Consider the following 129,756-nt stretch of genomic DNA (forward strand, 5'->3'; position numbering starts at 1 on the left):
TTTCATTGCATCAGGAATAGGGAGTGTGGGGTCCCTGGGTGTCCTTGGACTGCAACTCTTACAATATCTCACCATTAGTTAAAATGATTCAAACTGATGGGGATTGTAGTCCAATAACATCTGAATGCCAACAGGATCCATTCCTGAATTATCAGGAGATTGGACTTTACCCCGACCAGGCATTTAGTTCTTGTAATACCACCAGGATGAGAGCCACCGTGGTGTAGTAGTTGGAGCACTGGGCTATGATTCCAGAAACTAGGGTTCAAATCCTGGCTTGGCCATGTAAATCCACTGGGTGACCTTGGTCAAGACAATGTAACAGTTACCTTTGTCTAGCCCACATTTTACGAGCTTCTTTGCAAGGTTCCCCATGGCATTCTTGCAAAGAAGCTTGTAAAATGTAGGCTAGACAAGGTAACTGTTACATGGATTTGTAATTGGTTGACCGGCCAAATCCAAAGGGTGCTCAACAATGGCTCCTTTTCATCCAGGAGAGAAGTGACCAGTGGGGTCCCACAGGGCTCTGTCCTGGGCCCAGTGCTATTCAACATCTTTATCAGTGACTTTGATGACAGAATTGAGGGCATACTTATCAAATTTTCAGATGACACCAAATTAGGAGGAGTAGCAAATACCCCAGAGGAGAGGATCAAAATTCCAAATGACCTGACTAGACTAGAAAGCTGGGCCAAAGCTAACAAAATGAAATTCAACATGGAGAAATGTAAGGTACAGCACTTAGGGAGGAAAAATGAAATGCATAGATATAGGATGGGGGATAGCTGGCTGAACGAGACTATGTGTGAAAGGGGTCTGGGAGTCCAAGTAGATCACAAGTTGAACATGAGTCAACAGTGCGATGTGGCAGCTAAAAAGGCCAATGCAATTCTAGGTTGCATCAATAAAAGTATAGTGTCTAGATCAAGGGAAGTATTCTGCTTTGGTCAGGCACCACCTGGAATATTGTGTCCAGTTCTGGGCACCAGAATTTTAAAAGAATGTTGAGAAACTGGAATGTGTCCAAAGGAGGGCAACTAAAATGGTGAAAGGTCTGGAAACCATGCCCTATGAGGAACGACTTAGGGAGCTGGGGATGTTTAGCCTGGAGAAGAGAAGGTTAATAGGTGATATGATAGCCCTGTTTAAATACTTGAAGGGATGTCATATTGAGGAGGGAGCTAGCTTGTTTTCTGCTGCTTCAGATAATAGGACCCGCAACAATGGATGCAAGCTACAGGAAAAGAGATTCCACCTCAACATTAGGAGGAACTTCCTGACATTAAGGGCTGTTCGACAGTGGAACACACTCCTTCCTCAGAGTGTAGTGGTGTCTCCTTCCCTGGAGGTCTTTAAACAGAGGCTAGATGGCCATCTGTCGGTGATGCTTTGATTGAAATTTCCTGCATGGCAGAATGGGGTTGGACTGGATGGCCCTTGTAGTCTCTTCCAACTCTACAATTCTATGATTCTATGACTCTCTCTCTCAGCCTCAGAGGATAGCAATGGCAACCCCCCTCTGAAGAAACCTGTCAAGAAAACCCTATGAAAGGTTTGACTTTGGGTCGCCATAAATTGGTAATGACTTGAAGACAGACAAAAACAATACCATCACCATCAGGTACCTACCACTAGTACAACAGACTTCCTTGCAGCTTTTGCTGTTGTTCTTAATTGCCATTAGCTTCAACCTGGTTGGAGCACTGGACTATGACTCCGGAGACTAGGATTCAAAGTCTGGCTCTGCCATGTAAATCCACTGGATGACCTTAGCCAAGTCATTCTCTCTCAGCCTGAGTGGGAAATCAGTCTCTGATCTCCAGAATCCTAGTCCAACACTCAAACCACTACACCACAGCTCCTAAAATCAACCAGTAGTCTAAGTATGGGGAAAGTGTGGCCTTTGGGCCATATGCAGCCTTTGGTGACTCTGCAAGCTATCCCAGTTGTCGTCATTGTGAGCCTTCAAATAGTTTCCAGGTTATGGCAACTCTAAGGAGAACCTATCATGGGATTTTCTTGGCAATGTTTGTTCAGAGGAGGTTTGTTATTGCCTTCCTCTGAGACTAACTCAAGATCACCCAGTCCATTTCCATGGCTGAGCAGTAATTCAAACCCTGGTCTCCAGGGTCATAGTCCAACACTTAATCCACTATGCCACATTGGCTCCCATCCTAGACCCCTCCCAAATTCCACAAATTTTGGAATCTTCACCTAGAAATTAGCCCAAATGATCACAAAAAAGACACAAATGCTGTGATTTATGTCTTCAACCCCAACTTCTGCAAATCTTTTCAACCCCTCCCCTCAAGATGTAATTCTTCACTAGGCTATGAGTAATTTTAGCAACTTTTTTGCTGTAAGAAAGTTTTTGAAAGCCTGTTATTACAGCCCAATCACAATTTGGGACTTTTTTGCACAAAATTCACACATAGTTGTTTTGCACAGAAACCAACTTTCTATGTGCATTTGCTGTGCAGAAAACAGTAAAAGATATTTCATGCAGTGAAAATTCTGTGCCATGGACAAAACAACCACAAATGAATTTTGTGCAGAATAATCTTTGATTCTTGTTGGTCTTGTTAATCTTCTCCTGAATGATTTTTTTTTAAATATCAGTTAATATTTTTAATAATATGAATAAGCCAGTGGAACTTCAACAGCTGTCATGATGTACTTTGTACACTTTGGTTGGCCAATAAAGGCATCACACTTTTGTGAATTTTGCATTTTGTTAGTCCAGGATTCTGCTTCTCAGCATCTTTTCTTCTTGACATGAAAAACGGGGGGTTTAAAACCATTTTTGAATTTTTTCAAATATTATTTCCCTCCCTATGTGTTTGTGTGCTTTCAAATCGCTTGCTGACTTGCCATGAATTTTACTGAGTTTTATTTGGTAAGGAATATTTTGAGGTGGTTTCACCAGTTCTTTCCTTTGAATATAGTCAAAAGCATGCATGCACACACACACACACAAGCGTATAGCATATATCATTGGGAGCCTCCCCTGACAACCAGTGTGGCATAGTTGTTTGGTGTTGGCTATGGTCTCCAAGTTCAATTTCTAGCTCGGCCCATGATTTCCCCTAGGTGACCTTGGCCAAGTCACATTCTCTCAGCTTCAGGGGAGGACCATGGCAAACTTCTTCTGAACAAATCTTGCCAAGAAAAACCCATGATTGGTTTGCCTTAGGGTTGCCATAGTTGGAAATGACTTGAAAGCACACAAACAAGAACTCTCATCAAACACTAACCAGGCTCACCCTGCTTTAGTTTCCAAGATCAGACAGGAACTGGAGCCTTTAGAATATTTCTTTCCATATTCCTAAAACAACAATAGCTAAGAATCAGCCAAATGGCATCCAAAAATTATGTCACTTCTAGATTAATAGTTATTTGCAAAGGGGAGCTGAGAGTTGCAGGGGAAAAGTTGGCCCACTTATGCAGTAGCCCACCCGAGTTGCTCACTCTGCAGTAGTACAAAAAGTGACCAGTTTGTTTCAATCCCTCACTGTTCTTTTCCAAGTTCAGTTCTTATCCAAAATTCCAGAGCACCGCTATCTGACTGAAGGCAGTGTGCCAGATTCAGAAGGTGGTGCACTGGGATACTCAGGTAGCTTGTTTTAGGATTGGTAAAAGATGGAAACAAAGAAAGAGAAACCAGGAGAAACCTGGCTGAGTTTAAAACCCATTGTGATTGCACCTGTGTTCTTAAGTGCTTTCCCCTCACCACTTCAGCAGACATAACACTGTGTTCTGAGCATGCTGGCCAAGTTTGCATTGCCACAAGCAAAAAACTGGATCGTCACTGAAATGTAACTTTTCTGATTCCTCTGACTTGCTGCACTTCTATCGTCAACCCAAACCTGAAGTCTCTGTGGAAAGAAACATTATCCGAGATGCAATTTTTTTTATCCTCCAAAGGAAAAAGAAATCCATTTGAAAAACAAAAGCAAAAACAAATAACCATCTTGGGGTCAGGGAAGATTTATCCCAGCCAAGAGTTTAATCCAAAAGCTCTGATGTGAATACCCGCAGTGTATGATATAGAAATGGCAGCCAGACTTCCTGATGGCCTACTTTCATATTGTACTGGACAGAATTCTAATGTTTAGCTAAGTAGTAGAGAATGGGCCGCATAATGTGGAATGGGAAATATAGAATACGTTAAAGGGATGACTAGCAGGAAGACTGACTTTAGGGCAGAGGGGATAATGTTCAAGTGCTGAGGAATGGGAGCTCTGGACTTTTGAATCTGGCATTTTCTGTCTGCTGCTTCCCTGAAAAAGAACACGGTAACTTCCATGTCAGTGGGGCAGTGATTCCATCCAGGTATTCACTTGTTTTGAGGGTTGTATTCAATAACATGGATACCTTATGTAAGGTTAAGATGAATGATGCATCTACATTGTAGAAATAATGCAGCTTGACCCCAATTTAATACTGTAGCTCCCTGCTATGGAAACCTGGAGTTTGTAGTTTTCAAGGTCTTTAGCCTTTTCTGCCAAGAGTGCTGATAACTCACAAAACTACAAATCCAAGATTCTGTAGGATGGAGCCCTAGCATTTAAGATGGTGTCAAACTGGATTATTTCTACAGTGTAAGTGTGCCCTAAAATGTGGGATACATTTACCACCCTACTGACATGGAAACCACCAGCTGCCACCTGCAGCATAGCCTTGAGCCAGTTGAGATCTTAAGGACTCACATAGGCTTTGTCATATCATTCCACTTCAGGTTCACTTGGATAACTCCCAACTAAACACAGAGTAGATTCACTGTCCCACTTACATGGTAGCCACCAGCTTTTGCTCTTTCCTTGCTGATAGGTAGTTCTAGAACATCCCTTTACTTAATGGTGGCAAGTTCTCTCTTTCTGGGTGGTGACATACAAGACAGACAGCTGCTAGCACTTCATGAATAAGATGATGTCTGTCTGTATCTGGGCAAGTGTCTGGAAGATGCGGATAGATTTCCATCCCATTGGCGAATTTGATGCTTTCCAGCCCCTAAGGAAAACACCAGATTCAACTGGATGGAGTGGAAATCCACCAGCCTCTTTGAGCTCTACAAGACAGAATTTCTTATCAATAAACAGATCTTGGAAAAGTCACTTTTCTAAAAGTTCCTAGACACTTGTTTTTCCTGCTCTCTCAGTGATCTAATACGGGAGATTATTCCATTCTAGCTTGCAGCCTGCAAGTGCTGTTTGGAATGATACTCATTCTCCTTGGTTGTGCATTCCTCATTGGAACTACATTCACCACATCTCTTGCATAGATGTTCAAATGGTGAATGCTGACAAGATGGGAACAGGGAGCTAAACAATGGCGGGTTACAGACCGTGAAAAGCGGCGGCCTGCACCCGCCCCTTTCCCCGCCGGATAGGGGCCTCAGTGGCCAGAGCGGCAGCCCTGAGGCCCCGATCTGCCGCTTTCCAGGCTGCGGGGAGCGGCAAAAGGCCCCTTCCCTGCACTGGAAAGGGGTGTCCTTGGGGCAGTGGGGAGGAGGAGAAAGGGGCCGCTTGGCCCTTTCTCCTCTGCATCCTGGATGCAGCCGTCTGAAGGTTTCGGAGTTCCTTTTGTGGCTGGGGAAGGGGCGTACTATGCGCCCTGGTGCGGCGTGACGATGTCACGTCCGCGCCGGCCCGTATAGAGGCGGCGCGGTCGTGACATCGTAATGGGTGGCTGTGTGGATGACCACCGCCATTTGTTGCGCGCTCTGCGCATCTTAGGGATGGGGGCGTCCGGAAAGGACGCCCCGTTTTAACCCTAGCACGCGCAGAGCGCACACTTTAGCCTGTTTGTAACGGGCCCATATTTGCAAAGGTTCTTATGCTTGATGGAAAAGGTGTCAGTGTGTCAGACACTCCATGGGGGGGGGGAAGGTCAATTGCCACAAGTTTGTTTCTGCACAAGAGCAAAAAAAGAAAAAGAAAAAAGAAAAAAAGAAAAGAAAGGAAGAAAGAAGAAAGAAAGAAAGAAGAAAAAGAAAAGGTTTTTTTCTCTAAGTTTTTTTTGAAAATGTGTATTTGCACAAAATTCAATGGCTTTTTGGTACAAAATGTTGCATTTTATTATTTATTATATTAGCTTTAAAGGAGGTTTCCTGAAGGAGAATTAAATCAAAGCTGGTAATAAATTTCACAAAGGAAGAATCACTTATGTTCCTTCTCCATCCAGTGATATTCCATGAAAAAAGTTTTAATCTTCTAATTTGGCTTCGCTTGAAGTCCTAAATTCATTTTTCAATCATGGGAAATCTTGAGGTTGGAGTTCGGTTGGTGGAATTGGTTGATTTACAGAAGTAGCCAAAATAGATACTGTGTCGTTTACAGTTTCGACTTGATGTATATCACTAGCTTGTCTGTTATTTCCTCGATGATTTCTAGGGTAGGATGGACACAGCTAACATTGGAGATTACAGGGCCACTGAATTTATTGGTCTATCAGTTTGATTTTGCCCGTTTGAGACTTCCACTCCATTCCTGGACCCAGACAGGGCTTTAACGCTCCAGCCCCCACTCTTTCTCGGACCAGCAGCAGCTGCAGCTACCTCAGTGTGGATGGAAGTGGAGAGCTGCTGGGCATGGCACTCAGCCCAGTCCTCACTCCTACACTCCAGCGGTTCCCTCGGTGTGGGCAAAAGTCATATAAAGCCTGGCCCCTCCACTCCTGCAGCTGTTTCAACAGGAGGAATAAAGAGGAAGAGTGGAGGCCCTCTATCATCTCTTGGAGCACCTGCAGCTTTTGCCTCTCTCTCCTCCCTTTTTGTCCGATCCTGTCCCGGGGATTTTATTTTATTTATTTCAAGGATTTATATCCCTCCTTTCTCCCACAATAGGATTCTAGGTGGGTGCATTGTGAGCATAAAGCTGTTTTGTTCGTTTTGCTGCAAAAACAAAATGTCCCAAGGTGAAAATATCACTGAAAAATGGTTTTTAAAACTCATAATTACACCCAGTGAGGAGAATACTTTCAAATAGTTTTGTTCATACATGCAAGTATAAATAACCAGATTAGATCCAAACTGAGTCACTGAAATTTCTCAGAGTGAATTTCACATTCATCCCTAATACACATTGCTCTCCTACTTCAGGGTGGTGTGTGCCCTATAATGTGAACCTATAGTTTAGGGAACAAACAATGGAGAAACACAAGCCAAAACAGGGCTAAATCAGAGGATCCAGCAGAAGTATGGCAATCAGCCTGGGTTTGTGCTGAAATGCCATCCAAGTAATGTCCAAAGTCAGGAAGGTAGTCCTGAAAAGTCCAAGGAGGAAGCTGAAGGTCAGGAATGAGACAGACAGAATGTAACAGGTGCTTAGTGGAGCTGTTGTCTTGCAGCGATGAGATGGCCTTGGCTTTGCTAATTTATAGAAGCAATAATTCAGCACAACTGGCCTAATTCCTTTCCAGCATTTCCTTTCCAAAGCACACCAAGGCATTTTTTGCTATTTTGTTGCTGCAGCTTTATTTATCTTTGAATCCCTCACTCTTGCTCTTCAGGATCTATGTGGGACACTTCATGCTTTGCTGTCAGACATGGCTGCTGCATGCCTTTAACACTCCAAGGAAGCTACCCTGACTTTGTAGCTAATTGTGCAGCTTTTAAAAAGTGACTTACTGCTCTCATACTGAATTCTTATTGGCCTGTGTCCTGGTCCTATGCATGGCTTTTTCTCCAAATCCACTATCTGGTACAGCCTGGCTGCAGCCTGCTGCCCTTAACATGCTTGGGAGCCATTTTTCAAGGTCAGAAAGCTCCCGACATGAAAAATGGCAGCCGAAGGCATTAAGGGATGCGGGCTGCAGCTAGGCTGTCTCAGTGGTGGATTTGGAGACAAAAGCCATGCAATGGGACCAAGATGCCGCTTGAATTAGAATTCAAATCTAGAGCAGGAAGTCACTTTTTAAAAGCTGTGCAATTAGCTCCGGAGTCCGAGTAGTCTTCTCTTGGAGCTGTTGGGGGCTGGCAGCAGCCCTCCAACAAAAATTCCCAAAGTGTGAATAGTTATTTCAAAATACCAAGAAACTCTTATGACCTCACCCACATGAGAGAAAACACTGTGCGCCCGTATCATACGTAGGCATATTTTACGCGGCTTTTCAGCATATTATTATTATTATTATTATTATTATTAAACTTTATTTCTAAAGTGCTGTAATTATACACAGCGTGTACAAAGTCAGTAAAATTATAGAGAATATAAAAGCCTGCCCAAGGCTACATTCTAAAATAATAACAATTAAAGAGGAATAGATAAAATTACCATAGAAAAGAAAAAACAAATTAAAAACATCAAATATCAAACAATCACATCACATCAAAATTGTCAGACAGCCAGATGACAATCACAAATTCCCTGAGAACGCTTCCTTAAACAATATGGTTTTCAGCTCAGCCTTAAAGCTGGTTAGGGAAGTGTGAGCCGTGCATGCAGAGGAAGAAGGTTCCAGGAATGAGGGGCAGCAAGAGAGAAGGGACGGATCTGGGATGGGCCAGAGAAGATCTGGGTTGAAAGAGGAAACTTTGGCTACCCGAGCAGAGGTGCAGTAGGGATGTAGGAGAGAGAAGATCGGTTAATAAAGAGGGGCCAGCCCATGCAGGGCTTTAAAGGTGAGTAGCAAAGTTTGTACCTGATGCAGGAAGGAAGGGAGCCAGTGAAGGGAGGACAACAGAGGGGAGACATGATCATACGGCGAGCGAGTGAAATAATGCGTGCAGCTGAATGCTGAACAGAAATTAATGGGTGGAGATGAGAGAGGGGAAGCCCTGCCAGAGGAGGTTACGTAGTCTAGTCATGAGACCACTAGGGCATGGACCAGTGTCTTTTCGGTAGAAGCTGGATAGGATGGATTTTGGTGATATTATAGAGAAAAAAATCTGCAGACTTTGGCTGTAGTCTGGATCTGAGGGATAAATGACAAAGAGGAGTCAAAGATGAAACTGTGACTGCGGGCTTCCTGGCGGCTGGATAGGACGTTATTGACAGAAATAGAAAAGGAGTAGTGAAGGGTGGGATTAGGAGGGAAAACAAGAAGCTCTGTCTTGGACCATTGAGCTTCAGATGCCGATGGTGCATCCAGTGGGGACAAGCTGTTAAACAGGATGACACTTGCTGCTCTAGCTCTGGGAAAGATTAGGGTGGAAAGGTACCGCTGGATTCATCGGCGTACAGATGTAGGAGAAACCAAATAACTGATAGTTTGCCAAGGGAGAGTGTGTATAAAGAAAACAGAGGGGACCCAAAACAGAGCCCTGAGGAACTCCAACAGTAGGGGACAGAAGACGAGGTCTGACCACCCAAGACCACTGAAAAAGATCGATCTGACAAGTAAGATGTGAACCAATCGAGAACAAGGCCCAAGAAACCAGGTCAGAAAGTACGTCTATTAGGAGACAGTGGTCCATGGTGTCGTAGGCCGCAGACAATCGAGAAGGACGAGGATAGAATAAAGGCCATTCGCCTTGGCCCCAAAAGATAATTCGCGATCTTAGTGAGGGTCGTCCTCGTGGAGTGCCGTGGGCGAAAACCAGACTGGAAGGGATCTAGAATGGGTTGGTTTCAAAAAACTCAGACAGCGTGAATAGACAACTCGTTCCAACACCTTAGAGCAGGGGTAGGCAACCCTTTTGAGCCGGGGGCCGGGTTGCTGTCCCTCAGACAACTGGGGGGCCGAAGCCAAAAAATAAATAATTAAATAATTTTTTAAAAAAAAATTAAATAATAAATAACCTGGACAAATGTAGGACAAAATTTTCAAATGGAGGGCACTTTTTAATAAAAAAATGGAGGACACGTGAAAAATTGCTGATTTTTTAAAAATGTTAAGATAAATGCATGTTTCTGAGGCTTCTTTAGACCAATTGCCCCACCATGCCCCTCACGCAAGACGCCAAGGCCCTGCGGCCATCGGCGGCAGGACCAGTCTGGGGCCGGTCCCAAGGCCTCGCCGGGCCGCATCCGGCCCGCGGCCGCAGGTTGCCTACCCCTGCCTTAGAGGAAAAGGAGAGAGAGATTGGATGATAGCTAGCCAAGGAAGAAGGGTCGAGAGAGGGTTTTTTCAAGATGGGGAAACTAGGCATGTTTGAAGACTGAGGGGAAGGAACCTGAGGAGAGAGAGAGATTAAGTATAGAGGGAGGGTAACAAAGAGGGGGCTATAGAGATTAGAAGACGAGAAGGAAGTGGGTCAAGAGAGCAGGTGGTGGGTTTTGATGAGTTCAGCAGCAAAGAGAGTTCTTCCAAAAAACAGAAGGAAACACAGAGAGTTTATTAGTAGGAGGGGTGAGAGATTAATGGTGGAGCCAAATCATGAGAGTTAACTCAGAACGAATGGTAGTGATCTTTGTAATGAAGTGATGGCGAAGTCGGAGGGAGAAATAATGGAGAGACGGAGGGAGGAGAGGGTTTTAACGTGTGTTGAAACAGGGAAAAGTGCTGCGGCGCCTCTCGTTGCACGATCATGATTTGAAGTAGTCTTGTTTTGCCCATCGACAGGGTGTGAAAAGGATAAAAGAATGAACTTAAATGGATAAAGTCGGCCCACTCCCTGACTTTCCCCGACACGTTCGGCTGCTCGGGAGTAGGACCGGAGAAATCTAACAATGGGAGTGATCCAGGGCTGAGGCCTAGTCGTAGAGGAAGAGGAGGACACGCGCGTAGATACTGGGGCAAAGCTGTCAAGAGTTGAGGAGAGTGAATTTATAAAAACATAGCTGAGTCAGCAGAGTCCCCAAGATTGAGAGAAGCAAAGGATGAGTCCAGGACTGAGTGGGGGGTTAAGGTCAAGAGAATGAAGGTCGCGGAACTGGCGGAGGACGGTATGACGGGGAGGTGGATGTGGTAAGAGTAAAGGAAAGTAGGTGATGGTCAGATAGTGGAAATCAGAAGCCGATTAGTCGGACCGACACACTTGGGAGGGAGAACTAAGTCAGCAGTGCCAAGGGAATGGGTTGGAGAGTTGGAATGTGGTTGGAAACCGAAGAGCTAAGAGAGTGCTAAAGTGAGAGGTTGAGGAATTCTTGGGATCGTCAGGTGGTGTTAAAGTCACCTAAGATCAGGGAGGGGACCGTATCTGAAAGAAAAAATGTCACCAAGACTCGAAATTGGTGAAAACTGAGACGCTGAACCAGGAGGACATAGATGATGGCAACCCGAAGTTGCAGAGGAAAAAAAGGTCTAATGGAGTGTAATTCAATGAAGAGAGGAATAGCTGGGGGGAGGAGAGAGAACCTGACTGGCAGACTTTGTAATAAGATGCCACACCCCTCCTCCGCGACCCTCAGGGCAGCCAGTGTGGGTAAAAGAGAGACCGCCAAGAGAAGGCAGCAGAGGTGCGTATCGTGGGCCGGAAGCCAGGTTTCAGTGAGGGCAAGAAGATTAAATGATTGTGATAGAAAAAGATCATGGATTGCCGCTGCTTTTGGGGCAGCGGAGCGGCAGTTCCAGAGAGCACAGGAAATGGGAGTTGAGAGATAGGGAGGGGGTGGATGGGATGAGATAAGGAGAAGGAGGAGACGAGGAGCCATGGGGAAGGAGGTTTGGTGACAAACAGATGGCAGGAGAAAATGTAGAAAAGGAAAAGCAGAAAAATAAAGGTACAGTCCAACAGGTCTGGATGGGATGGGCTGACGATCCCAACATGAGGGAGTTGACAGAGGAGAAGGTCTATAAGAGCCTCTGGACTCCCAGGTGAGGGATGGCCAAGGGGATGCTGCCCCACCTCTCTCTCTGCTGAGCTGGTGCTGCTGCTACTTCCAAGGAGTCCCAGAACAATGGAAGAGGGGGGAAGGTCGCATTCAGGAGGGTTCCTCTCAGGAGGCAGGCTGGCTGGTATTCACAAGGGAGGAGAAGGCTGAGACAGTGCCCTTTTAAGGGGAAAGGCAGGCCACCTCTCTCTCTGCTGAGCTGGGTGCTCTGCTACTCTCAGACACAATGGGAAGAGGGGGGGAAGGTCAGCATTCAGGAGGGTTCCTCTCAGGAGGCAGGCTGGCTGGTATTCACAAGGGAGGAGAAGGCTGAGACAGTGCCCTTTTAAGGGGAAAGGCGGCCCCACCTCTCTCTCTGCTGAGCTGAAGGTGCTGCTGCTCTTCCAAGGAGTCCCAGAACAGTGGGAAGAGGAAGGGAAGGTCCGCATTCAGGAGAGGTTCCTCTCAGGAGGCAGGCTGGCTGGTATTCACAAGGGAGGAGAAGGCTGAGACAGTGCCCTTTAAGGGGAAAGGCAGGCCCCACCTCTTCTCTGCTGAGCTGGTGCTGCTGCTACTTCCAGGAATCCCAGAACAATGGGAAGAGGAAGGGAAGGTCAGCATTCAGGAGAGGTTCCTCTCAGGAGGCAGGCTGGCTGGTATTCACAAGCATACACTGAAAGCCACGCAGGGAGGAAGGGGTGGCGTGACCCATAGGGAGTAATGGGGCATGCGCCGCCACGCCGCCGCATGCATGAGCCCCATTCATTTAAATGGGGCTCGAGCATATGTGGAATTTGCTTTACATGAGGAGTCCAGAACGGATCCCCCATGTAAAGCAAGGGCACACTGTAGTTGAAACTACTGATGTTTGGAGGTGAGAAGCAAAAGAGTACAGCCTGAGATTTATGAAGCATATAAGTACAGGAAGATACATTGACAAGTAATAGGGCTTTCTCTGTGGTGGCACCCCAACTATGGAACTCCCTACCCAAGGCTGACTTCATCTATTTTGAGCTTCTGGTCCTCAGCCAAAATGGTACTGTTCCACATGGCCTTCATTGCTTGAAATTGCTCAGTTTAAACTGTTTTAAAATTGGATATTAGAACTATTTTTAAAAGAGCATTTTGACATGTTTTAAAAATGTTCATAGATTCATAGAATCATAAAGTTGTAAGAGAACACATCCAGTCTAACCTGCTGTCATGCAGGAATACACAGTCATAGCACTCCTGACAGATGGCCATCCAGCATCTGTTTAAAAATCTTCAAAAAACTGTTGAAAAGCTCTTACGTCAGAAAATACTTCCTAATGTTTAGGTGGAATCTCTTTTCTTGTAGCTTGAGTCCATTGCTTCATGTCCTAGTCTCTGGAGCAACAGAAAGCAAGCTTGCTCTCTTCTCGATACGAGATCCCTTCAGATATTGAAACATGGCTATCGTGTCATCTCTTAATATTCTGTTTCCTAGGCTAAACATACCCAGGTCCCTAAGCTGCTTCTCATAGAGCATGGTATTCCACTGTTGAATAGCTCTTACTATCAGGAAATTCTTCCTAATGTTTAAATGGAATCTCTCTTTTTATCTTTGTACTGTTTCAGTTGCTTTCATTTGTCCATTGCCTTGGGAATCCTTGTGAGCTGGGCAGTGATATAGAAATATCTTAAATTAATTATTTAATATATGGATGTGCATGTATGCATGGTGCATGCATGGAAATGGACATGCACACATACAAATGCACACACTTTCACCTGCACTGACTGCATTCAACAGTCATGGCTGCATGCTGATCTTGTCATTCAGCCTTCATTAGCATATTGGTCCCCTTCTCACAGGAGGAAAATGTCTTCTTTGGCTAAATGGTCTGTTTATTTCAGGCAAATTCCCGTGTGCTATGTATTGACCTTTTGGGTTTTAATTTAGCTTTGCTGTCCTCACCTGGCATTTGTTATTAAACCCCTTGAAGATCAAGCAAAGGTCACCACCATCCTATCACATGTATTTTTAAGCCTTCTTGGATAGTGCTGAATCAAACTTATGGTTTTGTTGTTCAGGGTTTTTTTTACCCCTTCCAAGACCGAGAGAGAGAGAAGCATTATCATATTCTGAGGCTGTACTGAGCAGCTGACAATAAATTCAAGGGAAGTAGGTCCCGAATTTTTAAAGAGGCTTCCCTCCGGGAATGTCAATTACTTTTCTCTCCCAACAGTGCAGCCATTGTCTCCACCATGAAATTCATCTGCTGTTTGAAAAATGCAACCGCTTTGATATCATCGTTCATTTTGTGCTCAGAGCTTGACGGGGTGAGCAGACTTTTTTTGCAAATGACTTTTAAACACAAATCCTGGATCCCCAGTTGCTGTAAGCTTGCATAATGCCAGCTCTGATCTTAGCTAGTGTTGTTGTTTTTTGGGGAAAAAATTGCAGTGGGGACAATGAGGCCAAATTGTTCTTATCATTTTTAAATAGGATGTGTCCATCTGTTTGAGTAATGAAATCTAGTACAGTAGTTTATTGGACTAAGGAACTTAGGTTTATATCCCACATTTGCTTCAGAGAATGCAAGAAAGTATACAAGACTCTCCTGCTCCCTATTTTATCTTCAAAACAGCTCTGTGAAGTAGGTCATAGGGAGAAAGTGAGAGAGGAAGAGACCAGACTAAGGTCACTTGAGATGCATCCACACTGCCCATTTATAACAGGATGATACCACTTTAACTACCATCACTCCATTCAGTGACAAAGGCTGGATGGTTATCTTTCAATAAGTGATGTAATTGTGTAGTGCTGAATCAGAGTAAGTTGGATTAGTTGGCCTTTTGTAGCCCCTTCCAACTCTATGATTCTATGGCATTCTGGAATTTTTTTGTTGGTGATAGATTTTTGATTGATTAGTTTTATATTCTGTATTTCCTCCACTATGAGACCTAAAGCATCTTACAATGTAAGTTGAAACCAAATAGCTAAAACAATAATAACAGGAACCATTACACAACCAAACCTATTATTATTACTTATTTATATCTTGTCTTTCTCCATGTATAGGGAATCAAGGAGGCTAACAAAATTTAAAAACTATTAAACATATTAAAACAATTTAAAACACACCCAGCACACAGTGAAATAATTTTGTACTGCATTCCCCTTAATTCTCTCTGTGTGCTGAGTGGATGTATGAGAGCTCTCTGGAAGAAAATGCTAAGTGCCTTGCAAAACTACAAATCCCAGGATTTTATCGTTCAGAGCCTATGGTAACATCAATATTTCCCTGGTGAGCTTCATGAATCAGCAGTGACTAGTACAAACAAAGATGTTGAAAGTGCATAGACATGGCCTATTTCCCATCCTAATAGCTCTGAGTACAAGCACACTGCTAAAAGGAAATTTTACTTCACTCGTCATGTCCTAGCTTCTGGTCTATTCCCAGCCTTGAACTGCCAAGCTAAGGTGAAACTATCTAGCAGGGCCTATTAAACACAAATCGACCCTTCCATGACATTGGAGAGCTATTAACATTCAGCCATGTTCAGAAAAAGATTCTACAATCTCTTTGCCTGGTGATAGGGATCAGGCCCACTACACTGTGTTAATGCGGGGAAAGGGGGCATGCTGAGACCAATTCAACCAGGCCAGGGCACAGTCATCTTTGGGTTGGTTGCATTTAAGTCTTGTTTGTTGTCTTGACACATATCTAGAATGGCGGGGGGGGGGGGGGGGCTGTATGCTAGCCCTAAAGCTGGCCTGCCTATCTTCCATCTCATTGGAATAGGATCAAAGATTGGATGGACATCTTTCAGGAGTGCTTTAGTTGGGTATTCCTGTATGGCAGAGGGTTGGACTAGGCCCTTTCCAAGTTTAAGATTCTATGATTCCATGATGTTACTGTTTTTTATAATATTTCTATATAAATACTCTACATCATACAAATGTTAAAACTATACAGTACAGGGGTACCCCGGGTTACGAATTTAATTCGTTCCGCCGCCGCGTTCGTAACCCGAAAAGCTTTCGCAAGCCGAAAACCCATAGGCGCTAATGGGGAAAAGCCGCGATTTGGTGCGAAAAAGCGCCGAAAAGCACCAAAATTTCTTTCGTAACCCGAAATAACCTTCGTAACCCGGAACAGTTTTTTTCAATTGATTTTTTTCGTAACCCGGAAATTTCGTAAGGCGGCGCATTCGTATCCCGGGGTACCACTGTATGCTGGAATCCCAACTAGAGTAGACCCACTTGATTGTTGTTAAATGGTGAGTCAAAATCATGAATAAATTCCATTGACTCTATGGCTTCACTCTAGTTAGGACTAACAATAGAGTTCTAAACTATTGAGAGAATTAAAAGGAGATAAAAATATGACCACTAAAAAGAAAAACAACAATAGACAATACAGCACATAGTTTCCCCATAAGCCATCAGTGCTCAGATGCCTGCTGAAACAAATAATATTCATCTGCCTATGTGTAGATTACAAGGAGGGCACCAGTCTAACCTTTCCAGGAAGGGAGCACCAAGAAAGCATTCTCTTATGCTCCTACCAGATGCACCTGTGAAAGTGGTGGGGCAGAGAGAGAAACTTACCCATATTAAGTTTCAGACCACTTTAACTGCCCTGCCTCAATGTTAGGGAATTTTGGGAACTGTAGTTTTGCAGTACATTTAGCCTTCCTTGTCAGAGACCTCTGGTGCCACAAAAACTACAATTCCTAGGATTCCCTAGCACTGAGTCAGGGTAGTTAAAGCGGTCTCAAACTAGATGATTTCTGCAGTGTGTTTTGGACCAAGGTTTCAAAACACATGCAGACTTATATGGGTGAATATAAATAAATAATAATACAACTTTTATTTATATCCTGCTTTTCTGTGACAAGACAGTCAAAGTGGCTACAACATGTTAAAATCCACATTTACAACTTTATGTCCCCAATTCCCCCCCCATAAACAGGATTAAACAAATTACAATTAAAACATCTATTAAAACATCTATTATGTATTTCAGCTTCAGCAGCCTTTTTCTTGTTGCATAGATTTTAACAATCGCATTGCATGACTTATAGCTTTTTAGATTAACCCACCAGTCTCCTGTATACCAGTCCTTATAACACTGACTTCCTGCCCTTTGCCTTTCCCAGCACACCTTTCAGTCTATATTTTTGTAAAAAAGAAATCTGTTGTCTAGTCACAGCAATTAATTAAGTAAGGAACAGAAAAGACTGGGGGGGGAGCCTGTTTGGAAATAGTGAGGAGAAGTGGGGAGAGGAGCAGAATCATGCCCACTCACACCATGTGACTGCTTGCATATACGAACTGCAAATGTGAATTCATAGTGGAAAAACAACACAATTGGGAGACATGAACAGGTTTCTCCCATCAATGAAAAGGAGCGCTCCAGTAACAGTTGGAAGATGAAGCAGCTACAAGATAGACATAGAGCCATTTGACAAGGTACAGCCACAGATGCTACTTTGTGGTTGTTGTTAACTGCCCTCAAGTCAACCCCAACTCATGACGACCTTGTGGATGAGGCATCTCCAAGCCCCCTTGTCCACCACTGTTCTGTTCAGGTCCTGCAAATTCATACCTGTGACCTCTCTGATTGAGTGCATTCATCTAGCATGTGGCCTTCTTCTCTTTTTTCTGCCCTCTACCCTTTTCTAGCATTGTTGACTTTTCTAGTGAATCATGCATGCGCATGATGTGGCCAAAGTATGATAGCCTCAATGTAGTCATATTGGTATCTAGAGAGAGTTCATGTTCGATCTGTTCAAGGACCCATGTGTTTGTCTTTTTGGCTGTCCACAGTATCCTCAGCACTTTTCTCCAGCAGATCTCAAATGCACTGATTTTCTTCTTATCCACTTTCTTCACTGTATATCTCTAACATCTGTACATGGCAATTTGGGAATACAGTTGCTTGTATGATTCTAACTTTAGTGCTTAGTTGTATCTCTTTAGTCCTTAGAATCTTTTCTAGTTCTTTCATGCCTTCCCCATTCCTCATTCCTAGTTTTCTTCTGATTTCTTGACTGCAGTTTGCATTCTGATGTCACTATCTTGCTGTAAATCCATTTTGGTACCCTCATGTGATAGTCTGTTGTCTCAGTGTTTTGAAAGACCCTGTCTCATTGAGCATTAGTAATGGAATCCATATTAGTAATGGAATACATATTTCTTCATATTTCTACACTAGGATCAATGAGTTCAAAATTTGGTGGAAAGATTAAAGGGGTTGAAAGAACTGTATGCACATTGAGCAGTTTTGCTTCTTTGTTTCTCCTTCACATCTTTCACTGGATTGTTAGGTAATGGACAGTGACTACGAGATCTAGTGATAAAAGCATTGCACTGAGACTTGGAAAATCCAAGTTCTCATCGAGCCATGAAACTGCTCCAGACTGATCTACCGCATAAGGGTGTTGTGAGGATGAACAAAGGAGGCAAAAAACGTCAGTGCTGCCCTGAGAAACTTGGGGAAAAGGCTAGACTCAACATGTAATTGATCAATAAACATCAAATCACACTATACAGTTGGCCCTCCTTATACGCGGATTTGCCATGCGCGGATTTGAGCATACGCGCATGGCAAATCCGGGGACGTGCACACGCGCCGCCATTGGGGACAACTTCCCTCCCTCCCCCTAACTCTTTCCTTCCCTCCCTCCCTCCCTCCTTCCCTCCCTCCTTACTTACCTTTTTCACCGGTGCCGCGTCACTGCTGCCGCTGCCGCCACCTCAGCCATAGCAGGGGGAAGGCCGGGTGGGGTTTTGGAGGCAAAGAAGCCTCCAGCCCACCACCCGGCCCTTCTGTGGCGGCGGCGGCGGCGGCAGTGGAGGACCAGTGGCAGAGGCCTCTTCGGCCTCCTCTCCGCTGGTGCCGGCGGCGGAGAGGAGGCCGAAGAGGCCCCAGGCACTCGTTGTCGTCCTCCTCCTCCTCTCCGGTGCCATTGCCAGGGGAAAGGCCGGATGCTGCTCCTGGAGGCCTCTAGGAGCAGCACTCGGCCTTTCCCCTGGCTGTAGCTGCGGAGAGGAGGCCTCTGGCGCTGGCGGACGCGCTAGGGCCTCCTCTCTGCAGCCACCGCTGCCTGGGAAGAGGCCGGGTGCTGCTCCTGGAGGCCTCCAGGAGCAGCACCCGGCTTTCCCTGAATGTAGCTGCGGGAGGGAGGGCTCTGGCGCTGGAGGACCAGCGCCAGAGGCCTCCTCTCCGCAGCTACACAGCCAGGGGAAGGCCGAGTGCTGCTCCTGGAGGCCTCCAGGAGCAGCATCCGGCCTTTCCCCCGGCAATGGCACCGGAGAGGAGGAGGACGACGACGACGACGCGCTGGGCCTCTTCGGCCTCCTCTCCGCCGCTGGCGCCAGCAGAGAGGAGGCAGAAGAGGCCTCTGCCACTGGTCCTCCCGCTGCCGCCGCCGCCGCCACAGAAGGGGCTGTGGTGGGCTGGAGGCTTCTTTGCCTCCAAAACCCCCCCGGGCCTTCCCCCTGCTACGGGCCGGGCGGTGGCAGTGGCAGCAGCGATGCCGCGGCACCGGTGAAAAGGTAAGTAAGGAGGGAGAGAGAGGAGGGAGGGAAAGGAGTTGGGGACAACGGACTTGAGCATACACAGATTTTGGAATACGCGGGGGGTCCGGAACGGATACCCCGCGGTATACCAAGGACTGACTTGTCATCAAAGGTCAGATTCTTTCAGACACTAGCCCCTTCCTTTGAGATACTAGATCGACTGCTAGTGCAAAAGCTTTGACCTGATGTTAAATTTAGAAAGCTGATCCAAAATATTTGCATGTCCAAAGCGTTGGAGAAGAAATTCTACAACCTGAAACACAGAGGCAGGTTAGGGATTGGGGGGTCATGTGGATTCGCGCAGTAGCGAGTGAAAATAGCTGACACAGTGGAGGATCTGTTAAAATGTGATCAGGTGCCAAATCTCACTTGGATGTTTGTAGGATCTGCAAAACATACATATTTGTATTTGTCATCTACACAAACAGCACCTAGTGTCCATGAGTAGTCCATGGAAATGCACTTTAGTGTCCATGCAATCAGTGTAACTTTGAGTAAATGGGTTGTTTAAAGCACATTACAAGCACTCTTTTGTATATTTTATGTAACAGAGCTGTCTTAATGCCTCTAAATTGCAGTGATGATCAGAGCGCTTGCAGGGATATTGCTAATCATTTTTTTGCTCGTGTTGATCACAATGAGAAGCTTTAATTACCTGCTCAGAACCAGTGTCATGTGGATGGATTATTTAAGAATGCACAAGCAATCTATCTATTTGTATCAACACTGGTTGAGTATGGTGATGAGGCTGTGAAAGTGAGGATAGGAGTCCAGTTGGATGCCTTTGGAGTGACAGGGTGGGAAGGAATCCCGGTTGCAAACCTGAATGAATTTACTGTGTGTGTAACAGTTTATAGTGCAGTGTGTGAACCCTTTACCTTCAGAAATAGTATTAACATTTTAAAACATGGAAGAACAGATATAAAAGTTTCACTATTTTTTTTCAAAAAGTTGAGAATCTAAAGCTGTTTTCTTTGTTGAACCAGATCCCCTAGGATCATAGAATCCTAGTGTTTTGAAGGATGTAAGACCTATAGCCAACACACTCTCCATGCAGGAATACACAGTTTACAGAGTAACCTCTGTTTTAAAGACTCCAAAAGAAGAGTCTTCACCCACACTCCAGGGAAGTCCGTTCCACTGTCAAAGAGCTCTTACCGTCAAGGGTTCTTCCTAATGTTTAGGTGGAATCTCTTTTCTTGCAATTGAATAAAATTACTAGAAAGGTTGGTAATCTCAAGGCTGGGGCTTTTGCAATATGCTGTACATTGGGTTACCTCTGTACCACATTGGAAACTTCAGTTAGTTCAACGGGACATTCAGGAGTGATCATACTGCACCACTATTAAAATCACTCCACTGGCCCCACATTAGTTTCTGAGCAAGGGTACAAAGGTTATCCTCAGGGAGCATCTCCTTCCAAATATCACTGCATACACTCAGATCTTCTGGCAGATTTTTACTCCACTCAGCCAAGACTAGGTTGGCAACTATAGGCGAGGAGTGTTTTCTTTAGCTGACTTTAGACTATGGAATAACCTGCCGAAGAGATTTGACAGTTGAACATGCTGTCTAAATTTAAAAAACAGTCTCTTCCAGCAGACTTATCCAGATGATTTTTAATGATTAATTTTAAAATATGAATTTTAAATATGGATTCTTTTAATATGTGTCCATCTTATTTGTCTTTTTAAATTGATGTGTGTTTTAACTGATGTCTTTTTAACTGAGTGTTTGTTAATTGTTGTTCCTCACCTTGATCCATGGGAGAGGTAGACATAACAAATAATAATAATAATAATAATAATAATAATAATATAATATAATAATTATATTATTATTATTATTATATTTCATGTTGTAGTCTCTGAAGCAGCATAAAACAAATTTGCTCCATCCTCAATATGACATAACTTCAAATGTCTAAAGATGGCTATTATGTCACCTCAGTATTCTCTTCTCATGCTAAAAATATCCAGCTCCCTAAGTCATTCCTCATAAGGCTTGGTTTCCAGACCTTTGATCATCTTGGTGGCATGTTCTGTGGATATGTTGCAGCTTCTCTGGACACAACCTGTTGATATCTGGACATAACTGGATACAATATTCCAGGTGAGACATGACTAAAGCAGAATAGAGTGGCACTACTCCTTCCCTCAATCTAGACACTATGCTCCTGTTGATACAGCCTGGTTTTGTTTGTTTGTTTTGCACTGACTTTTCTGTCTGTCTGTCTGTCTGTCTGTCTTTGGTTGATCCCACTGAGTTTTGTTTTTTCCCCCTTCCAGATTCATGGGCACTGGTGGCCCTAAAAACATTTCCTGTGCAAAAACAGCACAAGTGAATTTATTTCTTTATTTACTTGCAGAACAAACTCCAAACTGCAAACAGTCCTCTAAAACTGCAGAGTGGGGAGCAAAATGGTAAAACTATTAACGTTACCATTATGAAGATTTAGCACCCCTAGTTGACAACTCTGCTGACTCTGGGGCCATATTTCCTAGCCACTAGAACCCTCAGTGGGTTGCCTCAAGCCTAGAAAAGAGAGAGAAATGAAACCAAACCAGAAGTGATTTCTGGTCTACTTCCAATTTCATTTTTTTTTTAAATTGAGGAGCTGATTGCCCTCAAATCTCTAATTACTTAAAATTACCAGAGCTGAGATTTAATGGATTATTTGGCAGGGGAGGCTCTGATTGTTATTGTTATTATTAAATTTTATTTATATAACGCTGTAGATTTACACAGCGTTGTACATACAATAAAAAACCGATAAAAATGAAACCTGGCAATGGTGTACATTCTACAGGATAATAAAAAATACATATAAAGCAATAGATAATAATACAAGATTGCATTAGATAAAAAATACATATAGAGCAATAGATGATAATACAAGATAGCATTAGATAAAATAAGCAAGCAACAAATTAAAAACATTGAATATCCCATATCAAAGCAAATATCAAATAACAGTCAGATAACACATAATGCCTGGGAATGCTTCCCTGAACAATATAGTCTTCAACTCTGTTTTGAAACTGGTTAAAGAAGCGATGACCCGTGCTTCTCATGGGGGAAGGAGGTTCCAGGAGTGATGAAGCTCATAGACAACATGACCCATAAAATAGTCTCATAAAAATAAAATCATAGAATTGGAAGAGACTATAATGGCCATCCAGCCCAGCTTTCTACCATTCAGGAATACATGAGACATGGTTTTGTTTTCTATATTTTTTAATAGATTTTAGTTAAAACCAGAGTAGATTCTGTCTGTGTAGCTTGAAGCAGCTCTATTGGTATGCTGTCTTTCCTGGTGACTCCCAAGTGCTCCGAGTGCAGCATCCACTTCACTTTCTAAAATGTTTGTTACATCTTCAAATGGTTCTTCCTTCAATGAATCTATCATCCTTCCATCTCTTTTATATAATCTTCCAGTGTATTCTTTCCATTGTCTTTTTATTTCTATTTGGTCAAGCCATACCTATAAAAAGACAATGGCCCTAACTGTGCTTCAGCTTTCTTGACTTGTTCTTCTGACTTTCCTCCAGTCTATTAACTCCAATATTTCCTTACTTGACTTTCTGCTTGTACTGAACTCTATGTCTCTTTGGAATTGGTGGCTCATTCCAGTCAACATGGCCAGAAACAATACTAGCTAAGAGTGGAAGTTGTAGGCTTTCCCATACATGGTTCTGACTCTCCTTGGGATCTGAGCTATTGCTCCACCTAAATCTGGTCCCAATCCTCCAGGACTTTTGCATCAATTAATGGTGGCTAGTGGTTTCCTCCTGTAAGTGGAGCAGTAAATCCCATCCAGTTTCCAGCCTGGCCTTCAAAGGAGCTGTCCTAAGTGCTGAACCTTATTGTCAAAATTGGTCCAGGCCCTTTAAATTTCAAATTAAAAGCAAGGGTGGATTTATTGCTCCACTGATATGAGAGTCACTAGCTGTCAATGGCTTTGGTTCATGGTGTCCCCAGTGAACTCAGACCCAGACTTGATCGTTAGATACAGCTCCAAAAATGCAGCCTGGAACCATGTTTACCTGTCCAATACCGAGTGATAGTTCCTTTGTTAAATAAGTCCAGCAAACAACTTGATAAATGAGAGCAGAGACTGTCACAGAGGATTCAGAAATGAACTAATGAGACCTCTGCTTGATACATAAGACCATAGGGAGACTCTGTAGAAAAAGAAGTCAAAGAAGAAGGCTGTGTTTTGCAGATTTGGGAAGATGGTGGTAGCATTCCTGCTCAAAGTAAGCACCAAAAGATGCAGTATTTTGGTCATATTTTTCCTCAAATGCAGAATAGCAAGTCTCCTTTTTGATTTAATGTACTATGTTATAAGTAAGGGAATTGCCCCAGTTTGAAAGGAAGTGGAGAGCATTTTTGATTGCCTAGACACTGTGCCCCACTTCGCCTGTGAGAATTTCCTAGCTGGGAAAGTGGCTTAATCCTTGGCATGTCAGCTGGCTTTTCACCAGAAATAGTTTTTCTTTAATAGCTACAGCCTTCTCTTTGTGGTTCTGGATTTTGGTTTGTTTGTAAGATAAAAACAGTTCCAAGCTATTGGCAGTCATAGCATTAGGGGGAAGAGCAGGGCATTTTTAGATAAAAGCAGCAGGAAGAAGAAGTATCAGGCACCCATTTTCTTTCCTCTACTCACTGTGTAGCAAAGGGGTTTCTCCCAAGAGTGATTTCCAACAGAGAAAAGGCTTTCAGGCCAGTATCTCACATGGTTGCTAGTTATCATGGGTCATCCATGTTCATCAAGAAAACACAACATCTCTGGACAACCTTTTCCTTATCTCTCTATTTTTAGTTCTATGAAGTACCCCACTTAGCCAATTCTACTTTAGATAGAAACTACTAACTGTATGGTTTGAGTGGAAGGAAAAAGCAGGACTATGATATTCCTATCTATCTTTAGGAGTAAAACGTACATAAATAAAATTCAACAGAGATCTGAGGTAAGTAAAAGCTGAAGAACTGAAATGACATCTTGAAACATGCAAAATTCAGTCGGGTTTTCAAAATGTACACTCCACAACATTATTTCACATGTATCCAAAACCTTCCTCTTTGAGATTTAGAAAATGTTACTATCACAACTTGAAAGTGAAGCATTTGGCTTTTGCTCTTGATTTTACTAAATGGTGGCTGAAATTGTGTTGGTGTTTTGCACATGTGCAAGTTCACTTATGGATGTGGTTGTACTTTTTTGGCCATTGAATAACACCCATATGCTGTTCACTGTGGTATAAGCAGAGTTCTGAAAGTATAATCATTGAGCATCCTAGACAGTGCATAATAATTATTTTTCAGTCCCTTCAATGTACCACAAGGATTATAAAAACAGCCATTGTGCCCTCCTCATTGCCCAATATTCAATTACATTTGCAGATATTCAGTAAGCTGTGCAATGTAAGTGTGAAGAGTAGTGCAATACAACCACCATTTAACACACTCATGTAAATTTAAACTATATGAGCCTAACATCCAAATTTGGCTGCTATTGCATGTTAGTGGTCAGATACAGAAAAACATGGAGTATTGCCACATGTTGTTAGATACCATCAAATTGCAGCTGTAATCCTCCATGGCTCAGCACAGCGTAATAGGTCCACATGTGAAACTGTGGTGCAGTACAGACAGCGCTAAAGTGCCATACTGGCACTGTACTAGGGTTAAGGGACTGTGCAGCAACCGTCCAGCACCGTAAGAATGGCAGCACTTTTTGCAGGTTCTTTTTCCTGCAGAGGGAAGCCGTGCAGTTTGGCGGCTGTGGCTTCCTGCCAGAGGAAAAAAGGCTGCTGCCAGCCTGGACAACAAGGAAAGTATGTACTGGGCCTATGCTACACTGAGGTTTTAACTATGCCCCAGACCTAGCTGCCCCAATTGTCACTGACAGAGAGGTGGGACTATTATTTATCATAGAGCATCTATGCCCACTCAAGATCATTTATGCCTGAAGGAGAATGTGGGGCATTACAGAAGCCCCTAGCTTTGTCTCCATGGGCAGATGCAAAGCAGATCTTCTGAATTTTGTGAGAGTCTGGTGTAATAATACCTTATTATAAGTATTATAACTGATGTAATTGCTTTGTACATTGCTGCAGAGCCATACCCAGACACTTCTACTCCATTATTCTCCTCCAGTAACTGTGGGTGGGGATGATTCAGCAGCTCTACTGTAGATCTGGAGTATCTTAGGTCAGTGAAGAAAGAGGAAGGGAATACCAACATCTGCAGTAATTAAAAACAGATATATGCTGGAGTAGAGTTAATTTATGCTTGACTATGCACTAAGAAGATATTAGACAGTGGTTATTATATATACAATAATTTGAAAGTTATGAGTGACTGTTACTGAGTAATCATCAGATATCAACTTCTGCTCATGGCTGTAGGATTTTCAAAGGAAGCAAAAACTGGGGAGTACCCAATAAAACTCACAGAAGAGATTGGATACATGTCTCCAGGTGCTCAATTGATTGATGTTTTATTGTTGTTTTTTTAAAAAAAACATCACATTTCAGTCTATATAAACTCCCAATATGTTTTTCCGAGACTATGTAAAATCATAAAAAGAGACAACACATAAATCTGTATGGAGCAGAAACTCTCACACTATTAACTGGGGAAAAGAAGAAGCACATACTCACCAAATATTCCAGTTTGGTTGGGTCAGTCCCCAGTAATCCTCTACCATCTCATTTGTTCATCTGCTTTTAAAGTGTCCCAGTTTTTTTCTTCTCCTCCCACATTTCCCTTTTGTCTTCAGCTTTCTTTTGTTACTGCAAACTGAGTTCAAAGTGTAAAAGCAGTTTACCCTCAATTAATTCAACCAGCAGGGAGAAGAGAGGAGAAGTGCTCACAACTAATTGCACATGTGCATAAGTGAACAGCCACAGCACTGACTCACTGCACACTTTATGGCGTGAAATAACAACAAACACTTTAGGCTGCCAACAATAAACTGGATTTAATAAAAACATTAATAAACTGTCTGGTCCAACAGGGGGTCATGGGGGAATGGGGGAGAAAAGGGGTATTGCAGAGGATGCACTGTGATCATGCTGTGCCAATGGGTCACTGGGTGCACTGATATGCCATATGGGCATGTGATTGATCAAGTGATCAAGTGGCCAGTCACATGGCCTGTTGCATGGAGTATCCAATGGGCCAACAGCTCAGCAGATTAGGGAGGAGGGATTGGTCGCTGCTGGCAGAGCATCTTTGTGCTTATTCACATGTGTTTGCAACAAAATGGAAAAATAATGGTATAGATTATAGCTGCAAATGCTTCCTTATGGCAGGTCCTTCCTTGCAATGGGAGGAAGGTAGTAAGGACTGCGTATCAGAGCCATTGGTGCAGTCAGTGGGTTCTCCCTGCAAATCAGAAAACTGTGGGTAAGCTGGCTTTCCCCCTCCATCTGCTCCTGGCCTTAGTAACCACATTGGATTTAAGACTGCAGCGCCACTGCACTTACTTCTATCAGTTTCAAAAAAATAACAATCCAGCAGTAACTGGATTGTGGGACAGCTTCCACAGTAAAATGAGGGATGAAAAGTTGGCAGGCCTCCCAACAGAATTTCTTCTGTCTGAAAGACAATGATTTGCAAAATGATCCTGTGATCTCTAATGGCAGTTTCTGTAGTGGTTTTATTCACTCACTCAATGCAAAGCATAATCATTGCTGGAAACATCTGCAGAAGCGTGAGCATAATGGAGAGGCATCAAATCAATGAGTCAAAACATTAGAAAATAAAAGCCAGCTGAACAAAGCATCCCAAAATTGTATCGTCTATCACCTAATACTAGATTTCCATACTCCTTACTGAAATAATATATCTACTGGCTGCTTCCCACACATTACTTCCCCTAGTTTGCATTCTCAGAGTGTGTGGAGGTCTAATGGGAACCTGGTTTTCCTTGCAAAATGGGGTGCATGAGGTTGATGCTGCCCTATGCACCCTGTGAGGAAGTGACATGGTAATGGGGCATGCGTGTAGCTGTGGAGAGGGCAAAATGAAGGCATTACTCTTTTGAATATGAATTCTGCCCCCCCCATGAAATTTCCTTCAGTCTCCAAACTTCTAGTATTTGGGGGATGAAGGGAAATTTCATGGGGGCAGAGTTCTTATTTGGGGGGCAATGCTTTAATTTTGCCTGACCTGTAGCTACACCTCTTGGGTGGTTGGGTTTGTGGTCCATGAATCTGTGGTGACTGGGAGCTGCTGTGTCAATGTGTCAGTGAAAATATCTCTGGGCCTTAATCTGAACTTTAAAGGAGCTGTTCAAGGTGCTAAACTTATCTTGGGGATACGTTTGAGCCCTTTGGAGAGGACCCTGAAAATTCAGGACAGTATCACACTACAGTACAATACACTACAATACCAGACTAAAACCCAGAGCAGTTTTGGCCCCACTTTCTTTTCATTTGAATTTAAGAGAAATTCCTCCCGTTTGATAAACTCCATTGTCTGTGGAAGCCTCCTGCCACCACTGGTAAGAATTAAGAGAAGGAGGCCAAAGTAATTGTCTGTACAGGTGACCTCTGTTGGTTGTATGAAGCTGTGGACCACAGGTTGTCCATTCCTGTAGTAAAGTTCAAAGACATAGCCATATTAGTCTGGAATATTAGTATCCGAAAGGATCTTGTAGCACCTTTAAGACTAACTGTGTAGAAGGAGATTGTAGCATAACCTTTCATAGGCTTGGTCTTCTTCCTCAAATGCATGGAGTTAAAAACTGTCCAAAGTCATTTTGCTGGGAAGAAACTGGCTGAAAGAACAAGGAGGGGGCAGTATGGGAAATGTGGAAACCAAAGTTGTTTTGAGTTTTGTAATGAAAAAATAATTAATCCACCAATATTTTGAAATTATGTGTGATCTAAATGAGGCATTGGTAATACTTGCTTTTTAGTTCTGACAGTGAATGTGTCTGGTGTAGACCTATAAAGGTAAAGGTTGACATGAGTGTCTATTTATAACTGACTGTAGGGTACAGTGCTCGTTTCTGTTACTAAGCTGAAGAGCCAGCATTGTCTGAAGACATCTCTGTGGTCATGTGGCCAGCATGACTGTACCGAATGCTGTTCCCTTCCCATCAAAGTGGTAGCTGTTTGTGCAGTCGAAGGCTTTCATGGCCAGCATCCATAGTTTTGGGGTTTTTTTCAGGCTATGTGGCCATGTTCTAGAAGATTTTCTTCCTGACGTTTTGCCAGCATCTGTGGCTGGCATCTTCAGAGGATGCTGGCAAAACATCAGGAAGAAAATCTTCTAGAACATGGCCACATAGCCCGAATAACTCACAAAAGTCCTATGGTAGCTATTTATTTGCTTGCATTTGCATGCTTTCAAACTACTAGGTTGGCAGAAGCTGGGACTAGGGATGGGAGCTCACCCCATCATGCAGCACTTGGGCCTCTAACTGCCAGCTTTCTGACCTTACAATCATCATAATTGGCATCTTAACCACTAATCCACCACATCCCTAGTTACTGAATAAAGGTTTGCTGAGTTTTTACTACCGAAGCCTGAATAGGTTAACTGCTGAATTTCACAAAATATCTAAACAAATGAATGGTGTCGGCAGGCTCCCAGGTCAGGAGAGTGGTGACTCTCCTCCCTGGGTTTTATTCCATTAAATTTCAAACCAAAAACATTGACAAGATTAAACCTGGAAGCCTCCTGCTGGATATTATGGTTTTGAAAAGCACATATGGAAAAAGCACATTCTCCAAGGTTCAAGCAACATTGTGCAAACTGGTCGAGAACTGCAAGTATAGCAGAAACTCTTTTCTTCAGGATCTTCTCATCTTATTATTAGCACTCCACATCATGAGCAAATGGGACAGAGGAATCCATGGGTGAATCCACTTTGTAGAAATAATGTCCAGTTTGTAGAAATAATGTAGTTTGATACCACTTTAAGTGTTCTATATTTAGCTTATGAAATCCTGGGATTTCTAGTTTACAGACTTTTTAGCCTTCTCTGCCAAAGAGTGTTTGATAAAACTACAAACCCTAGGATTCTGTAGGATGGAGCCATGGCAGTTAAAGCAGTGTCAAATGCCATTATTTCTACAGTATAGATGCACCCAGAATCAGACTGGAGGGCATTGCTTTGCTCTCATCTGTGCACCTTCTTTGCTCTGCAAATGAGGATCCAACTCTGAGTGCAATGCACAATTGAGGGAGATGCAGGATTATTATTTTTTTAAAAAGTCTGACTGCCTTTAAATTCTTCTGTTCTCCTCTGCTAGACTTGCCCACCCAGGCTGCACTGGAATTTGTATCACAACTCTCCAAATTCCTGGATGTGTATGCTCCAGTATTGATATCCTATGGGCTGGGATCTATATCACTTCTCTCTTTTCTTGCTCTGCACCATTGGGAGAAAACAGTGCGTACTAGGTGGTTTCTGAAAATAGAAAGGGTGTCAGGAGGATTTATATTTTCCTTGAAAGCATTACTTCCATGCAGGTGGCAAGTTATACATTCCCCCCCTCTGAGAAATGTATGACACCTGCATTTTTCTAATAGTTTAAGTCCCGGCTGAGCTGTTGAGTGAGACTTTTTGGAAGCTGAAATTTGATGCCTTTTTTAAAAGACATCTATAACTATCTTTCTCCTTATTTCCAATAGCTCATCCTCATTTTTACATAACATTTTGCTATCGATTTGATATTTTTATATACCGTAAGGGGCACTTTGCAACCAAAAACTGAATTAGCCGATGAAGTATGCTTTATTAGCAGCTATCTGATGGAAAATCATGTCAGTTTTCCATTTAAAAGATGGATCACCTTGCTTCAGCCTACTGGCTCAATTTGTGTGCGATTAAATATTGCCGGCATGAAGCCAGTCCTCAAGAGTCCAGACCTGAAGCTCAGCTATAGATGTGGCTGAAGAAGCCACAAAACATATGACTTCAACGGCTCATCACTCTGTGTTCAGCGTTCATTCCTTGGCAAACCCAGATTTGTTTTTCTCCTATAGGTGGAATAGTCTTTGATTCAACTTCATGTTTCACCTCTGTGCAAATCAGAGGCAAAATAAATTTCACGATTCCCCTGCCTGGAGTAAATATGAATGGAGCAGGGCATGAGAGACTTTTAAAGGGGTTCCTACAGTTCTTGACCCTCATTGACCCCCAGTCCCTCAGCACCCCCTCTATTTTGTTTATATTTTGTTTTATTTAGTCGTTTAATTCATATCCTGTCTTTCTCCTAATACAGGATCCAAAGCAGCTTCTCAGGATTACAATACAAAACAAAACATGGCACAGGATTTTAAAAAAATCTTGTATGTGTGTGTGCCTTCAGGTGGCTTCTGACTTACGGTGACCCTTTCCTTGGCAGATTTTTTCTGAGGGGGCTTGCATTGCCATCCTTTGAGGTCGAGAGAATGTTACTTGACCCAAGGTCACCCAGTGAGTTACATGGCCAAGTTGGGATTTAAACCCTGGATTCCAGAGTCATAGTCCAAAGCTTAAAACAACTACTTACAAACATTAAAAAAAACAAAACCCTAAATATCAGGTTAGTTTAAAGAACACAAGATTAGAAGAATATACCTTGGGAGTTGGATGCAACTGCTGTATGCTGTATGGTGCTTATCATAACAATGTATTTTCAACCATAAAACTAAAATTTCCAAAACAACAACATGCAATTAAAACATAGATTAAAAAGAGATAAAAGAGGTAAATGAGGATAAAAACAGGTTAAAAACACCACTGCATTAAAAGCTCTTTTTGTCAGATAAATGATAATCCAAAGGCATTCTTATTTAAAAGTCTTAGACTGATGGTGAAAGGAAAGGAGAAAGGGAACCAACTGAATCTTCCAGAAGAAGGAATTTCCATAACCTGGAAGCAGCTGCTGAGAAGGCTGTCTCTTGCATCCTCACCAAATGTGCCTGTGATGGTGGTGGGACTAAGAGAAAACCTTCCCCTGAAAATCTCAAAGGCAAGCTCATAAAAGGGAATATGGTCTCTGAGATAGCATAGACTCAAGCCATATAGAGCTTTTGAAGGTGATGACTAGTACTAGTACTGGGAACAGGCTGAAAAATCACTTGTGGGTATGTTTTTACACTAACATGTGGTTCCTCCCTCTATAAAAATGTGAAAAAATGGTTCTTGAACATTATTGAAAGTGATGCAATGTCCTTTCTAGTCATGGAAAATGATGGTGACTACAGTGCAGCCTGTGTTGGTTTGGCAGATGTCAAAAATGGCTTGGCACATGCCCAACCTGGCCAAAGCTTTTATGCTATATATTTTTGTTTAATAGTTTGTACCCAACCCAACATCTGTTTTCATTATGAAGAAAGCCATCAAATGAGAGAGAGAAAGAACACAAGTTGAAAGCCTTGCTGTGATCCCAGGAGTGTTACTAAGGGGTGCATGTGTAAAATGATGGTATTGCCCCCTAAATAAGAGTTCTGGACCCGCAATGAAATTTTCCTTCAGTCTCCAGATTTCTAATGTTTCAGTAGCTTAAAATGTGAGCTGAGCATTTAGAAATAAAGTTTAGGCACCCAAAGAAAAGGGCAAAGTTCCCAAGGGAATGTGAACACACCAATTATGAGAGTTCTAGAGCGGATGATTTTCAGTGTCTCACTCTCTGCAGTGCTATAAATTTGGAGAAACTTAATAGAAGGGGAGAATTATTATCGTGAAGAGGGTCAGTGAGCTCCTCCCCCCTCGATGTTACACTCCTGAGTAGTACTGTTCTGGACTGTTGCCTGTAGGGATTAAGGATAAGAAAATCTGTAAATTATGCTTTTCCAAATATTGATCAAAAATCTCCACAAATCTTGCAGTCTGAATGTGACTGGGGCATTCTTCAAAGATGAACTGATTCAAATATTTCACTCACTGGCCAAATTCAATGACTACACAACTATTCCCAGTATAGAGAAGAGTATCTTCTAGTATTCTGGCATATCATTGTTAATGATGCAGAGCTCCCAAGGGGCAAAAAGAGTTGGTGACTAATTCAGGACCAAAAACAAGGCTGAGCCCACAAGGATTCACACTCATGATTTTGAATCAAGCACTCAAAGCCATGGACCTGGATGGACAACTCTATCAGTGTCGATTACTTCTACATTCATTTTTTTTTTTAAAATAAAAAAATATGGAATTCTTTTCCATCTCTAATATAAAGAAATTGGACGAAATGCTTGCAAAAAGAAAAACTGAAATAAAATTTCCCTTGTCCCTAGCAAATTGGGGAGGAGTTCAGCTTCTGCTATGAAGTCCAAATCAAACCCAGGAGTACATGCATCAACATGGGAACCACCAGCTGCCTGTGGCTTGGCTCAAAGTAAACTTCATAGAATCATAGACTCATAGAGTTGGAAGAGACCGCAAGAGATTGACCTGGAGGACTTGAAGTTCCATGAGGTACTTGGAATTATCTGCCAGAGACCTCTAGACCTCTTCATGGGAATGCAGTATAGCTTTGTAGGAAAGGATTTTAAGTCCCTCACCAATAGAGAAGGAAAGATATTTTGTTGGACTCAACATTCTTGGTGTAAGCAGCATTTTCACATCTACAAAGACCTCTTCAGAGATAATGTACATCCCACTTTAAGCATTTGCACATTTGTGAACTTTATGGGCCATTTCCAAGAAATCTTGTGTCTTTTCAGATGCTACCCACAAAACAATACAGACCAATGAAATGTGCTTTTAAAAAAAAGCAGAAGCACACTCTAAGCAAAGGGGAATAGTTGTATAAATTCGATAAATTACACAAATACCCACATTGGGAGAAATTGTGTACAATACGTGTATAAATTTCAGTATGAGAAGAAAACATAAAGTCTTGCAACTCTGATATGAAAAAGGGATGAGAAGAAAATGCATCTGGGATTTACAGAAACTCAACAAAACTAAGATTCTTTAGGATGCATGCCTGATAGTTAAATGGCATCATACTATTTTAACTTGGGAGTGTAGACACACACAGGGTCTCTTCTGCCTCCCCTGGGAGATTGTTTCTACAAGCCAGTCTTCTTCATCCTCTGTATCATCAAACCCCACTTCAGATATTAGAGCATTACAGCAACTGGCTCATAGCACCTGGTCCTGCAGGTCTGCTTGTTAAAAGTAGTGAGGTGCAGAAGGCATATTTTCAGAGGTATATACTGAAGCTGTGAAAGGTCAAATGAGAAGTGTTTGCAAGTAAGTTCCTCTAAAAATTCATTATCCATCACCAGCCTCATGTGGTGGAAGAAAATGTGGGAGCTCATTCCGTAGAAGTGCACATTATTTACTTGCTTAAGCCTGCAGTCTGGAACAGTTTGTTGAATTCTGCTATTTGAGAGCAATTTGAACCCCACCGATGCAAATTAAATTAATTTTCAGCCAGAGGTGTGATTTAACACCCCCATCCCTGCTGCTGCCAATGGTACTTTTATTTGCAAATTTGAACATTTAAGAGGGGTCTGAATTTTCAGTTTCTATACATGAATGTTAAACTTATTTGTACGTTTCTTCTGTGGTTGCTCCTACCATTTTGTGAAAAAGCTACATTTGTTACATGACTAGGACAGAGTGTGTGTAGTGGTCTAGTAGTTTGAGTGTTGAACTACAACTCTGGAGAACAGGGTCTATATCCTGGCTTGACCATGAAAATCACTGGCTGAACTTGGGCTAGTCACACTCTCTCAACCTCAGAGGATGGCAATGGCAAACCTCCTTGGAACAAATCTTGCCAAGAAAACCCCATGATAGGTTTGCCTTTGAGTTACCATATGTTGGGAATGACCTGAAGGCACACAACAATAACAACAGTGTGTATTTATGGCTATCATGTTATGGTTATCATGTAATTATGGCTATCATGTTACTATAATAATAATAATAATAATAATAATAATAATAATAATAATAATAATAATTTTATTTTTATACCGCCCTTCCAAAGATCTGGGCGGTTTACAACATATTAAAACACAACATAACAATACAACAAGATTAAAAACAAATAATACAAAAACTGCATAAAACCTCCTTCCAAAGCTCAGTAAAATAACTTTTTAGGATTAGAAATCCCAGAATCCTTGAGCCAACCAATAGCCCTCCATATACAGATGGTGATGGAAGTCACAAAGGAAGTGTAAGGTTACTACTACATGTGTAAACACATTTTAATCATGTGAGCAGGAGCGATATGGTCAAAATATGTAGATTTTTTTCCTTATTATTATTAAATTTTTCAACATAAACACAGTTTACAAGTCAATATAATTCTTGTTGCATCTTATTTGTTAAGCAGAATCTAACTTTTGTTACCTCTCTAACTTCGTTGATATGAATACCATACTGGATTTCCTGTTTCCCATGTTATCCTCTATTATATTGGTTATATTTAGTAAAAAGAGTTCAGAACTTAGTGGGATATTTTTCTTTAAAATTTGTGTAATATTTCTATAAATCATTTTCCAAATTTTTTTTTTTGCTTTGCTACATTGCCACCACATGTGGTATAGAGTCCCTTCTTTCTTCCTACATTTCCAATAGTTTTTGTTACCGTTATTCCCTATTTTCGCTATCTTTGAAGGTGTCATATTCCACCTGAAAAAATCTTTAAAAATTACTGCATCTTGTAAGCTTTAAATTCTTTTTCCAGACATTTTCCCAGTTCACAAGGGTAAAAGATGTATATGTTGACCATTATGTAAGCAACCAAGAAGTCATACCAGCCATGCCATTTCAGTATATTTGTAGATAGTAATCTAATCTAGTTTATAGTAAAAACAATTGAAATGTAGCCTTTAAAAAAGAAGAAAAAGCCAGGTTCATCTCAATGGCCAGCTGAAGACAGGAGGTGGTTGCTTTTAGCTTCCCCTAAACTTTATATGGTCACTCTAATATAACTGCACAATGTTTTATGACAAGATGTCAACAGTGCACATTTAATGGGATATTTGGCAAGGTGACTCCTGAAAGTTGGCTGCTTTCTGCAACAGGACTGCATGGCGATCAATAGGAAAATTTCAGCCGTACTTATTAGCAATTGGGTCTGATTCAGACTGAACAATCGTTGGTGCCGTTGGGTGTTTTGCCAACATAAGTTTTGCTATATTTAGCCAAGCAAAATTGTCATGTGGGCTAAAAGAAGCCATCACTTGCCTATAATGTCTGGGTATCAAATATCCCATGGGTATCAGCATACAGAAAATTGTAGTACTTCCCACTCAGGTAGGACTAGTATTAGCAACTGGCATTTATGAACATCTGCTAGATCAGCAATGTTCTAGTGGGACACACTACTAATGCCTGCCCTAGGCTGCTGTTATTTTTTCCCCTAGTTCAGACCTCTAGGGGCTATCTACGGTTGACGGGTAACTTCAATCCTACTTCATATGCAAGACTGCATGAATTCAACTCATGGCCTTTAAGTTTGGTGTAGAATCAGAAAATGAATTTTAATGGCAGGAAGGTGATGAAGAAGACCAGCTTGGCAAAATCAGGAGAAGGATGTTTTATTGGTTTGTTTCTTTTGCTAAACAGAGCTAAAACAGCAAGATTAAACTTGTGTAGCCCCCCCCTTCCATCTAATGCACTTGAGAGGGCAAGAAAGGGCTCCTACAGAAATATTAATTTGGGAAGGAAGATAATAACTGAGGCCGGATGTTTCCATGTAGTTGCTTTCCCCCATATTGATTCTGTACTAAAATGTTTATTACAATGAATCTACAAGGAAGCTGCTTCTTGACCACTAATGGTGTTCATGCACAAAAAAAGCAGGATGGTTATGTCTGTCATACAGGGGTGGGTTAGGTGGTGACTTTCAAAGCTGGATTTAGAGGCAAGCATCCCAGATAACCAGAAGCAATTTGCTGGGGAGTGGTGCTGAGCTACATGTCATGGACAAACTATTCAGTAGCTGAAACAGATCAGTACCGAAGAGTCTGCATGGTGTGACTAAATACAGACTAGAATCATGACAGACAGCATGGTGCAATGGTGTGAGTATTGGACTAGGACACTGTGAGACCAGAATTTGAATCCCTGTTCAGCCATGAAACCCTACTGTGTGACCTTGAGCAAGGCATATTCTCTCAGCCTCAGAGGAAGGCAATGGCAAAACATCTTCCAAGAAAAACCCATGATAGGTTCACAAGCAGCCAGAGGGATGCTTCAGGATCCTGCCATAGCTGCTTTTCCCAAAGCACCACACACTGGGGGCATAATTTCCTAGCACGTCAGTCTCCAGTGCCCCAGAAACACTTCATTCAGGTTGAAGTTGGGCTACAAAAGTAGGTTTTGGATGTCACATTTTGTTGTTAGTGACCATAAGCATGAGCCCCTAACAGTCAGGATTGTTGTAAGTCCAGTTTACAAGTCCAGGATATCAGTCCTCATTTGATTTTGTCTCTGTTGACAGTGGTTATTGAAACAGGGTTAAAAACAAAATAAAACCCTGAGATCCATATCCTTGAACTGTCTTGATTTGGCAGGGACTGTCCCAATTACTTCTCTGCCATCTCACTTTTCCTACTGTTCTTAAAGAGTCCCAGATTCTCTCTCTCCTCCTCCCACTTACTCCCTTTATCCTCAGCTTACACCCATTGCTGTTTCTTCAAACAATGAACTCAGTAATGGAGAGAGGACACAAGGGGATGGAATCTTGACCTTCCCAGTTCTTCCCCATGAATAATTTTTACTATCCTGACCGCACTCTGATGTTGCTTGGCTATATGTGTTCCAGTTTTCATCTGTGAAATGTTGGAGGGTATGGTTAATTACAACACTATTAGAATCACACCCCACTTGCAGCAAAATGTCTGCAGCCAGCAGAGAAGTACAAGGGATTAATCCTTAGCCCAGTATGCCAATTGAGAATCAAAATAGTCTTACATGGCTGGAACATGTAGAACAGAGTAAGGCAGAGTACAGAAAGATCTACAGTCATATAATGACACCAGCTTCAACAATTCTTTTACTTTTATAGGAAACATCCTGTTCTGTTCCGCCCTTTAAATTCAAAGTGGCAAAGCCATGCAAATGTACAAGATGTTTGCTTGGTGGTCTAGTTTGTTAGACAAAGTATATTCGAGTAGCTTTTTTTAATGATATTAGGAGTTTTACTGTCTCAAACTGCAGCAGTAACAAACTCAATAAACATATGGTGGTTGTATTCACCAAAGAAACTTAAATTAATTCTTGCATTTCCCATTTCTCATTCCAGTAATTCAAAAGTAGCAAGAACAAAAATTTGGCGCAGTAGGATTTTTTGGACTACACCTTCCAGAATCCCCCAGATTGTATGGGAATTATAGTGACAAAAATATAAACTTTTTGAAGGACTGAAAAGAATATACATCAGGTTTCAAGTTGTCTCTTTTTTCCTTCCAGTCCCACATAACAGTTATATGTGAATCACAGAAGTGGCAATGGCAGCATATATACAGTAAAGGTGGAGTGAAGAACTTGGGATCTTAAACCCAGCTGTAAGGCTGACTCCAAATCTGCTCTACAGCCTAGAGCTCCTTTATAAAACCCAAGATGATGATTTTAGAGTCTTTTTGAAGATCTGCAATTGAACCCTGCCTCAAGCCAACATGGGCACTGACCATCTTGTCTGGAGGATTCTAGGAGTTGTAGTCTGAAACAGCAGCTTTTCCAGTCTTTGCTATGAAGCTGCCTTTCAACCTGTCAAAACATTTGTATATCCAGATAAGCATCATCTTGACTGACAAAGGTTCTCCAGCTGAGTTCTTCCACATCATCCACTGCCAGAACCTTTTAGCTAGAGATGTCAAGGCTTGGATCCTGGATCCTTTGTACAGTGGTACCCCGGGATACAAATTGATTGCGTTACGAAATTTCCGGGATACGAAAAAAATAGATAGGAAAAAACTGTTCCGGGTTACGATGTTTTTTTTCGGGTTACGAATTTTTTTCGGCGCAAAATTCAAACCGCAAAGCGCGGCTAGCGGCTTTCCAGCGCTAGCCGCTAGCCTTTTCGGGTTGCGAAATTACTCGGGTTACGAACGGAGCGGCGGAACGAATTAATTTCGTAACCCGAGGGACTACTGTATACTAAATATTCTGGGCTCTTTGATTACATCACAATTTCCTGAAATAAGCATGCAAAATATGGATGGCACATGCATGTTCCTTTGAAGAAAAATCACAGACACCCCCTTAGGTAGTGGCATCCAAACTCTACAATAGGGGTGTTGAAACTGGATTGGACTTACCATGTGGTCCTTCAGGTAATCCTTTGTTATTGGCTATGTTGACTAGGGATGATGGGAGTTGGAGTAAAGTATCTGTAGGGCTTCCAGCTACCCATTTCTGCTCTTCAAAGAGTGTGCCTGAATGCACATGAGTCCATTCATCAGGGCTTGGCTGAAGGAAGGTCAATTTTCACATGAAGCTTGAAACAGTCCTCAGAAAGATTGCTATTTACCATATCCTTGAAGCCCTGTGAAAAATTATATCTACCAGGAAGTGGTAATGATTCTTACCGCACGACAAGCCATTCCCAAGAACATTTGCAATGTGAAAACTGCAGTGGGTGATTGAGGTGATATGTTAGGATGCAAGGGACCACCATCACTGAGCAGAAACTGATTGGGAGCAGGGATGAGCAAATCTGTCAGTTTCTCATTTGTGTCATTTTTGCATACACGCACGCACGCGCGTGCACACACATCCACCCACCCATAATTCTGTCCTATTTCAGTTTTGTGTTAACTGTTTTGACTTCTTAAAAAATACAGCCTCTCTAAATTTTATTGCTACATGTGATTAAACTCATATTTAAATGCATGGGTCCCCCCCACTACCCATAATGTGTATTTGCATATTTAATATATATATATATTTCTCTCAAACTGCATTCTTAAATGCATTTCTGGATATGTTTTTTTGAGTCAAGAATTGTCTATAACTTTTGTAGACATATGAAATCTGATGGACAGTAAAGTTCCGATCCTATCACCAAGTGTGGATTGGATCATTTCACTTAGCAATTTGCAAAGACTGAATTACATAAGGTACCTTATGGTGAAAAGACTCCGCATCCCTACCAACAAGGTGGCAATAAAGACATGAGTGAGCACTAACAGTGCAAGTGTTTGATTATCAATTCAGAATCATTCCCCACTGAGTTCATTGGAAACTACTCTCACCTGGGCATGTGTTGTATAACTGCAGCCTAAACTATTTAAACCATACAGTGAAATCCATGAAATGAACACCAAAGCCTATACCTTGTTGTTGTTGTTGTTGTTGTTGTTGTGTGCCTTCACATTGTTTCTGACTTATGGCAACCCTAAGACACACCTATCATGGGGTATTCTTTGCACATTTGTTCAGAGGGGGTTTGCTACTTGTTGTACGTACTTGGTGTACTGATATCCAGTCAGAAGCATGGTGGTTACATGGTGTTGACCAGAGTTTGGAAAAATAGTCTTGTTGACTGGGGGATTTGGAGAAATTCAGTCCAAAACAATAATGGGTTGAAAGGACAAGAGCAATCTGGCCTTTCCCAATATGGCCCTAGAATACAGCTTGATTTCCCTGTCCAGGTCTGGAGTTCTTCTACCTGAGAACTAGACTGTGGATTTCTCTGCAACCACATCTCCCTTTCTAAGAGCTCTCCCTTAGACAAGCAATGTCATGAAAATTCTTATGGCAGAGGTGGGAAAAGTGTAGGCTCTAGGGCTGTTTCTGTGCCCCACAAGGCAACCCAGAATTCAAACACAATTTAAAAAAAAAAAAAAATCAAACGATGTTCTTTCCTCCTCAGATGACCTCTAGTGACATTTTTTGCTTCCCCTTCCCAACATTTTAGGTCCAGAAAAGCCCCCTCCCCTTTTAAAAGCAGTGATCTTGGAACCTCTTTTTGATGTAAAAAAATATCTCCATGGACCAGGGGGAAACAAAATATAGTGAAAATGCCTCTGACTTTAAATAGGACATGAAGGGATTTTGAATATTTTTTTGAATAACATTTGTTTAGGGGGAGGAAGATGTGTTGCTTTCCAAGTTCTTTGGGGGAGCCAAAGTTATCCCCTCAAACCATGACAGTTTTTCAACCCTGGTCTCCTAAGGATAATAGATCCATGTCTTATTTAATCTTTTGTGGATCATCAGTAGAGGCCAGAGCTTGGAAACATCACTGCAATCCAGCTGGCCAGAGGATTCTGAGATCTGTAGTCCAAAAAGTAATGTTTCCAGTTTTTGATGGTGGTGTCTTGCTTCCCTGCATAACTTCTATCACAAGCTGCTGTTTAAGCACAAACCCATCCTGCAAAAAAGTTTTATCCAGCAAGAACTAAGTTTGGTAAAGCAAACATGGAGGGGGAAAAAATCTTAGACTAGATCAAGGATAAAGTACAGCATAATGCACAAAAATTAAGACTCCTCTGTTGTAAATCATTCTGCTACAAGTAGGATAAGTACGGTAACCTTGCCTACTCTGGAGCTCATTGCGTATGATCCATAACAAACAACCATATGCCTTTAAAGCATTTGGTTAGCACAGAGTCCATTTTCTGCCTCCAGAAGTAAATTATATACTTACAAAACACCAGTGTCGCCCAGTGGAAAAATGCAAATTGTCCTAGCCTTGTGGCAAGATTTACAACCTTCCTCTAAGTGGGATATTTATTATTTAGCCTACAAGAGCCATGAAAGGTACCTGCAAAACCCAGCAGTCCAGAGGCACAAGAGGGATATTCAATAGAGTGCTGAGAATGTGAAAAGCCAAACGCTGAAAAAAAATCACTCATACAATCAACTCTATCATCACATTTGGTGATGAATGCTCCCAAAGGAGACACAATTCAACTGGGAAGATGAACATTATATTTATTGTTGCGGGTGGATGTTTCAAACAGAGGACAATTGACAAGAACCAGACACACGCAAGTTATATAAAATGGTGCATCTGCAACTCGTACGTATGTTACAGTAAATACCTATGCACCTTATGTACAGCTTGTCAGGTTATGTATATTTCATGCCCCGTTAAAAAACATCTCTGACCGAAGAGCCATGATATGCAATGTCAGCAGAAACTCTCCTCTGCCCAATGCATCACAATGCATCTCACTCTGTGATCATGCGCCTAGCTGAGTTGGTACTCACATAATATAATTTTTGATGTCTTTAACCATCTTTAGCTTTGTATACTGATAGCTCCTTCAGGCTATGTGTGTCAATGGCAGCTGTGAGCAAAGAGGGGAGAAACTTCTGTTCAAGCAGTTGCTATCGCTTCATGAGGGAAGCTGTTTCAAAAGCTGGAAGGCACATCCCCACAGAATATCACATATGGTCCTGCTCCAGTGTCTTTACTCCCAACTTTTCTTAATGGATTTATAGGATGAAAAAGAAGGGAGGGCTATTAAAAAGAAAAGAAAGGCAAAACTAGACAGAAATTACTGTCATTTCCAGCAAAAATTATGCAAGGTGGCATAAAAGCTGATAATCTAAATATGTCATTGAACTTGTGTTTTAGAGAGACAGCTTGGTGTAATAATAATAATAATAATAATAATAATAATTTGTATCTCGCCCCTCTGAGAACAATCTCAGTTTAGTAGTTAGAGTGTTGGACCAGGACTCTGGGAGACCAGGAGTTAAATCCCCACTTGGCCATAGAAACCACTGGGTGACCTTGAGTAAGTCAAACTCTCTCAGTTCTAGAGGAAGGCAAGAGCAAATCCCCTCTGAGCAAATCTTAGGTCCATCATGAGTCAAAAAGTACTTCAAGGTACACAACAACAACAATAGCAACAACATCAAATATGTATATATTGAGACCAATTTTTAAAATATTTCATCACCCCTTTCTTTGTTCTCTTCCCTGCTCAACTACTCCTAAACCACACATGCACCAGAGTGCAGGTTGCAGGACTGCATGTTCCAGCAATTCTAACCAGCATAGACAATGGTGAAGAGTTCACCTCCACTGGACTTTGATCCAGAAGACAGAATCAAAATTCAAGATGACCTTAATAGATTAGAAAGCTGGGCCAAAGCTAACAAAATGAAATTCAACACAGAGAAATGTAAGGTACTGCACTTAGGGTAGAAAAATGAAATGCATAGATATAGAATGGGGAAAACATGGCTTAATGAGACTACATGTGAAAGGGATCTAGGAGTCCTCATAGACCACAAGTTGAACATGAGTCAACAGTGTGAGGCAGCAGCTAAAAAGGCCAATATGATTCTAGGCTGCATCAATAGAAGTATCATGTCTAGATCAAGGGAAGCAATAGTATTGTACTACTCTATATTGCTTTGGTTAGACCTCACCTGGAATACTGTGTCCAGTTTGGGCACCACAATTCAAAAAGGATGTTGACAGGTTGGAGCATTACCACAGGAGGGCCACCAAAATGGTGAAGGTTCTGGTAAACATGCCTTGTAAGGAAAGACTTAGGGAGCTGGGGACGTTTAGCCTGGAGAAGAGAAGGTTAAGAAGTGATATGATAGCCCGGTTTAAGTATTTGAAGGGGTGTCACATTGAGGATGGAGTGGGCTTGTTTTCTGCTGCTCCAGGGACTATAACATGAAACATTGGATGCAAGCTACAGGAAAAGAGATTCCACCTCAACATTAGGAGGAACTTCCTGACAGTAAGAACTGTTCTACAGTGGAACACACTCCCTCAGAGAGTGGTGGAATCTCCTTCTTTGGAGGTCTTTAAACAGACCTTTAAACATCTGTCAGGAATGCTGTGATTATGAGTTCCGGCATGGGAAGGTTTGGACCGGATGACCCTTGTGGTCTCTTCCAACTCTACAATTCTATGATTCTATGACTTCCTATTATCATTTTGATAAAGGCTTCGATGGCAATTGGAGGCAATTGAGCACACTGTCTGGTGGAGGGATGTGGCCCACAAGGATGGGTTGCCTTGCTGTGCCTTTTCTAAAACCTACCTGTCTTGATTTCATTTTCTTTTTGGAAAGCAGACTGACTTCCTATCCTCTTTGCTTTCTCTCCAGCAACTCAGTACAGAACCAATCGAATGTCAACATTCAACTATGCATTTCTGCTTTCACTTCACATAAACTATGGGCATAATCCATCCCCAGTTATTCTGTGCACCCACTTGGTTACCACTATGCAAAAATAACACCTTTTTTGGGCTGGAATCTTGTTTCAGCTACTTAGCTAAGCATACTTAAGTTAAATATACTTAACCAAGTATAAGTATACAAAGAGCTCTTGTAGCACTTTTGACAATAACTGAAAGATATTATAGCATAAACTTTTCTTCCTTAAATAAGTAATCTCTCCTGGCCAGACTCCCCTCCCCTCCCCTCTCCAAAAACAAAACAACAACAACCCTGATTTAAAAACACCGTTCACCCATGCTGTGATCTCTGGAAGAATGGAGTTATGATTATGGCAATAGTGTCACAATCATGACTAAGTAGCAGTTGTGAACATGAAACAGCTACCTAGGTTTACTCATCTGTAACCGTTTCATATTCACAATTGCAACTCAGGCATGGTACACACAGCATTAAAGCACCGTGCTGGCGCCGTACTAGGGTTAAGGGGCCATGCAGCAACCGCACGGTCCTTAACCCTAGTATGGCACGGTGCTGTAACAATGGCGGCACCCTGTATATATGAGCACTGCCATTGTTACATAAGCACAGCGCAGCATCCGCACATTGCTATACGGTTCTTACATAACCAGTGCGCAAGTGGTGCACTTGTTACGCCGCCCCTGCGGCTTTAAAAGAACCCACTTTTTGCAGGTTCTTTTTCCTCCACAGGGAAGCTGTGCGGTTTGGCAGCTGTGGCTTCCCTGCGGAGGAAAAAAATGCCACTGCCACTCTGGACATCAAGTCAGGTATGTACCGGGCCTTAGTCACAATTGTGATAATTTTGCTACAATTCTAATTCCCACCTCAACCTAATTTACCAAGCATCAGCTGTATAGGGAGAAGAAGGTCCATTTTACTGGCAATTGGAGCATGGATGAATGATGTTTCCATCAGGGTTTGGGAGGTTGAGCCAGGAGAGTTTACTTGGTTAAGCAACTGATACAGAACTCTGGACTTAATTTCCCCCCCTCCCCATTTCTAGTTTAAAAATAGAGGTGAAAATTCTGTTTGCTGAAAAGAAACAGTTTGTAAAGGGACACTGCATCTGAAGAATTAAACCAGACAGCCATTCTTTTCCTGTTAAGGTGACCAGTGGTTAGTGCCAGCTCCTGTTGGCCTTTTGGGGGCTGAGTAGAGATTTTTGTTGCAGATTTTTAAATATGAATTTGCCAAATTTTAGTACAAATTGCTATGTCTTTGGGATGGAAAGAATATGGGCTTTAAATATATATATATATATATGTGTGGGAGAAGCCAAAATGGATAACTTGTTACAACCCGATCCACTGACAGAAGTGCTTAACCCTTAAAAATTTAGATTTGAACCCAAGTGTACTCAGCTGAACTCCCTGTTTTGGAGTCATCTATATTGCAGGAAATTCAAGAGCTTAAGAGAAAGTGGCGAAGGCCATTCAGTTGTGCTCCTAAAATGATCATTTAGTTTTATATGGACCTCATCTGAGTCTTTTGAAGTTAACCACCTCTGTGCTCACATCCAGTAATCTCTGCCTTGGCTACAGGTGGCTTGAGAGGCATATGCTGCTGTCATGCAGAGATGAGCAGAAACAAACTGGAAAAGAGCATGCAAAGATGAATAACATTCTGCACATATCACTGTCAGTAAAACGTAGCTTAGAAATCATGTCTTGCAGCTCCCCCTGCTGGATAGGACAACAGTAAAGCAGAAGGCAGAGAAATAAATCTTAGGAGTTTTGACTAGAGCAGAACCATTGAATCAATTGAATTTACTTGGGATTCTGAGTAAGACAGCATCGCATAGTGGTTTGAGTGTTGGACTATGACGCTGGAGACTAGGGTTCGATTCCTAGCTTGGCCACAAAATCCACTGGGTGACCTTGGATGACTCACACTCTCAGCTTCAGGGGAAGGCAATGGCAAACCTGCTCTGAACAAATCTTGCCAAGAAAGCCCCATGATGATAGATTTGTCTTAGGGTCACCATCAGTTGGGAAGGACTTGAAGGCACACAACAACAAAGGATTCTGGACAACAGCAAATTACAAACCTGATATAAATGGACACACAGGTGGAACTGTTGAGTACAATAGCTAAAACAGAAGGTGTTAAGAGAGTCAGGGATGTGTGGTTAGGAGGTATGCTTCCCCTACTAGGCTAGGGGCCAATCCTTTTCTGCACCAGAAAGGGGTGAATTTCCACTGTCAAACAAGATATCAACACTTGTCACCATCCTTGAAGCATCTTGGTAATCTTCCATACCACCTGCGAGTTTGTGTCTTGGAACATCCTGGAATTTCCTTTCTTCAAGTGGGCAGTGGTTTGCATCATCATTAATTCCCATAATGCCCTCAAAGGCTGCAACACTGGGGAATTTAAATAGCAGCTGAAGACTGTGTAGCTTCAAGTTGTCTCTGACTCCTGGCAACCCTAAGGTGGTGAACCTATTGTGGGGTTTTCTTGGCAAATTTCTTCAGAAAGGGTTTGCCATCCTCTGAGGCTGAGAGAGCCCAAGGTCACTCAGTGGGTTTCCATGGCTAAGTTGGAATTCAAATCCTGGTCATCCAGTGTCTCAGTTCAACACTCAAACCACGATACCATGCTGGACTGGCTGATTAAGCTAAAAAGCTATGAATATTCAAAAATATTTCAAAAATCGTTAAAAAATCATGTATTTTGAGGATCAAGAAACCCTGACAAGAATCCTGAGCTGGCAAGGCTCTTTAAAGTTCAGGATTCATTCTGGGCAAAATCATTTGCATAGAAAACAGCATTTTCAACACAGAAAATAGGATTTTTCATGCAGAAAATCATATTTTTATGCAGAAATGTTTTTGCTGTGCAGAAAAATTTCACCCACCACCTGTGAATTTTGCATAAAGTAAGTCCCCAGTTATAGCCATTAAAACATGTGGGCAAGTTACACTCTCTCACTCTTAGAGGAAGTCAATGGCAAACCCCCTCTGAACCAATCTTTCCAAGAAACACCTGTGATATGTTTGCTTTAGGATTTCCATAAGTTGGAAATGACATAAAAGCACACAGCAACAACAAACAATTTGGTCTGGATTCTAGAAGATTTGAAGAAGAAACACTAACACTTCTCTTGTGGCTCTAATTGTATAACTACAATTTTCTTACCCGCCCTAAAAAATATATATATATATTTCCCTTGCACGTGTGCAATGCAATCAGCAACTGTTTTGTATTTTGAAAATGACCTGAAATGGCATTTTGGTTACCTTGGGCCATAAACACTTATCTCTTAGTTCAGTAAATAAATGACAAATCTAAAGGTAGCATGAAAAGGTTTCCACTATGTATGGCATAGGTAATCACTTTGTTGTAATGACAGTATTTTAAGCAGTCAAGCATTCAGAACAAGAATGTTTGAATAAGGAGATATGTGTCATCCCCCCTTCCCCAGTTTTTGAGATATTTTACTAATACAAAGCCAAATTTACCATTCAGCTGATTGAAGAGTTCACTTCAGTTGCCATATGCTAGTAGGCAGCAGGGTGGTTTTAGTAGGTAGACATAGGTGACATAAAGCCTGCTCAGCACCTCCTGGGCCTCTGCCTTCAAGCATGGTGAAATATTTTCTCTCATTATCATTATTAAAAAAAGATTCATCTGTCAATCTAGTCAGCTTTGTTCTCCAGATAACATAGTATCTGAGACGGACCATGTTTATGGCTGCATCTGCACTGCAGAAATAATGCAGTCTGAAACCACTTTAACTGCTATGGCTTGGTGCTATGGAATTCTGGGATCTGTAGCTTTGTGAAGTACTTAGCCTTCTCTGTCAGAGAGCAAAACAAGCTACAAATCCCAGCATTCCATAGCACTGACCCATGGCAGTTAAAGTGCTGTCAAACAGCATTGTTTCTGCACTGCAAATGCAGCCTCTGCTTTCTTGGTGTGTGAGTCGTTTTACTTTTTTCTTTCCATTACATGTATTGGACCTTTCACTCCAAAATCAGGAACCTCCAAATCCACCTTGAAATTGGAGCCAGTTTCAGTTTGTAATAATTAGATATTTAAACCAGGACCAAGACAGATTATGCATTGTGATTATTGTGCAGTGGCTATGTTCCTGGGTCTGCAAAGGCACTGATTCTCAAACTCCCCCCCCCCAGCCCCCCTTTACATCTACATGTACATGCCCCCCTCACTCAGTAACCTATATGAATAAAAATACAATGGGTCTTTGGTATTCACTGAAGTTTGGTTCCAGGACCACTACCACCACCACTGTGGATACCAAAATCCATGGATGCTCATGTCCCATGAAATATAAAGGCCTAGTAGCATTGTGTCCATTATATAAAAAAGAAAAATCAAGGTTTGCTCCTTTGGAATTTATATTTAGAAACATATTTTAAGCCCTGGATAGTTGAATACGTGGATACGGAGGGGCAACTGTATTTTGTTTTCTAGTGTGTGTTATGCCTCTCATTTAAAGCTATTTGGTTTCTAATGTTCCCTTGTTTAGACAGTGTCTCTTCCTAATTTCAGAGTACTAAAATTTCAGAGTACATTTTAGAGTACAGTGGGCCCTTGTTATCCACTGGGGTTTGGTTCCAGGACCCCTCATGGATATCAAAATCAATGGATGCTCAAGTCCCAATCTTTTAGTGTCCCTTACATAAAATGGTGAAATCAAGATTTGCTATTTGGCATGTATACTTTTTTTGAACAGTTTCAAGCTGCGGATGCTTGAATCTGTGCCTAAAGATTCTGTGGATATGGAGGGCCAACAGTAGTTCCTCATTTTGGAGAAATGGTTGGGGCAGCTGAGCAACCATTGCTCCAGCCATTTCTCCCAAATTGCATGTGTCAGTGCCTTACCAAGAGGTCAACTACTTACCAAAGCCAGCTATTCTGTGAATGTGCACTCAGCAGTGGGCTTGGTAAGCAGCAGGCAGCTGTGATCGCTGCTCCTTTTCCCTCCTGAAGCTCATGCATTGGGTGTAATGGTGGGGTAGTAACCTTTGCACCAACCCCCTCCCTAACCACCGCTAAGCCCTAGCCACTCTGCCACATTTTACCACTTGCTTCCTTCTCTTCCTCTCTCACTTTGCCACATAGTTTGATGCTGAAGGGGATGCTGGAAAACTGTTTCAAACACCTCCCTTCCCTTGAAGGTGAGCTAATCAGCACCAGAGATTCATGCCCACCCTTGAGAAACTTTGACCGACACTGGAGGAGTGCACCCCACTGTTTGAGAACCTAGGTGCTACGTAAAGGTCCTGATGGCATGGCAATGTCTCCACTTTCTGAGAGAGCGGTGTAATGGTGTGAACATTGGACTATGAGTCTAGAGCTATGGAAACCCACTGGGTGACCTTGGGCAAGTCCCATACTCTCAGCTTCAGGCGAAGACAATGGCAAATCCCCTCTGAAGAAATATGCCAAGAAAACCCTATGATAGGTTCACCTTGGAGTCACCATAGGTCAGAAATGAGTTGAACACACACACACACACACATCAGTTTACAATGACATAATTATCCAATCTGGTGCCAGACCATGTATTTAAAATAGAAATTAATATTTCCAAAATAAGGGAAGTGACAAGACAAAAGAAATCAGAAATGAGAAGTATTTCATTGCAAATATTTTACTATAAAAATATACAGGTTACTGAGTGGTACAATTCAGGTGGTAGGGTAACACATTAGCACCCCTCTCTCATTGCAAACAAGTATGAGTAACCTCTGGTCATTACCTATTTGAGGGTTGGAAGCACTGTTGCCTATGCTTACCATGAGGAGACACAAAGTCCCACACACACACTCATCACCATCTAACTTTTACTTTCAAACAAAGGTTTTGTGTCACTCAGAGCATCATTCGATCCTATGTACTGCCAGGTGCAATATAAACAAGAGAAATATGATGTTGAAGCCTAATGATGCAGCCACAACAATCTCCCCAACAATTAACTTTACTGGGCATCAGATGTATCAGGAGAAGGAAGTCCATTTTTGCTTGTGATTGGAGCATGAGTGAATGATGTTTCTATCAAGTTTTGGGGTGAAAAGCTCAGGCCAGAAGAAGTTACTTAGTACATTTAACTAAGTAGCTGGTGTAGAATACTTGCCATTATCACCTTGCAAAACACTGCATAGAAAATGTGGGTTTTGTGCAAAAAACAAAAACAAAACAACAACAAAATTCCAGAACACTCTGGGACAGTGAAATACTCATAGAAAGCTTTGTTGCTCTGTTATTCTTTCCAATAGGGCTTCCCAACTGTTGGGAAACCCATTCTTTGACAAGAAAACAAATAATAGAGAGTATTCTTTCCATCTCTAATCACAGAGCTGGTGCTGTGTTGCAGATAGAGTTGAATGCACAGCTGAAAGCTGGGTTCAGCTTGTTGCTTTGCAGGGTGAGGTTTAACCAGTCATCAGTTTTAGCCAACCTACCTCGTTGTTGTGAAAATAAAATGTGGGTGGTGAAACTCTGTATGCTGTTGGCATGGGATTTGCAGTTTAGAGTGAGGCAATTAGGATTCTCAGTCGAAGAGCTTGTGTACTTCACCAAACTACAAATCCCAGGATTCCATAGGAAACAGCCATACCAACTAAAGACAAATGACAGAGCTAGAATTATGTAGTGTGAAAAGGTCCCAGTTATCTTCATTTCAATTTAGGAGAGAACAAGAAAGTGCACCATGACAACAGAAGCAAATCTCTACTGGACCAAACCAGACACCATGCTAGCATTATTCTTCTGGGCTGGCCAATGAAATACATCGAGGTAGAGCATGATCTCCAGAGATTACCTCAAGAGCATCTTCCAGCAACTGGAAATGAAAGGAAAATTGCTTCTATCCTGGAAGTAGTATATTTTTGACAATCTTATCCTCATATCTTTGTCTAATTCCTTTTAAAAACCACCCAGGTTGGTGGCCAGTTCAAGGAAATGAATTCATCAGTTTCGCTGTGCACTGTATTTTTTTTGTGCAAAATATTTTCTTGGTGGAAGAGTAGGATAGTAAGAGAACTATCTTCTCTATTTCTTGTATCAAGGATAGGTCTTCTTGAAAGCAAGGATTCATCTGTCTTCTTCCTATTTTTCTTAGCAAAGATTCCACCATACTACTTATTCAGAAATATCTCTGAGTTCAATAATGAACATAGGTACAGACTGTGGGCACAAACTGTGGGCACAAACTGTGACCATGGCCATTTTCTTGCCCAGAATGGTAAGCATGAAGAGGATAACAGCTTGTGATTTTATTTTCCTTGACTGGAGAGCCTAGTCTTTCATGATTTGCTGAGGGAGCTGCAGGTGTACAGTCTGTGTTCAAAATTAGGACAGTTTCTTGGTGGCTAAATATAGCCTTTGACTGCTCCAATTTAAGGACCCAACACATATGCATATTACAGTAATATGCATATTTTATTTAATTATATATGTTGTCTCTAAGCTTGGTTAGAAGATTCTGAGTGGGCAAATAGGGTGGGCTTATCCAAAGTTAAAAAAGCAAAGCTGGGAAAGGTGGGGACTCCATGATCACTCCCATGGTGACTGTAACTGCACAGAATCTCAGTGAGATCTACAAATTCAAAATGCCTTACAGGAGGAGTATGTGTTACCTGTGATTTTGGGATGCAGTCCATCATCACTTCTTCATGAAGTGTGATTGTCACACGGCATGGCAAATTTTGTGATGTTTGCAATGCAGTCTGCTGTTGTTAGATTCCAGATGTCCATATATCCATACCATGTTCATGCTGGAGATGCACAACATGATAACTTCTGGTACCAATTTGCCCATTTTGGTCATTTTTATGACATCTTTGTCATGATCATCTGATGCCCCTCATGCATCTTCTCTACTCCTTCCCACTCATCTTACCTCACAGGACATGAAGCACTCCTGAAGTAGCTGCTGCAGTGACAGTTGCCTCAGGTGGAATAATGGCCACCAACAAGGTTGGGATCTTTTCTCCATGGAATCTCTCTGAACCATTTACATTCTGCTGGCCATCATAAGCACTAAACTCTCCCCCCACCTTCCATATCCCTTATTCATTGTGTGTATCATGTATTGGGCTGAGACTGAGAGCATGGGAGTGTTATGCTATTTTCCATGTAAGATCCTCTGTAAGTCTTTTGGCTAAAGGGTATGAATCAATAATCAATCAATCAATCAATATTTCTCAACTTTGTTGTTGTTGTGCACCTTTAAGTAATTTCTGACTTATAGTGATAGTAAGGTGAACCTATCATGGGCTTTTCTTGGCAAGATTTGTTCAGAGAGGGTTTGCCTTGGCCTTGTACTGAGGCTGAGAGACTGTGACTTACCCAAGGCAGTAACGTTACTAGGTTGGTAACATCCTGTGCAATAACTCATGGTTTCATATTCCCAATTGACATCCTCCCATACCATACCATATAGAATCCTTAGTAATGCTTTTTGTACTCATGTTACTCATAAATTCTAATTCCTGTACATCACTGAATGTAATGGCACTAGTTGTGACATAAACAAGTAGCAAAATTAAAAGTATACCTTTAAATTACAATATCATGGCAACAGCCTAGATGTATTGACATGTGCATAGCTTCATGTGGGTAAAGTGAAAATTTGGTAAGATGTGATGTTTTACAATAAAATTTAAAAAGAGTGTGTGTGTGTGTATAATTTTAAAATTAAATGTTTAAAATTTCTTCTAAAAACCCAGGGCCTCTCCTTTTTCCTCCCACTGAATCTTGCTCCACTGACAACATGTCTTCCATTGAGCTCCAGCATTTTAAAGGGACACAGGCGAATGTCACAGCCCTTTTCTCCTAAAAGTGTTTGGTAAGCAGTGGTGACATCTCCCCTTTAGGGTGTTACTTGATCACCTAGCAGCCTGCACTCCCACAGCCCCCTTGTGATGCTCCTTGCCCAAAGTCAAGTACCAAGTGGCTTTCCATGGCTAAGGTGGGAGTTGAACTCTGGTCTCCAGTGTCATAGGCCAGCACTCAAACCATGCTGGCCCCATATTCTTCTAATTCTTCTTCTTCTTGTGTGCATTCAAGTTGTTTCCAACTTATGACGAACTGAAGGGAAACCTATCAGGAGTTTTACTTGGAAAGATTTATTCAGAGTGTGTTTGCTTTTGCCTTCCTCTGAGGCTGAGAGAATATGGCTTGTCCAAGATCACACAGTGGGTTTCCATGCCAGAGCAGGGATTCAAACTATCTTCTCCAGTGTCACAGTCCAATGCTCAAACCACTAAGACACATTGACTTCTCATTCGTTTGTGTTCTTATTCTTAGGTATGTAATTTACTGCAGTTTTAATGTAATGGGTCTTAGAAGCTGTGTATCAAGTATCTTTCAGCTTGCCTTGAGGTCAGTTTTGGCTTTTTACACTTGGTTGCAAAAGATAAGAGGACAGAGCAGTAGATTTGGATCAGAAAGTTCTAGGTATGAACATCAATCCAGCCATCAAGTTCACTGAATGACTGTGTTCAATAATAGGAGTGATCATCACTCTGTACATTATCATGGACTCTTTGGAAGCATACAGGGATCCTGAGCACTTCAAGGATCGCAATTTATTATGTATTTTTGTTGCTTCAAACAAATAGTCATTTAAGTGACTCAGACAAGTTGTTGGTTAAGTACAATCTAAGTTAATGTTGGACCAAGCTTTCGTAGGAGGTCAATGATTTAAAACAAGATGTAGTACATCAGACTCTCCTTTCTTTACCCCGCTTCTTTACTCCTTATCAGTTGATCCTTTACCGTTGTACAAAATTTTCAAACAGAGGCTGGATGGTCATTTGTTGGGGTGATTTGATTCTGTATTCCTGCAGGATAGGGGGTTGGACTGGATGATCCTTGAAGTCACTTCCACTCTTATGATTCTATTAGTCTAAGTCTGTTTAACAATTCTGTTATTCTTTGATCCAAAGTATGCACAAGGGCATGAATCCTATTGGTTACTCCCAACTAGAGTAGATTCACTGAATCCATTGTTGAATCATGAGCCAGCATATAGGTAAATTGCTTTCATTCCATGAGTTTACTCTAGTTGGGACTAACCAATAGGATTCACACCTAGGTTTATAGCATTGTTTTACCCCTTTGAACTATTTCTATTAACACCTGGTTACAATTGATGGAGTAGCGAAACTGGATTAGGAGAAGTGTTTCCAGCACAGCTAAGAATTCTGACCATTTATATTTTTATATCCCATTTCCAGAAACCCTGGCTAAAGAATTATGCTTATGACCAGAGTTGAGAAATGGTGATGCCACATGATGTTTGGTGATAGCTATGTATAACCAGAGCCAGTGTGGAGTAGTGGTTTGAATGTTGGACTAGGACTCTGAAGAACAGGGTTTGAGTCTCCACTCAACCACAGAAACCCACTGGGTGGCCTTTAACAACCTCACTCTCTCAGCCACCGATGAAGGCAAAGACAAACCCCCTCTGAGCACATCTTGCCCAGAAAATCCTATTTTCTTCTTGGCACCATGTCATAAATGACTTGACGGCACACAACAGTACTGTAATGTAAAGCCAGATAACATTTTTGACAAACATAGTTACATCCCTGTAACTGCAAGGGGTATCTTCCTGGTCTTACCATGGAAATGGAAACCACAGATGACAGTGAATTCTACTGAAATGAACAACATCAGGCCCAAGGATACCATAGCATTGTGTTGGAGGACCTACAAATCAGAGAAAACTTCTCTAGGCATTTCTAGGTTGTCTAGCACAACTCCATGGTTATCCTTCAGTAGAAGCATAGCATAGAATCACACTGGATGACTTAGAAAATGTCTAGAGATAACATTTTTTTAATGTGGGTAAGTGAAACTGTGGATACTGGTCCTGCAGATATGAGGGCTGCACTGTAGTTTGCAACAGTTTCTCTGGTGTAGCTTAGATGGCTTTAAAAGGGGACTTCAATATGGGGCTGTGCAAACATCTCTGAAGGGGTGGCCTCCAGCCACCCCGTTTTCAGCCAGATGAGGTCTGCGGCAGCTGTATGTTTTGGCCCTGATCTGGCCTTTCCAGGGTGCGAAAAGGAGCCACAAAAACTGGCTCCTTTTTGTGCCCTTAAAAGGGTGCAATAGGTGTGGTGCCATGGCTATATAAATCATAGAATCACAGGGTTGGAAGAGACCACAAGGGCCATCTAGTCCAACCCCCTGTCATGCAGGAACTCTCAATCAAAACATACCCACTCCTGGAGTTCCTTCAGTGCTATGTCATGCAGGCGCAGTGCTGGAGGTGTGCAGTGATGTCACATGCCATGTGGTGCAGTGTGTGGTGTCATGATGCCTTGGAGCAGAGCCTGGACATGTGTTGTGTAAACACTATGCCCTGACTCCATCCCCAGGCCAGCCCAAAGTGTCGGTCTGCACAGCGCCTAACTTAGGGCAGAGAAGTTTATTGGGCAATAGCTCAGAGGGACATATTAGAGAAATCCCAGGTCCAGAAGCAGTATACCACTAAGTGATCAGCGGCAGAGAGCACTATTGTCTACATGACACATTTGTGGATTCCCTGAAAAAAACTCTCTGGCTACTAAGGAGAGCAGAATACTGGTCACATATATCAGGATTCTTATATTGTTACATTCTAAGTTGTCTGTAGTCAATGTGTAATACAGGCACAGGAATTCAATTTTTTATTCATTTGAGAGAAATCTGTAGGGTGTATTTTTGTTTTTGTTTTGTTTTTTGCTGGTGGTGCATGCAGCTGAAAATGGGTCCATTCCCTGCCTTGAAGCCCATTTCAGCAAGATATAAATCAAATAAATAAATTCCATTTTTCTATTTTTTAAAAAATAAATCATTGTTTCTGTCAGTCCCTTTCTCTCTGTTTTTCTGTTGCTGACATTCCTTCCCCGTTTTCTTCCTCCTCCTCCTCCAGTTCCTCCTCCCCCCTCAGTTAACTGTCAGGAGAAAAGGAGACTGCTCTTGTTTGATATCTGAAATGACTGCTTTTCAAATTAGGCCAAGGGCCATTTGCAGTCCTAGGGCCACAGGTTGCACATTCTCGGTGTATGGGAAGGCTGTTGTTGTTCAGTGGGGCTAATTATCATGAGATGCAAGTCACATTCATTCCTCCAGAGTAAAGTATATTCTAAAAGCATCTTCCAATGTTGGCATGCCAAATATGTTGCAACTTCAGCACTGGGGAAAGAAAGCAACATTTCTTGATTTATACTGTAGGTAAACCTCAGACTTCATGAGAATGATAAAAAACATCCTGTAGTCCAGTATATGTAAGCTTAGACCTAATTCTGAAAACAGCCAACAATGTCTAATTTTTTTTATTTATTTTTTTTTGGTATCTTCTTTTCCGCTGGCATCCTTCTTTGCTGTCATCTGCTAGTTATGTATAAAAGAACCTAGCAGCATAACCAATGTATTCTTAACTGAACAAGGAACAGATAAGCTGTGCCAACACTAGGTCAGTTGAAGCTCTGCTGAATTCAACCTCCTCCTAAGTTAAGAGTGTTGGAAATTACTTAGCATTGCTCTCACTCTGGTCTTTGTTACAGCAGTATGACTGTGTCTTGGGGCTGGCAGAGGTTTGGATTTGGCATAACTCAGTTCTTCCCTAATATGCCCTTTCTCTACTGGTTTTATAGCTCATCTGCTGACAGATCCAGCAGATTTCCAAAATAAAATAGAATTGACACTGGCAGAAACCATATGCAGCTGGTGCATCTTTGAGTCAGGTTTGCACTATTTCATAACTCAAATGCTTTTGCAGTGATTTCATGTTGTGTCATCCAGTGTTGTCATATTTGTGTTTCTGGTCAAGAAAATGGCCATGGCTAGCCTAGAATCCCAACACCAACTTCATTGGAGTGGGTAGAATTTGCTCCTCTGAAAAACTTCAGCAGGAAAGACCCATGTGATTTGTTAACCTTGTATGTTCACTTCATTCTCACACACGCACACCAAGTGAATCTATTCCCACTCTGTTTGGGGCATATATGAAGGAAACCTGGTGTAGAATTACTCTTATTTTCTACACATAGTAATCAGCCTCCACCTTACATCTTCCTAGAAACATCTGCGCTGTGAAGAGATAGATACAACTGGGCTGGTTGTACAACCAGTCTCTATCACCGTTCAGGCAATGAGCTGTTCAGCTTCCCATGGTTCTTGGACTTTATCACACGAGGAAAGCAGAATTTTAACAGATAAAAGTGTCTTTGGCTGTTAATTATCCTACAATGTTGTGTCTGCCCTGCTGCTGCCTTGCATTCCATTTGTAATTACTGTGCACCTTTTTATTGATGGGCAAAACATGTCAAAAGGCTCTCAATCTCACTGCTATTCCATTATTGCCTTCGTGTAATAGGTCCCTTCCTCTGCAGTTCTGTTTCTCAGGTATTCATGTAGGTATGAGTGGGTGTGATTCTGCTCTCCTCTTCCTTTCTTCCCTCTCCTTTGGAATTTCCATGCAGCTTTGAGAGGGGAGAGAAGCAGTGATCACAGCTGACAACAGCTTCCCTAAGCCGGCTGCTATGTGCACATTCACATCACTAAGGGAGGCAGGGGTTTCAGTGGCAATTTGTCATTTCCCCCTTCTTTCTGGAAGCATTTGGTGGTGTGGAAAGCAGATGGATTGCTGAAGAAGCACCAAAGCACTACTGTGGTGAGAAGTGTGATAAGTAATGATGCCAAATGGGTATGATTCCTTTCTTAAACTAATGCAATTGTGGCAGGAGAGCAAGCTGATTTGTTAAACTTTGTGTCAAAAGAGACCCATATCTCAGCCATAGCTTCTCCTACATAAAACAGAGAGGATTTATCATGCAGACACACCCTTGTCTGTGATCCAAATCATAGCCCTATGTTGAAACGCCAGTGTTGGAAAAGAGACATATAAGCTAGGATATGTACGCGCCCCCCTGATGGCCTGTTATTACGCCAACAGCATTTGTAGCTTGTGATAGTTGTATGGATTTGCGATCAAGTTTGGAAAAGATGACATTCAGTTTACTTTTCCCCAATCATTACAACATGAGAAAGTGAGTGATTTTCTTTAAGCCATTTACATAACATCAATGCTTATTACAGCTAAACAGGGCTTTATACTTTATGTCAACTCCTTGTGAGCACAAGGTCCATTTGAAGAACAGAAAGAGGAGAAAAGGAGAGGCTGGTTTTGGAAGAATGTTTCCTTCAGGAGAGTTACCAATGCTCAGTTTCAATGGACTGTTCTACTGACTGAATAAGCTATAATGATCATAAACTAGTCTATGATAGTTAGAAACTGTGTTTTCTATCTATGGTAATTAGATCATAGATGAACATGAGAAGATCCCTCATGGTCAGAGCACAGATCTGTCTAGTCCAGTGCTGTATGTTCAACAGAACCCACCCAGATTATTCTGGAAATTCATAAACCAGCTTCCCGTTTATTGTCTATCCACAACATCTAGGACTGCAACTGAACATGGAGGCATAATCTAACTACCATGACACATCATAGTCATCTGTGAATTTATCCAATTCTTTTTTTAAAGCCACCTAATAAGCTAGGAGTGGACAGATTTCATACTTGTGCGATACACCTTGGTTTTGTTTTTCTTTGCTTGAACTTTGAGATCCACCAAGTGGAGGCTACTGAAAAAGACTGAAGAATTTTGAGACCACAAATTCACCTTGAGTACCAGAACCAAAGCCTGGTGACTGCTGTTCCATATAAAAAATCACTCCTAGTTATCCACCTATTCACAAGTCTTCTTCATTTCACAGCCTTGTGTGTGTGTCCTTATGGTTATTATAAAACAATGCAGAATGATAAATTGGTGCTCATTGAGAGCTCTGAGTAGATTCTAATGCACCTTCTTCCTACCCCTGACTTCTTACCACATCTTGTTGCAATGTACCCCGTTACACAGCTGTGTAAAGAAGTAGTTTTTCTCCAGAACCTATTGACAGTGAACTTAATTTGGTCTTGCATTGTGTAGATGTGGAGAAATGTTCCCTTTGTCCACAGTTGTTGCTGTTTTTTGAAGTAACAAACTTCTGTCATCAGTAGTTTTTCTTCTTTTCCTAGGAAATACATTCCACTGGTTACTCTTTGGTGTAGTTTTCTAAATGTGTACTAACCTGTCCTATTGTGCATTTTATATAAAGACATATTACAATAATTATTGTTTTATTTTCAAGCCATTTCCCAATCATTCCTGCCCTTTTTATCCCACTACAGTTAATTCATTGGTTTGTTTGGATGAGTTTTCCACGATCATCTCATAATCTCTTTTCTTGGCAGACCTCCTTAACATCTATGCGAAATTAGGATTTTGGACTGCATTATACTTACAATAAATCTCTCTTGTTTGTTCACCCACCATCATCAAGCTGAATTGATGAAGTAAAAGGCTCTGCTGTTGATTTTTGAAAAATAAAAAAATCAGGATATAGAAAGGGAGTATTGCATTAAAGTATTTCTTTATTAATCACTGCAATAGACAAACACAACAAAGCACATAGCTCTTTGAGGAAAGAGCTTTAGCAAACACGTATGGAAACTTGCAAGCTTCTGTGGTTAAAATATACAGTTCTAAATTACCTCTTGGATCAATAACAGTAGGAAGATGGAGATTATCAATCTCTGAGTGGCCTCAGTTACACGGAATTGACTGGCAACCACATAATGACTTTGGGCCCAGCCCACCAGTTTAGAGCCAGGGTGATAGATCTGCAGGTGCCACTCATCATAATTTCCTTATCGACAACATCCATCGGGCCATTTGTCTTCTGGTTGTCTCGGTCCACTTGGAGCACTTTATCCTTCAGAGCCGCCACCGAGAGTGTGATCAATGCACAGCTACAGCTGGTTGAAGGGGACCAAATCCATTGAACAGTTGATTTGGTTCCATTTTACCAGCTTTAGCAAAGCATTCTGGGACTCGTCACAGTTTGCAGAAAGGTAGAAAGATAAGGGAGCAGGGGACCAAAATCCTTTAGAGTCCCTGAAGCCGATGTTGCACCAGATCCAACAGCCTTGTTCTCTAGCAACCACAGTTCTACTTCTGCTAGTAAGTCAACATGATCTCAGAGACTAAGTTGAATAAGGCAGATGAGTTTTTTTAAAAAGACATAGGGATAAAAATAGATTAGGGAAACTGATTGCTCAACTTGGTGAGTTACCAAGTGCCACTTCATTACCATAATCACAAGTGTTGCATTTCTGTGGCTATTCATACAGTCTGATTTAAGAAGTCCTTCCTGTGTAACAGTTCACTACATGCATCTGAGGAAGTAGACCAGCTTCCTCAGCTTATGTTAGAATTTCTTTTGCACAGTTAGTCTCAAAAGTGCTACAAAATCTCTTTGCTTATTGGTGAGTGAGAGTTAGCCCTTGCCCAGTAATGAAATCTTTTTAATACCACCTGAAGTGAGATGCTTAGTGTATAGCAGCAGCCCTAAGACACTCATCATCCCTGATAATATGTGACCCTTTACCAAGAAAATAAAAGTGAAGCATGTTGAGAGGCATTGCAGTAAATTAAGCCCAAAACTTATGATGGCCCACTTCAATGTAATTCTAGTCTTCACTGGGTTGCTATTATGGTAAATGATTCCAGCATTACTCTGGATATCCAAAATGCAGTCATTACCTTATATCTGATACTGTTGCATGGGCCTTATAGTAAGAGACAACTCACTTACTTGACTTCTCATAGGCCAAGTTAAATAGTGCAGCACAAAATACTCCACCAGAATTAACTCCCTCTACTGAAAAGCCTGTAATGCCAAGCTGATGCACACACCACATGGATATGATTCAATAACACATCAGATCAATGTCTCACACAACTGGGCAAACAGCTTCCCTACAAGACAATGAAAGTAGAGGTTCTACAAAACCAAGATGAGTTTGTGGTGACTGATCTGTGATGGCTGTGAGGGAGAGGATACATTCTTCAGTACAATATAAGGTATTCATTGGGAATGTAAAGTGAAGGAATTCAGAGCTGAGGTTTTGTTGAATCAGTGTTGGAATAAGAGGTAATATGAGCCAGGAGATCTGGGTTCAAATCCATTTTGGTTGGGAAGTGCACTGAGTAACCCTGGGCCATTCACTACTTCTCACTCCTACCTATTTCAATGTGTTGCTGCATTAGAAATAGCAGCTTCATTTATATACTGCTTCATACTGCACTAAGCAGTTTCTAAGCAGTTTACAAAGTGTAAGGTAATTGCCCCCAACAAGATGGGTACTCATTTTAGCAACCTTGGAAGGATGCCCGTCTGAGTCGACCTTGAGCTCCTGGCTGGGATTGAACTCACAACCTTGTGATTTGTGAGTGGCTACAATATAGGCATTTAAGCATTGTGCCACTAGGGCTTCTGCTGCAACAATTGAAATATTATTATGAATTTCTTGGAAGACAAAACATCATGTATGAGACAGATGGGCACAAAGAAAGGGAGAAAAAGAAAGAGAAAACAGTGCTCGAGTTGATGTTGTAGTTCCTGAGGAATGAAAATGTTTGCATGTGAATTTTCCTCTAGCCCCATTGAAACTGGGTAGAATGACACTGATTCAAATCCTAATATTTCTTACTTAACTGAGATACAAATCAGACCACTGAGTCTTTAATACTTTCACGCCAACGTTTTCATTCAATCATTCTGACAGCCGGTGGTTTTCTTTGTCACACCTAAAAAACAAAGGAAAGATAATAGAAATGCAGGGAGAAAACAAGGTAGGAAAGGAAGGAAGGAAAGAAGGAAAGAAGGAAGGAAGGAAGGAACTAGCTGCATTTTGATATGAGACTCCTACTTTATCAGTGTAAGGAAAAAAGAAAACCAGGACGTGATCAATTGCAAATAAAAAGTTTTAAAAGGAAGATACGTGAGCTGTCCTAAGCATAATACGATACATGGCATACTGCTGAACTCAGGTTGCCAAAACTGCAGACATGGCAGTTTTTTATCCTGCTACCTGGGGAAGTGTTCTCTCTCAGGGCTCTGCTGAGTTAAACCCCATTACTGGAAATAAATGGTTCCATCGTCTCTCCTGTGCCTCCTCCCACACATCCTGGCAGGGGAAGAAAGTCAGTATCTCATCATTTCTGCCATGATGTTCAATTAAAACCAGACTTATTTTATCTAGGACTGTCAACAATATCTCGTAAAACTATTGTGATGCAATTCTTAAAAGCTCCAAATAAGGTGAGGCGATGGCAGCTGAAGACTGTATCACAGAGAGATAGCAGAAGAAATCATGCGAACTGTCAACTTGGACAAGATTCAGTGTATCCTCTAGTTTAACCTTTAACTCCAAGGTGACTGTCCTATGCCTAAATTATCTCAAATATTCAAGGTTGCCCTGTTCTTCATCCCAGAACACCTGTCTGGTAGCAAATCCCTCTTCAAAATTCACTGTTTCTATGTAGTCCTTTCCTAAACATTCCACAGCTGCAATGACACCTACCTACATATATATAAATAAACAGGTTTGGAATGTCTTGCTAAATGGTTTTCTGTTGGAGAACTGATTGTAGAAGAGAAAGTTAGTGAAGCTTTCTGATGCCACAGTACAGAAGTTTCCAAGGGAATGTACTTCCTCCTCCAGCCAAACAAAATGAGATTCATGTATGGGAATCAGAATGGATGAAACAATTCTTCTTTTGATTTATTTATTTTAGTAAGAACTGTCCAAAATGGGCTAATTTCTTTATACAATCAACAGAATGAGGTTGAAATGATGATGATTATTATATATATAGGGGAAGCAAAAACTGGAGAAAAACATTACTCATCCAGGACATTTGGCTTTTAATAGTCTGGTTTTGAGTCCCTGTATATTAATCTATATTTCTGTTGCTAAATAGAATTGCTAGTGCTTTTTAAAAATATATATCACAATCTTCTCCTTTCTAACAGCAATATAGCAGACAGATAAACCATGATAAGCCAATATAGAAGACATGGCAAACTATGCCGGGAACAGCTCCGCCAGTTGAATTTGTCCAGAACAAAATGGTTTTGTTTTGTTTGTTGTTTGTTTGTTTTAGAAAAAACTGATCAACACCCCCAAGTTGTTGCATAAAGAGATGTACAACACTTGGAAGTATTTTTTTAAATTAAATATGGGAGAAAATAACACTGACAGCTTCATCTTTCCTTATCTGTGACACCATCGCAGGGACTATAGGATAATGACATATAGGATCACTATGATAACATTTCTATTTTAATTTCAAGTACAATCTAACTTTGTGGGGGTTTAATTCAATTCCATTTGTCCACATTCACTGCTGTTACATTCATCCCTTTTCTTTCTATCTCTCCTGTTCAATTCCCACCAAAAATGAACTGTGGTAGGCACTTACACTTTTAGTCTGGCAAAAGCATCAGATGGATGGATGTCATTCTACATAGCAATGTAGCTGTATTAATAATGTTAAGATAATAGTACTCTGCCATTTCCTGCATGGCAGGGGGTTGGACTGGATGGTCCTTGCGGCCTCTTCCAACTCTATTATTCTGATTCTATGATCATAGTCAACACATGATATTTCTGATCTCTATGAGGTGAAATAGGAATAGAGAAGAGATAAAATAATAGCTCTGAAAAAAGATCAATTCCATTAATCGAATCAGGTTACTTCTAGATTCTATTTCTATAGATATTCAAGTCAAGGAGTGAAATAAAGATCTAGCTAGTGAAGATCTGAAATGAATACATCTGTAGTTTGAAGGACCAGATGATGATTTAATTAATCACATTTTTATAATATAACTAGAATAGTAATTGAAGCATGCAACATAAATCATAAAGATTACAGGGAAAGTAGAGAGGGTACACCACTCCGAAGATACCTTGCTATCTCCCGAGAAGCCCAGAAGACCACTATGAAAGTGTCTTGCATAGTTGAAAATATGTGGATGGCTTCAATATTTCATTAATGTTCCTGGACAGACTTTTGCAGGTGGGTACCTTCCAGGTTGCCATCTCCTATCACCTCTCCAGGACAGGCTTGGGGATGATGGGTTCTGTAGCATGCTGCATGTGGAGGGTGCCAGACTGGAAAAGGCTATTGTAAGAACTTCATTTGGGAGCAGCAGCTGGGAAAGCATTATGATGATACAAGACTGCAGAGGTACACCAGTTCTCATAGCCAAGGAGTTAACAACCCACCTATCTGAACATAAGGGATGGTTGTTTGGAGAAGAACCCATGTAATGTATTAGAAATCAATGTGGGAAAGTGTGTGTATATATATTGTAACATTTGTTTAGCTCTCTGCAATGAGTTATGGTTGGAGGTTTCCTTTTGGAAAAGCAGTTTTTCCTTGCTGTTCACCATTAATCAAAAATAATAATGTGTTTTCTACCAGCAAGATCTCAGTGGCAAACCTGCAAATAGCCACTGAAGGATTCTGAGTTTGTTAGAAAGGGCTTCTAGGCTGCCAATCTTTTGCTTGCATACTAGGCAGTTAGATGGGAGAACGTTCTCCAGGGCCAACAATTTCCTTGCTAGTATTTCTAGACAACTGTTTCCCAAGATCTTGGGAGATTTTGAAACCTGTTTTTTTTTTAAATAATAATAAGCAAACAAATAAGTAAACAGAATAAAACAAAAACAAACAGAATAACTGGTTCAAATAGGGACGGATGAAAATATATTCAGGAATTTAATGTGTTTGTATTTTAATGAGAAAGTACTTAATTGGCACTTTCTGGACTGAAATGTAGTTATCATTCAGTATTTGCCCTTCTTTAAGTTTTGCAACACGATGGCAATGCTCACAAAATGCATGTATTTGGGAAACAGGTGTACACAGGTATGTACTTCAATGAAAATAATGGTATAAACATGACTTATAAGTCGGAAAACAGCACATTAAATATGCATATATAAGATAAAATTGGATACAATCTGTTTGCATAAAGAAAGATGTTTATGCAAATGCATGTGAATTTTCATGTAGTGTTTTAAAAAATCAAATTGATACAGAAATGTGGCTAAATATACTTAAGAAAGGGGGAAATTAAAAGAGGAGAGAGACTGGAATTGACACAATTACTGATTGTTAACTTTAAATGGACAATGTATGTAATAATCTACCTCAAATGTTGACTAAACACAGAGAGGACTGCATATATTTACTCTAACAGTAGCAAAGAAATAAGGTGCCCACCACTCCATATTTCCAGTGAATATTGTAGGATTGTAGGAGAGATGACAATTGTTTGTGAACCTTAGATCTAGTACATTGGTAAGAAAGTATCTGAGATTCATCACAGAAATTGCTTATGATCTGCCTAAGCATTGGGATCCCAGACTCACAGGGAGCAAAAACTGCAATAACTAGAATCAGGATGCATATAGTTTAAATTTACTTTTCCTTTCACAGTGCAACTTTCTTTTTAAGAAACTGTATAAGAAAATTTATATTGAATCCTATGTTGGAAAAAAGGCAGAATAGAAATTAAATAAATTTTAAAAATGTAATACAAAACCAAATGAAAACCCAGAGCTATCCTCTAAATACATGATGCACATGTAAGCTCATTTTGCAACCCCATAAAGATACACAAACAAAAATAATTCAGTTTTAATTCTGAAAAATAAACTTGAGTGCTTCGGGGAGCAGAAAAGAACACTCAGGTCTAGAAACCCAAATGTCCATCTACAACTTTCTCAGGCCATCTCATGCATCTGCTAAAAGTCAGGGTAGGTTTTGTGTAAGATTGTGGAAGCTGCATTTGCAAAGGCAGTATGTATGAGTAAGAAATTTTCAACAGGATATAATTTGATCTGGTGCTTCCACACAAGTAGAGACTATTTTTGTGACCTTTTAGGATCTTTTTCTGGGTTCACAATGGAGAGGCAATTGCTGGGACTCTGGCATGTTTTATTTTTGTTAAACGATCCCTCACCATTGTAATTTATCTGGTATTTTTGGTGTGAAGATTTAAAACGGCTCTTCTTCTGGAATCTCCAAGAGTGACAAATCTAGATTTTCTAGGAAAATCTTGCAGAGTTTCTGACTGGCAATTTTTTTAAGTCACCTTAACTACTTTGTATCTTTGCAAAGACTGATAACAGCTATACACATTTTGACTAGGGATGAGAAACTTGGTTAGATCTGAGGCCTAGATTGGAAATCTATAAAGAGCTTGATGGCTGCACCTGATTTGCACACTGTGGCTGTATGCAGTCAGCATAATTTGCACACTGTTTTCACAAACACAGCGCATGTCAAGCTACTGTTAGTAAGTGTATTCTGCTTATTCTACAAAATTCTGCAGTTGCCACTCTCAAAATGCAAAAACTGCTACCGGCTAATGCGGTTACCCTTCTGGAACCCTTTATTATTCTGCTGATGGTGAAAGTGTGTGTTTATTAAAACAGAGAAACAAAAGCTGAACATCCTTCAGTATGGAGGGTGCTTGTTTCTATAATGAATATGGTACATTCATTATAGGGTTATAAGGTAAAATTGTCTGCCCATTCTATTCCTTAAGTATTTGCTGATATACCATGGACTAGACTAATCAAAGTATATTGATGAGTCATTAAAACATGTTTGAATTTTGTCTTGGCTCCGTTATATATTTCACCTTTTATCACATAGCACTGTGGATCATTCCCATGGTGCAGCCTTCGTATTTGGCTTGACTTTTATCTCACTATTCTAATATGCACATGCTATTATCTTTAGGAATAAGAAGAACTACATGTAAGACATAGCATACTTTGCTGAGTGGCCATATAAATGCAATAACACTAGCAGCATTATATTTTAGTTAAAAGGTAAGGAGATGCAAGGCTACACCAAGATATTTTGCTGCCTGAGTTAGAATAGCAAATACCTCCCAAATTAAGGTGCATAGGACCCCAAAACCAGCCTATCTATTTCGGTACAGGAGATAAGAAATCCCTCAAGCAACCACTCCACAGTTCTAGTGGTAAAAATAAAATAATAAGAAACAAGACTACTAACAATTTGCTGCTCTTTTAGGGTATCCAGAATCTGCTACCTCGCTCTGCCTAATGGTAGGATTAGTCTTAGGAAGGCACAAAGTGCTGAATATATACCATCCATCTGTCTCAATCTGGCAGGGATAGTTCCAATTAATCCTCTGTCATCCCATATTTTCAGTTGCTTTTAAAATGTCCCCGTTTCTTTCTGCCTCTCCCACTTTTCCCCTTTGTCCTCAACTTATCTCAAGTGCTGCAAACTAATTTCAAAGGGCAAAAGGAGTTTATACTCAATTAACTCAGCAGTAGGGAGAGGAGAAAAGGAGGCAGAGGCTTGTTCTTCCCAGAAGGCTCAAACAAAAACAAACTGCTGCAGCCTCTCCTATGTTATGGGTTCTTCCTCATTAATAACTTTTCTCATCTTGTCTACACTCTGATCTTGCTTGGCCACACGCATCCTAGTTTTCATCTGTGAAATGTTGCATGATATGGGATATCCTAGAAACCAACAATTTGGAGGATATCCTATATCTTGCAACATTCAATGACATTTTCTAGGCTGATGGCCCAATTTTATGCACGTTTACTGAGAAGTAAATCCCACTATGTGAGTTTGGTACTGCAGGTTTATTTAGACATATTTTTGTCTATGCTGGCACATGCACCACTATAAACTAGTTGTTACCTGATTCTATTAATTAGTTTTTGTACAGGAAATGACACCATCAGAGCTCATGGCAACCCCATGTTGACAAAGAGACATCTACCCTATTTGCTAAGAAATCTTTCCTCTTTGCACACTATCAGGGATATCTAGCAAACCCACAGGTTCACCATGCAAGGGTGCATTGTTCCTCAGCCTTCTCAGTGCTTCATTAAAGTTCTTATTTAGCTGAAGCTACTTTCAGAGCATCAAGTCACACCATTTTACTACTCTCTGTAGCAACCTTGGAGGTCAGCTCTGAAATCTTGTGATGTAAAGCATGACAGAAATATTTCAGTAAAGAAATAATACATTTAATATATGTAAGGTCTCACATCCAATCTCTAATAAGTCCAATTAAAAGACCTCTAGTTAAATGATGCCTGTAGCTCAGCAGCAGAGCACCTGCTTTGGCTGCGGAAGGTCCCAGGTTCAATTCCTGGGAAGTTTTCAATGCTGGGATAGATGGATCAATGGTGTGACTCAGTATGAACCAACAGCCTGCATCTTTTAAACATTATCCTCTTTTCACAGCTGTGGAAGTGGAAATTAAGGCTAGCAGTTTGACTATGGCTACCTAATGAGTTGAAAACAATGGAAAAATTTAAGGATGGAATTCTCTTCTTTGGAATTTGGGCCACAATCCTATGCAGCTTGCCTGAAATAAGACTCACAGAACACAGTGGGACATATGACAACACTAAAATGACCCTATCATGGTTTTCTTGGCAGAGTTTGTTCAGAGGGGGTTTGCCCTTGCCTTCTTCTGAGGCTGTGAGAGTGTGACTTGTCCAGGCCCACACAGTGGGTTTCCATAGCCAAGTGGGGATTTGCAATCTGGTTTCCCAGTATCCTAGTCCAATGCTCAAACCACTACACCATGTTTCTTCATGCTTCTGAAGAAACATGCATATAACCAACTCTGCAGCAAGGCATCCATGCTGTCCACACTGTGACAGGATTAATTTTCCTTCTGTATTCCCATTAGAACCCTAGTGCTGTATCCTGTTGTGCTTCTTTTAGCTTTTGTTTGGTGTCAAGCCAAAGAATCACACATTGTCATCACAAATCCCATCATGTCCCTATTGCTAATGAAGCAGAAGATCTGCACCATACAGTAGAATTAAAGCACATTACTACTAACTGGATGTCTTTCTGTCAACATAAAAGAAAGAGAACCTGCATACCACACTTGGAAACAAGTTGTTGTTTTTTAGAAGAAGAGTAACTTGGGGGGGGGGGTGGAATGAAACTACTGACCTTCACGTTACTATCAGCTCAGGTTCACTGAAGCTGTTCTGATATTCTTCATCAGGATAAAGAGATCATTTTGGGGGATCAAGTCTGTTAGCAGTTTATCATTGGGGAAATCCAATCAAAACAACAATGCTAAATATTGATTTTTTACAGCTTTATCTTAATGAAGTACACGTTCCTTTAGTAATTAGCTTTTAGAAGTTTCCTCTAAGTTAATGTAGTGTTTGATGTTACTAAATCTGGAAGGCTGTTGCCACAGATGAAACACTCTTTGATAACCTGGCCAATCTCTTATCTCTTGGTGTCCAAAGAAGCAATTTTCTAACAAAATTCTACATGCCATGCAGATTATTCAACCAGATTGGAAGGGCATAGTTTTGTTTTCTTAAAAAGCAATAGTCTGCTTAGTAAGACTCTGCAAAAACAAATGTAGGGGTGAATGATTTCAGCAAGCATGGAAGCCCATTTTTCCTATCTTACATCTCCACTGCAGGCTACAGGAGAATCATTTGGACCAAAACTTGGGCAAAAATGCAAGCAGGAATTGACATGATGTCACTTCCAGTTAGAATGCCTGAGCATTTCCAGCTGATTTTTACAAGTTTTATTGAATTTAAGTTTTGGAGATTGGGTTTTCCTTTTCCCTTCCTTCCTTCCTTCCTTGTCAGTGCAAGCTGTACTCCACAAAAAGAAGTGGGTGACAGCTATTGGGGAGAACCAAAGCTTTTAGAAAAGGAATACCTTGTGGAGTCTTAAGCTCATTTTCATTCAAAAAGAAGGTACTTTTTAAGAAGGTTATTATAGCTCCTGGCTATAACAACCTAGGAATTATCCACAGGATGCAAATATCACCTTCCCTCTTTGCAATTATGTTCTCAGCAGAGGAAGGAGCACCTCATTCTTTATTGGTCTGGCACCCACTCCAGCTAAGACCATGGCTAACAACACTGCTCTAGTGGAGCAGCTCATTTGCCAGGCTACTGTCTAGAAAGCAACATTAAGTAGATCTGATTAAAAGTAGAAAGATAGCATGGACTAGCAGTGAATCCCAAACTTTGGACCTCCAGGCAATTTTGGATTTCATTTCCTATCAGCCCTGGCCAGCTTGGCCAACTGTCAGGAATTCTGGGAGTTGAAGTCCAAAACATCTGGAGGATCAAGGTTTGGGAATCACTGGAGAGAGCCAATGCAGTGTAATGGATTATGTGTTGGACTATGGTCCTGTCTTCACTGCCATGGGGCATACCAGAGCATCTTGGTCCCGGAGTTGTCCCAACCATCTCTTGTTGAAAAAGCCCACTATTGTGATGCCAGACAGCTGATCACACACATATCCTGTTATGCCTCCCAGAGTCTTTGCTGCTGCCACAAGTCACTTCTCTCTGAAGTCAGACCAAGGTGCTCAGGCTCAATCACATGCCTGGGCACCTTCTTCTGGACTCAGAAAGAGTGATTGGTGACAGTGGCAGAGGCATCAGGTGACAGAGTGGGAAGCATTTCAAACAGCCACCCAGAATCAGAATAGAGGGCTCTGGATATTCCAGGAAAATCTTGAGCAACTGGGGACTTATTTTAATCCACTGTAAAAAGGGTATATCCCAGTTCTGGTGCTGAACAGCCTAACTGTTATCTGGTCTATTTGCATCAGAACTAGGGTTTGGGCCAATTGTCATCGAGAGAACTGGATTGGGGGCGGGGGGTGGCTGTTTTATTTGGCCCATGCAAGTCTGGGCCTAGGACTCTGGGAGATAAGGGTTCAAATTCCCACTCTGCTATGGAAACCCATTTGGGCTAGTCATACTCTCTCAGTCAAGAAGAAGGCAACAGCAAACCTCCACTGAATAAATTTTGCCAAGAAAACCATAGGATAGAGTCTCCAGAAGTCAGAGTCAACTTGAAAAGCACACAACAGCAACATTAACAAAATTAAAGGTAGCCTGGTAATTATTATTTTGTTAAATAAGATTATAATGTTTTTTAAAAATATATAGAATTACAGTTGTATAAAAATTGTGTGTACTTTTTTAAAAAACATATGAATAGGAAGTTGAGAATCTTATTACAATCACTATGGGTGAATCTACTGAGAAACAATGCAGTTTGACACCATTTTAAGTGTTGTAGCTCCATCCTATGGAATCCTGGGATCTGTAGTTTTACAAAATGTTTAGCCTTCTCTGCCAAAGAGTGCTGGTGCCACACAAAATTACAAATCCCAGGATTCTGTAGGATGGAGCCATGGGAGTGCAAGTGGTGTCAAACTTCATTACTTCTGCAGTGTCAATGCACCCTGTGATAGGAAAGCTACCCTTTGGGTATGGCTGAAACAATGAATATTCAGAACAATAGTAAGGTTCTGGTCTACATTATTTTTGTGTTTTGAAAGGATGGTCCAGCTTGCCTACTTCAAGAGTAGAACACAGCTCTTCTGGAGTAAATGCCTTACAAACAAACAAGCCCCACTTTACATGATTTCATGTAGGTTTAGAATATTTTTTACTTTCCTTCAGTGAAAAACAAAACAGTTTTGCACATATGTCGTCTTTGTGGGTTATGCATTATCACCCACAGGGGACTCTGGATTAGGGTGAATGGCCATGCAGTGGGTAATTTTAAAACACTACCATTTGCAGGGGGACAAGTAAGTTGTAAGCAGAAATATGAATGGAGAAAATGATTGTCTGCTCTTCAATCCATTAAATGAAAAAAAAAAAAAAAGAAACGAAACAGTAAAATATTTCAAATTTGCAAACAACATAATTCTTAACTTGTCACAATGTTCACAGTTTTTTTTATTGCCAAAGTTCTTGAACAGGTTTACTAGCATAATTTGTCAAGTCCAACTGGGAGTTCTCAGCATGATGGGGAACAATTTTTCAAAAGACACAGAGCGTACCAAAGCTATCTTAGAGGCTCTGTGAACCTACATAATTAGATAATGCTTAACATGTGTGCATTCGATGGGCTATCATTTACGTGATAGGATCCATCAGGTCCCAGGAATTTCCATTACAAAGCAATGCGTAAGTCAAGTAGCAAGCATTTTGAGCAAATACATCTTACGCTGGAACTTTATCTGCATCAACATTTGCTCCAATTATAACTAATTGGACACATATTGCATTTTCATAGCATCTAATTTTCTATTGATTTTAACGGGATTGCTTGCGATGGCTTCAATAGAGTGGTATCTTGTATCAGTTGCTGTTTAAAAATGCTGAGTACACTCCCCTGGATGGGATTAGGCAGTCAGCAGATGTTGGAAACCCACTTAATTGTCTGCTTTATCAAATGCCCAAACAGTAGTGGCAGTGAACAGCTCCTTCGGCTTTTATAGTACTTTGGACCCTTTCACGCCACACATTTATTTATTTATTTACTTATTTGTAAGCCAGGTGGCTTACAAAGTCCAAATAACAGCTTAGTTAAAAATATATTACTACAGAATATTTTTTTAAAAAACCTAAACATTGATACTGTTTAAAATCCATAGTTAAAACAGTCTTAAAATACAGGAATACTTCAGTTAACAAAGCATCTGACAAAAAAGCTCCTTTTTACAAAGTCATCTTACAGCTTCCTGAACATCCTTTTTTCCCTCCTTGTTCTCTGTCTAGCTGGAAGGATTTTTAGCCGCATTGGCATTGGAAGGATGGTGAAGGAGAGCTGGAGAGACACAGAATGAGATTCTAGTATAGCTGATCCTCCTGTAGCTATGTGTGCTTGCTTACAACAAGCAAGTTAAATATTGGCTGTCTCCAGATTTTCTTACAGAGTATGTATGAACAGTAAAAATGGAAAAGCAAGTAAGTCGGCTTCACCAGCTTCTCCAAGTATATTAAAAAATAAAACAAAACAGTTCCATATGTTAGGCCACCAAAATGGAAATCACCAGAACAGCAGGGCCTGGTGAAAGAAAAACTCACTCTTGGATGCATTGTGGAAGAAACCTCTTCAAATGGGATTTAGAAGGTTGAAAATGTTTTTGTCTCTTTATGCTTACCTGACCTGGATGTTTCATTTCACATGTGCCTATTATCAGTTTTGAATAAAAATTTTGCCAAAAAGTGTTAAACTGTGCTTCTTTTTTGGGGGTGTAGGAATCTTTAACTATTGTTTCCATGGGATATCTGCCTCAGGTACCAAATTCTCTGTTCAGGAAACAATGCCCAGGAATGCATCTACTTCATCAACTGAGGTATGCCTCTACAATTAAAACTTAATTAAAAGCACACAACATAAAAACAGAAGCACCTCTCTTTTAATACTAGTCTGTCATATGAGTAAAATCAGTCAAAGGCCAGCCTAAATAAAATGTGCTTGATATGTTGGCAGAAAGAGAGCAGGGAGGGAGTAACCTGTGAGAAGGAGTTCCGCAGTCTAGGGCTGCATCTACACTGCAGAACTAATGCAGTTTGACACTGCTTTGCCATGGCCCTTTGCTATGGAATTTGGGGATTTGTAGTTTCATGAAACCCACTGGGTGTTTTGGGCAAGTCACATTTTCTCAGCCTCAAAGGAAGGCAATGGCAAACCCTCTCTGAACAAATCTTGCCAAGCAAACCCCATGATAGGTTTGCCTTAGAGTGGTCATAAGTCTAAAAGTGCTAGTTAACTTCTGGTGTTGCTTTAGCTGGAGCTCCTGCACCGAACAGAAGTTTGGATGCAATGGCTGATGAAGCTGTTTCCAACTCTATGATTCTATGACTGGCACTTAAAGTTTTTTGTCTCTCATTTCCCAGTACTGTCTTTCCTTGCCAAAACATAAACTGCAAGTCCCATGGGGCAGCAACCTTCCTTTTTGCCTCTATTACTTTATACCTTCACAAACTGAAGGCATTAAAGAAATTCTAATTACATCAAGTTAACCCTGAACAGCCATCCAATGAATTCATGTACGTCTCATCCAAATCTGCAGGTTCATTTCAGAACCTCTCCTTTTTATAGTGGAATGATTATTAATGGTTTCTGGAGCCCTCTTTTTGAGTGCAGAGTGCTTTACAGCAATTATCTGCAGTTTTTAAATGTAAATGACTTCCTGCTGATTATATCGGAATAGCTTTAAGAAGCTGTGATTTGCCACCTGATGAATTTTTAATCCCATCTTTTAGTTAATTATTAAAATGAATAACAAAATACCTTGCCCCATAGAAAAAAATAAGCTCACACTTAACCACACTAACTAATAGCCAGATCCTAAGACATGCTGTGCTAGCAGATAAATCCATAGCATGACACATGGCAGTTACAGTGCTAGCAACTGCTCTGAGTAATGCAACCACTATACCATGATGCATGTTAGCTGTGTAAAGACTAGAGAGACAAACTAGACAAATACTGTCCCGATACTTGAGCTGGAAATTTTACTAGCAACTGCATATGTGTGTATCTGGAGGGATCATGATAATATATCTACAGATATTTCACAGATGAAAATCCAGGCACTGGTGGCATATTAATGAGAAAGGATAATAATGTAGGAGAAGCTGCAGTATTTTGCTTTTGCCCAAGTCTATTGGAAACAGGAAGATTCCACCTCTTCTTCTCTCCTTTCCTCTCCACTGAGTTAAGTGTATGCAAACTACTTTTAGACTGAACTCAGTTTGCAGCAGTTGAAGTAAGCTGAGGACAAAAGAGGAAAGTGGGAGGAGGACAGAGAAACCAGGACATTTTAAAAAGAACTGAAGAGGTGGGATGACAGAGGATTAATTGGGTCTGTTCCTGCCAAATGGAGACAGTTCAAGAAGATATGATAAGGACTGCGCAGCTTGAGGTGGGTTTAACATTGACCCTGTCACCAAACTTGTGATCATCGGCAGGAGGGAAGATTTTCTACAGGCCTCTATGCTGAAAACTATGAGGATCAGGCAGTAAAGTTCAAGTTGAGTAATGTGTTTCAGGAGCATAAGGTAAATCCTGATACTCATTCACAACTTGACCACACATTTCAATGGCCAAGACTAATTGTAAATTCCTCTTAAGTGTACAGACTTTGTCTCCATTGACATGAATGAATGCACACTAGGGATAAAGAATACTCACACACTTTCACATCCTTAATGAGAAAGGATACCTCAATACACTGAAACACACTATCAAGTAAATTGTCAACTGCTGTGAGATTATTTTCTCCACTACACTTTGGGAGTTTGCAGAAAACTCAACACTTCCATTCCAAAAGCAGTGTATATTGGGGGAAGCAAGGAGTTTTCCCACAGAGAATTCCCCTCCCAAAAGTCCAGAAATGTAGAAAACCAACAAATAAATGTGCAAAAGTTATTGTGATCTTGCCATGCATGAAATCAGCAAATATTTACGTCCTTGGTGCACACAAGAATTTGTTCTCTTTTTACATATTTGAAAATTTCTGTCCCATTTTGCAAGTCCAGGCTTTTGTGGCATCTTAAAAATAATTTGAAAAATATAATGTACAATACAAGTAAAACAGTTTGTATCTTTTTTTTTAATTGTTAAGGAATCATTTAAGAGGACATCAACAATCACCTGTTGGTTGTAGTAAATGTTCCTTTACATAGAACATTGCACCATTGCTCTGTAAGCAATCAGCAATCTGATCAAAGGTAGAGATGATATTACCTTATACTGACCATAGAGCTGTCTATTTTAGCAGTCTACTCTGCAGACCATGGCAGGACTGTAGCTACGGGGGGGGGGGGGGTAGGGCATTGCTCCCAAATAGGAATCCTGCCCCTACTGAAATTTTTCTTTAGTCCCCAAATTTCTAGATTTGCAGAAACATTAGAATACTAGTACTGGATTAAACAAACTAACCAAAATAACATTAATTTAAAATTGTTAAAACATTAAAAACATAGAGAAAATAAACCCAGCACACACCTCATTTAAAAAATTCTTCTCACCCAACCACTTAAAAGCTTGTTCTGTCTTGTTTCCACATTGGGTTGTGTGACTGTTGCAGGGATTGAAATTTGTGAATTTCCTCTCTCTGCACATTTTCCCCAAACACATGTATCTTTGCATGATTTGCTTTGAATAAAATGTTGTTTGCCTGCATTGTTAGTTGTGCATACATTTAAATATACAACTAGTTTTACACATCTTTTCCCTCTGAAATACACTAAAAGTCTCACAAATGTAGAGATTTTCAAGGCTTCTGTTTCACTGTTTCACTTCTGTGCCTTTTATTTCACTAGAAGCTTTTGAGGGGTGTGAAATTGGTCAGCCTTACAAATATAGTAGATAGAAAGGAATATGGATTCTGCCCAGACATTCGTCCTGGGTTGGTCCACCAGTCACCTCTAAAGGTCCTTTGCTGTTAGCACCCTCCTGAGCCAATGATCCAGCAACAGTGATGCTTCCTTCCTTCCTTCCTTCCTTCCTTCCTTCCTTCCTTCCTTCTTGAGCTATTTGGCTGTCTCACCTATTTGCAGACAGTGTATTACTGACAATGGCAAAGCCTTCTCACTGAGGGAGCAGGCAAAGAGACATCCACCTTAGGTCATGGGCTCCAGCAGACACCATGGACCACCCTCTCACACTGATACTTCACTGCTGCACTGTTTGAGCAGGCAGCGAGAGGGAGTAGTAAATGAGCATGCATATAGAATGGCATGTAGAATGTCATGCTGTCTATTGTCTCTTGATCTATCCCTGCCCCTGAATATCCAATTTTGCCTTATAATACAATACTTTCATACAGTCGGCCCTCTGGACCCACAGATTCCTTATCCACGGATTCAATAATCCACAGCTTGAAAATATTTTTTAAAATATATACATTCCATGCTGTTTTATATAAGGGATGTCATTTTGTTATGTCCTTGTATTTAACAGGACTTGATCATCCATGGGTTCTGCTATCCACTGAAGACCCTGGAACCAAACCCCAGCAAATACTGAAGGCCCACTCTATTTGTTATGAATATGAGGGGAAGATGGTCCTTCAGTGGAGAATCAGTGGGTGGAAGGTAGATGTGCAAATGTTCATTGATCTCCTGATTTTGTCTTGCAAACGCCTACCATGATTTTTATGGTTGAGTGCCTTCAGGTCATTGCTGACTTATGGCAACCCTAAAACATAGTTTTTTCTTGGCAAATTTCTTCAATTTGCCATTGTCATCTTCTGAGGCTGAGGAAGTGTGACTTCCTGAGTGTCTTTACATGGCTGAGCTGGGATTTGAACGCTGGTCTCCAGAGCTGCAGTCCAGTGCTCAAACCACTCCACCACACTGGCTCTCATCATGATTTTACTCCTAGCTTTTCACTTCACTAGGCTTTGAAAAACTATTACTACACAAAATGCAAAAGTAGTCATGTTGGCCACAAGAACACTCCAAGGTCCATGCTAATTTGATACCTTTATAAAGACAATTGAATTGGCACCAAAGCACATGGAAGCTTTTCATATCTCTTCATTCACAAACATCCTCCTCCTCAATTTCCCCTCTCCACATTTCTGTCTGAACTCTGCATTACCTCTATCAGCACATATATGGGATTACATATTTGCAAGTTGAAATGCATTTCTAACTACAAGGATTGGGTTTTTTTTCTCCTCCCTTTAAACTGACATTTTTTCCCAATTACTAGGAAGTGAACCTTGAACTTACTGCAGCCAAATCACCAAGTTACAGAGGGAAAAGGTGCCCATAGCAGGGTTTCCTCTCTGCATACAAATCAAAGTGCAAATTAATTTTATTTTATTTCATTTCATTTTGGATTGGACTCCCTGAATACAACACATTGTTAAAGATTTCCCTCCAAGCAATGCTCATTAATTTCACTGGGGATTCTGCACAAATAGAGCCTGCTGCACTGTTTTACCTCTATGTCAACCCAGCAAGGCCCATGCAAATCAAAGGGGAGCTTTGCTTTTAACTTCATTATTATCTGTTTTGCTTAAGGACAAATGTCTGGAAGAGAGAGAGAGAGAGAGAATTCAGAGTTGATTTTTTAATGCTGACTCAGGCAAGCTCCACAACGAGAAGAGCTAAGACCCGACCCATAACTTCTGGATCTGTTCAAAAGGCATATTATTCTTCAATGCTGATAAAACTTTAATACCAAGATGCTCAGCTTTTTAATAAACATGTCAACAAAAGAACAAAGCAAATTGATGGGGGCCTTCCCAAGGAATAAATTCACTTTCAAACGGTCCTGAGAAATGCAGAGCATGGAGCACAGCGTAGCGTGGCTGATGATTCTGCTGTTCTTTGCAAAAAGGGGAGAGAGAAGGATTATTTCTTTATTTCTGTCCTATTACTCTGAGGATAAGATCCTCTCTACTTAAAAAGACAGTGCAATTACAGAAATACAAATATTTGGGGTGACAACTTCACTAGGACCATCAGCCCACAAGGGAAACCCACCCAAGCTGCTTTGCTGTTGTTCATTGTGGAGGGCCTTCAAGTCATTTCCAACTTGTGACAATCCTAAGGTGAAACTATCACAGGGTGTCTTGGCAAGAATAGTTCAGAGGGGGTTTGCCTTTGCCTTCCTCTGAGGCTGAAAGTGTGACTTACTGAAGGTCATCCAGTGGGTTTCCATGGCTAAGTGAAAATCTGAACCCTGTTCTTCTAGATTCTTAGTCCAAGTCAAATCAATACAGCAAGCTGGCTCTCTCCTGAAATGCTAGTTCCCATTAAATAGAGATGTTGAATTCTCTCCTTGCTCATCCAGCCAACCACAAAAATATTTGAATGTTTAGCAGACAGCCTAAAATCAAACAGGGGTGTCTCTTGATCAAAATGCTTCCATCATAAAAGGAACAATGTCTCTCTGCCCCAAACATCATCATAAAAAAATGGTTTGGAGCTCTCGGGACCCATCCAGAGTCAGTTCTTATGCAATACAGATAGCTGTGGAGAAGAGGAGAAGAGAAGAAAAGTTCTGTTGTGTTGGGTGGTTAGTGTATTCTTAAGTACACATTAATTATTAGGTTTCATGGAGCAAGATGGTAAAATACTGTGAACTTTTTCTCACGATAATCTAAAACTATGGGCCAAAATTATATTGGGAACTTATATCTTCAGAGGTTTACTTACATCTGTGAGAAATAGAACTGAGCAGTTTTTCAGCATCCATATTCAGCAAGGAGTTGTTGTGAAGTTACTATGTAGCAGTGCAACCAAGGTGACCCCTATGCACCAGACTGATACACAATAGGACCGATGCACACCAGACTCCTGCCAGTGCCCTGATCTACATCTTCACAATTTGACTTGGTTCCTTAGCCAACTGCTACATAGCTGGGTTCCCTCCAGCCTCACATCATCTAGATCAGATAATGCAGGCCAAAATCCTAGGGCAGGATCAGATCTGATCCTGCATGACCAGACATGGATCCGGAGGATCTGCCCTGATCCCAGGGTAAATAGCCTTTACTCCAGGGTAAAATACCCCTGGTATTGTACAGTTTCTTAGAAATGGCAACACCTGGCTATTCATAGTGCCACCGATGGTTCTTACCTTGCCGTGCATTCCTCCAACTAAGAAGCCACCCCCACCCCCATTGCTGCATCTGATGTGGAAATGTGGTGCCTGGCCATGTGGGTACAGCCAGAGGTCACTGTTTCCATGTCAGATGCAGTGAATCTGGGTGGGTGGGGGACTTCTTAGTTGGGGTAACACACAGCAAGGAGCTTGTGCCTGTTTTGGTCCTGGGTTGGTGTGGAGACAGGTGTGTGAACACCCATCCAACCCTGCACTGACCCAGGGACCAAACGGAGTGATCACTGGGGCCAGGATAGCATGGGTTCTGCCCGGGCTATTCTGGCCCATCTGCTCAGGCCCTACGTGTTCATAAAGTTACTTGGCAAAGATTACGATAGAGAATTCCAGTCAATGTTGAGTTGCTCATAAACAAGCTTTTTATCTCACCTCTCCTTCTTCTACTGTGAAACATTGTTATGTCACCTAACTTTGGTTGGAACCACAGTTTCATGAGTTCCTCTATAATAGGGAATGAACTGTGGATTAAACTAAATTAAACTGAGAAAGACAATGGAATAAGTATTCTGGAAGAGGGATGAAACTGTGACCAGGAGCCCTCCATTCTGCATCATTTTCTGCAGCTCCTACATGCCCTTTTCAACATATATTCCTTCTCCCTGATTCCTCCTTCTGACCTGGGCTGGGACTTCCATAGCCCAGTCTGCTCCTTCCATGACTCAGGTTGGGCCTTGCCAATTGAATGAGTTTCTGCATATTGCACCTGGAGCAGATATGAATAATAGAAAGAAAGAAGTTCCTTTACCCTACAGCTCAACATATGTATTTACTTTCCCTGTAGGGCTGAAAAGGAATGTAACATGCACATCTGAAAGCAAGCAAATGTTTGCTCCCTTGCCAAGAGAATGCCCTTCCCCAAATGTTTCAGCATAAGTTAGCCTATCAAACAAAGCACACTCAAAGACTGCTGGCATCTGTTCCCCTCATCAGGCCTCAAAATATTCTCAAATGTGAGCCTTCAGAGCAGCTGATGTTGAACAGCTGAAGATCAGGCCTTGTCACCTAGATTCAGACAAGGATGGACATGCCATATGCATCAAAGCCTGATAGCCTCCTACACACTTAAAACTCAGACATCATTTGAAATTTTGAGATTACTAGGCTTTGGGATATCATAAAAAAGAGATATAATTTACAGAAGGCACTTTATCCTTTTTTCAGAGTGGGGGCAGTATCATCTTTTATTGGTTTCATCTTTAATCAGAACACAGGAAGCTGTCCTGGAGTAGCTCAGACCATTAGCATTTCTTATTAAGTCTAATCTGCACGGCAGAAATAATTCAGTTCACAACACTTTAACTGCAAAGGCTCAATGCTATGGAATCCTGGGATCTGTAGTTTGTTGTGGCACCACAGCTCTCTGACAGAGAAGGCTAAATACAGTGGAACCTTGTTATACACTGGGGTTTGTTTCCAAGATCCCCCGTGTATAATAAAATCAGTGTATGCTCAAGTCCCATTAAATATAATGACATAGCAAAATGGTGTCCTTATAAAAAATGGAAAATCAAGGTTTGATATTTGAAATTTATACTTTTTTGGAACATTTTCAAACCGTGTATGCTTGAATCTGTGTATAAAAAATCTGAGTATAAGAAGGGCCAACTGTATCTCACAAAACTACAAATCTTAGAATTCTATAGCATTAAGGCATGACAGTTAAAGCGGTATCAAACTGGATTATTTCTTCAGTGCAGATTAGACCTAGCTATTGCTGACTCTGGCTGACAGGAGTTCTTCCAAGCCCTACCTGGAGATGTCAGAGATGGAGTCTATGGCCATTTATGAGGAATCATGTGCTTTACTATGGAGATACAATCCCAGACAGCATGGTTGCATAAGATTTCATAGATCAGCATCCCTTCCAACATTTCATACATGAAAATAGGGACATGTGTGACCAAGCAACATCAGAGTATGGTCAAGATGGCAGAAGTTATTCATGAGGAAGACAATCCAAGCTAGGAGATGCTGCAGCAGTTTGCTTTTGTCTGAGTCTACAGGGAAGGGCTCTCTCCCCACCTGCAGAGTTAATAGATTGTACAGCACACCCTCGGCTTATGCGGGGGATACATTCTGGAACCCCCTGTGTAAGCCGAATTCCACGCATGCTCAAGGCCCATTCACATGAATGGGGCTCGTGCATGTGGCGGAGTGGCGGTGACACACTGCCCAGCGCGCTCCCTTGAAAGTTTGAGCGTATGCTCAAACCCGCGTATGACGTGGGCGCACTATAAATTACTTTTGCACTCTGAATACAATTTGTAGCGATTAAAATAAGCTGAGGACAAGGGAGAAAACTTGGAGGAGGCAGGGAGAAAAACTGGGACATTTTAAAAGCAGCTGGAAAAGTGGAATAGAGGATTAATTAGGACTGTCCCTGCAAAATTGGAAAAGTGGGAGGGTATTTCTGTTTTCATTTTATTCTAAAATTTTTCTAAACCTTTTACATCAAAGTTTGACCTAGGAAAAGAAGCAGACTCAGATCTTACAGTTTTGATTTTTTCACCTATAATTTTTTTCCTAACAATGAATTTAAATTTAAAATTTTAATGTTTAAATGCCAATGGGATTATTTTTTGGTAGAAACTGATGTTCCTCATTCCCTTAATTTGTTAATGATCATTTTCAGTAACTTCAAATTATTCTTATGTATTAATTAGTGAATTGTTAGTAGTTTTTGTAACATTTACATATCAAGAAATTCACATTATTTGATTATTCATCACCTCTTATTTTTAACAACTTTTCATTAAGAACACCCAGAGATTTAAAAATAAAATAAAACTGTGAGACCAAGTAATATTTACCCCAGGTCGTACTGTATTATCTGTAGTCCAAAAAACAAAAACAAAAACAAAAAAAACCCTGTATAGTATCTCACTTGCCCAAGATAGCATTGGGGATGTTTTTCTATATTTCTAAACAACACACACAACTATGACTTCTGTAATAAGTGCCAACTGACTCAGTCAACTTTCCAAAACAATTTGTGATTAGAAATTAACTGAAAGAGCACTTCTGGGCAAAACAGTTATAGGTTGAGTCTCCTTCTGAAATCCGCAATGTTCCAAAAACCAAAATTTTCTTCATGTGTGGCTGAGATAGTGACATCTTTGCTTTCTGACAGTTCAACATACACAATCTGTGATTCATTCATAAAATTATTTAAAATATTGTACATTATTACCTTCAGGCTAAGTAAACAAGGTGTATATGAAACATAAATGAATTTTGTGTTTAGACTTGGGCCCCATCTCCAAGATTTTTCATTATGTACTTATATAGAAATACAGATATTCCAAAATCCAAAATGATATGAAATCCAGAACACTTTGGGTCCCAAGCATTACACATAAGGGAGACTCAACCTTTAATATATTCTTTAAAGGAACCGAGGAAGAGAACACACTCACAAAATGTTAAGACAATGCAACAATGACAGGAAGCAATGCTTTCAGAGTTCCCATACTTCAACGTAAGTTTCGTTGTCCCTCTAAGTGCTTGAATAGGAAGATAACAGCAACCACCTCTTGCTATGACATGGATGTGCACTCCTCCAGTACCTACTCCTACCATAATACACATATGGCATGCATGAGCACAGTTTTATTTACACTTAATGATAGTGCTAGGTATCCAAATCTGATAATATCTTTACTATCTTGATGCTGACTTAGCTTGGTAATGGAGTGATCCCTAATTGGTTGAAATTATACAGTGGAACCTTGCCATACGCGGGGGATCCCTTCCGGATCCCACCGCCTATGGCGATTTCCGCCTATGCTCGAGCCCCATTGTTTCCAATGGGGCTCGTGCGCAGTGGCGCGCGAGGCGCAACGGGTGTGTGCGCCCATTCAATTGAATGGGACGCGCTGCCCCTTCCGCCCCGTGCGCGCCGGCGGCTTTGAGCACCTATGCTCAAAGCCACCTATAAAAAGACCGCGTATGCGGAGGCCCCACTGTACTTTAAAAAACAAATGGCAGAGAAGAGAAACAAAAAAGCCACACATAGCCACAAAAGGTCACTGGAAGCTATATTTGGGGCTTACTCTGCAACCCTAAAACTACTTTTTTTGGAGTCACAGTGTTAGGAAAAACCTACTATATCCCTTTATGAAATATTTCATCTTGCTTTCCTGGACAGTGAAAAGAAGGTGGCAAATCCCACTGGACTCAATGAAGTTCTTGAACATAACTAAAGAAACTGTTTGGATCATGGCCCATGAAGTGACTTTTCTCCACAGGTGAATTGTGTTGGTTAAGTTTTGTCCCACTGAAATAAATGATTGAGTGACTTCTTTGTAGCAACAACTAAACACTTAGCATGAAGCCTTTAGCATGAAACTACCTTGTTCTAACATCATTACAAAAATATATGAAGGCAAGAAGTTGCTTTGTGCCAGACAATGAGCAACAACCTGAGGTCTGGAGGATTGTACATGCACTTGCCAGAGTGAGGATGTCTTGCCACCACCCAATCTTAGCCTCCCTTCTGAAATTTCCTTTAAAAATAATACTCAGAATACATCCCTGCATGCTCCAGAAGCATAGGGGAAATTTTGCCTTATCTCTGGGGAGGCTCTCTTGGCTACTCTAGGCTTTTCCAACACAGAAATGCATTCACACTCCAAAGTTAGAGCAGTTTGACTCTACTTTAACTATCATGGTTCCATCCTGTAAAAATCCTGAGATTTGTAGTTTGATTAGGTATTCAGACAGAGCGGTCAGAGAGCTCTTATGCCTCACCAAACCAGAAACCCTAGAATTCTGTAGGATAGAGTCATGACAAACTGTTGTCAAACTACTTTAATTCTTTAATGTGGATTCACCCCAGGAAGCAAACCGAAAGTCACTTTTAAGCCTTCTTCTTTTAAGAAAGGCTTTCTCTCCTGTGCCTAAAACAGCATCCTCACCACCACTACCACACACACATTGGCAAAATGATCCCCCTCACAATGTATGGAATGAACACTCTGAATTATGTAACATTTTCAATTTTTTTCTCCAATTTTGCTTGTAGTAGGAGTCCCTTGGAAGCTTCAAATATAGCCTTGGAAGGGGCATTCTCAGTTCTAAACTATTTTAGAATTTTTCTTTAGGTGGAGCCCTTGGGAGTATCAAAATAGCTTTGAAAGGCTGCACGAAGCCTACAACACTCAAATTTTCCCCACACCTGTTTTATCCACAAATCATTGCTCCATCCAGATCACTATGCCTTTCTGACAGGAATCTTCCCAGTGCTATTTGTGGATACACAGCATCTGGGAATTTTTGTATCCAGAGCAGGTATTCCACCATTGAGCCACAGTCCTTTTCATATGAGAACATGGCAGCTTTGCAAAGCCACTATAACAGTGTTGAAGAGAGCTGTGCTGCTAAAAACTGTTCAAGTGGAGATGCTAACTAAGCTTAAATCTGAAAAATGCCACATTTTAATAGGATAATAGGGAATGGCCTTACACTGTCTTGTACCACTTGTCAGTCTAACATAGAGCTAGGTCTTTGCCCTACAAAAAGTCAAGCACATACCTTGGAGTTGCCACAGAATTGATTTGTGTGCCTTCTACATGCAGAGCATATGTTCTTCCTCTGAACCATGCCCCCCAATGATACTTGTTTTAGCACAGGAGATGCTTCCCCAACAATCAAAATACTTCACAGAGCTTATTAAAGACAGATCTAAGACTCAGACAACCATTCTGATGAGAACAGAGTTGATTAATATGAGCATTTCTCACATTGTGAAGTCAACACTGTCTGACTTTTTCACCTGAATTTGATTTGTGGAACTGGTCTTGTAAATGTGATCACATCAGAACGTATCATGCACCGATTCCTGAAAAAGCATCAAAGGTGAGTTTAAGGAGGCTGAGATGAGTCACCATTTATACATAAATTTGCAACATTCCCAAATCAGTCAGGTCCAGGGGAAAAGTTGAGTTTGTTGAACAGCCATGTGACTCACAATGGGATTAAGCTCTTTAAATTAAACTTCCTTTTTATCTGCTTCACTAAGAACCTGAACCTTGCAATCATACTTTCATGCACAAAAATGGATAGACCCCCTATTTGTCTGATAAATATTTTAACTAACCTTACTGAGATTATATTTTCACTGTCTGCAAAAAAGTCTCAAGTGTTATTTTCCTTTTTAAACACATTGCTAGAAATTCATTAATGAAAATTTCTCTTTGCTGAAATCTGATCACAACTGCTCACCAACGTCTCCAGTTGCATGCAGAATTTCATTCTCAGCTTCTGACTGAAAACAAAATGGGCAATCATGACTGGTGAGACTCAGAGTATGATACACACCATTTCACAAATCAAGCAGAGTTAGAGTTGACAAGGTTGCCTGAAAGTTTCCTATGGGTTCTGTAGAACCTCTCTAGGAAAAAAATTGCTTGTCTTATGAAAAATCTGTTAAGAATTTCTTGGATGTATAATTTGAGTAGCATCTTTGGCTTCATCTTATAAGTTGATCTGGGCAATTTATTTATTTGTGAGAGTCACCATGGCATAGTGGTATCAGTGTTGGACAAAGATCCCAGGAGACCAGGGTTCGAATTCCTGCTAAGCCATGGAAGCTTCCTGGGTGACATTGGGCAAGTCACAACCTCTCAACCTAAGAGGAAGTCAATGGCAAACCTCCTTTGAATAAATCTTCCCAAGAAAACCCTAGGATAGCAATGCTGTAACTCAGAGTCAGCTTTAAAGAACAGTGAACAAACTATCTGATTAGATATTTTACACCCCACATTTCTGCCAGTGCAAGACTCAAGGCAACTTGCACAACAAAATTTTCAAGCAGAGGGAGTCAGGGCTTCTCAAGGCAGCAATTCCAAATGCCCCTGACCCCATGGCAGAAAATATACAAGAGCAAATAAAATCTGTTGCCTTGCAATGGCACCCCAATAACTGTTGGTTGACATCTACTCCCTAACAGTCAGTCTGGTCTTAAAAACCCAGAAACAACACAGGAAGGGAATTTAAGAAACACCCCCCCCCCCCACTGCGGTTAGCCATATGTTTCTAAAAAGCCCAAAAGCAGATCATGAAGGCAACAGCCCCTTTTCATTTCTATCCCATCACTTGGGATTATGTAGCACGTAGTTACAACTGATCTCCTATTTTCTTATAAGATGCTGCCATAATTGCAGTGAGGCACGAACTGAATATAGCTCTGTAAAACAGAGGACTGAGCAAGGATGTACATTCTTGAAATGTGTGTGCTTTCTCCAGGGCTGCTGCCACCCCCCTCCACCCGCCATTTTCTCCATCTAACTTTTGGCGCCTTGCTCTTTTGAAAGAGCATGCCTCTAACACTTAGCTCCATCAGAAAAAGTTAAAAAAAGAACGGCCCGTCATCCAGAGGCTCCAAATGAGAACGTGTGACTTTCACAATCGAGCTCTGGTGTCCTGTCCTTTTGGAAGTGAACTTTATTCTCGGTCGCTGTTAGCTCACTGGATTCCTGAGTCCCTGAAATGCCTCCATGGATGTGCCTATGTAAGGCCTTTGCAGGAGTGGCTACCATCCCCACAGCTGTTTGGTCACCGATCACATTGCACTTCTGCGCTCAGTTATCAAGAGGCAGCCTTGCTCTTCTTGATTGCCCAGAGTACAGTTTCACCAGAAGGGCAGCTGAGAATGAAGACTATTTATATCAGCTGTTCCACAGTCCCCTTTGGAATCATACGAGGGTCTCTTAGGGCTTTTTTAGATAGAGTGAAGTACTCTGCCAAATGTTGGCCATATCTGGGCATACAGAACTGCTCAGAAACCCAACAGCGGGGTTTATTAATTAATTAATTAATTTAAAAAGCCTTCTCTCTGTTGCCTTAAGCTTGCATATTATCCATTAAAAATGAAGGCAGAGGGTGGTGAAAAATATATGCAATTCCTCTATTCCAACCTGATGTTAAGAACAGTTTGGTTCCTGTTTTAAAAAAGACAAAAATTCAAATAAAGAGAAAGAGAAATCCACTTTTCCTACTACTTGTTTTAAAACTAATGCATTCCCTCCACTTGTGTGTATGTTTGTTGTGTGCCTTCAAGTCATTTCTGATTTGTGGTGCCCCTAAGGCAAATCTATCATAGGGTTTTCTTGGCAGGTTTCTTCAGAGGGTGTTTGCCATTAGCAAGAGTGTGGGCTGAGAGAGTGTGACCCAGTGGGTTTTTATGGCCAAGCTGGAATTTGAATCCTGGTCTTCAGAACCATTGCCCAATGCTCAAACCATTATGGCCCACTGACATCCATTTAAATAAGACTTATTAAAACTGATTTCTGCCATTTAAATAATACTTCTGAGCCAACTGCATTTTGATTTCTGGGAAGGAAGGTTCATGTAGAGTGGGCCTGCATGTGTGTTTGTGTGATTGTAACAGCTTTCCAGAGAATTTTTGTTAAATAAATATACAGAAGTTGCCCTACGAATCTCCCTCCTCACAAATCAGAATGAAATTGGCTGACATGTATTAGCTTACAATATCTTTATTCATACCAATTCAACTTTAGAAGATGTAAATGATGATACCAAATCCCAAATGCAAGGATTTGGGTAAAGAGAGCTTGCCATAATATGTGAAAAGCTTACTGCTAGAAGGAAGATCTAAGGCTCGATAAAAATAAGATATGGATTTAAATGCATCTCTGTCTGGAGCTTACAATCAGGTTGCATGCTGTATATAGTGAGACCCTGTATTATACCATTAGTCCAGCTTTCAGAATGACACAGGATGAAAAATAGGACCATTGTATTGTGAACAAGTGGGCAAAAAGAGATTTTGCACATGTGGCCAGACTACATCCTGCTGACAAGTCCAACTATAAAAGAGTTAGTTTTTCATGCATGGATAATCCACCTGCCTTGCAAACATTTGCCACTGCCCTCCTTCTTCAGCAAAAGTTCTCTTCCTCCCTGAAGGCTGCACAAACACACACATACACACATGCTCAATGGACAAGGCATATCTTAAACAATCAGTTTCTGTGTCATACTTTGCTAACCTGAGAAAAAAGAAGAAGATACAAAAGACACAAATCTTTGCTAATTCAGAATTTCCCAATTTGAATCTGGCAACAGTCTTTAAAACTGAGTTAGCTTTCCACCTGACATTGATTCAATGGTGCAAAGACTTGCTTTCAGTTGTGGAGGAATATGCAGTATAACTATTTGGAAAACCTTGCTTTCATTTTTTTTTTCTCCTAGTAAGGGTCCCAAATGTAGAATTTTCAGAAGGTTGAAAATAACAAGGAAGGGTTTAGAAAACCCTTAATAAGTAGTGAATCAAAAATGAAAGGCGGGATTGTTCAAATGGTTATATTGCATGTTACTTAATATTTTATTTTGCTACTCCTGTAATTGTACATTGTCGCACATTTATACATTCTGGGAAGGACTAGGGAGCAGATATATGGAGGGAGGGAAAATAAATTTGCCAGTTTCATATTTCTGTGTGGAAATACCCATTTCACACCTTTTGGAATTGGCAATGAAACAGAATATGTAAGACACAGCTTGCTGCAAGAATTTGTACATAGCCAAGCTTGGAATGCAGTTTGGAGGTGAAAATATGCAAAAAGCCATGCAAATATTTCTGAAATTTGTGTGACTGAAAAGGCTTATGTTTTACAACATGCACAAACACAGTTTGGTTGATTGGGAATCTGTACAAATCTGTACAAAGATGTGTACATTAGAAAAATGTTTTTAAAATGGGTATATGTGGGGGGAAACACAGTCATATACACATGAACATCCATGCCAAAAAAAAATAAAAAGTCTTGCAACTGATAGAGGACAAGGGACTGAAAGAGATGGTTGATGGGATTCTGAGATAAGCAAGAAGAAGAAGACTGATAGATTTTTCACCCCCCCCCCCAGTTACATGAACTCATAACATGTGCTCATCAACGTTTCCTGCAATATGTGAAGCTGCCCATAAATTATTTATGGATTTAGCTCACAGTTTAAACCAGTCCTGCACATGCTGGTTTATAAAAGGTTGAGTACAGATTAAATGTTCTGGACATTTAAGCATGTTACCACAATGCTTTTTATTAGAACTGAATCTCACATGCAGCCACAAGTTATCCAGAACTGTGCAGCACATGCAATTTGATGGATCAAATCCCTGTGCATTTTGCTGGAATAGGCTGCTTTGCATGCCCAGTTTAATGATACTGAGCCATCAGAATGGGGAATTGGGGCTTTGAAGTTAACTATCAGCATCTCACTCAGACAGCAAACTTATTAACAGACACAATTTTTAACCCCCAGTAATACCCTAAAGACAAAAGATCCCATCAGATTGTGGAAACTAAGCAGGGTCAGCCATGGTTAGTACAGGGATGGGAAACTGCTGACAAACACCAGGTGCTGTTGGCTATATTTCTGAGGAAGAAACTGGCAAAACCACCTCTGAGTATTCCTTACCAAAGAAAATGCTATGAAATTTGTTGGTTGCCATAAATTGACAAGCAACTTGAAAGAACACAGACACACAGAGAGTGAGCTACCTCTATTTAAAGTATGGTAATTATTCTGAATTTGCATCTATACATATAAATTAGCATATGCAAAATTTATATAAATTGCTTAGATATTTCTTCCCTTGTCTGGCAATGTATATGTAGCCATGGTAAAAGGTCCTAGATTAATTACCCTGAAAATTATTCTAGAAGACAGAGCTGTATCAAATGGAGGCTTTGCACTAGTGGAAATGAGTTCCACTTGCAGAAAATGGGATACTTGACTTTTGCTGACATCTCCCCTATCCACTGTAGATTCCTATGCGGCTCCAGAACAATAAGGACTATGGCACAGACAGCCATTGAAAATTAAGTGTTCTTCCCTGTACAGGTGGAAGGAAGCATCATGTTGGGTCAAGGCCACACTAGGATACAACTCAGTGACTGAAATTCAGTTGCTATTTGTAATAAGAGGAGACTTGCTGGTTCATTAAGATTGCTTAAAAAAACACAACTTAACCATTCTCCCTATTAATTCAATAGGCCTACACTAGGCGGAACTAATACTTTTGTTTTGGCCGTTCTTTTTCTTTTTCCGTTTCTAACACATCATCTCCCTTAGTTGCAGGAAAAATGTAAGAATTTTAAAGCAACCAAAAAAACATAAAAGAATAAGAAACTACAACATTCTCTCTTGCACACATACACCACGCTTACAATTATCATAAGAAACTACTGCTTTCTAACCAAAAATAGGTATCTACATCAATGTATGTCCGTCCATTCACATCACACAATTATTGCACTGTTTAATCCATTTTAACTACCATGTTTCCATGGGGTTTGTACAGTCAGCCCTCTTTATAGGTGGGTTTGCCTTCTGCAGCTTTGAGCTTACGCAGAAGGTAAGCCCTGGCAGAAATAATGGGGCGAGTACTCGTGCCGTGCACCCTGTGCGCCACTGCGAACACATGCCCCATTATTTTCTATGGGGCTTGAGCATACGCTCTTTTCTCCATACATTGGGGGGGGGGGAGTCCAGAACAGATCCCCCACGTATGGGGAGAGAGGACTGTAGTTTGCTGAGGCACTAGAGCTCTCTGGTCAGAAATTCAAAATGCCTTTCCATGGGATTCCATGGAATGTTGCTATGACAGTTAAAGTGGAACATTGCCCTATAATTGTGTTGTGTGAATGTGTCCTTAGTCTCACAGGAATCAACACACATCTCATACTATTATTCCTTCACATTGGCCAGATGAGACTTGACACCAGCACACATTTATTTACTTCTATTTTGAAATATGCACACCCTGCTTGGAAAGGCAGCATATTGTAGTGATTTGAGTGTTGGACTAAACTCTGGAGACCGGAGTTCAATTCCCTGCTCAGTCATCAAACTCACTGAGTGACCTTGGCAAGTCACTTGCTCTCAGCCTTGGGGGGAAGGTAATGGCAAACTTCCTCTGAACAAATCATGCCAAGAAAACCCCATGATAGGTTTGCTTTAGGAAATTATTTTAAGGCACACAGCAGCAGCAACACACCCGCCCTTTCAAGAGGACAATTCCATAGTGGCTAACAAAAATAATGGAAGAATGAAAAATATACCTTAAAGACACAACTAAAATGTTAAACAGAATAGAAGAGCAGCAAGATCTGATTCTGAAAGGTTACTACTGAAAGATGAGGTCTATGGTTTAGATGTAGGAATGTAGGAACATATACTGGGTAATTGGTATCTCTAGCCACAGATAATGTGAAAGACCTCTGTATGAGGTCTTAGAGAATTCCTCTTTGCGGCCAGTAAGAAGAGAATACTGGGATAAATTCTGACTCAGTACAAGGCAATTTATTCAGAACCAGCATTGTGAAATGGTTTGAGTGCTGGACTAACAGCTAAGAGCCCTGGTGGCACAGTGGTAAAATGCCTGTACTGCAGCCACTCCCTCACAAACTATAAGTTTGCAAGTTCAATACCAGAGAAAGGGCTCAGGCTTGACTCAGGCCTGCATCCTTCTGTAGGTCGCTAAAATGAGTACCCAGATTGTTGGGGGCAATTAGCTTACACTTTGTAAACTGTTTAGTGAGTGCTTAACTGCACTGATAAGTGGTATAGAAATGTACTTGCTATATTGCATGAGAAAACAAAGTGAAAACGGAGCTAGAGAACAGCGGCTTTCTTCGTGCTTTACTGCATGATGTTGTAGTGCTTCAATTCTCTTTTTATGGGACATAGTTGTAAAAGCATGTCTTTTTTCTTGCTGGAAAAACCTGTTCAATAAAAGACATGCTTCTACAACTGTCTACCTCAGGAAGAGAACGCAAGCATTACAAAATCATAGAATCATAGGCGGGTTACAGACCGCCGCTTTGCGGCGGTCTGCCGCCACCACCAGTTGGTCCGCGGGGGAGCCGGAGCCTCCACACGGCGCGGCTCCCGTGCGGACCCAAAAAGAAGCTCCAAAATAGAGCTTCTTTTTGAGTTGCCTTTGTGATGTAGCGAGGCGCCAGGGGCGCACTCGCTATGTCACAAAGTACGCAACGCGTACGGACGCTCAGCGTCCGATACGTCAAGATGGCAGCACCCATATGAACAGGGCGCTGCCATCTTGTACGTATTCAATACGTATTAGGGTTAGGGGGGTGCGGAAGCACCGCCCCTTCATAACCCTAGTACATATTGTATACGTACTATTTGGCGGTCTGTAACCCGCCAATAATGGACAATAGAATCATAGAGTTGGAAGAGACCACAGGGGCCATCCAGTCCAACTCCCTGCCATGCAGGAACTCTCAATCAAAGCATCCACTAGGTTTGTTTCTTCCAGGTGCATCTTAATGGGTGATTTTAATGCAAGAATTGGGCCCTCTAATGACTTTCTTTGTGAGCATCTCATGATTGATCCAAGTTTGCCACCCTATCCCTTAAATCTCCCTCGTGTAGGAAAGGATTTAAAAGAAAACAAGCTTGTTCCCTCCTCAATGTGACACCCCTTCAAATATTTAAACAGGGCTATCATATCACCTCTTAACCTTCTTTTCTCCAGGCTAAACATACCCAGCTCCCTAAGGCGTTCCTCATAGGGCATGCTTTCCAGACCTTTCACCATTTTAGTCGCCCTCCTTTGGACACGCTCCAGTTTCTCAATGTCCTTTTTGAATTGTGGTGCCAAGAACTGGACACAATATTCCAGGTGGGGCGTGACCAAAGCAGAATACAGTGGCACTATTACTTCTCTTGATCTAGACACTATACTTTTATTGATGCAGCCTAAAATTGCATTGGCCTTTTTAGCTGCCGCATCACACTGTTCAATCATACAGTAAGGTATGGAAAAAGCTGCTACTCTCTGACTCTGTTTCTGTTCCCCCCTTTTTTTTCAGAGCAATCTAACTTTGATACTGTGGAGAGCAGGGTTTGAATCCCACCACAGCCAAAGAAGCTGATTGGGTAACCTTGGGCAAGTTACATCATCTCATCCTTAGAAGAAGGCAATGGCAAACCCTCTCTGAATACATCTTGCCAAGAAAAAAACTAGGATAGAGTTGCTCTAAGTTGAAGTTGACTTGATAGCACACAACAACAAACAAGGCAACATCCAATATTGTCCCATATCACCAAATGCTTTATCAGTTGAGGCATTTGACTTTGGCAACACAGTGTTCCACAAACTGGTACAGCCATTGAGAAGACACATATGTTACACAAATAAAGCATTTTCCTGTCAAAATGGCAACTGTACCACTACTCAGCTCATGCTTCTCACTCTTTCTTTCCATCATCTAGTCAGGGGAAGTATGACACAATCCCATTTGATTTCTTTGTTTTCAGTCTGCAATTGCTGCTGTTGAAGGTAGTAACACAGAATGCAGTGGTGACACTGTGATAATACATTTTATTTACTAGATGTTAAAGTGAGAAGAGGAAGGACTAAATGTGTGTCTCCCATTTTCATCCACAAACATGCATGTATTGTAACATTTCATTTTGATCTTGAGAACTGACAGATATGAATAGAACATAAGCAATGCAGGGGATCACTGATACAATTTCATGTTGGCAATTCCTTTCTAACGGGGAAGAAAGAAACTAATGGAAGGAGGTAAAAATGGTCAGTCGGAAACAGAAAATGGCAAGGAAGGAGACAAGGAAAGAAGGAAACTCTTCAAATAGAGAGCAAAAAGAAAGGCCAAATGCAGTGGGGGCAGAAGAAAACGGGAGGAGGAGAAGTACAGAGCTTTCTGCTAGACGCCCCCAAAAAATATTTTTAATTAAGTGGATATGGACTGTGTACTAAAGCAGTTGTATAGTCAGCCCTCCATATCCATAGATTCTGCACCAACAGAGTCAATCATCCACGGCTTGAATATATATATGTATGTATATATATATATATATATATATATATATGCAAAACACAAACCTTGACTTTGCCATGTTATATAAGGCACACCATTTTACTGCACCATTGCATATAATGGGATACGAGAGTCCATGGATTTTGTTATTCATAGGGTTATCAAGGGCCTACTGTACCTTTGAAAAAGAATCAAAGCGGTTATTACAAAAATTGATACAGAACTCTAAAATGTTTGAGTTCTTTTAAATATTTTATAACATTTCTGGGAACTTATGTTTGGGCTTTAACTTGTCCAATTCTATTGCCTACCCACCCCTGCTGCCATATTTTTTGTGTGTCATTATTTTTATTTCTTTAATTATTTATTTAATACTGCACCATTTCTACAAGATTGGGATGAAAAGCATCATATTAAAATAGCCAATGAAATGTAAAATTATACATTAATCTAAAACAGCCATTAAAACATTTTGAAAGACCACCCCTGTCCAAATAAGACCAAAACACTAAAGGTCTATTAGATCCATTTAGGTACAGTTAGTCTGTAAAGGCTTTCATGATCCAAAATACCTTTGCCTTTTTATTCACAATGAAATAACTGATCATTATTTGATAGGTTTACTTTTATACACTGTCAGTATATGCTTGCCAAGCAGAGAAATAGTGGGTATAAAGAGTATTATAATTAGCTTACTTGCTGTTCACTGCTATGATCTTTGGAATAGCAGTATATAAATAAAACAAATTATTAATTATTATTATTATTATTAGAACCCACCATTTTTATATTCATTTTTAGCAGAATTAAAAAATAGGCAGGATTTTTTTTGTTTGTTTATTTAACTTGTCTTAATATTCTATCATCGCCTCACCCCCTGACCTGTCCCCCCACCAAGGTATGATAGAAACAGAGTTATATTTGATAACAGACAAAGGCGGGGTACAGACCGCCGCTTTGCGGCGGTCTGCCGCCGCCGCCAGTAGGTCCGCGGGGGAGCCGGAGCCTTCACACGGCCCGACTCCTGTGCGGACCGAAAAAGAAGCTCCAAAATGGAGCTTCTTTTAAAGTCGCGTTTGCGACGTAGCGAGGCGCCAGGGGCGCGCTCGCTATGTCACAAGCGGCGCGACACGTCTGGACGCTGTGCGTCCAGTACGTAAAGATGGCGGCGCCCATGTAGAAGGGGCGTTGCCATCTTGTACGTATACAATACGTGCTAGGGTTAGGGGGGTGCGGAAGCACCGCCCCTTCCTAACCCTAGTACGTATTGTATACGTACTAAATGGCGGTGTGTATCCCGCCAAAGTATCACATTCAAAGATAATAAAACAGTTGGCATTCTGTATCTATGGATTCTGCATCCACAGATTCAACCATCCACAGTTTGAAAATATTACCACCACCACTCCCCCCCCCAAAAAAAAAAGATTTTGTTATTTTATATAAAGGACACCAGTTCATTGTGCCATTGTATATAATGGGAATTGAACATCTACGAATTTTGGTATCTACAGTGGGTCCTGGAAGCAAATTGCAGTGGATAACAAGGACCCACTATATTTATCATATTTAAAAGAGAATAATATCCTTTGATAAAAATATGTTTCTGGCCTTTGGATTTTTCATTATAGAATACTGAAATTGGCCAATTTGCATATAGCCTTGCAAAGATGATATACAGTCAACCATCCCCATAGGCGGGCTTACCTTCCGCAGCTTTGGGCTTATGCGGAAGGCAAGCCCCGACAGAAGTAACGGGGCGCGTACCTGCATTACATGGCACACAGTGCACCGCAAGTGCATGCCCCATTATTTTCTATGAGGCTTGAGCATAAGCTCTTTTGGCCATATGCAGAGGGGTCCAGAAAGGAAATCATTTCCACTACACTCTAAAACAAGAAGAAAAACCATGAATGAAATCAGTATGTTCTCATACAGGCTTCTGCTGTAACGTTGTAACTAAACTGGCTCGAAAACAAGGTTCAGAATATTAGCGAAGACAAACTGAAAAGAAGAAACTGAGAAGAAGAAGAAGAAGAAGAAGAAGAAGAAGAAGGAGAAGGAGAAGGAGAAGGAGAAGGAGAAGCAGCAAGCAAGCACCCTGCTGTCTCATAAAATTTTGACCTCTAGTGCCAACCCATATTTTCCCCTCTTTTGGACCTGAAGAATTCATTTGTTCAAAAACAATGCTTTGGGTTAGGTTGGTGAGCGGGTGTGAACCGGCCAACATTGTAATGGCAGGTGAGTGTAGGCCCTTTCTCCTTTCATGCCCACCTGCCCCCATGAACGTGAGGGAAGCCCTGCCCAGTTAAGTTGGACTCCAAAGAAGGACAGATGCTGCACTGCAGTGCTGCCGATCTATTCTGCAATCAAACGTGCAGACTTGCTCAAACCCTGAGTCAGCACAATTCTTCCTTCCTTTCCCTTTTGATTGCTGGATCGGAGTCACATACTTTCCATTTGTGCTAAAGTGGCAGCAATTAATACAGCCTCCTTCCCTCCCAAGCGCACACCCCAGCACACACCTCCTTCCTAAAGAAAATAAAATTATCATTTCCCTTTGAAATAGACATACACATCCTGCGGCCCAAAAGCCTTAAATATCCCAAGCTTCTTTCATTTTTAATTTAAGTCTTTTTTCAAGGGGTGTGTGTTTCTGTTCAATGCATGAGATATTCATTATGACTGACTTATGCTGCTGCAGCTAAAATATCTGTCGTGCAGGTCAATCTAATCATGCTTAATAGCAGTTTATTCCTCCATGAAACATTTTTCACACGGGGTCGACAGTTTTAAGTCAGGCTGCTGATGCACTCTTTTCTGAGGCAGTTTCTAAAATAAAGAAAGAAAAATCCAAACTAAACCAAAAATAAAAAAAAGTCACAGAAAGCATGGCCAGAGCATGGGTGAATATATTTGCGCAATGAAATGCTTTATCGCTCTTGATGAATGCCCTATTAAACTTCAATGGCAAGCACCATCTTCTTCTTTTTCTAATCATTATTTATTTAGAAATGGGGTGTGGAAGTGTCTTTATTTGGCCACCTGATACTCGAGATCTAAAAGAAATAAATGGTAACAGGCACAGAGGCTGCATCTACACTGCAGAATTAATACAGTCTGACACTGCTTTAACTGCCATAGCCCAATGCTATGGAATTCTGTAGTTTTGTGAGATATTTAGTTTTCTTTCTCAGAGGGTGCCAGAAAAAAAAAAACTACAAATCTCAGGATTCCATAGGATGGAGCCATGGCAGAAATTTAAGTAAAGAAAATTTTGTTCTTGTTTGCCTTCAAGTCCTTTTTTACTTATGGCAAACCTAAGGTGATTCTATCACAGGGTTTTCTTGGCAACATTTTTTCTGAGACTGAAAGAGTACAATTTGCTCAAGGCTACTCAGTGGGTATCTATGGCCAAGTGGGGATTCGAGTTGTAGACCAATGCTCAAACCACTACATAACACTGGCTCCCTCATTAGTTGCTATAGTGAGAAAGGCAAAAGTGACATCCTTGTATTTTGCAAGAAGCCTTCAAGTGGTTTCTAGAAGATACAAAATGTTTTTGCTTACTTATGCAAGGCTTACCTGATCTGGATGTTGCATTTCAGCTGTACACATTGTTAGTTTTGAATTGGGGGGAAATACTTTTAAAATTTCACAAAAATATCTTGCCCCCTTCTGTCCATCCTGATTGTGTCATATAAAATAGCCAGTGCATATGCAGGGATTTCCCCCCCCCCTTCTCACTTACATGTACAATATTAATTGTGTGTGGTTGTGTGTGTTTTTAAGGCAGAATTTTGCAAAGCAGACAGAATAGGAAAATGTAACTAATTTGGTCCACTGAATTTACAGCTTTTACAATCCTCAGAGCTACTGTTTCCACAATAAGCTCTTAAAACAAATCCTCACTTAGCTGTTTGGATGACAGCTCCTGAATTTCTCAACTTGTTCTTAAGGAATGGCTTTGCTTTGCATGGATGGACAACTGTGGGAACCAACTTTAGCCATAAACACTATAGGTTTATTGGGGGGAGATATGAGCCGTAGTTCACTTTATTTTAAAGTGCTTTTGCTTCTAATAATTTGAGAGGTTGAATCTAGAGAAATCAGCTCCATTCTGAACAAATGGAGGGGGAGGGAGTAATACATCCCAAGATGAAGTGGGATAAGTGTATATATGAAAAGCAAGGTGATAAAAAGAAAATCAATGAGAAAAATTCAATACATTTTGTGCATTTGTTTCAAATTTACTGTGAATATTTTTCCCAACTTCACCTGAGTTTCTTCCCCTTAAAAGGCTTCACTGCTGCTCACCTATCACATTTCCCCCCTTTTCCAGTCTGCAGTCTCTATTCTCTCTTTCTGAGTTGGTAAAAGATCAGAAAGGCAAACCCTCAAATTAGTGCTACCAAAATATTTACATAAAATTTTAAAACTGCATGGTTTAGTTACTTCCAGATGTAATTTCCTTTGATTAAGAAGCATATTAATGCAAGGGAGGGGGAGGAAAATGAGTCAATCAAAATGGCATTGAAGATGCATTTCGCTCATGTAAATCACTGCAGGGATCAAGCCATCCTAAATAAATTAATTAATTAATAAATAGCTGAAAATGTCAGTGAAATCTGAGCTGGAAAAAAAAGAATGTGATCATCAGCTAGAATGTGCAGAAGACCCTGAGAATTATGTTCCTTATTCCAGAATAAATCCATAGATGTAGTGGACATGTTTTATTCTAGGGTTCTCTACACAACAAAAGCTTAAAGCTCTAACGTTTCTTTTCTTTTCAAACATTTTGCACTTAGAACATTTACGACAACAGACCAAATAAATAAATAAATAGGGAGCTGCAGCTAAGAGAGATTAATCTTCATTTAAACCCAGGACAGTGATGCTATTTGTCCCTCTTTCAAATTTAGTTTGCCCACATAAACATCGCTGATTTACAGCCGTGCAAAAGCTACAAACTCAAGCCTAGGAAATATCATTTTACTGGTCTGCCAAGGCTAATTCTAAAACACTAATGATTTAATTTTAAACACCGTATCATCCTGTAAAATGTTACTGCTAAGCAGGGACTTGGTGTCTTTTATCACCTTAAAATAGTTCGCCAGAATCTGAGGTCTTTTCTGCTATTTTCTTGCAAAAAAAACAATGCGTGAATTTTGCGCTGAAGACATCCTGAATTGCGAACAAGCTTCACAAACTGTTTTTTAAAAGACTTTCTCAAAACAGGAAGAAAATTATCAAAATTACTTGTTGCTTCCTTTGAGAAGAAAACAGTAGAGAATTACATCTCCAGTTATCAGTCAACTAGTATTTTACAGTGGCTCAGAGAATGATGCGCAAATCTGAAATTCAGGTTTGAATCTCTTTTTGCCACCAGTATATTAGGTAAAATTAAGCAAATTAATCTTTCTAAGATTCAGTCTTCCCATTTGAAATATGGGAACAATAATATAAATCTGCTCCACAGAGCTGTTTCTGTACATATTGTGTGTGTGACTGTGCCTTCAGGTTACTTGTTATTTTATGGTGACCCCATGAATTTCAAAGGATTTTCTTAGGCAAGAAATGTTCAGAGGTAGTTTTGCCAGTTCCTTCCTCCAAAATATAGCCCACAGTACCTAGTACAGTGCGTCCGCGTCATACATCGTATGCCGCTGCAAGCCGCCGCAAGCACAAGCCCCATTACTTGTAACGGGGCTTGAGCTTACGTGCTTTTTGTTTTACGTGGTGTGTGTGTCTGGAACGGATCCCCCGCATAAAACACTTGTATTCATTGGTGATCTCCCATCCAGGTAGTAACCAGAGTAAACCCTCCTTAGGATCAACAAGATCAAATGGGATCTGGTGTCTTTAGGGTATTCAAGCCAGCTTCTGTAATAAACACCCCCAACTTGATGCACATAAGAGCTTGGAACACCCCAAACACCTATAAAATATGGCTTCATTTTTCATCAGAAGCATGGAAATCACTGAAATTAACTGGGTTTTCTTTCCATAAAACAGGTGCAGTTCAGAGAAAATGAAGGATGAGCCTTTATAACATCTTTAATTTATTGGGTTTGCAGTTTGTTGTTTTTTTTATTTGAATGATTTCCCTTCTTTAAAAAAAGGGCTCTGTACACCTTATGATCTACCATGCTAAATGCAGCCCAATAACCATGTATGGGTCCCTTCTGGCATCCCATAAAGTTCATTTTTATGCTATTTTCCAAAACATGGGTCCATATTAGCAACCCCTGGCAGGCAACTATGACAGATAGGGGCCAGGTTGATACTTATGCATTCTCTGAGCAAAAGGATAAAATATGAAAAAGATTTACATAAATTTTACATTTACTAGTTTACATTTACTAGGCTAATTTTGCTAATTTTGAAATAATTACATAATTTAAATAGATACACAGTGCCACCTTAGTAGTGAGGAAAATTGTGACCACAGAGATAATCTAGTTCGACACCAATTTAACTGACATTGCCCAATGCTATGGAATTCTGGGAATTGTAGTTTGTCATGGCACCAGAGCTCTCTGAGAGAGAAAGCTCTATGTCTCATAAAAGTACAAATCCAGAATTCCGTAGCATTTAAAGTGGTGTCAAACTGGATTGTTTTTGCAATGCAGATGCTGCAAAGGTAACTAGTATGGTGACGTAATCCATTCTCCAAGTACTGAATCCTGATGGGAAACTGATCTCACTTCTTGGATAGTTAAAGAGAACTTGGGTCCCATTCAGGGGAAAGGTGGTTTGGAAATAAAATATAAACAAATAAATAGATAAATAATAGTCCTTCCAATAGAGGACACCTTAAGATAGAGATTTGTCCTCTAACAGCATTGCAAATAGACATGTAAAACATGCATGTTAGAAAGAAGAATTTTGGAAGTTTTCTCTCCAGTGTAGAAAGCTTAGTTGCTTTTGCCCATTTTTAAAAAAATGCTTTTCCCCATTTGAGGACCTTTGTGAGAGGGAAATCTCATTTGTATCAAACTTTTGTGTGTGTCTGCAAAAAGTGTATTCAGTGTAAAAACACTGTTCTCTGCAAATGAAATCCAAAAAATGATTTATTTATTTATTTATTTATTTTTGAAAAAAGACCTCAACTGCAATAAAATAAAATCCTGTGGGGGGTGACCAGTGTCTCAGTGTGTCACGATACACTTTCTTATTAAACAATAAAATTTGTGAGTATTCTTTACACTCCATAGCATTAGGTAAGCAAAAAGGACACCCAAGGTGGTTCAGAGGTTGTCTGCATCTGTTTCAAAACCACCAAGACATATTCCCATGTCAATTCCAAGCATTTCATCCTATTGCATTTCATCCCCCCACCTCACCCCCCACCCCACCGAGCCTTGGCCAATTACACGAAAGAAAGTCCTGTAATAAGGATTTCAATGGGACATGAAAGGCCCAGCCAGTTTATGACTGGGATGCCTTTTGGCTCTCCATCTGGCAGGAGAAATGGGCAGTTCATGCATTGCAAAACAAATTATATCTACTGTGGCCCTAGTATTGAGTGCAGAGAGTTTATGCCCTCCAACCTTCTGCATGAATGCCAATACAAGAAAGATAAGAGTTCTTTGGCCACCTTAAGGCATCCTGAAGCTGCTAGAATAGTAGGTGAAAACTGTGAGTCAGCTCTCCTGCCTCTGTACCACCCCTTCTCCAGAAACAGCTTCCACAGTCAGTCCAAATATTTAAGCCTGGTAATCTGTTATTCAAGCCAAAGGTCATTGCTTTGGGGAGGCTAAGGTCAACCTGTATTACCATTTTTGCTTCCACCTGTTGGAGGCTGGCACAAGGGAGATTATATCCTAAAGATCAAAGGTCAAACAATGGGTCAATGGCCAACTTTGTGTAAATCAATTTCCTAAACATTTATATTGTCTTCTTATTTGCCTCTATTCATTTTCTCATCCAAATTATTGCATTAAACAACAACTGACTGCTTCTTGTTCAGATACTACTAGACTATTTCTACAGTCACACTGACAAGAGAAATCTGAAAAGAAAAAAAACTTTTGTGATCCTTCTTGAACAGTCTAAAATAAAGAAACCTCCCCAATGTGTTTGGTGAGAAATGTATATAGTCATCCCTCTGTGTCCACAGATTCTTCATTCACAGATTCCACCATCCATGACTTGAAAATATTTTTAAAATATATAAATTCTAAAAGCAAACCTTGATTTTTGCCATTTTATATAAGGGACACAATTTTACTATGTCACTGTATTTAATGGGACGTGAGCATTCGCAGATTTGGGTATCCATTTGGGGTCCCAGAACCAAATGCCAGCAGATACCTAGGACTCACTGTATAATTTTCATGCACACACTTTACACCCTTTATAACTGAGCTTCTCTTTTAACTTAAAACATCCTCTGCACTGCATGCCACAAGTAAAAATGGGACTTCTGGTGAGTTGATGCAGATACAGATTTAGCGTTGGGGAGTGAAGGGTGCCCTTCAAAATCCTTCTTTTTCTCTTTTTGCAGCCCTTCACAACACAGTAAGCTAAGGTTTCCAGAGAGAGCATCTGTCTACTGCTTGATCAGCAACTCAGCAATGGGGGATCAAGACATCAAGACTTTCATGGGTTGTCAGATAGACGGCTGTGTGGTGTGCAGTGTCTTGGCAAACTAAGAATAACTTGACGTCAGACCGACAGGCGTTCCATTTGAGAACACACAGTATGGTGTTACTGGTGAAATAAGTTAAGGAAGAGTTAATGTCTCAGAGCAAGGAAAGGGGGAAAATCTGTCACTTCATTCAAAAAAAGATATTTCTTTGTTGATTTCAAGAGTTCTTTTAGGAATTTAAGAATCTGCATGTATGGAGCTCTTTGGAAGATGAAGGCATTTAAAGACAAGAGCCTCATGGTTTTCAAAGGGCCATTTCAGAAGCATTCCTCCCTGCTGAAGTCTGAGGTTGCGTCTTTTGCTATATATTTATAGTTGTGGTCATTGTGAGAAACAAAACTGCAAATCTCTGTCAACCCCTAATTGTACTCTGGTTTTAATTTGAATAGAAAAGAGCTGAACAACCCATTCTGAAGAAACGCACATATGTTCACACCCTTCTAAAAAGTGGTGTGTATGTCAAGGCAAGTGCCTAGGTATTCTCACATTTTGCAGTGGAAGAGATAACTCTTTTAGTCCTGTGCTTGAAGCTTAAATTGTTTGGCTTTTGCTTTTAATTTTATTTTTTGGTCTGCCTTTTAAGGATTAACTCGGGGGGGGGGGGGGGGGGGAGCTCAAGAGGAGGAAGTTTTTAAACTCATATGTTCCAATAAAGCACACATATGATTTACAACCTTTCTGATTCTCAGTATGCTTCTTTCACATAAGGAACACACATACATATTACATGTATGGAAACCCCCCCCCCCCAACTCTCTTTCTCTTTAGGATTTCAGGATTAAGCAATCTATTCGATAGACACTTTTTCTTTATTTTTATGGCAAAGGAGGCAGTGAGGTAAAAAGAAAGGAAGTAAGAACCAAAAGAAAGAAAAAAAGGAAGGAAGGAAGGAAGGAAGGAAGAAAAACCATGGAAGTGGACAGTGAGATTTTTCCCTGCCATTGCCTTTCAAAGCCCATACCGCAGTCAGCATATTGAATATTTAATGTCCTGATGAGAGTTTCCACCTGCTGACACAGGGAAAGTGACAGAACAATACACGCGCTGGAACACGATCATCAATTGACTCCCCAGTCAGTCTGCCATGTCAAGCATTAAATAATAATAATAAAAAAAACAAAGAAGAGGAAGGAGAAGGAGGAGAAGTGAACCTTCCTCTGAACCTTTCATCTTTCCTTTTTCTTCTGCCCTACATCCTACATTAGCACCAGCGCGAAAATCCATACCTGAAATACATACTTCTTTACATTCCATAGTTTGCCAGGTTCATATGGGCATATAAAGAAGTATGTCACTCAAGCAGGTAAGTTTCAGGATGAGCACCTGAGTGGCTCACCAAGAGCAGCCCCAGTTCTGAGCACCCAACAGCCCAAAGAATGAACAAAAAGCAGGTTTTTCTCTCCAGCACGCACCTTTTAAACCCTCTGCCCCACCCCTGCTGCCAGGTTGACACTCCAAACTGATCCCAAGATACACACCCACTTTTGCCTTTGACTAATCTTTTACCATCCATCCATAAATCTGTGCAGGAATCTAGCCCCCTATTTTTGAAAGAACAGAAGGAGACAATGCTGTTTGCATGGGGAGGAGGGAAGGAAATTTAGCAATTATTTAAACAAAGCAAAGCATTTACATATAATAAGAACAGATTTTTTCTTCTTTAGAATAATATACAGTTCTTCAGTTATCCTACAAACAAACATAAACATGAGAATTCACATGCATTCCGATGAGGTTTCATTTTAAAAACACAGAATTTTTTTTTTTAGACAATTTGAAACTTTCAGCTTGTGAAGGGCTTTCGCTTCTTCTCATCCACTCTTCAGACACACATACATTTCTTTCCTTGGATTTAGCATCTATAAAATACAAATAATGCGCGCGCACACACTGCTGTGTCTTAAAACAAACACCACACACAAAACCAAATGTCCACTTTATAAACTTAACAGATCAATGCATTGCATTCACTTGCTGTTAAAAAGAGCTTACCAGAGGAAAATACAAATGCATACAAATACACACAGAGAGAGAAAAAGAGAGAATTGTACAAATGTAAGATAAAAAAGCAAGTTCTTCCTTACCTCAGGTGTCCATTGTTAGTTTTTTCTTCCTTGTTTTGTAGGTCACGATAAAGGATGTGCAGTCTGAAGGGTAGAAACCCCCCAAAGAAAAAGGCTTGGCTTTCTCTTTGGCCTCTCTCTCTCTGTCTTTCTTTTTTGCCGGGTGTGTGTGTGTGTGTGTGCAGAGGGAATGGTTGAGAGAAATTGACTTTTCTAAAATATCTTCTGATTGGAGTTCCTGATATTAGAGGGTGCCAGAGATGAACGTGAGAACAGGCAGGATCACAAGGCATGGAAGCAGCTCAGGATGGATGGATGATGTTGTGAGTAGGCCAGAGTAGAAAGTCAAGGGAGTTACTCTTCGGTGTGTGCGAGTGTCCATGTGGGAAACCTTGTGTCTCCCTTCTGTTTGCGTCAGGCTAAATCTCTCTCTCCTCTTCTCTGTCTCTCTTTTTTTTCTCTTCTCACTGGTTACCTCACAGCCTCTCTGAGCTTTAAAGCCCCGCTAACAATGAGGTCCGAGTAGCACCACTGAGAATGATGAGTGTAGTGAATAGGAGACTATTATGAGAAGGATTTAGACATCGAGCAAACCAGGAGGTCACACTGGGTGCATAATGCTCGTTCAGCATTGCTGTAATGGAGCACTCACCTGCTCCATCTGACGGCTACCTCCTCTCTCTCTCTCTCTTCCTCTATCCCCCCTCCTCACTCCTTCCCTCCCTGCCACCAGTCCTGAGCCATGCAGATCAATACCAATTTACAGGCAAATGCAGAACGGCTGCCTTAATGTTAATGAATTTTACCATTTCTCACAGTCTTCTAATGAACCCTTTAAAGAGGGTTTAAGTAAACTTAGCAAGTGGCAAACTAAGCACTTTGGAATACTTAATTGTATTGATGGGTCTTGAAACCCCACCCTCACCCCCTCTGCGCTACATTTTAACATGCAACAGCAAAGGCAACCTTCATTTCTAGCACAAATCCAAAGAGTTATTCTCAGGCTAATTTATCATTATGATTGTGATTCTCATTATTAACTATTTCCAAAGTGGGCCCAGTCTTCCACTCATTCTAGTAGCCAGTTAATGCCAAGCAACTGTTGTGACTAGTTTGGATAGACTGCATCGATGGTTTCAAATATCTTTTTTTTGTTAAAAAAAAAAGGGGGGGAGTGATATGGCAATTATGATCATTCTAGCACCCCACCACACCGTTATATTACAACTATTGCTATATAGGCAAATTTCCAAATTATACCCCCATTGCAGGGAATTGGACTCAGTGGAAGACTGCTGAAAAAAATTTCCTCCTTGGAATGCATCAAAGCAGTAGAATCCAGTTGAGCGAGACTGAGCCAAGCTACAAAATCAGCATACAGAGAAAGAGAGAATGATACTGAGATGGGATAGCAAAGAAGTGTCCTTGCTTAGAAATCGTCAGCAAATGCTGTTTAAAAAGCATGCTGAGAAGCAGGCCTTCAGCTAGTTTGTTCATGTTCCAGTGGCAGGGAGAGGGGAGAATTCTAAAACAGCTACAAGTGAATGAAGGTGATCAGCTTTATTTCTTTATCCCCGCCTTTAAATTATTGTAAAGAACCCTGATTGCCACCACTTCTCTCCTTACAAACCCCTGTCCCATGCATCCTTGAACATTCCTACATTTTTCCTTGCACAAATGGAACAGCTGCTAATTGGCAACCAGGGGAATTCCCTGCAGCAAAGGGAAAGAGCCAAACCCTATAAATAAAAAAAGGTTGGGGGACAGGATTATCTCTTTATAAAGCAGCATGGGGGGGGGGAGGGGTTAACAGAAAGTCACCTCAAAGTTTTCAAGTCCAGCTAAAAATGAATACTAGGAGGAAGGGGTGCAGGCATTTCTCTCCTGATGGAGCAAAGTGTTTGGGGAAAGACAGATAATAAATTGTGCTACATTTGCTCTCAGAGTCTGCACTGGGTTTACAGGCTTCCCAAAGTGCTCTTATTTCGCTTCCCAGTCTTTTTTCTTTTTCTTTTTTTCTTTTAGCACAGCAGAATTATATAGCTCAGCTGCTGCTTTTACATTTAGTCAGGGTTATTTATCATTTTCACACCCTCAAGGATAACAGAGGGCAATTCAAGTTCCTCATCTTCAGCTGGAGTAGTCGGTTCATTCATAGTGGGAAAATCCTGCATGATAAGAAGGTGAACAAGGGCAAAATGCTGGGAAAGGGAGACTCCCCCCCTCTCTCTCTCTAATAAAAATCCACCTATAAGAAGGTTTTTTAAAAAAGCCAAAGAGAAACTTGAATTAAGGAAAGAGTTGACACCTTGTGGGTGTGGTGATACAAAGGTACCATGAACCCACCCCACTGTACAGAGCTTCTCAACTCTGTAACTAAAATGCCAATATCAAATATTTGAAAAATGGCCATGCGTGTCAAAAGATGTACAAGATAGAAGGGCCAAGGAAAGGCATCATTCAAGTGAGAGGTGGGAACATTAAGGGAAACAGAGAGGATGACTATCCCTGCCCACTCTAAATAGGTGGCTATTCCTTATTCAACTGACTCAATTTCTTGATGTTAACAACCCTGTTGTGAGCAAGAGGTGGAATAGAGCCGGTTCTGAAGAAAAGCAGCAGTTACAATGACAGCTTTTCTGACTATGCAATTGCACATTATTGCTGAATATTAGGCATTCATTTTTCCTTTTGCACACTTGCACAGTACAGTATAGAGAAGAAAAAGAAGCTGGTGGCACCAAGCTCAAGTGGTCAAGTCTGAAATCCTTAATGCACTAACTCTGGAGCAGCTCCACTAGAGTACATGGGTCTATTCCACAGTACATGATTCAAAGACCACAGCCATAACATATAGATTAAGTACACTGGGTATACAGGACAGACATGTGTTACCAAGCATTGCTGGGACACAAGCATATGCACGTACAAATGTTCACACTCAGTAAAGATAGCAATTCCACCTACTTGCAGGATTAAAACATTAAACAGTACAGATGCTTTTCAAGTATTGATAGTATACAAATACATATACATCACTGATATCAAAACCACAGTACATTCATGGTTATTACATGACTTTACAAGTATGACTGAGCAGCCATCACAATCTCATATATAAAAGATCATCTTCAAGGCCAAGAAAAAAGCAAAACTACCCACAAGATGTTCTTAAGTGTAACTTGCATTTCACTTCTCCAAGCCATTTGGCTTTTCCAATGTACCTCTTACGGATGTTTTGTCCTCACCTCCAACCTCCCATTTTGATTACCCATAAATCATGCACAGGTAATTAATGCTCAGGAACCCTGGCATTTCAACGGTTAATCACCGCAGCGCTGAGATCATGACAAGTTAGGCTAAGTTTAACCACCTTGTGTGACTGTGAGTGTGCCTGTGTAGCTGTGTGTCTGTGTCCCTTTTCCCCTTTCGGTATCATTACAGCTTACAGCCACTAGTTATTAATATATATATATATATATATATATATATATATATATATATATATGTATGTATGTATGTATGTATGTAAAATCCCCCCTCCCTTCCACAGCTGTCATTAGCCAGCTCATATCTGAATGAGGCACTTAAAAGGTTGGTTTAACCTTGCAATATGACTACATGTCAAAGTTCTAGCATTTCAGTTCAGATTATTCTAGTCCACTGCTTGCTCTGCAGTTTTGTGTGTGTGGATGTATGTGTGTTTTTTAAATGCAGAGTGTGTGCTACAGCAATAGAATAACAACAACAAGAGGAAAAAGGGGAGTAAGAGAAGGGGGGGGGGGAGAATCCCAAATTGTCCTAACACTAACCCATCCATCACCCCACCACCCATAAAAGCATGTACTGTTTCTGCCCTTCTCTTGGATCCAGAAACATGCATTTTAAGTGCATACAGAGAGAGACAAGTTGGATGCATGCACAGAAGGAAAAAGAGTTCTGCAGCAGGTCTTTTTAAAAGAAAGCTAAGCTGGTGCAGTTCAGAAGAGGGAGAGGGAAAAGGAGGGAAGGAAGATAGTAAAGAGGAAGGAAGAGAGAGACAGTGAGAGATGATTTTTTTTTAAAGGAAAGGAAAAGAAGACATACCAGTTAGAAGATTTTTTTTTTCTGTTGCAGCAGTGGAAGTCACCAGAGCAGTAGCTGAAAGCTGAATCAGCTTTCGAGAGTTAGGGATGCATAGAGGAGGGTCATGGAATCACAAGGTAATAATGCGTTGCATGCAGCAGCCGTCAGCCTTTTCCTTAAAGCTAATCTCTAATGCAGGAGGGAAGAGAGAGAGAAAGAGAGAGAGAAAGAGAGCAGGCCCAGTAATGGTATTAGACCTCACTTTGAGAATGACAGAGAGAGAGAGAGAGATTGAGAGAGAGAGAGAGAGAGAGAATTCAGGCAACCCCACCCCCATCCTTTTCCACCCTCTAAACACACACACACACACACACACACACACAAAGTCCCCTCCACACACTGCACCTCACCCCCCCCCCCATAGGCACCACTACATCTCTATTCTTCCTGCAGCATCTCCAGCTAAGGTACAGAGGGAGGGGAGCACATGCAAGCTTACAGCTGAGAGGGAGAGAAAGAGAAGGCGAGAAGGAAGCCAAGCAAAGAAGAAGAGGAGGAGGAGGAAAAGAAAAAGTCCAAGTAACCTTCCATGTGCTGGCGGCTGCTGATGCTGCTGTTCACACCTTCCAGTAGAAAGGTGGTGGGGCTGGGTTAGGTTTCCCTTTCCTCTCTCTTCAAAAAGGTCTTTCTTTTTTTTTCTGTCACCTCTCCCTGCTCTCTCCTCATGACTTTATTTTACTCACCCAACCCTTATTGCCCATCTCCCCAGCCCAAAGAAAGGTCAGCCCGAGGTAGAGGTCAGGATGGAACTGGAGGAAAGAAAGAAAGAAGGTTGAGAGGCAATAGGGTGGGGAGAAGGGGTGAAATTTGAGGGGTTGTGGGGAAGGTCAGCGGGATCAGCACAGAGTCAAGAAGTGCAGGGCAAAGCGGCTGGTCAGGAAGCGAACCCACCTTTCCAGTGCTTATATACCCAGCTAAGCATCTGAAACATGCACCCAAGGCAAGTGGCCTCTTCTCCTGCCATTCCCTCCCTGACCATATTTAGTCAACCAGGGCAAAAAATAGCCTGCCAGCTGGAGATGGCCGAGCAGGGACTATTTGGAGTTCAATCCCTTCTCTCAGCCCATTGACTACTAGCCCTGCAGGGTCCTGACTCTGCCTTTTAAAAAAAAAACACTGCCTCCCTCCCACTGCACACACACATGCACCATCTCAGCCTGCTCCACTCGGCTATTTTTAGCTAGGCCAAATAAAGAGGCATCTCAGCTTACCACACAAATGGCCATCCCATGGCTTAGCCTGGCCCGGCTATGTATGGTCAGCTCTGTTGTTCTGAGACAGACATGAACAAGAGGTAGGCCCACTTTGGAGGGATTTGTTGCCAGCATCTGTCCAGCTTCTTTTCCTTCTTTTTGGTGACCAGATGCAACAGAAGACAGAGCTCCTCTGTCTGCCTTGACTTAGTTCCACAGGAGGGAGAATTTGGACAAAGACAGCTTTTCTCAGCCCTGTGAGGCTGCCGTGGGACAAAAGGGAGGTGCAGCATTGGTTTTTTGCCATGCACTGATCAAAAGGCAGAGGGTCACCCTGTCCTTGGTTACATCCATTCACCTTATGCCATCCCTGCTTCTTCTGGGTTTATTTCTCACTCCTGACTCCTCCCTGAATGAAAGCCAATCCAGAAAATGGTTTTATCTACTATGACCAAAACTATAGCCAAAGAACTGTTGGGAGAATAAAAGGTTATTCCACACACACACACACACACACACACACACACACACACAATATTCTTTCCCTTTTGACAGTTCAGCATGACTGAGGTTCATTGAGCCTTGATTTCAGTGTACAGTACAAAGATAGTCTACAAATTAATAATGGACCTGGAACAGAGAAAGACATAAATATGAAAGGAGATGCATTTTGAGCCCCATATGCTTTCTAATTTTACCTGAGAATCCATGTGGGGTAGTAGTTAGTATGTCAGACAAGAACTCTCTTCTGCTCTGGTCAGACCCCACCTGGAATATTGTGTCCAGTTCTGGGCACCACAATTCAAAAAGGATGTGGAGAAACTGGAGTGTGTCCAAAGGAGGGTGACTAAAATGGTGAAGGGCCTGGAAACTATGCCCTATGAGGAATGACTTAGGGAGCTGGGGATGTTTAGCCTGGAGGAGAGAAGGTTAAGAGGTGATACGATAGCCTTGTTTAAATATTTGAGGGGATGTCATATTGAGGAGGGAGCTAGCTTGTTTTCTACTGCTCCAGAGGCCAGGACCCGGAGCAATGGATGCAAGCTGCAGGAAAAGAGATTCCACCTCAACATTAGGAGGAACTTCCTGACAGTAAGGGCTGTTCAACAGTGGAACACACTCCCTCGGAGTGTAGTGCAATCTCCCTCCTTAGAGGTCTTTAAACAGAGGCTTGATGGCCATCTGTTGGGGATGCTTTGATTGAGATTTCCTGCATGGCAGAATGGGGTTGGACTGGATAGCCCTTGGGATCTCTTCCAACTCTACGATTCTATGATTCTATGGGGAGTCCTGAGTTCAAATACTTATCCAGCCATGAAGCACATTGGATAAGTTATGATCAGTTACTATTTCTCTCACTAATCAACCTTGCAGGGTTATGGTGATAATAAAATAGAAAAAGCGCCATATATGCTACCTTTAGCTCACTGAAAGAAAGGTGGCATATAAGTGTAATAAATAAATAAAAAAGTCTTATTCTCAAGGGATACCTGAAGGGTTGTAATGCAGAAGATGCTGTGACCTTGTTTTTTGCTGCTACAGAGACTAGAACGAGAACCAATGGATTCCAATTGCAAGAAAAGAGTGCCCACCAAAACACTAGGAAGAATTTCTTTACTATAAGAAATATTAAACTATGACATGAGCCCCATACAGACAGGCCAAAATAAAGCTGCTTGGGTCCCTTTGGAGGTATGCTGTTTAAATGATGCATGCGTACTAAGAGTCTGGAAGCTGTGACAAAGCCACGTTCCAGTCCTAAGGACTGGAGCACAGCTTTATTTTGGCCTGTCTGTATGGGGCCATAGACTACCTTGTAGGGTAATGGACTCTCCTTCCTTGGAGGTCTATAAACATGAGGATTTTTCAAGAGTGCTGTAACATATCTTCCAGTTGTTCTGATTTGGCTGGGACCGTCCCAGCTGCTTTTAAAATGTCCCAGTTTATATATCCTCCTTCTACTTTCCCCCTTTATCCTCAGCTTGCTTTCATGGCTGCAAAATGAGTTCAAAGTGCATAAGATGTTTGCACTCAATTAACACAGCAGAGAGAAAGGGGAGGAGGGGGTGGAATTGTGCCCTTCCCAGTGGTCTCAGGAAAAGCAAGCTGCTGCGGCCTTTCCTACCATGTGTTCCTCCTCATTAATACTTTTTGCCATCATGACCACACTGTGATGTTGCTTGGCCACTCATGTCCTGGTTTTAATCTGTAAAATGTTGGTGGGTATGCTGCAATTGTGTATTCCTACATGGCGGGAGGGTTGCACTATATGGCCTTGTGGGCCCTTCTAGCATGTAGCCCCTTCCAGCTCTCAGATTCTATTATTCTATTTATGGTAGGCACACTTATTCTTTTTCTCTACCTGTCTTCAAAGAAATATATGTTAGGGGAGGAGATAGTATGTATGTGAGGGATGCATATGTGTGTGAGAGTACTTTCCTCAATTGAGTATGCTATATATATATTGGGTCTGCAGTCTTATTTTCTGCTCATACAAAGCTAGTTAACAAACTCATCTGTGCTAGATGGGGAACAGAGCATCAAAGGTCTCAGCTGATGTCAGGACTGGCCTTCTCATGAAATTAATGAAGATCTCTTTCCAAAATGCTTTGATATTATTCTATATCAAGCTGGTCATGTGCTTCTGCTAGCATCTGGAGTAGAATCATAGAATCATAGAATCATAGAATCATAGAATCGTAGAGTTGGAAGAGACCACTAGGGCCATCCAGTCCAACCCCCTGCCATGCAGGAAATCCAAATCAAAGCATCCCTGACAGATGGCCATCCAGCCTCTGTTTAAAGACCTCCAAGGAAGGAGACTCTATCACCCTCCGAGGGAGTGCATTCCACTGTCGAACAGCCCTTACTGTCAGGAAGTTCCTCCTAATGTTCAGGTGGAATCTCTTTTCCTGTAGCTTGCATCCATTGTTCCGGGTCCTGTTTTCTGGAGCAGCAGAAAACAAGCTTGCTCCCTCTTCAACATGACATCCTTTCAAATATTTAAACAGGGCTATCATATCGCCTCTTAACCGTCTTTTCTCCAGGCTAAACATCCCCAGCTCCCTAAGTCGTTCCTCATAGGGCATGGTAGAAGATAATAACCAGGAAAGACCAAAGCATTGGAATGTTCCTTACAACTATCCTTAACTTCCTTACACCACACACAAACCTCTATTCCCAGTTCCTAGCAGCCTAGTCCTCTTCATCCTCATTTCCATAGTGCTCTACATCTGCTCTTTAAAAAAATATAGTGCACCAAGGTGGGAAGAGAATTGCTGTGATCCCTCAATAGAGCTTTTCTCCTTTGGTGTAGTCACTGTTTTACAGTGAAAGGACTTTCCTACAACATCAGCATATTACTGCAGGGGGTGGGTAGGGGCTAATTTTGCATTGCAATTTTTACTGTACACCGCTATGATCATTGCGGAATAGCGGTCTATAAATAAAACATTATTATTATTATTATTATTATTATTATTATTATTGGCAGACATCAAATTGGAAGACCTAAAAATGGTAGTGCATATGCTAATACCCTCAAGGCTGAGCTTTTGCAGCCCCCTGTACATCAGGCTACCTTTTTACCAAGTTGAGAAACTTCAGTAGTTCAAAATATGGCAGCCAGACCAATATTAAAATCACACTGCTGGCTGCCAGTTAGTTTCCAGGCAAAGTACAAAGTGTTGGTTATTCCTTTTTAAGCCCTACATGGCTTGGGTCCAGGTTATCTATGGGATCACTTCACCCTGTATATTCAGGTCTTCTAGGAGATGTTTATTTCAAGTAGCCAGACATAGACTGACAACTGTCACCTAGAGTAATTTTCCTTGGCCACATCTAGACTGTTGAATGATCATCCAGGGAAGATTCAACAGCTAAACATGCTGTCTGAATTTAAGACAATATTAAAGACCTATCTCTTCAGGCAGCCTACCCAATCTATTTTAAACCATGAATTTTAAATTGGTATATTTCAAATTTTATGTTGGATTATTTTAATGTGTCTTACATTTATGAGTTTTAACATAGGACTTTATCAGACCACCTCCATTCTTGCCATGATCACATTAATGAAGTGAAGTGCACACAAACCAATTTGAGAGCACTCCCTATTGCATATGCCATCATTAGTGTGACCGGGCTGTTGGTTGTCTCTCATGCTCTCCTCTGCCCACATTCTTAACCCCATCCCACCCCACTAAGTGCCCTACCCACTGTGCCTTGTGTTTGTGTGTGTATGTATATGGGGTTTTAAAAACACAATTCTGGAGCTATAAGAATGCAGTTTAACAACAACAAAAAATAAGAAGAAAAGAAAAATAAAGTTAAAAATAAAAAAAAATACTGTTCTGGAATAGTGAAGGAGAGGGGCGATGGGGAGAGGAGGAAAGACTATGTGACTGCACAGTCCTGGAACTGCCACAGGAGTGAGGACTAGCACTGTATCAGTGTCAATTAGTGGAAGCTTATGGATGTCTTTTTTCCCATCAATGGCCACTCCAAAGACATTGAGAGTATGAAAAAGACAACCTGCTCACTTGATCCTTGCCCATCTTGGCTGGCCGTCCAGGGAGGAGACACCATCAAGATGCTGTTAAAAAACATAATGATGCATATTTTAGGGAAGGCTGTCTTCCATCTTGCCTTAAACAGGCTGTGGTTAAACCACTGGTTAAAAAAGCCTTTCCTTGATCCCCTGGACAGAAGCAATTACAGGCCAGTCTCGCTTTTACCATTCTTAGGCAAGGTAATTGAGAGGGCAGTCACCATTCAACTCCAAGCACTCTTGGAAGAAATGGATTTTCTAGAATTATTTCAAACCAGTTTTAGGGCGGGCTACGGAATTGAGACTGTCATGGTTGTCTTAGTCGATGATCTCCATCTGGGTACCGACAGGGGAAGTGTGACCCTGCTGGTGCTCTTGGACCTCTTGGCAGCCTTCGATACCATTGACCATGGTATCCTTCTGGAATGCCTGAGAGAGTTGGGAATCGAGGGTACTGTACTCCAGTGGTTCCAGTCCTACCTCTCAGGCAGATTCCAGATGGTGTCGCTTGGGAACTGTTGTTCACCCAAGTCGGGCATCCCTCAAGGCATGATTCTGTCCCCAATGCTGTTTAACATTTACATGAACCCACTGGGTGAAATCATCCGGGGACATGGGGCAGGGTGTTATCAGTATGCTGATGACACCGAAATATATTTCTCTATGTCTCAGACTGATGCAGTGACTAAGGATGGTGTCTCTCCTCTGAATGCCTATCTTAATGTGGTAATGGATTGAATGAGGGAAAACAAACTCAAATTGAATCCAGGTAAGACAGAGCTACTTGTAACAGGGACCCCTAATCCGGGAATGGAGTTATGCCAGCCAGTTCTGGATGGGGTCACACTTCCCATGAAGGACTCTGTCCTCAGCTTGGGGGTGCTCCTGCACTCGTCACTTCAACTGATGGTTCAAGTGGATGTGATGGTCAGGAGCACTTGCTTTCGGCTTTGGTTGATACGCCAGCTGTGCCCCTTCCTGGAGCAGAGAGACCTTGAAACAGTAGTACATGTGTTGGTAACCTCTCGACTCAACTTCTGCAATGCGCTCTACATGGGGCTACCCTCGTGCCAAGTTCAGAAACTTCAACTGATACAAAATATGGCAGCCAGGCTGGTCACAGGCACATCTAGAACTGCCCATATTACACCGGTTCTAAAATCTCTCCACTGGCTGCTAATCAGTTTCCGGGCAAGGTACAAGGTGTTGATTCTAACCTTTAAAGCCCTACATGGCTTGGGTCCTGACTACTTACGGGAATGCCTACTTCCATACAATTCTCCCCGCACACTTCGGTCCTCCGGGAAGAATCTGCTACAACCTAAGAAGACCAGACTTTCAGCTGTGACCCAGAGGACCTTCGCATCAGCCTCTCCCAGGCTCTGGAACGACCTGCCAGATGAGATCTGCCATATTACCACCTTGGAAGTCTTTAAAAAGGCTACTAAGACAGATCTCTTCCGGCAGGCTTTCCCAGACTAGGTTAGAACCATTAGATCCATTAAACTTGCCTCCCCCCTCTATTGATACTGATACCAAAATTGATTGATGCCCCCCACCTCTAGAGGCAGATTCATTTCTTCCTCTAATCTGCCCGAAATTTTAATGTATTCCTATTGGATAGTTATAAATTTTTTGATGTTTAATCTCTTTTTATGGGTTGATCACTGTTTTTATGATTGGGAGGAGGGGTTGGGGTTTTTTAAATTGTAATTTTTAATTGTTTGATGTTTTATTTATACTGTTGGAATCTGCTTTGATTCCTTTGTGAAAAAGTGGAATACAAATAAATGAATATAATAATAATAATAATAATAATAACAACATGGCAGCAATGAGAGGGAAATGGCATCATGCAATAGATATTGCCAAAGGTGCTATTATTGAACTTTTATGACAGTTTAAAAGCCATATGTGATATAGTCCTCAATGTGTTTAAATAGTTGCATGTATTTTAATCTATGTTGTACTCTGCCTTGAGCCTGGGGGAGTGATGCTTAAGGAAGAAGGAGGAGGAAGGGAGGGGGAAGGGGAGGAGGACACTATATATGTCACTATATGCCAGAAACCTGTTGCCTCTAAACACTAGTTTTAGGAGAAGTGGTAAGAGGCTGCAATTGAACTCTGGTCTTGTTTGTGAGTTTCCCAAAGTTAACTCATTGGTCACACTATAGGAACATAATTCACTGGCCTTTGGTTTGTTCCAGTATGACTCTTCATATGTCCTTATAGCACAGGAACACACAACTGATGCAAATTTCTTGCTCAAGATCCAGATGTGATTCATGAATGAAGGTGTACCTTTTGGACATCAGATTCTTTTTGTAAGTGGGGTTGGTCCAATGCAGTTTGGTCCATTGTAATTTGGGAGTGCTCTAAAGTAGTGATTACCATTGTTGCTTCAGAAACTACAACTGGCCATACTAGCTGGGTGGTGAGTAGAGGTGTGGGAAGAGGAAATCCAAAGAGTAACTTTTCTGAGCTCTGGTTTGCAACTTCAGCTTCACAAATCTCAAAAATCAGCCTTGCAGAAGGTGATTTCTGGGAGTTAAAATCCAATAGATTTGGAAAGTTTAGAAGATGATCACTAGTGCTGAAACACATGACCCTACAGATGATGGACTGCAACATCTAGCAGTCCTCACCTTTGGCCATTACAGCTAGGGCTGCTGGGAGATGCAGTGCAAGAACATCTTGAGTGCACCATAATCTCCATCCCTGGTCTAAATTCACTATAGTTAATGGGATAATCAGTCAATCAGTCAGTCAATTTATTTCCATTGAATATCCATAGTTAATATATCAGAGTAAATATATCAATTAAAATGAATTTAAGTACATTTAAAGTTCATTTCCATCTATATAAACATAGATGCAATGAGAGCCAGAACAGTGGTTAGAGCATTGGATTACAACTCTAGAGACCAGGGTTTGAATCATAAATGACTGGAGGGGTTTTGTTTATTACCAATGAGGTGGATTTTAGTTATTTTAACAATATCCAATGGAAAAATTTAAATTAACTTCATCAAATGTTAAATAATAATAATAGTAATTATTATTATTATTATTATTATTATTATTATTATTATTATTATTATTTCTGTCTTGTCTTTTCCCCAGTATTGGGACTCAAAGTGTCTTACAGAATATTAAAACCAGAAGAGCTGGACTGGAAGTGTGGGTTCAAAGCCTTACCTGCCTTCAAATGCAGCGGGTGACCTTGAGCCAGACACTATCTCTCAGTGTATCCTACTTCACAGGGTTGTTGTGAGAAGAAATATGAGGAGGAAGATCTTTCTGCCTTGAGATCCTTGAAGGAAAGATGGGATACTGAAGAAGAAGAAGAAGAAGAAGAAGAAGCAGCAGCAGCAGCAGCAGCAGCAGCAGCACAGCTACTCAAACGTGCCATCTCCCCAAAAGTGTTCATCTTCCATTCCATTTTTCATGTAGGATTTTGCTAAGCTGCTTCCCCACCTTAAACCTCTGGGACCTGAATGAGATGAATATTCAGCTGAAATCAATTCTGAAGACACCAGCTAGGACCTGTATTTCTATTAGTATACAGATCTGGGCATGGCTATCTTTCTGATAGGGATGGAAAGAATATACAAAAATATTCCCAAAAGTGTTCTAAAAAAAAACCACATTAGTACAACTCCAAAGTTGTGTGTGTGTGTGTGTGTGTACACACACACACACACAGATACCCAAAAGGCACACTGGGTAAGTCATAGAGCAGGAAGGTGTGGCTATGGAAGAACGTAGAAGAGAGTGTGAGGGACTGTTGATGGCAAAAAACTGGACCTTCACATCATTGCGGAGAAGTGCAATAATTGAATGCTCCCAATCCTATATGTTTTCATTCTCTTTTACTAATGCTATTGCAGAAAGATTGAGGCCTGTGTGATAATGCCCTAGATGGTATATTTTGCCATTTATTTTTGGAAGAGGTGCTCCCTTGAGTGCTGAAAAATATGTTAGTTATTTTCCCCATGTTTGTATTTTACACATAATTTTGTGACTAAACGTGAGATTAATTTGCAAGCCTAAATATGGTGACATATGTCTCTGAGAAATCCAATTGTAGGAGGGTAAGGCAAGTTAATTGTAATGAATAACATTCTCCTTAATGGCTACGTTGATCCTATGAGTATTTCCTTCAGTTATACAGGTTCCGAAGCAAACTGATTTCTAACTGTGCCTTTTTGTAACTTCAGACGTCATTATTGTATTGAGTGCTATAAGAGGCTGCCATGGAGGAACAAGGAACTTTGTTTATTTTGTTTTCATGATTAAGAAAAACAATCCAAAGTTTTCTCGCTATTGTGCAAGCTTATAAACATTTTAAACAATTTTGTATGTTTCAGACTAACTGAAAGAAAGAAGTTGGCAGTGTGAGCTTTCGTAGACTTCAGTCTACTTCCTCAGATGTAGACTGAAGTCTACAAAAGCTCATGCTGCCAACCTCTTTCTTTCAGTTAGTTTCAAAGGTGCTACAAGATCTCTCTACATACTGATTCTATAAACTAACACAGCTGCATCTTTGTATTCCTGAACAATTTTGGATATTTGTTTTCTGTGTGAAAGTTCTCCAGTTTTTGTTTTGGCAAAACTCAATGTTTTGCCAAAAGTTACAACATATTTGTACAAGATTTAGTTGTTTTGTTGTTATTTTTACATAGTTGTACTTTACAAAAATAAAACACTTTTCACACTAGACAATTAATGTCACTATGATTCCATTTTAAATCCCATGGAATTGTTGGGGTCTGTAGTTAGGTGAGACACTATTGTTCAGTGAGAATTCTGACTACCCTTTTCTAAACTGCAAATCTAAGGATCCCATAGGATAGAACTATGGAAGTTAAAGTGGAAACATAGTGCATACAGTGGGCCTTTGGTATCTGCTGTGGTTTGGTTACAAGACCCGATGTGGATACCAAGATCCATAGTATCCACATACAATGGTGTAGTAAAATGCTTTCCCTTACAGAAAATATCAAAATCAAGGTGTGCTTTTTTTTTTTTAATTATTATTATTATTTGAAGCCATGGTTCATTGAATCCAGGGATGCAGAATCTGTGAATACAGAGGACCAAATGTATATAAAGAATTCCACTGGTGACTGATGACTTTCATGTTTGTGGGAAAGTGAATGCGCTCTGGTTTTCAACTTTAATGTCTGGACTTTAAAGACACTGTCCAAGGTGCTGAACCTATTTCACAGGTAGTGCTTTCTCTCTCTATATTTTTTCCTCCTTTCTTCCAAAATGGGATTCATACAAAAACCCTGAATTGTTTCACCACTCCACTCATGTCAAAGTCACCCTGTTCTAACCAAGATACCTTTGCAGGGGACTGCTCTCTGGTTGTAAAATCCCCTCCCATTGGTTGCCTCATTATTTGCACCAGAAGGCAAAAACCATTTCATTTATTTAGACCTTTGGGTGTTCAATGACCATGGCAGAATTTATTTTTAAAAAATTGGGTTGTGCTGTATTTTGTATCATTGTTATTATATCTTAGCTTCTTCCTTATCTGTTTATAATATTTGCAGTTGTTGTTGTGTGACTTCAAGCCATTTCCAACTTGTGACAACCCTAGGGCAATCCTATCATGGGATTTTCTTGGCAGGTTTCTTCAGAGGGGGTGTACATTGCCATCCTATAGTTGTGTATTTAATTAACTTTTGTATAATTCATTGTCTGAACATTATTTTTTTAAACCTTATATTAACTAAATGACCTTCCAATACCAGTTCTACAACTATAATGATCACTGACTACAATTCTACAAACAGTATCATTTTCAGTTCTACAACTTCATGAGGTATGATTTTACTACAGTAACTGCAGGGATTCCTGAAGCTCTACAACCACAGTAGGAGTACTCCATCTTGAGTTCCATGAATTTCCAGCTTTTGTGCTGTGCTACAAAAATGGGTACTCTGGTGTCTCAGAACTGCCAAGAAGTTAAAGTTTTGATGAATCCCCCTTCCTCCTGCCTTAAATATTGATTTCTCCAAGCTTTCCCTTTATTCTGATCATCTGTCTAAGCAATGTTATTTTTAATTCAGCAAAGGCAAATTAGTCAAAGGCTGTGGTACAATCAAATCAAAGCAATAAAATAGCTCAGCTCTTCAGTAGGCAGTGCAAAATCTGTACCATGTTTGCACATGAATTTAAGTATGAACCCATTGCATTTGAGTTGCTAGAGAGTGTGTTTCTAAAGCCTTGCAGGCTGATCTTGTGAGACTTCAGCTCTCTAACTGCTTAACTTTACCAACTTCCTCTATCACGCTAACCAGGAGGTAGAATGTTGTAAATTATGAAATGGATAGAATGTTTCACTCTGATGTTTCTCCTGGCAACATGACGAAAATAAGTATCAGACATGTTTTTCTTTTATGCAATTCTGGCTAGTTTAAACTCACCTTCCTTGATTTTAGTCCCATTTCATTCTTAAAATAATCAAATTATAGAATCATGGTGTTGGAAGAGAGCCCATTCCAACCCCTTGCCATGCAGGAAATCACAATAAAAGCCCTCCCAACAGATGGCCATCCTGCCTCTGTTTAAAAACCTCCAAAGAAAGTGGCTCTACCACCCTCTGAGGGAATGTGTTCCACTGACAAACAGATCTTACTGTCAGAAAGTTCTTCCTAAAGTTAAGGTGGAATCTCTTTTCTTCTAGTTTGAATCCATTGCTCTGGGTCCTAGTCTCTGGAGCAACAGAAAACAAGCTTGCTCCATCCTCAGCATGAAACCCTTTAAAAAATTAAACTATCATATCACTTCTTAAGCATCTCTTCTTCCAGCTCCCTAAGTCTCTCCTCATGAGGCATAGTTTTCAGGCCCTTCAGCATTTTGGTCACCCTCCTCTGGACATGCTCCAACTTCTCAACATCCTTTGTAAATTGTGGTGCCCAAAACTGGACACAGTATTCCAGGTGGGGCCTAACCAAAGCAGAATAGAGTGACACAATTACTTCCCTAGATCTAGACCCTATACTTCTATCAATGCAGCTTAGAATCCCGTTGGCTTTTTTAGTTGCTGCATCACACTGTTGACTCATGTTCAACTTATGGCCTAAAAGAAATCCTAGATCCTGTTCACATGTTGTCTTGTTAAGCCAGGTGTCCCCCCATATCTATGCATTTCATTTTTTTTCCCTGCCTAAGTGCAGTACTTTACATTTTCCCTGTTGAAATTCATTTTGTTAGCTTTGGCCCAGCTTTCTAATCTATTAAGCTCATTTTGATTTTTGATCCTGGTCTGTGGGGTATAAGCTACTCCTCCTAATTTGATGTCATCTGCAAATTTGATATGCATGTTCTTTATTCTTTCATCCAAGTCATTTATAAAGATGTTAATTAGCACTGGGCCCAGGACAGAACCCTGTGGGACCCAATTGGTCACTTCTCTACAGGATGAAGAGGAACCATTGCTGAGCACCCTTTGGGTTTAGCCAGTCAACCAGTTACAAAGCCCTCCTTCCGACCACCATCTTGAGGGGGAGAGAGACCTCTGAGAGAGAGCAGATGTGTTGGACTTTCCCTCTTCCCTACTGTCATTCCCTTCTCTTTTTGTGTCTCGTCTTTTTTAGATTGTAAGCCTGAGGGCAGGGAAATGTCTAATTCACACATTGTAAGCTGCTCTGATAGCTTTGGCTGAAGAGTGGGGTATAAATAAAAATTATTATTATTATTATTATTATTATTATTATTATTATTATTAAACAATCGCACTGTGTATCCCACATTTTACTAGCTTGTTTGCAAGATTCTCCTCAAGGATGTTGCTATACAGAGGGGAATCAAAATGAGGGCATTCCACACAAATAATTTTTTGGTCTCCTTCCCCTGTGAGATTTTTCTTCAGTCCCCAATCTTCTAGCATTGCAGCAACTTAAAACTCCAGCCAAGCATTTAGAAGTAGGTAAATGGCTATCTGTCAGGGTTGGTGGTGCTTTGATTGTGCATTCCTGTATGGCAGGTGGTTGGATTGGATGGCCCTTGTGGTTTCTTACAACTCTGAGAATCTATGATTCCATGATTCTATGAAACACTGTTTAGGTATGCAGAGAAAATAGGGAAGGCAAACTTTCCAAAGGAATGTGAAGACAGCAAATGGACAAGTTCTAGGTGTGAGCAATTTTTAGAGTTTCACTGTCTTCAGTGCTAGACATTTGGGGACTGTAGGGGGGCAGCATTCTTATACTGGGAGGGGCAATGCCTTCATTTTGCTCCCTCCACAATAGCTATATCCCTGCTTCGTTTCTCCAGGCCCCTTTCATCTCTCTCCCCTCCTTTCAAGCTTCTAAAGCCTTCAGACTCTATCACACCAGGCTAGTAAGGCACCACAATCCTGTTAGTCTAGGAAATGCAAACATACTGGGTTGGGAACACTCATTATCACACAGTTCTTCAAAACTTCCATGGTGCTATTTCTATTCCAGCTGCTATTTCTCTCATATCGGCCTCCATAGGCCCACATCTCTGCCCCATTGCCTTCCTGGCATGCCAAGAAGAGAAACTGGGAAAAAGAGGGAGGTAAGTCTGTTGGGAAATGATGAAAGGAAGAGGAGAAAGTGTGAGAGGAGCAGAATTATGGCCACTTGCACCATGTGACTTCTCATCTATTGGAACTGCTACGGGAGGAACATATCACATATGTATCAACAGTGGAAAAGCAGTATGATAGGGAGGCATTGATGGGTTTTGCCCATCAATGAGGAGTGCTCCATCAAAAGATGGACTACAGATTAGCTAAAGGGCAGGCAAAGCATTATGTGCTAAGGTACAGACACAGACACTACTATCCAGCTCTAATTCCACTTTTCAAGCCTTACATCATAAATTCCATCACTCTACCTTTGTCTTTGTTTCCTCCACTTTTCTTCAGTCCTTCAAATAGCCATGCCTAAGCATCCCTTTCCCTGTGTCCTGTTTTCTCAAGAACTCCTTTCCTAAGCCGTTTGATCTGCCTAATAAATCTCCTGCTTGCTTTCTGGGCATATTAGGTTTCTATTCAATGATGTGTTTAATGATGTGTTTAAATCCCACTCCTAATGTCACTCTTGTAGGGTAAGTAGTTCCCTGACAACTGCATAGCTAACCTTAGATTATGTAGCAGTTTGTTGAGGGCTGGGTAACCTTTTGAAAAAGCATCAGGTCCCTGTGCTCTCTCTTGCCTATAACAGCTTGGAATCTGTAATCATGCAAATAGGGTGGAGGGCAGAGATTGAGGACTGGGGATTGGTCTGTTTGCTGTTAGTGTGTCTCATTGCTTTCATACTAAGGTTAATGTCTTCACACTAAGATTTTACACACCAAGGTAGCAGTGCTAGTGTATTCTAGGAATAGAAAAGAACTCACTTTAACCAAGCTTTTGTATGAATTAATCCAATTTGTGGTTAGTGGGTCTGTTAAGATAAGTGCACATGTATCTTTTAGCTTTCTGTCATGGAGTGTAATATTTCTCTCTGTATCTGTTTATGTTGAACATATGTAAAAGCACACAACTAAAAATGAGAGAGCCAATGTGATGTAATGGTTTGAGCACTGGGCTACATCTCAACTCAGCCATGAAACCCATTGGGTGACCTTGGGCAAGTCACTTGCTCTCAGCCTCAGGAGAAGGCAATGGCAAACCTCCTCTGAACAAATCTTGCCAAGAAAACCCTATGATAGATTTACATTAGGGTCACCTTAAGTCAGAAACAACTTGAAGGCACACGACAACAACAAAAATCCATACATTTGAAACAAATGCATAATCATGCTTTCATTGATGACAAAAATTGTGTGCATTAAACACAATGAATTTAAAAATTGTGTCCGTTAGGCATGTGTGTACCAAAGATTTCCATGCCGGAAGATAGGAATGGAAAGTCTAATAATCCAGTAAAAATCATGAGCAGAACAAGAACACTGCTGGGATTCAGAGTAATGCAGACTGGCTATTGTTTCTACTGCAGAAGGGACTTCAGGGGAAACTTTTCTTAAAGAAAGAAGCCACACTTTCCCCAAATGCAACCTTTTATCTTCCTCTTCTTCTCTCTTCATTTTCCAGTGAGTACTCTCTGGTTGTGCTGGCAAAGCACTTCTTGTGGAGAAAGCAAGCAGACAGATTCAATTGCTTACACTCACAGACACGTAGAACATTATTATAGTAGATAATGAGAGATGTATTACGCCTCCTGTGATAAAGTGATTCCATCCTATCTCAAAATTATTGAGCTAGGTAGGACTCCTTGCAAGGCACCTGAAGCAATACATAGAGATGTGCATTGTGCCTTCCCATGCCTGCACCAATTATTTATTCAGAAATACTTGGAGCAGATCTCCTATCCAAATTGCAAGCAGACGTCAAGCTTCTCTGATTTTAAGAGTACTTTTGGACATTTTTATTTGTTTGTTTATTACACCATTTAATATATAGTATTTATTATGTTTGTTATGTACTTTAATACAGAATAGTTTCAGTCCCAATGGAATGCCCTGTGGAACAGTCAGAAAATGATGTCTTCCACTTGCTCAAGGGATGGTGTGGAACACCCCAAGTAGCTGAAGCCCCACAAGCCCTTTTTCTTCCTTCCCTGGAAGTAGAAATTCAACATTTAGAAAAGCCAACAAGCTTTTAAAAAAAACACTACTCTTCTGTTTTTTAAAACTTCATGTCTAAGGGTCTGCAACTTTACTCTGCCTCATGGTAGGGCTGGTCCTGCTTCTGAAGACAGAAAACCAAAGTGTAAGGCCTCACAAGTTCTGATAGTAAAGGGGGTGGAAGGAAGAAACAGAGTGCACATAACAGATGCAGTTTAATCACAGAGTAGGCAAGCTTTTTGATGCATTTGCAGGAGGCAATCTATTAATGTTGTTGTTGTTGTTGTTGTTGTTGTTGTTATGTGCCTTCAAGTCATTTCTGACTTATGGTGACCCTAAGGCGAACCTTTCATGAGGGTTTCTTTGCAAGGTTTGTTCAAAGGGGGGTTACCATTGCCTTCCTCTGAGGCTAAGAGAGTGTGGCTTGCCCCAAAACCACCCAGCTGGTTTTCATGGCCAAGCAGGGATTCAAACAATGAAGGTGTGGCTGGTCTGGTTGATCTCCAAGGGGAAGGGAAAAAAGGGTGCACTCCCTATCCAAATGTGCACTTGTTTCTTCTCCTCTCTAAGAATAGATCATCTCAGTTGTCTCCCTGTCCTTTTCACTTTCAACCAGTAAGCAGTACCACCACCAGCATCCTCTCTCTGCTGCTGGGGTAGCAGGGAAAACATGGAGCTGCATGGGCATAGTGGTATGCCATGCCTGCTCAATGTAGGACCTCAGCCATTTACTTCAACTACTGCTTGATGCAAGAAATCCAGAATTACTGCATTCTAAAAGGATAATTGTCCAGTCCCTGCCTGAAAACCTCCTGTGAGAGAGATCCTACTGGAAGTGGGAAAGCGATTTTGTGCAGAAGAATCAAGAAGCCTCCTGAAGGCAATACTAATAGATTTAGATGATTAAGATGACTTAGGTGTCTTCCTTTCTTGCTTATCTTTTCTGATCCTATCAATGAGGCAAACTGATTCTCTTAGAGAGAACTTCATTTCTTTCCCCCTCAGTTCTCTTCTAGTTCAGTTCTCTTTACAGGAGAGGCAGGCGCAGCTCCATCGTGCCTATCCCCAGAGGAAACTGAAAGTACCTTCCTCCACCTTAAATGCTACCATCCTGTCCTTGAATGGAGAGAAGAACCAGGAGTATCTGCTGGATGTGATCCCCTTCCCCACTGCTTTTCCCTTCTCTTTATGTGTCATGTCTTTTTAGATTGTAAGCCTGAATGGTCAAATTAGCAATTGGTAAGCTGTTCTGAGAGCCTTTGTGGCTGAAAAGTGGGGTATAAATACTTCAAATAAATATAGTTCTTCTCAAGACTACAGGCAGCTTAGTGCCATAAGTGACTTTTCTATCTTTAGATGGTGTTTCTTTGAAGTGCAATGATTTGGCTTCCCCTAAGCTGGTGCTCTTTGCTCCTTAATTGGGACCTCACACACAGAACCTTGCACTCACTCAGGGCAGGACTATATTGGCCAGAATATTCTGGGCTGCTCCCAGAGTATTCTGGCACCAAAGCTGTCCTGAATTCGTCCCTCCATAGTTACATGCACAGTCCAGAGCAATGCTGGGCAGCTGTTTACACAATGTCCTACTGTGCCACCTGTTGCTATTACCGCTGCTGCAGATCTCTCCCTCTTAGGTTGAAAATGAAGTGCTCAGCATTGATCACAAGGCTGGGTGGGTACCTTGATCTCACCAGGACCAACCTGTGCCAGCAGTGGCAATGCTGGGTGGCACACAAGAATTTTGTGTAAATGGCTACCTAGTGTTGCTCCAAGGAGTTCCAGATTTTCCTAGAAAATCCCAGAGCAAAATTATAGGGGGTTTAGAGCTGGTGATGTCCCAGATTCTGTGTGCAGTTGGTCTTCCCATGTGAAAACAGTTTGCAACCAAATTGAGGCTTTGTCCCTGCATCATCTGAACAGAGTGGCATGAGGTGGGGTGGTAGGAACTGGTTTTAATGGCCTGTGTAGACATGTCCCTAGTTGTGGAATCAGCACAGTTTTATCACTCATCTGCCATCATGTTAACCCCCAACTCCCATTAGAAGTGATGATGACTAAACTGAGGCTGTTGCAATTTAGACATGTCATGATATAATGTGACTTACTGAAGATGATAATTCTCAATAAAATGGAAAGCAGTAGGAAAAGAGGAAGGCCGCAATACAGGTGGATAGATTCAAGAAAGCCAGGGCCCTAGTGTGAGTTCAGTCTTGATTTGCCCTAAGATCCATTTATTTGTCTTTTTTAAGCAGTCAATGATATCCATAGAACTACTTTCCAGTTCCACATGACAAATGGTGAAAGTTAATAACAATTATCATAATAGCAATAATAATTATGACAATTATTCTGTATTTGTATTAAGTATACTTAAGTATACAGGCACTTAATTAAGTAATGTCTCCTGGTTTGACCATTTAAAATCTCACAGAAATGTCATTCACTCATGCTTCGATTGCCAGTAGAATAGACCCAACATAGTTCACACTTGGTAAAGTAGGCTTGGGGAAAGTTAGTATCGTGGCAATAGTGTCACCATTGTGACTGAGTAGTGATTGTGAATATGAAACATGTACAGAAAAGTAAATACTCAAAACTGAATTATGTTTTTGTCAGGTTTGGAGGGGTGGTCAGGCCAGCATGCTTAACTAAGTAGCTAAAATACAATACTGGCTGCTATTGATAATTATGATGATGTAGCATTCTCTACTATTATCTTTTGTCTTTTAATGAATTTGTTTCATATGGTTTTTAAAGCTATACATATTTCAATCATATATATCATACATATTTCATTTTTTAAAAATGACTAGTGGTATATCTTTACCTACATGTGTTTTACTTATATCTCTCTTTATTTGTATGTCACTTCGATTCACAGTTTTGGAGACAAGGCAGGTTATAAATGAACAGTATAGGACAATACACTTAGAGCCAGCATAGTGTAGTAGTTTGAACATTGGACTATGACTCTGGGGAACAGGGTTTTAATACCTGCTCAGCCATAGAAACTCATTGGGCAAGTCACACTTTCTCAGCCTGGTCTGCAGAGATGTAGCCCAATGCTCAAACTATTGCATGGCCACTCAGTGAGTTTCAGTGGCTGAACAGGAATTTGAACCCTGATCTGCAGATTTGTAGTTCAGTTCTCAAACCATTATACCATGCTGGCTGGGTTGTTGTTATTTGTTTCTTTGTTTTTAAATGCTCCAAAGGATCACTGGGCAGGGAAAATCAGAAATGGAAGAAACCAAAAGTCATGCAGCTGCAAACTAAAGAAATTCCTCACTTGCCTGGAAGACAATTTCATGGTCCAAAAGGTGGAAGAGGCAACAAGGGGCTCAGCTATTTTAGATCTGATCCTATCCAACAAGGATGACTTGGTTAATAAAGTGCAAGTGGTGGGATCATTAGGTGGAAGTGACCATGTTCTCCTGGAGTTTGTTATACAATGGAAAGGAGAAGCCAGGCATAGTCAGACATGCATCCTAGACTTTAGGAGAGCGGATTTCAGTAAACTTAGAGTATCGAGGGTGATCCCATGGTCAGAAATACTAAAAGAGAAGGGAGTTCAGGACAGATGGGGGTTTCTCAAAAGGGAGATACTGAAGGCACAATTTCAAACAGTTCCAGTGAGAAAGAAAAATCAGAGGTGTCTCAAGAAGCCAGGATGGATGAATAAGGAACATTCAACTGAGCTAAGTTTGAAATGGAACATGTATAAGAAATGGAAAAAGGGGGAAATCACAAAAAAGCAATTCAAAGAAATAGCAGGCATGTGTAGGAGTAAAAGTCAGAAAAGCTAAAGTGCAGAATGAACTCAGGCTTGCTAGAGAGGTTAAGAACAATAAAAAGGGCTTTTTTGGGTATGTCCGCAGCAAAAGGAAGAAGAAGGAAATGGTAGGGACACTGTGAGGAGAAGATGGCGAAATGCTAACAGAAGACAGAGAAAAGGCAGAATTACTCAACACCTTCTTTGCCTCAGTCTTCTCAGAAAAGGCAAAGGGTGCTCAACCTGAGGATAATGGAGCAGAGGACAGTTTAGGCAAATTTCAGTACAGAATAAGTAAAGAGATAGTAGAGAAATACCTTGTTAATCTAAATGAATTTAAGTCTCCAGGACCAGATGAACTCCATCCAAGGGTATTAAAAGAACTGGCAAATGTAATATCGGAGCCATTGGCAATAATATTTGAGGACTCCTGGAGAACAGGAGAAGTCCCTGCAGAATGGAGGAGGGGAAATGTTGTTCCCATCTTCAAAAAGGGGGGAAAAGAGGATCCCAACAATTATCGTCCAGTTAGTCTGACATCAATACCAGGAAAGATTCTAGAGCAGATCATTAAACAGAGAGTCTGTGAACATCTAGAAGGCAATGCCATAATCACAGAAAGGCAACACGGGTTTAACAGAAAGAAGTAATGCCAGACAAATCTGATCTCTTTCTTTGATAAAATTACCAGCTTGGTAGATGAAGGGAATGCTATGGATATAATATATCTTGATATCAGTAAGGCCTTTGACAAGGTTTGTCATGACATTCTTGCAAACAAGCTTGTAAAATGTGGGTTAGACAAGGTAACTGTTACATGGATTTGTAATTGGTTGACTGGCCGAAGCCAAAGGTTGCTCAACAATGGCTCCTTTTCATCCTGGAGAGAAGTGACCAGTGGGGTCCCACAGGGCTCTGTCCTGGGGGCAGTGTTATTCAACATCTTTATCAATGACTTGGATGACAGAATTGGGAGCATACTCATCAAATTTGCAGATTACACCAGACTAGGGGAAATAGCTAATACCCCAGAGGACAGGATCAATATATAAAATGACCTGAATAGACTAGAAAGCTGGGTCAAAGCTAACAAAATGCAATTCAACACGGAGAAATGTAAAGTGCTGCACTTAGGGAGGAAAAATGAAATGCATAGATATAGGATAATAATAATAATAATAATAATAATAATAATAATAATAATAATAATAAT

At 41.0% G+C, this 129,756-nt stretch overlaps 1 long non-coding RNA gene across 1 annotated transcript; it reads right to left on the bottom strand.

Annotated features, from left to right (window-relative positions):
• Positions 1-57,344: 57,344 nt before the first annotated feature.
• On the bottom strand, positions 57,345-106,056 carry LOC121927796. Its single transcript, XR_006103340.1, has 3 exons — positions 104,312-106,056; positions 58,664-58,727; positions 57,345-58,392 (listed from the first exon to the last, which is right to left on the bottom strand). It is a non-coding gene; the product is annotated as an uncharacterized LOC121927796 (long non-coding RNA).
• Positions 106,057-129,756: the final 23,700 nt, after the last annotated feature.

Source organism: Sceloporus undulatus, chromosome 4 (assembly GCF_019175285.1).
Source record: "Sceloporus undulatus isolate JIND9_A2432 ecotype Alabama chromosome 4, SceUnd_v1.1, whole genome shotgun sequence".
In the NCBI taxonomy this organism is placed as follows: Eukaryota; Metazoa; Chordata; class Lepidosauria; order Squamata; family Phrynosomatidae; genus Sceloporus; species Sceloporus undulatus.